General features: G+C 45.5%; 1 protein-coding gene across 9 annotated transcripts; it reads left to right on the top strand.

The window, feature by feature from the left end:
- The first annotated feature begins 3,717 nt into the window (after nt 1-3,717).
- RAPGEF6 (Rap guanine nucleotide exchange factor 6) lies at nt 3,718-109,207 on the top strand. 9 transcript variants are annotated; one of them, XM_048960254.1, is made up of 31 exons: nt 3,718-3,841; nt 23,224-23,294; nt 23,862-23,918; nt 24,391-24,474; nt 33,377-33,446; nt 38,181-38,324; nt 63,370-63,501; nt 69,182-69,365; nt 70,204-70,340; nt 71,272-71,430; nt 71,979-72,131; nt 72,701-72,865; nt 74,035-74,142; nt 74,488-74,691; nt 75,419-75,527; nt 77,446-77,689; nt 78,372-78,529; nt 79,575-79,589; nt 81,098-81,338; nt 82,423-82,806; nt 84,552-84,763; nt 85,635-85,758; nt 87,684-87,707; nt 90,023-90,243; nt 92,110-92,295; nt 92,769-92,903; nt 94,228-94,341; nt 97,315-97,534; nt 99,645-100,156; nt 103,892-104,203; nt 105,723-109,207. In XM_048960254.1, exons 1-31 carry the CDS (start codon nt 3,773-3,775, stop codon nt 105,746-105,748), a joined length of 4,974 nt encoding a protein of 1,657 aa, XP_048816211.1. In that variant the 5' UTR covers nt 3,718-3,772; the 3' UTR covers nt 105,749-109,207. The 9 variants fall into 9 exon arrangements, with proteins under 9 accessions (XP_048816211.1, XP_048816215.1, XP_048816212.1 ...); XM_048960258.1 differs by lacking the exon at nt 63,370-63,501; XM_048960255.1 differs by lacking the exon at nt 79,575-79,589.
- Nucleotides 109,208-111,386: the final 2,179 nt, after the last annotated feature.

Here is a 111,386-nt window from a genome sequence, read left to right as displayed (position 1 = left end):
CCAACTCCTTGCACACCTGCCCTTTTCTCATGGCTTCCCACAAATGAGGAATACCCTTCAGCTGAGGCTTTAACACGATGGTAACAACAAAGGAAAGGCAAATGCAGAACCCCTCCACATTGCTTCCTGCAGGGACAAGTTCCCCCCTCCCAGCCTTTCATTCTTGCAGCTCAGAGCCCGGACGTCTGCAGACTGTTGCTGGATGCCTCCAGTATCCAGACGGGCCCATATGTGCTTTTAGTGTTTGCCAGCAAAGCGCTGGGGCTGGAATCAAACATTTCCAGGTTTTGTGTGGAAAGAATAAAACGGCAGAAGATAGATTAAAAAAAAGAACCTGTTTCAGACAGAAAAGAGCAGAGCTGCTGCACGATGGCTGTGTGAATACTTCTGGCTCCAAGGACATCCGCTGCCTTCATTTCAGAGGGTATTTATAATGATTTGGGGTGTTTTTGTCGGTTCTTATTCTGTTTTATCAGACCCCTCTGCCTACACAGCGCACTGCAGGGTGGGCTGGAGGATGGGAGCAGGAGGGACGTGCAGTGGGAATGGGAAAGTGAGCAGTAATTGGTAAAGCACTGTGTGCCCTTTTAAAAGTCCTTGGGTTTCCCACTTGTTTCTGGTTGATTAAGGCTGGAAAACCAGAGCTTGTGGTGGTGAACTCTGGGACTGGGTGTGTAAATGGCCCTCTGGTCTCACCCTGCAGGGAAAATGTGTTTGTGAAAAGGAGATGGAGTTTCAGCTTGAAAATTTGTCTTATAATAAAACAAACGAAGAAGTTAAAGATCTCATGTTCCTAATGCTCCATTTGTAAGTTTTGCCATCATCCCAGCACTGAAACTCCAGGCAGGTGCACAGTGGGACAGAAAGGGACTTCCCTATAAAGGTGTGATGCTCTACAAACTACAGCTGTGCATCCTCCACCTGACACGCTGGTGCTGCTCTGTCACTGCACCCAGGAGGTTACCATCACAACAGGCACTTACACAGCAGTCTGAAGAGCTCCTTCCCACCCTGGGGAGCCCAGGGCGTTTGGTTTTGCTCTCCTCAGGCACGCAATCAGTCTGTGTGCCTTCCTTGCTGTTAGCCAAGCTTAACCAGAAGTCATCGCCAATGCTGTGAGTGAATCTCTGAAGGGAAATTCTGGTCAGTGCTAAGAAATGAAAAACAATAGGCCAAGAGTCATAGTGGAGAAAGGAAGGAAATAGCCGGGCCGTAATAAAACTCGCGGGAACAAGAAAATTAGGGAAGACGTAGAAATACCCAGAAATATATGTAGGTGTACAACGTTGTGTATTTTTCCCATTGGGAGAGGTGAGGAAACTGAATTTTGCCCTGACGAATGTGGGGTGTGTGCAGGATGGTGAAAGCCGTGAGATGAAATCCTGGCAGCATCAGGGCAGCAAACAGCAGGGTGGGCTGCACACCCCATAGCTCTGCTGATCTCTTCCAATTCAGGTGTTTGAAGCGGAAACATTTCAGCTCCCCAGGCTGCAGTTTGTCTGTACAAATAGCAGCACACTTCTGATTCGTGAACACAAGGCTGTGGATATTCTTATTTCTCAATAAATATAAGAGAACACGATAAGTGGCAATGCTTCATTAGGGTAGAGTGATACAACCCAGAGCAAAGGGAAGCAGATTTTCCCTTCCACAAAGACAATAGGCATCCTGCTTGACCACATCCTTTAATCCCAGCCCTGGAATTACCCGCTTGTGAAAGCTCCTTAATTGTATTTAAATACACAGGCTTTGCCATGTGGAGACATAAGCCGTAATGCTGGTCAGCAGTTGGGATCATGACACTCATTTCCATTGTTCTCCAGGTATTTGGGAAAATAAACCCAACAACTCAAACAGCCTCTGGAATAATTGCAGCTGTTACAGCCATTACCTGCCTAAATTTGGGTATTTTTGGAGTGGGGAAAGCCTCATTTTGTGGGCCAGTTGAGCCAAGCGATTAAATGGGAATAGAAGCTTTTGTTCCTGTTTGGTCCCTCTCGATGTTTTACTGCTGGCTGAGGTGCAAAAATGAAACAAATGTGTGCAAAGAGAATGGAATTGTTAGGCCATTCATTTGGTTCCCATTGCAGTGCCCATTTGTGCATCGTTCTGACTGCCAGGCAGCACGGAGCGGCACCACGAGGTGCTTCTGGAAGGTGGGATCAAGATCTAAAGCATCACAGATCCACGAGAACCTGCACAGCATGGATTGCAGTTACACCTGAGGCTCTTTCCAGTTACCTGCATGTGGGGAATACTGACGGATCCTTGATTCCCAACTAAGTAAACTGACAAGGGAACATCACTCGGTTTGCTCTTCCATCTCTGGTTTGAAAAAGAGAAAGCAGGAAGTAAAAAACAAGAAAAATAACCTCTTCATAAAGAATGCTTCATGTTCCACTTCTTTTCCGCTTATTTCTCCCCCACGTGGGTTTATGGCAGGGATCTAGGAAGATTCCCACGCTGCTGGAAGCAATATTTATGTCCTGAAATTGACAAAGGATAACGTGCTCTGCCAGATGGCTCGTACAACCTCCTGACCTTCGGGACAAAAATAGTCATGGTGGCTGAAATGGTCAAAATTAAGTAAAAAAACCCATCATTTTGATAGATATTATGGGCAGAGCCCTGTCCAGACCTTTGTGTCATTGCAGAGCATCTTACATCGTCCCTGCTGGGGATATCAGAGATGTTATCAGTGCTGGCTCTGAAGTTCACAGCCGTCCGTTCAGCTGTTGCTGTGCCTGCACTACTCGGCACAGCGCCCAAAAGTTAAGGAAGGAAGGAAATGCCCAACTTCCCCAAGTTTTTATTGGAAGGAAACACCAGAAATATCCTCGATCAGCTTGGAACGGCCACGTGAAGCCCTTCAATACAACGACTGTGCCAAAAAGGGCAAATGAGAGAACGGGAAAAAATAGCAGGGAAAGGGACGAAACGAGACGAAACCCTTCTTTATTGGGAAGGAAATAGCAAAAAGCCCAAGGCAGCACAGCACGAGCGGCAGCACACGGGACGAGAACCGCCCCCCCGCCCCCCGGCCGTCCCGCGCATGCGCCGCGCCCCGCCCAACCCTCGCGAGCCTTCGGCCCGCGCCGCTCCCGAACCGAAGCCCCAGAGGGGGCGTGGCTTCGCTCGGCCCCTCCCCTCCCTCCCGCCCGCCCCTCGGTCTCCGCTGATTTTCTGGTTAAAGAGCCCGCTCTTGCGTTTTTCGCTCAGGGCGGGATGCGCGGTAGGCGAGCGGCGCGGGGGAACGGGACGGCGGCGGTGGTCTGAGGAGAGCCGAGCTCGGTGCTTGGAGTGCCGTGCGGGCTTCGCTCCGCCCTCGGGGCTCGTCGGAAAAGCCGCCGACGCGGTGACGCCGAACTCTCCGCCCGCCCGCGTGGCTTTGCGCGCTGCCAGCCGGCGGGCGGAACCGCTCGGGGCGGAGGGGCGGGCGCAGGGAGTCCCGCTCCGGCCGGTAACTTCCCGCAGCTCGGCACGGCGGGGCCGCGCCGCCGCCTGGGCCCGCGCGATGGGGAGCGGCGGCCGGCGGGAGGCAGCGGCGGCGGAGGGAGCGGGCGGCACCTGCCCGGAGCCGCGCCGCTGAGGAGCCGGGATCCGCCCGGAGCGCAGCGCAGCCCGGCGCCGCGCCCGCCTCGGCCTCGGGCCGCTCCAGGAGGCCTCCGGGGGGCGCCGCCCCGCCGCGCCGTGCCGGGGTTGAGGGGCCGCCGGCGGGGCCGGGCCGCGCGCTCCGTGCCGGGCCCGGGGACGTGCGGGGCACGGCGGGAGGATGAGCGCGGCCGTGGAGCCCAGGGTGAAACAGGCGCTGCGGAAGAAGCCGGCGGAGCGGACGCAGGAGGTGAGCGAGACCGCGCCGTCGGCACCGAGTTTGCTGATATTTTAAAACGTGACAAAATCAGTTCTTTTTTTTTTTTTTTTCCTCTTGAATCTGTGCCCGCTGCGCGGTGCCGCACGGCCCGGTCCCGGCGCGGTGCCATTGCCCGGCGCTGCCCCGCGTGGCTCCGGGCTCGGCGCTGTGGCTGGGCGCTCCTGGCGGTGCGAGCTGCCCATGCCGCTCCGTGCCGGCCGGGGCCGCGGTTCCCTTCCTTCTAAAACAAACTTCTCGCCGCTATTGCGTGCCCGCTCGGCGCTGGGTGGCACGGAGCGGGGCTGCGCTCTCCGCTCGTGTGACGTCGGATATCGGATTTGTGCCCGCTGTGCTCTGCCGTAACGATGAGCTGCCGCTGCTCCCTTTGCTGTTTCCTTCCCCCCCCTCTTCCTCCCCCCTTTACTGCAGAACTTTTCCCGTCTGCAGAGTTCCCTCCGTTCTGCCACCCGCTGAGCCCCATTGAGGCGATGTGTGCCCCAGTCCTGGAGGTACCCGATGGGTCCTGAGAGGCCTGAGCTTTGGGGCAAGCTGCCCGTGGCAGCAATGGCTCTAAGGGGGCTGTGACGTCCCAACCAACCCAACCGTGCTGTGTTTCACGTTATGGTTATATGAAAGCATAAGTTTTGTACAGCTGTGTGACTTTAACCTGACAGCATTGTGATGCCTGGATGCTCGGGCCATGCATGGGGTTCACGTGGATTTGTGTCCCTGGGGAGATTCGAGTTGGATGATGTGAGAAACTTCTCCAAAGGGCAATGAGGCATGGGCACAGCTGCCCAGGGAGATGGGGAGCTCCTGTTCTGGGGGTGTTCCATGGCTGTGGGGATGTGGCACTGGGGGATGTGGTCTTTGTGCATGGTGGGGTGGGCTGCGTTTGGGGATCTTGGAGGGCTTCCCCAACCTGAATGATTCTGTTTCATGGCTTCGTGTAGATTTCTGGAGGTTCCTATGGACTCTGCTATCAGGGCTGCATGCAGGTTTGCTTTTTGCAAAGTTGTCTCAATTCTGGAGGAATTAAAAAGAATTTGCTAGCCTAACTAACAGCACCTCTTAAAAATGATTAAAAAAAGGAAATCTTAATTCCCTTGCTGATGTGGCCCCTTTTTTGGCAGGCACTTAGAGACACCGAGCAGCCCAACTACTTGTGATTAAAGTTAAACACGTCCCTGCAGCTTGGCAGCACTGGGGCCTCTGTTCTCACGGGGCGGGTGCTCGCAGCCAAGGAGCTCTGCTTCTTGGATCCTTTCTGTCTGTATACATTCAGCAACCGGCCTGATCTGAGAGAGGCATTTCCCTGCTTGGAGAGCCCCGTGCACCTGGGAGCTGGGACAGCAGATGGGGATGGGGTGATAAGGGAACAGCAGGAAGTGATTGCAACAGGGATTTGATTTCTATTTGGTCACGGTGCGGAGCATCCTGGCACACCCCGTGCTGGGCAGGAAGCACAGAGCTGTGCCCGGTGTCCCTCCCTGGCTGTGTGCCGGTGACTCGGCCGGGAAGCATCCAGCTGTGCACGGGCAGAGCTGTGGGCTCCCTCCTACTCTCCTAGGAAGGCACGGTCGGCTCCTCCCATGTGCATCCATAGAATCACAGAATCACCCAGGTTGGAAGGGACCTCAAGGATCATGTAGCTCCAACCCCCCTGCCTGGCAGGGCCACCAAACATACACATTTAGATCAGCTTGCCCAGGACCCCGTCCAACCTGGCCTTGAACACGTCCAAGGACGGGGCATCCACAACCTCCCTGGGCATCCATCCAGCTGCACGCAGGAGAAAACCACCTTCTTCCTCAGCTGTGGCTGAGATGTGGTGATGAGCTGAAACTTCTCACCTTGGTGGGTCTTGGTCCCCGTTGGTCCCTTCCTGCTCCTCTCCTCCCTGATCCTGCAGCTCACCTGGCTGTCCCAAATTACAGGCTGGGGCTGTGCTGATTAGTGGCATGGGCAGTGCCTGCATCAGCTCGTGGAAAAGTACAGGTAAATGACACCACGTCAGTTTTCACTTCAGGGTGCTGTGATTCTTTGTATGACTTTTAGGACTTTATCTTAACAAAATGTATTCGTTTGTGAGACCTAGGGTACGAAGCAGGGAGATACTAAAACCTTTATACAACTTATTTTGGAGAATATCTTGATGGTTTGCCCGAGTGAAAACTTTAATTATCGGCGCAACAACTATTTTTGTTTGGAAAAATGTCTGTTAGGGCAAGTTTTCAGCATTGTGGTAGCATTCCAGTGCTTGCTAATTGGGAAAGTGCATAACTTATGCATATTAGGCATGTACACACTTGATTTTTTTTTTTCTTTGGGTGTTGTTGCTCAGATGCTTGGTGCGTTAACATGGCTGATCTCTGGTTGTTCTGCTGAGCTCCTGGTGTTATGGCTAACGCTCACTGATACAATTTGATGGCTGTTTTGTTGCTCTGTGTGGCAATTTCAGTTTCCCCTCAGAACTGCTCAGATTTTGGGAAATCCTGGCATTTCTGTGCTTCCACGCATGGCTGTGTGTTGTCTCGCACATCCCTGCTCTGTGCCTCGTGTCACAGGTGGGGATATTGAACGAGCAATTTGGGAGCATTTCCATAGGAGGAAATGGCTTGTTCAAAGCGCTGGGAGGGAAGGGCGAACGTTGATGGCACTGTGTGCTCTCTCATTAAAGGCCTCACTTTTTTGAGGCCTGGAATTCCTTATCTGATCCGTATGAAGGCTGTGATGTTGGTCTGTTGGGAGTGGTTTAATGCCTCCAGCAGGTAGGGTCTGAGTGGCTGATAGAGTAAAACAGCGCGTGGTTATGCCTCTCTTTCTTCCTTCTTTTTCCCCTTGAGCTCCTATGAGCGTGCTGTCCTCCATCTCCAATAGATCCCTTTCCCAATGCAGGCATCTCTCAGTTCTTCATGACTTTGCTCTGGTCGACATTGCCTTTGCATGGCCAGAAAGCTTTTTGCTTTTATTGGGCTTCAAAGAGTCAGAGTTTATTTTTATACTGTAAGCTCTTGTATTTTCCTAACTTTATGCTATGTCTTGTCTGGGTATTCGTGATTAATGTTAATTCAACTTGATTTGGCAATACCGACTCCTCCTCCTCTTCCTGTTCCCTTTTTATTAATACAGTGGAAAGGGGAAAAAAAAACCCTAATTTACACAATTGTGTCATAACAGAGTCTGCTATTTGGAGCGTGCATGTGATGCTTCTCGACAGCTCATACACAGAGATTTAGATCTGCGTGGATCTAAATCATGCACAAATAGTGCATTGATGGGCATTATAAAATGGCTGTAATAAATAAAATACATTATTGCTGACAGCATAACAAAGGCACTCTTGTACTGTAGCACAGCTGAGCCAAACAGAGGAGAACATCTGCTTCTTGTTTCCAGAAATAACTCGTATTTTGATGGGTGTTTTTCATCCTTTTTAATAATTTTCTGTAAACTCTGTAGGTGAAGCGGTGGGTTTGGCTTTGCTCACATTGGTGCTTTGTGCAGCTCTCACTGTAGCAGTGTTTGATGATGACAGTGTCGTTCTTGAGCAGTTTTTGTAATGTAATCAGAACTGCACACTCACTACAAACCTGAGCTTCTTGCAATGATCCTAACCCCAAAAAGGGATGTACACTGAATGAAGCTGCATGTGCTGCTTTGTGTTTAATAAAAGTCCCTTGTTGTGTGTTGGCTCTTCCGAAACTGGCAAAGGGTGACAATGGAAACCTGACCCTTGCCATGGTTTCCTACTGCTTAACCTCTGTCTTAGGTTTTACCTCTTGGTTTTTTTTAGTGATAAGCTCTTTTACAGCCAAGCTTTCTAAACCATTGTCAAGAGGCAGCAGTTCTGGAGCCCCAACTGAACGGCAGTGGTTGTGCTGTGTGAAATAGCAGATTTTTCTGTGGCTCTGTGCTTTGATGCCTTTGTAAGGAGCTCCCAGGCAGCGCACTGAAGGGCTGCCCAGCGCTGTGCATCCTCAGCTCCTCACCTTGCAGGGCCCCTGGGCTGGTCTGTGTGCAGCTGCAACGGGATGGAGAGAGGCATCTCAAATTCATAGAATCACAGAATGGCCTGGGTTGAAAAGGAGCACAGTGCTCATCCACTTCCAACCCCTGCTGTGTGCAGGTCACCAACCAGCAGCCCAGGCTGCCCAGAGCCACATCCAGCCTGGTCTTGAATGCCTGCAGGGATGGGGCATCCACAGCCTCCTTGGGCAGCCTGTGCCAGTGCCTCACCACCCTGTGGATGAAAAACTTTCTCCTCATATCCAACCTAAACCTCCCCTGTCTCAGCTTAAGACCGTTCCCCTTGTCCTATCACTGTCCACCCTTGTAAACAGCCGTTCCCCCGTTGCATTGGTTATCTCTGGGTTGAGAAGGAGATTGCAAATGTATCTGTACGTGTTTGCAATTTACTGCTAATAAATTCCTGGTTGGATAGTTCCACGCTGTATGCAGATTGCCGTTCTGTACTCATGACAACAGTTACTGTTTGCAGTTACAAGAATATAAGCATTGTAATATAATTACGAATACTTTACATGCAGCCTTGTGAAAAAATGAGCCGTGTTAGTGGCTGACAGCTCTCGGTGAATTTGGATGGGGAAGAGTGGTGCTCTCTGATGGATCCTACTGCATCCTTCATTCCAACAATCCCAGTAGAGCCCAGTCAATGCACGTATTGCTGGCTGGTGCAGGCGGTGCGTAGTGCCCCCTTCCTGGGGCTGGCAGCAACAGTTCTCTTCTGGGTAATGAAATTATCTGGCATTGCTAATCTGTCGTGGCTGAGCGCAGGATTCATGCCTTTCTGCAGTGCAAAGTCTCGCTTAAAATTAGTGGCATTTTTCTGTGGTTTTGCTCAGTTGTTTTCCTCACTTGAGGAGTACGGTTGGTTTGCCTGCTTTTTGGCCCAGCCAGAAGTGCTCATTGATGTGGTGTGGTCTCAGTACGCTTCTGGAGACCAAGCAGTGGCTGTCAGCACAGCGAGGCAGTGGATGGTGCATAGGAGCAGTGGTGACAGCAGCAGTGGGGGGTTTGCTGGGGCAGGTTTGTATGAGCACAGCATGCAGCTCTTATTCACTGCTGGCAGAAATGCACAGCCACTGGTGTTGAAAAGAGTGTTGTGTAGCGGAGAACTTGCTGTATGGAGTTGTGCTCTTTGTATCCGTCGTACTTTCCATGGAAATAATTATGAGGCATTACTTTGGAGCAACCTACTTACAGCACTGCAGCATCTACCAATTTATTATTTTTTTTTTAACCAAATGTTAATGTGTAAATATTGCTCTGTAAGAGGCTGAATGCCTCTTAGGGATTTTTGTTTGTTTCTGACCAAGTTTTGAGCTTGTTTTTGTTGTTCTTCCAGTGTTGCTCATATTCGCCTTGTGATTATTTATGTCTCAGATGCAAATACCGTTACTCTGAGTCTTGGACGGAGTGCCATGTTTGCAGAACAGGGCGTCTGGTGTGGATGCTCTGCAGCTGTTGTCTGTCTGCAGTACCTGCAAGGGAGCTTTGCCGGTGGTTTGAGCAAATAAGTATTTTTTTTCCAGCTTTCTTAACAGTTAAGGCCTGTTGAGTGCAGTCAAATTTAGATTCCAGGCAAATAAATCAGATTTCAGGACTCTGTACGTACCCTGGCTCTGCTGAAGTGTCATTATGGTATTAATGAATAGCTGCTCCTTGAGTTTCAACTCTGTCTTAACAAAATGCCCTTGTACGAAGTATTTAGTATGAAACAAGTGGAGCAAATAACGACTGTTTGTTGGGTGGTGGTTTTCTTTTTTTTTTTCTTTGTTTTTAGCATCAGTTTCCATATCAACCCATCTTGTGGGTGAGGTGGTAGGAAGCAGCCCTGGGCAGGACTGCTGGGGCAGGAGTGAAACAGACTCAGGTGGAAATGTGAGTGGAGGTGCCTGAGCTCTTGAGGTTAGTTGTTTTTATAACAATTGTGCTGTTTTATGGTTACAGTGTGGCATTTCTGCTGCATTCCTGGTGTGCAGAGCCTGAGTCTCAGCAGGCTGTAACCTCTGCTCCTGTTGGCACTGCAGTATGGAGTGTCTTCACCTCTGGCCTTGTGCAAGTGGAAGGGTACAGGTGGTGCTTCTACAGGTGATGCTTTTGGGTTGCATGCACGGCACTTGAAGGGTCGTTCAGTGTAAGCTGGCTCCTTGGCCCTTTTCTCCTGCCTGTTCCAGCCTGCTCGGTGGTCAGCCTGAACCAGCTGAGTTTGCTGCTCAGTGCAGAGTTCCCAACTGCTCCGTGCCGTGACTCACACGAATTCCTGCATGTAATGGGAAGTCTGCTATATGGAGCATGTATGTATTAAAGAGGAGATCAAATTACAGCATGCTAATAACTCCATGGACAATGGCTCGTGTGTTGGCATTGTTTGCAGAAAGTTCAGGGTTTGGGCTTGGTGTCTCACAGCATGCAAGGCCAGAAGCTTCTTTGCCATCCTTGAAGACCTCCATGGATGTTGACTCCAGTAGAGGAGTGTGAATGTGGCACTGAGGGACATGGCATGGTGGGCTGGGTTGGGGCTGATCATAGAGGTTTTTTTCTAACCTTAATGATTCTACATAGCTGCCTGTTTGATTGGTGGAAACGAGGTGGGGAGGAAGAACACGGCTCTGCTTTGGGGCAGCAGTGAGTGGGTCTCTTCAGGCGTCTCCTTTGCCTTCAGGAAGCAGTGCTGCTCCTCGGCTGATGGGCTGAGATGGAGCTGAGCCTGAACAGCGAGGCCAGCAGCACCGTTGGGCTTGTGGCTTCCTGCATGCCTTGAGATGAGGCTGTGGGATCTGAAAGTCTTAAGCAAGTGCTAGGAGAGCACAGTATTTCTCTTGTGTGTCATTAAGCAAAGAGACAAGCTGCTTTTCCCTCCCATCCCACTGCTGCTGCTCGTTGTGGTGCATCTGAAGGAAGCAGGGCCACACAGCTGGAGGTTTGGTGTGGCCGCACTGTGCCTCTGTGTGTGTGGACAGGGATCTGTTACCTGCCAAATGTGTGGTGTTTAGCTGCCTTTTCAGGTATATGAATATACAACAAGCATTTTAAAGCTATTTTCTGAGCCTCTTACAGGTGTGATGTGTGGGGCCAGCCTGATGGGCCCCAGCCTGGGGCAGCCTCCTGTGCCTGGTGTTCTGTGTGCCCTGGGTGCATGCAGGGACAGCTCGGCCAGAAGCAGGCTCTGATTTGTTTTTCCTTGCTTTGTTTTTTCAAGCTTTGCGTTCTGTTACCATCCCAGCACAGGGAAATATTCTGGTTCCATTTCATTAGCGTTGTGCCTGTTGATTCAGTGCTGGTGGGTTAAAGGAATTTGAGAAACTGGTGTGGGTGTTGGTAAGAATCCCTAATTAAATCTCTCCAGAATACATCCAGCTCTCACTCTTCCTGTGAGATGACTCTGGGAGCACACAGCCTTCCCTGAGTCTCTCCCCTTTCACCTGCTGGTCTTCTGATGCCCGTCCATCTGATTCTGTGCATTTATTTTTTTGTTCCCTGTGTATTTGTGTTCTGTTCTGGCTTTAGAAGCCCTGCTCAGTGGTTCTGGGGTTTTCTGGTCTCGCAGTACAGTTGTCAGCAAGGCTTTTGTAGCTGGGCTGTTACCATCAAACAGAACCTCGCTGTTTTCACTGTGGGGCTGTTAGTGAATGCTGGAAGCTCACGCAGAGAGTATTTGTGGATCTTTCTCAAGCTGTTGGCCAAAGTGGCGATTTGCATCCCAAAACTCCCAGCTGTGAGGAGCAGAGATGACAGCAGCTTGCATCTTGATCATCTTCACAGCAAATGGAGGACTGGGAGCTCAGCAGAGAGGATTTTGCAGATTAGGTCAGGGAGTTAATCGATGAAATATTGCAAGGCCCGTTTTTCTAAGCTGTGATGATAAGATGGCTGTAAATCTGGCTTGTAGGAGGTTGAAACAGCTCCTATTTTCTGAATATTGCTGACAGTGGAGACTTGTAGTGCTGCAGTGACAGCATGCTCTCTTGCTGATGGGTGGGCAGGTCATGGCTTTGGGTGCCCGGCTGGTGAGCAGATAACTGCTCCCTGCAGCTTTCCCCTAGGAAGCTGTTTAGTTCTATTTTCACCAGATAATACAGCTTCTGCATCATCCAAGTCTTAAACATCCCTAAAGCAGCAAACAAAGCCGTAGTGCATCGAGGTGGCACAGCTTCTCAGTGATTTCCAGGGAGGGTTGGAAGTGGTGTTGCTCTAAGATGACTTTTCCTATCCTTGCTTCCAGTTACTGTTCCTGAAAAACTGGTTTCTCATTTTAATGGCAGCTGTGACAGCTGTAGGAGTGAAACCAGAAATTATCAGGCAGTCCTGGAATTCTTTCTTGAACTTAATTCCTTTAATGCCTGTCTTTCCTCATGCTGTGGAGTCATGCACTTAGTTACATCTGCGGAGTAATTATTTAAGAAAAAGCTGTTGTTGATGAATTAACATTGGAATATGTAATGTAACCTTGGAAGAAAAAAAAGCCCCACAAAATAACCCACCCTTCCATGGTGTTATCTGAATTTAAACAATGAGTTTAAGGGCCTTTATGTAGTAAGAGTGTTTTACAAAGCCTAATCTGAGCTAAAAGACCAGCCCAGTGCCTTGTTACTAACCCTGCAATAGAAACTCCATGGAGATGCTGGAACAGAAAGGAAGGGTGAGAAGAGGGTGTGGAGGGAGGTGGGAGAGAACTGCAAGTACTGCTGGCATTTGGAAAAGTTGCCAAATGGAAGAAAAATACATTTTTGTTCTGCTTTTGTTCTCCAAAACTGCAAAAAGGTGGAGGGCAGGCAGTCAAAACGTGTAGGTGGTTCAATTCCTCAGAGACAGTATTAAACCCTGAAATACCACGCTAACTAAAAGTCCTCATAAAAAATGTAATTCTTTTTAAAAGAACATCCTTGGAGTAGTATGGCAAAACTCGCTTCTTGTAAGCGCTACAAGGAGTCCTTCTGTAATACTGAACTTTGACACAACTGATTCTTGTATCGCTTTATGTAAGGCCAGCTGGGTGGCAGCACAAATAAAAAATAACGCTCGGTCTTGAAGAAATAGTAAGTGTGGTGCAGAAGGAAACTGGAAGGGAAAGTGCTCACTTGTGCCCAGGCCCTGTTTCGCACGAGGGAAGCCAGCAATACCTTGGAGCAGTCAGTGAGCATCCATGGCATACTGCTGCCTTGGGCATCCATGGCAGGCTTTGTGCTGGCTGATAATCCTGTGCACACAGTGTGCCTGTAATCCCATCCTGAGAGTGTGAAGAGCTGGTAATACGTAGGTGGAAATGAGTCTCTTAGCATTAAAAAGTGTCTTGTGCTGGTCTTGTTAGTGGCAGAGAAGCTGAATGCTCTTGAGGTCTGAACTTTCTGGGTCAGCTTCCAGCTTGCAGGGTTTCTCCTCTCACACTCCACACGTGCAAACTTGTTTTCATTGGGAAGTACATTACAGAATAGATCTATAAAGAATAGCAGGAACTCTGATGGCTCTTCTCATAAGAGGTTTGCTGTTGCCATAATGCTGCTTTGCTAATGCCTGCATTCTCACTCAAGTTATTCCTGGGTCTGGGTGGTTGTCTTGTTCCAGTGGCCTCAGGCTTAAAGTACGGAGGGCTTTCCTCTATCTGCTGAAACCATGATTCACCTTGCTTCTCCTCTTGGTGATTTCAATACAGTATTTTGAAAGTACCCTTAATCCAGGGAAGCATGCACAAGCTATGTGGCATCCTGCGTCTGACTTCTCTAGGTTCCTTAGCTCTGCTAGTTGTTGGTTGTCTTTTAGCGTGTTAAGAGAGCATCAAGTTGTAGCAGAACAAGTTAAAAAAATAATAAATAACTGCCTTACAAAATTATCTCTTAATTGGAAAAACAAGGCTGTAAAGTGTTGACACTTAGGCAGTCCCGTCCTCCATGGTTAATAAATGTTGGTCCTCTCGGTCTGCAGGGAAAGGATATTTGCATTGTGCTGTGGCACATACAGTTTGACTTTTTGTCCACATAGGAATTCCTTCAGACAGAGTTCCAGGGCTGTGATAATACTTTTCACCTGGACAATTTGCATTTACAAGAGCTGGAGAGCGAGTTCTGCCTTTACTGTGTGTTGTGTATTCAGAGTTGTGAGGTCTTGAATCACTTCTGCTGCTGGACGTTGACTGGGAGGGTTTTTATGCTCTTGTCACAGCCTGGTGATAGGCTGCCTTGGTTTGGCCAAGTAGAAGTGATCTTCCCAACTTGTTGCGGAGGGAGTTTCTGTTCCTGTTTCCCACTTGAAGTAGGAAGGAAGCTGGCAGTCCTGTGTTAGGCTACTGACCTCCTGTCGATAAACTTTCTGCTTCCATTTGTGCTGATAATGCTTCCTTCAGCAAAGTCTCGTGTAGCTGATGTTACATGTGACCCACAGGGCGGCTGCAGGAGGGTTTATGGGGTTGCTGAGCTGGTGGGACTGTCTGGTACTTGTGCAGGAGGTGGTCCTCCCCCCTCGTGCTCTGTAGCTGCTTTGTCAGCCCAGCTTTGCTGGGAGCAGAGCTTAAAGCTCCTCCTGTCCTGATGGGTGCCCATTTCCTGAACTAAACCATCATTGACAGTGCTGCTGTAAAGGAAGAAATGAGAAAATGTGACAGTGAGCTGAGGGTGGGATGCAGCATGCCTGTCACTTGTGACCTGTGCTCAGTTGTTCAGCTGTACCCTGGAACCTGGGCCATGTTTCTTTGTCAGTTTCCAGGATCTATCTTGTGGGCAGCATCTCTGTAGGTGAGACTTGGGTGTGAGCTCAGTGTGTGAGCTGTGAGCTGCTGTAAGGTGCAGGGGGCTTGTTAGCATAGAGTAAGAGCTGTATGGAAGCATTTTCCAGGGTAGGAATATTTGGATAGCTAAATCATCACACTTTGGTATTTTCTTCTTACTATAAGTCTGTGATATCAAATTATTGGCTAATAATTACTTTGTCTGTGAGTCACAGGTCAGTAGTTATTATTTGTAAACCTTCATCTCATCCAACCATATCAGCATTTTGGAAGAACGCTGTCTTGTCACTGCCTGCTACCAGAACCTTCTTCCATTTGAGATTTTCCTGTGCTGTGACGTCCTGTGAATTTATGGCATCCTGCCCTGTCCTCCCTAAAGAAACATTTTGGCAGCATTTTTAATTGTATTTTTTCTGGCCTTAATAACAAAAGTTATCGAAAATAGCCCCATAGATGCAAGAAAGCCCATGTGAGCATGCAAGTTAAAGCTTTAAGCTTAGGAAAAGCTGTGTTTTCATGTCGCTGCTCTGTCTATAAAATTACGACTTCCAAGACAGAAGCAACAGTGTATGTAACCCCATCTGCCCTGCAAACCTCACTGGTGGAACCTGGCTGTCCCTCTGCTGCTTTTTTTCCTTCAGACAAGAGATGCCATTATGCTGTAAGTATTGCCCAAGAAAGAGGAGACTGTGCTCACATTTCTGACTTGCTGCACTCTGAATTTTTAGAAGCTACATTTAGTCTTTGATTCAGGGTTCTGTGAAAGACACAGTGGTCCTTCTCACAGCTGGGCAGCCCTCATACGGAAGCAAAGGACCCACTTGTGGGTGGTGTTCACAAGTGCTGCTGGTTTTCTCTGTGCACATTGCCTGAAAGGGGCTGATGGAGCTCAGCAGACCTGCAGCAAGCAGTCTGGGCAGCGCTGCATGATTGGTGGCAGCATGACTACCATCTTAAAAAAGCTGGAAACTTCCCTTACTTTACATCTCTCAAATCCTGCCAGCGTGGCTGCAGAGAATTTGGAGGTGACAGCATTTAGCACTCAGTATGGTGCACATTAATGATGCTTTTCTTTTTTTTTCTCCCCTTCAAGCATTTGTCATGGGTGCTTGTGCCCTGAAGAAGGGCTGTGGGTGCCCCAGGAGGTGCTGAGGTGCTGAGGGCTGGCTGTCCCACTGAGCACTGCTGTGCTGTGAGTGAGTGCTGCTCAAGAATATGGGTGCCCAAATTTCAGTTGTATTGAGTAAAATGCCTGAGCTGCAATACAGGATCCTTCTGTTCCTCTTGGAGGGGTGTATGGGGCTGTGTGTGTTCTCCATGTCTCCTGTCACGTGCACAACTGTCCAGAGATCTGTGTTGTAATGGTGCATTGCAGCATTCTGTTGGTGGCCCCAGCATTGCATTTCCTCACCCTGTGCCTGCCTTCAACATGAGCTGATGAAACAAAAGTCTGAGTCTTAATGCATGGCGCTGCTTCTGGAAACCTGTTTGGGGCTCAGAATAAGTTAGCACTGGATGTTTTTTCATGTGCAGTGAATAATGGCAGTTTAGCAAGCAGAAGTCATCTACTCAACACTGAGATACTGATGTTTAAAAGTGGGTTTATTATATCCATAGAGTACTGTTAACTCTTATGGAGAGTGAGGTGATGGAGGAATCCCTGGGGGTGTTGCATTGCAAATGGGTGGTGACTGTGGTTTCACTGGAATGGTGCAGCTGTGATTTGGCTGGTTTGAGGTCCGTGTAGGTAAGAATAAATAGCCTCTGATTTTTGGTTGCTCTGAGCTGGCTGAAGGAGAACTTCCATGTATCTCAAGCCCAACATGGCCTCTTCATTTTATGTTCTGATGGTTAAATGATCACTTGTAATTAGCAGGGAAGATACCTGTACCTCTCATACTACCACTGATTGGGCTTCAAACCTTTCTTCATATATTTACATCATTAAATTTCCTCCTCAGCTCCGTTGTGGTTTCTGACTATTGCTGAGAACCACAGCAGCAGATCTTAAAGCAGCAGCCAATTGCCAACATTCTGAGTTCTGCTGCAGCAGTTTGTGTTCAGGTGTGGCAGCGGGGTAAACCTGCCTTGCTTTGTGGCCCTGCAGGCAAGGGCACTAAGAGCTACTGATTTCCCTTTTTTCTGCTGAGGATGTGTGTGTATACACATACAGAACTGCTAACATACCTGTGTGTTGTTGTAGCTGTATTGGAGTTTAGCTATCAGGATCAGCATTCAGATAATCACAGCTTCTCTCTGGGACAGAATGGTGGTTGCTCCCCATGTGCTTTCTTTCTCATCTCTAATGGGGTTGTGGGTATGAAGGAGCTGGAGATGGACTTTTTCTTTTACTCCTTCATGGGTTTAATTGAAAGAGGTTGTGGGAGAGCTTTACTTTTCATGCCATGCTTTGTTTGCAATTGCCATCTTCTCTTTTTTTTCCCCCCCAGCCTGCTGATGCCTTGTCATTAATGATGAATGAAAACACAGTATTTTAACTGGAAGCAGTGTGATGACTTTAATACTCTGCTGCTGTACCAAGCTGTTTTGAGAGTTTGCAGAGCTGGGTTCCTTTCTACTACCTGCATCTGAGCAGGTGACTCAAGTTACAATATTGGTGAGAGATCTTATGTTGACTTCAGTATTATTTATTAAGCAAAACTTAATTTCCTGACAAACTTTATCTTTGTTTCCTTGATTTCGCAAAGAAATACTTCATGATATATGAAAAAAATCATAAATGCACTGTTACAAAACTACATGTTATGATGACCCATTTATGTAAAACTCCTGGCATTAATTTATTGGGAACTAATTGCAATGAAGTGTTTCTGTTCAACCTGTTAGTCTTTCTCTGAGCTTGTGACGTCAAACAGAGCTTAGTGACGGATGTTTGGTGCAAGATGGAGCAGTGGTAGAATGTCATTGCTGCTGAGTTCAGCTCCAGCAGGGCTGAGGGGGAAGCAGCACCAGCAAATCCTGTGCTGGATGAGCATGGCCACACCATGTACTCAGGTGCTTTGTGGAGCAAGCTGTGTGCAGGCACTCAGAGCTGTCAGTAATGGACCTTCAGATTTCATCATCGGCTTCCTTTCTCCTTCTCCCTGGGTTCCTGTGCCAAACTTCCTATAAAATAAGAACCTCTTCCTTAGGGTTTCAGAATTCAGGCCCTCCCTGCCCGATTCTCTTTTTTTTTTTTTCCTTGTGCTTTCAAACCTGTTCCTCTTAGTTTCTCTGTGAAGCAGGCAAGCAGGTGTCTTTGGGGCTGGGACGAAGCCTGTTTAACCCAAGTACAGCTATTTGGGGGCAGCGGGTAGTGATCAGCAGTGAGCTGCTCGGCTAGGAAGCAGGGGTTGATCTGGAAGCCTGAAGGCTCCCTTTTCACCTGTTGGCACTTGTTGCTCCTGTGTTCTTTAGTCTCTTACTGAACAACACTTGATAGGAACCCCTGCTCCTTGGTAGGTGTGAGTGCTGTGACTAATTCTGGGCATTCTGAGTTTCCCGTGCAGTTGAGCTGTGAGCTCAGCTTGCTTTTGGTTTTCTGAGCTCAACATAAAAATCCGAAAGATGTACTAAAACTGAAGTAATGAGTGTATGGTAGCTTTATAGCAGCGTTTTCCTTAAAGGTAACTTTCCATTGCTGTACGTGTGTTCTGAGCCTTGATAAGAGCCATGCATCAGATACCCACTGATGCCTGGGAGCTGTGCTGTTTGATGCTCCTGGCCCTGCAATTGGAGCCTCAGGATCTGCTCTGCAAAACCCAAAGGAAGTTTTTACTCTTTCTTCCCTCTTGTGCAAAGCGGGGGCTCCAGAAGTGCTGACTCAGTGTGATGAAACAGCAGTAAAAACAATAATAAAAAAAATAAATTCCCTCCCTCATTCTTCAAGTGTTTTTCTTTCTACCACAGTCTTCTATCGTCGCGGTCCAGGGTTCATGGGTGGAGGCTGTTTATCTGCTCTGGGTGGGGGAGTTGCTGGGGAGCAGAGACGCTTTTTGTTTTATTTTCATATAGAAGAACTTTGCTTTATTTTTTTCTTTTTCACCTGGAAATGAGTAGTCGCATGGCGATGCTTTCTGCCTATAAATAAGCTGTAGTGGTGGCTCTGGAGCCTCTGTTCTTAAAGCAGATCTGCCTTTTTCAACTTGTGTTAAGGATGCTTCTATTCCTAGGGGTGAAATGTAATTCTGAAGTCTGTGCCTGTGGCCACGCATGCATGTTGTAGGGAAGTGCATTTAAGATGTAGGAAACGGCATGAGCCCCTTTGAGAGACGTGCTGCGTTTGCAGGAAGAAAAACCAATCCAGGCCTGCAAACTTTACTTCTGACAGTCCAGAAAAACTGAATCCAGATTTTTAGTTTCCTCTTGGTGGCTGTGCTGTTAACTCATGCTGTCAGTTGTACTTCCTGCATTCACAGCAGAAATGCTGTTCCTTGCATCTGTTCCTGCTGGATGAGGGCAGCACAGTGGGCAGGAGCAGCGTGTGCCAGCTGGGCCACGTGGGGTGGAACAGCCCGGGATGTTGCCCAGTATCATGTCCTAACACGGCCAATACCTGGAGCTGTCTGATAATGGGTACATGAGGAGGCTGTCCCTTGGCCATCTGAAGCTGTTCTGTTGTCTGCCTGCAGTGGTCCTGTGCTATAAAATCATTGTAAACAATTCAGGGTTTTTTAGCAAGATCCTAATAAAGCTCAGCTTTTCTTAAATAAACGCCCGGAGTGAGCAGACTGCTAATTGAGACCAGGGAGGTTTCACTTGTTGCTCTTCTTCAGAGAGAAGATTTCTTCATGAAATACATTCTGATGTCTTCCTGAGTAATGCTGTGTAGCCCTGAAGCAGCTGAACCAGTTCACTTCACACAGACGTCACTGGGAGCAGCCTGAGCAATTCAAGGCTGCTGCTGTGTTGGACAAGAGGCACTTCAGGCTGGCTTTTGGATTTTCTGGTATTTCTTGCATCAAGAGGTGTGACATGCTTTGCTCCTCAGTAGTGCTCCTTCAGCTCTGCTGTCCTGTGCAAGTGCTGTGTGATGGAGCGATCCATCTTTTCTCCCTAATAACGCCTAAGCTTTGTGTATCCATTTCTTTTAAAGGCCACTAGCTAGGCAGGAGGGTGCTTTAAAGGGAATTGCTGCTCTTGGTGTGCTGCCCGGCTCTGAGTGGAGAGCCCAAAGGCAGCGTTATTTTGCATGTAAACGTTAATAAAGTCAAATAGCCTCGCCACCAAGCAGGGCACGTACTGGTGGGGGCCTGGAGCAGCTGTGTCCTGTCCTGCTGTGGTCACCCAGCCAAGGGATGGATTTGTTCCCACGTGAGGGACAGAGCTGGGTGCGTCCTGGGGTCAGTGCTTCTGCCACAGTGATCTCTGGATATACGGAACGTGGGTCAGGCAGCTCGAGAATGTTTCTGTGTTTTTATTTCTTGTGTTACACCATCAGGAAAGAATTTGGGAGGACTATTTTTACAATTGGCCTTAAACAGGGAGTAAAGGAAACGGTGCGGATTCCAGCCTTTGGTGAAGTAACAGGAAGGGAAGCAATGAAAACCATAAACCATGCTGAGCAACATTTCCTCTCTTCTGCTGCACCCCCTACAGGTGACAAAGTCTGTATTGAGGCTGGCGGGATTCCTAATGAAAGATGCATTCAATCTATATAAGGAGCCTGCTGAATCACTGCGGGGTGAGGCAAGGCAGGCTGGAGGAGAGCTGCTGGCAGCTTGCTGTCTGTTTCCTAAGAACTGCTTTTGTTTGCTTTACTGAAACCTAGACATTTTAAATAACTACTTTAATTCAGATATTCAGCTGTTGTCCCAGAGTATGTCAAAACCCTTATCTTCAGGCCAGTTTGTTCATTGAAGGCATCTGAAACCCAGAGCTCTGGGTTGGTGCTGCATGGTGTACCAGGTGTAGCTGGGGGCTCCTTCCTCAGCCCTTGCATGTAATGTGCTGGGCAGTGCTAGAAGGGTTGTGGAGGGATTTATGGCTTCCTCAGTTTCCTTGGTACCTCTTTGACTGCTGAGGGTGGCTCTTGGGGTGATTTATCAGAATGCACAACAATGAGGTCATGTTGGAACTGTTTACTCTGCTTTCCTTCGAAACAGAACAGATTTCCTGCTCGGTATTTTAAAATAACCACGTGTTACTGGGACACCTGGCTGGGGTCACATCATACAGAACATCAGCTTTTTGTTTGATGTTTACTTCTGATGCAGTAATTTCATCCTTGTTCCAAAGTGCCCTTAGCATCCCAGGAGGGTTTAGAAACCTTTTTACCACCCTATGGCATGTGAGTGTGCTTCTAACAGAGCGCAGTTGTGCTGGCTGACCTGTGGTTGGTTTGTTTAGAAAAAGCTGTGAGCAGAACTCTCAAAACAAATCCTCTTCCTCTGTCCCTGGATCCTCCATCCCAACCCCTACAGCTTCTCCATGGATTAAAGGGCGAAGGCAAGGAGGTGATACAGCCTCAGGGGGTGGCAGGGGCACTCCTTACTGAGAGTGGATGTTAAGCTGTTAAAAGTTAACTCAAATAAAACTCAAAGAAGGCTGTGAAATCCCTTTGTCCTTAGGACAGGGGTGAGCTGTGCTTCAGCAGCTTTCCTGGGTGAGTAACAGTGTGCGGGCGGCGCTGCACGCTGCTGCTGTGCCCATAGCACAGGGATTGCTGCAGCATCTGCATCCCAGGCCTCATGGCTCTCAAGCCCATCCTGGCAGCATTCACAACCACTGCTTGCTGCTCTGTGCCCTTTGTAATGTCACTTGGCTGGACAGAAAACATGGGCAGACCCCTCCGTAAGGAAACCGGGGCGGGCAGTTGTCTATTGCAGACTGAAGAGCGTGTTGGGATGTACTATTTAAAGGGTGTTTTAGTTTCAGGGTGGTTAAAAGCTCTAAAAGTGCAGATTACGAAATAAAAAAAGTAACCCAACAACTTGGACCTTGGTCCGTGTGCACATGGTGGAATGGCTTTATTGTTAACAATCATTTCATACGTTGGCAGAGATTGCCTGTAAGCTTTCAGGGATTGAGTGCTCCGAGTTCTGCTCGTGTGCCATTTATTGTTGCACTTTGGCATCGTTGTTTTTATGGCACTTTCTGCCGCGGCGATCTGCAGGAGTGATCTCTGCCCTTTGTGCTGTGGTTGTGTGTTGGGCTGGTGCTGCAGCACACATCAGGTTTTTAAAGTAACCGCTCCTGTTCTCATGCTCTGTTCTATGAAGAGGAGCTGCCCTGCTCCGGGGGCAGCGCTGCCCTGAGGATGCAGTCACCTTTTGGAGCTGCAGCCAGAGCAATGAAGGAGCACCAGCTCTGTCTGCACACAGCTTGAACAGCTCATAGCAGTGGTGGTGGGCAGCTGGTGTTGCAGTGAGGCTGGGCGGTGGGAAATCCTAGCTTTGTAGATATGAATGCTAAGCATTCAGGCCTTCTGTTTAACTTTCATGGGCTTGGTAATGACATTTAAAAAAAAAAAAAAGTGGGAGTTTTATTGGTTTTACATGGCCTGCAATTACATTTGACCTTTCATTTGGTACAACAGTCCGTATCCGCTATATTTCTAAACACTGGGTATTAAGCCAAAGAACTTTCCTAAAGTAAACCCACTGTAAATTTTCATGCTAGCATTCATATTGATTTCTCTTTTGCAAATGCTGTATAAATGCAGTGCTGAGAACTCAGAGCATATTTTCTGAGGCTGAGCTGGAGACTCATTGGTGTATAACACACACAGCACGTTGTTAAAGCCAGCAGCCTACCTGCTCAGGACAGAAGCCAGGGTGAGGAATGGCCCTGGTGAGCTTCCCTTGACGTGTGGTCTGTACCACCAGCACAGATATTTTGGTGAATAGAAAGCATTCTGTGCAGAGAGGAGCTCGAACTGCTGCTTCTCCTAATTACCTGTTCTGCATGAAGTCCTGTCTTTCACGTGGGATCATCTGCATGTTGGAATATTGTTGCTTCATGAATGTTGGTTCTGTCCGTAGCTGCTGACGGGTGGCTGTGTGATGCTGTGCCCTCACAGCAAGAGGAGGGAGATGAATCCAAACCTGTGTGCTCTGTGCCTTTGTCAGAGTGTGCTGGAGGAGCTGCTGGTGCTGGGCTGAGCCAGAGGCCCATTGTGCTGCAGCTGGGTCTGAGATGGGTGCAAAGTCACTTGTACCATGTTATGGAAAGGTGCTGTAGCCCTCGGCACTGTGCTGTATGGTTTAGCTTTTCTCACGTTCTTTGCTCTTAGCAAAGCATTTTTACAGAGTTGCCTGATCTCTTGCCTCTTTAAACAGGTGTTAAAATGTTTTAGTGGTGCTATTCATCCAATATGAGAAGTCATACTGCTTGTTATACCGCATTTGCTGCAGTACCCATTCATGTACATCATATTTTCAGAGGTATTTTAATAGCAGGCTGCTTCAGAGCCTTGCTCAGGTAACTGTGCAGCCATTGCTGCAGCAGCTGAAGTGTGAGCATTCTGTGCATCCCAGCCTGGCTGCTGAGCTGGGCTGTGAGCATCAATGCAATTTCCTATGAGGCTGTGGAACTTACTAAAGTATTGGAGAAAGTAATGAAAAAGTGATTAGATGCTGTGAATGAAATTGCTCACATCTTTTTATTATTATTATTTTTGTCTTTTTAGGACTTAAATACAATCTACTCCTTCCTTCATGGGCTGGACATACTCTCACACTTCAGGGAGCATCAGCTGAGGTAAAGTACTGTGGAAATGGTGCTGCCGGGCTGTGTGCTGTGGAGGTGAGCAGGGGTTTCTCTGCCTGCACTTAGAGGTGGCAGAATGTGAGCTGTGTCACTGCAGTGCTGTGGCACAGAGTGCAAGCTAATGAGCTCTGCTGACAATGAGGGCAGGGCTTACTGCCATTTGTCTGCAAGGGGTTGTGTAGGAAGTACCCCATGTTAGCTCCGGGTTGCAGATGCCTTTGACTGTTTCAGACATCCAGATGATCTCAGAACACACAAAATGGAAGGCCAACAAAGCACAAAAAGTGCGTTGGAAGTATTTTAGTGCCTTCAGTTCTGTTGCTATGGCTAATTCCAACGTGTGGGAGTGATTTAAGAACAAGCTGAATGTTATCTATTTGGTTAACGAAGAACACCGTAATAATTTGAATTTTCTGGTAAAGCACATCCTTTATTTAGAACAAATACAGTTGAGTTTGAGGTCTTAAAGCCTTAAAGCGCTTCTGCTGAAATGTGGTGATTAATGGCTTATGATCTTTGGGGATTACCATTGAAATTAAATGTCTTCTTCTCCTTCAGAATAATGTCATCCAGCGCTCGCTATGAGAGATACAAGGGCAACCAAGTTCTCTTTTGGTAAGTACCCATATTGCTGGTGGGAGTTCTCCAGCAGAAGTGTAAACAAAACCACTGCAATGCATGCTGTAATACAACATTTCCTCTTTTAGCAGTTGTAGATACAAGACTTACAACACATAAGCTCAGTCAGGCTGGCTAGGAGCTTTGACAGGGGCTGGGGGTAGTAGTGCTGGTGCCTGGGTGGTGCCCACCAGCTGGAGCTCCGTTGGCAGCAGCAGCGTGGCTGTGTGCACCAAGAAACCAGTGCAAAAAAGCAGGCTGGGCTCCTCAGGAGGGGCTGGCAGCAGTGGTGGCACCTCGGGAGGAGCGGGGACTGGTGGCAGTGGTGGGGATGCTCAGCAGGTGGCACTCTTCCCCTGGCGCTGGCTGCTGAGCACGAAGCCCTGGCTTTGCTGGGATAACACTTTGTGTGAGGTGTTTTTGAGCTGCTGAGGTCGATAGCAATGATTTCTGGTGCCTTTTCTTACAGTTCAGAAACTATTGCAAGATGCTGGTACATACTGCTTTCTGGATCTGTGCTCATGAAGGACTCCATGTTTTTACCACCTTGCAGGTAGGTGAAATTGTAGTTGGTTGTTTTTTCCAGGTTAAGTCAAGATCTGTTTTCAAACCAATGTTGATGCTACTGTAACTTTTTTTTTTATACAATTTTTAAGGTCACTTTTTCTTTCTTTTTTTTTCCCCTGAAGTTGGGCAGTGGACAGAAATGTCCTGCTAACTTCATTTAAATCCCTTCCACCCTTCGTTCATTAACACCAACCATTAAGTCTTGCCTGGCTGAATTTTTTTAGTTTGAGAGAATTTGTATTTGGCTTATTAACTCAGGGGCCTTTTGAATCACTCCTTCTCCATGACTGTTTTCTGTAGAAGTCCTTGTCTCAAAAGCATTGCTGTAGATCATGCAGTTTCTGTCCTTGGTTTGAGGCTGTATTTTAATGGCTTCTGTGATTTCTGTGTTGAAGGAAGTGAATAGAGGCCAGCCGTGTTGGTTCCCAAGAGCTGCAGCAGTGGGATGTGCTTGAACAGAGGCTCGATATCTCACTTGAGCTGGACCTTGCTGTGCTGTGATGCTGTGCTTGACCTTGTGCATCACGCAGTGTTTGTGTCATTGTGTCTTGAAAGTGTGCTTCTAGGATAGGCAGGAGTGCTTAAAAAACAACAATAAAAGTTGTGTGATGGGCTCCATCTCCTGCCAGCAACTGAAGTCCAGCAGTGCCACAAGTGAGGATGTAACAAGCTGAGATTTACTTAAAGCCTATATGAAGGTAGTTGTTTTTCTGAATTTGTGGAATGTGTCACGTAACTGCATCATTAAGTTTCTTTTCTTTTTTAAAGAAGAAAAACAATTCTGTTGTTGCTAGTTTACAGTATATAATGGGTAATGAGGAAAAATAGCTGCTAGATAGAAAAGGGGTCACAAATTTCTGTTATGTGAACTGCTGGCAAGTTATGGTTTAAATGGTGTAGCTCTTGGGATGTGTTGTCCCCTCTTGCATTGAGAGCACATGAAGGGGATCGCACTCCTCTTCCAAATAACCAACCTGTTCCTGCCTGTGTTCTTGTTTTACGGGAGGAGGAATAATGAAGAATTGAAATTCGAGCTGACCTTTGATATGCTGAAGGTCTGGAGTGAAAGTGCAGACATGGACAGCTAGATAAACTAAAAGGATAGCTAATCAGTGAGGAGTTCAGGTGGGCGAAAAGGTGTTGAAACTGTCTGAATCTTTTTGTTTCCCCCAAAGCTTTTGACTTTGGCACCAACAATCCAGTCCCACTTGGTCCTCCTGGGGCTCCGGGGCCAGGATCTCAGATGGAGAAGTGAAGTATGATAGTGTTTGGTTGCTTTCCTTGGTCTGAATACCTCACGTAACACTTTTGTAGTTGAGGGATTTGCAGTCACCAATGGTTTGCAGGCTATTCTCAGTGAAACAGTGCTTGGATTATGTAGTACTATTCTTCCCATAACTATAATTAGCACTGTTTAATTACATTTAAAGTAGCATTTGATGTTATGGATTATTCCTTGTCCATAGCCAAGTCATTCTGAAAGGAGGCTCAAATTTGTGTCTCTAAGAAAGCATAGCATTGCCTTCATTCTCATCCCTTTGGGTGTCACAGAGATGCTCCTTTTAATAGGACACAAAGTGTCGTTTTCTTCCTTGCTTACTTCTGTCTTGTTCTTTTTGCTTAAGCAGTAACAGTGGAAATGGCCCACAGTGCACAGTGAGGTGTGAAGCATCTTCTCAAGAGTCGAAAAGCTATTTCAAGCTTTGAATAGGAAGTTGGTAACACAGTAATGACAATTACCTGAGTTCCTGAATTGATTATGATGCTGGTGTCTATGTGCTTGGCTTTTGTTTTTCCTCCAGAATCTTTCAGTGCATTTTAGTATTGCTTTGATTTTTACTTTATTTTTTTAGAAGAAATATGCCTTACCAACCTTAATAATATTGTTTGCCCTAAAGAAAGGGAGAGAGTTTGGTTTTAAAAGACAGGACATCTGTCCTTTCAGGTAATTCCTTTTTGGATAAGGAGCTCGATGCTGTGCACTTTCTGTCTAACGAGCATCTGATGCTCTACCTGCATGTCAGTGACATAAACTGTGTGGAAGAAAACATTACTCAGTATATTGATGCATCTGTGCTGCTTTAAAATAAAAAAAATCATCCTTGAAGAGTTCTGTGATGCTGAAGGGAGTGGAGATGTCCTTCCAACCAGCAGCCTTTTTGGAAGGCATCCTGCTTAGCTTTCAGGTATCAGATACGAAGCCCAGCTATTTGATTTGTTGAGTCTGGAATAAACGTGTCAACACGTGAGCAGAGGTGGGAGAGGTTGCAGACAGGTGTCATCTGCACAAAAGTGATGCAGGATGGTGGTAGCTTTGAGGCATCCCTGGGGAAAATGTGTGAGATCCAAAATAGAATCCTTAATGTGTGGCAGGCTATAAATGCCAGGGATGAGAAATTAGGCTTTATGGAGGCCTCCTAGTGCTCTGAAAAGGTTATGAGGCAGGCTGGAATAGTTCTCATTTTGAAAGAACTGGGTGGACAGAGGCATTTACTGTAACAGATAGTAGTTAGCAAATGGATTTCAGTTGGAAACTCGATCCTCGCGTGTGGCTGGTGGTCACTCCCTTCCAATTATCCCTTTGTAACACTGATGTGGTAATTCCAATTGTGTGTTTATCTCTGGAGCATTTGACAAACTTCCTATGGGGGAGGGGGGTGTATATGTCCATTTTTCTAGTGGTTATTATCTGTTTTGTTTTCAACTAGCTGCCTTGTACCTGTACTTAATAATCATGTGTGTAACTGCTGTTACAGTTATTGATGAGATACTTTCAATTTCTGTAAGTGTGACTGGAAGGGGAAGACCTGCTGCCAATTTCCTGCTCCCTTCCCACACCGCTTGTCCTTTCCCTGTCATCTGCCCAGCCCTTACCTTGACAGATGGAGGAGGCTCCAGTAGACCATTGCTTAGCCTGGCTGAGATGCTGGCCAGGCTCCCCTTTTCTTCATGTCTTGTTTCATCCATTATCTACCATTCTGATATTCAGCTCAGGAAAACCTTCCTGTCCTTCTGCAGATCATTAAAGAGTAAAATATCTGGATTGAGGCCTGAAAGAGGCATAGCCCAGCTGAAGCAGGCAGCTGCCTGTGCATCTCTGTAGGCTCTCGAGTGAGTTGGGGCAGATGCTTGGGAAAGGCATTCTGTGCAAGCTGTAATTCAGTAATTGGATTGAAGATGGGAGGATTAAGACTTGTGTGCAGGTAGGATAAAATTCGTTCATTCCTCTGATGATGAAGATAAGAAGAGCCCTGTAAGACTTTGTTTTTCTTTCTTAAATAGTATAAGCAAATCAGTCATTAGTAGTGGGTACAAAGATGGCCTGATTTTGATTACCCTATTGCCCAGAGAATGGATTTATCAGTACACTTGGCATAGTAGGAAAAGAATATTCTTCCTAACATGAAAGTGATGGCCAGAACAAAAGAACAGGATGGGGGGATTTTGTGGCAGGAAAATCATGTCAGCAAGTTAAAGAGTTTTTCTGTTAACCTTGCTTGTTAATCAAGATAATTCATTTGAACAGGGTATTTGAAGGAGATTACTCACAGCAAGATTAGCCATAGGAAATGTATCAAGGGCCTAGAGGAACTTCTGAAGCCAATTATGTGGATGACAACCTCCTACAGCTGTGAGAATTGAACCTTGAAGGGAAAAATACAAAGTATTGAAACATCCAAGATGTGTCTTGAAAGCAAACAGTTCTTTTCCTGCCCCTTCCAAGAAATTCAGAAATGGCTGCTCTGAAATCTCAAGTGGAGGAAATTGGTGCCATTATCCCAAATTCAGGTAGTGCATTTGTTGCCTACAAACAAGTCTTTTTTTTTTTAACCCCAAATCCAACCCAAGTGCTTGGATTAAAGAAAATGGCCATAATAAAAGAGCAACTCCAGTTTGGCTGTACAAATAGTGGCTTAGGTTGAAATTAGCTTATTTTTTATAAAGTTAATTTTTGGAGATAACAATCTTTTAATATATTTTGCAGCTTGCAGTGGCTGTTAAGCGTTTCAGTCTCTTCTGTGCCACAGTTTTCTCTGCTCCCAGTGCTGTGCTTTCACAGCGTTGGTAGATAAGAACTGAGGATTAAGGACTTGCTATTTGCACAACTGACACTTCTTGTACTTCAGACACCTTTACATTTTGTTTTCAAATACATTTACACCTTGAATGTATCATCCAAAAGCAATCAGTTTTACTCCTAAACCTTGTATGACTGCTGTCTGCAAACAGTGGATCTGTGCCTTTCAGTGAATGAGCAGCTCAGAGCTCCTGCTTTCCCAGATTGTGATGAAGGCACAGTGGCATCTTTCTGCTGCTGACCATCCTTCCAGGCATCCTGCCTTGGCTGCTCCTGCTGTGTCTGAGCTGTGCCCGGGCTCTGATGACCGCTGAGGCTTTCTGTGCTGGTCCCACAGCTGAGTGCTGCTTTCTGCAGGCACTGCCTCGAGAGAAGGCTGTGATGTGTTGCAGAGCAAGATGAGCGCTTGGCACATTTCTTCTGGCACAGAATAATCTTCTACAAGAGCCAAAAGAATACACAGGGCTCTGTGCAGATCTCTTCCTTACAACCAAATGATGGCATGATCTTGTCCACAGCTCCCACCAACCCCAGTAATTTCCCTCACTGACAGTAGTAGGAAAGGTGCTGGCTGCCTCAGAACCTCATCTGATTCTGAGCACAATAATTAGGGCAGCGTCTAGAGGGTGCATTTCACAGCCTTCAGAATCGTTCCCAGTTAAAGCTTGCAGCCAGCTTGAGAGATAAGCCTGCAAAACATTGCTGTTATTGACATCGAATGCAGAAAGGGTGTATGGTGATGGAGCATTAATGGGAAGTGGTGTTCTGCATTCAGCTGTACTCCTTGTGGTCTCAAGTTTCCTTTAAACCATTTTCTGATGGAATTAAACATTGTAATATTTTTATAATTAAGTTACTTTGAAATGCTCAGGACCTGCACAGCATATGGTGTCTTGGAAACTCTGCACCTACATTTGCCAATTTAAAAAGAAATAACACAAATGGGGAAAACCCACTTTGGTAGTAACCCTTTATTGACTTTAGCTCATCTATTGAATTATCCATTAAAAGTGAAATATTTAAATCCTTATGTGTTGCTTCCCCTTTCTTTTTTTTTTTTTTTTTCCCCCTCTTTTGGGAAGATTATAGAGAAGTTTGATTCTCTAATACAACTTCTGATCTACATTCATGTTATGTAATTCCCTACCTACTTTATTTTGCAAATCAAAGGCATAGGGGCTGTTGGAAATGCAGTCAGCAGCAGTGCAGCTCTGCAGCTGCCCAGGAAGGCAGTAATTCCTGCAAGGATTTCTGTGTCAATGGTCACCATACTGTGACCATGGAAGGATTCTGCCTCCTCTCCATGCAAACACTGCAGTTGTGTTACTGTGTATCATGAGACTATGCAGGCTTTCTCTTATTTATTGGCCAATTACAAGGAAATTAAGCTCAGAGTATTTCTACTGGGAGTTCAGTAATACAGATGGATGTTCAAGCTGTTTGCAATAGTGTGTAGTGTGTCTGGTAGTAGCTGAGAAAGGTGATGGGGACGTCTGGGCCTGGGCAGCAGTTACCTTGCAGCAGGTATGCTGGCTGTTTGCTGGGCAGCTGCTTGGCATGAGAGGCACTCTGAGGAAAGTGATTTTCAAAGGAAGATGAGCTCTGATTTGGGAAAAAAATGCTTCTATTCATAAACAAATTAAAAAACAACAACAAACTAAACCCAAACCTAACAAACAGACCTTACTTCCTTTATTATGCAACTTAGCAGTGCGTTCCTGGTGAGAGATGACTTTGCCTTGCAGAAACCCAGGCAGCTTACTGAGTCGGGCAGGGTGTGAGGTCACTGGGTTCTGCTTGCAGTGGTAAAAAGTACAGTTTGTCCTCATCTGTGTGTTCCTGCAAGCTGTTTGACAGGCAGGCAGTTTGGGATGAGAATATTCCTTTAAAGCAAAATACTTGCAGCAGATTATATGCCGTTTGCTTGGTATACCTTTGCACTGCTGTATCATTAATGTGGTGCAGGGCATTGCTGCAGGTAACTATTGAAGGTCATCAGTAACTGTGCAATCATGGTGTCAACTTACACAGCCAGTCGTTGATTTTCTAGTTCCTGGAAAATACAGCATTATAAGATGCTCGATATCCCTATATTGAAGGCTTTGAGATGTGAAAATCAGATGTGAGATCATAAAATTCTGTTTTGGGACCAGACCAGGCTGCCCAGAGCCACATCCAGCCTGGCCTCGAATGCCTGCAGGGATGGGGCATCCACAGCCTCCTTGGGCAACCTGTTCCAGTGCCTCACCACCCTCTGGGTGAAAAACTTCCTCTTGATATCTACCCTAAACCTCCCCTATCCTTGTTTGAAACCATTCCTTCTTGTCCTGTCGCTATCCACCCTTGTGGACAGCCATTCCCCCTCCTGTTTATACTCTCCTTTCAAATATTGGGAGGCCACAATGAGGTCTCCACAGCGCCTTCTCTCCAAGCTAAACAAGCCCAGTTCCCTCAGCCTTTCTTTGTGGGAGGCTCCTGGGAGAGGAACCAGCTTTGGTCCCTTTGGCTCAGTGAAGTCAAGCAGATGCTCTAGTGCAGCAGATCTGAGCTTTTGGAGCTGGGTGTTACTTGTGTGGGGCTTTGTCTGCACGAGGGAGTCATGCTGCAGAATGGGGATGGCTGGAATGAGGGGAGCAGCAGCTGCTGAGGACCACATTATCTGTGCTTCACGTGTCGGCAGCTCTGTCTGATCCTGTGGCCTGAATCCCCATTAGCTGTCAATGCACGACGTCACGCCGGTTCAACTTGCATTCCTTTCTCATGTGATACCATTGCTTAAGCATTTTTAATTATGAATAGCAGTGAATGAGGAGGAAAGCAAGGTTGTGGCGGCCAGGGCAGGGCGTGTGGGGGTAAACAAAGCCGCCTTTGTTTACATGGGAGATGTTACTCATGTGGCCGTGTCACAAGCCAGTGAGTGTCTGAAAGCTGCTGGTGCAGATGTAATAGGTGAGCAGCGAGCGACAGGAGCACGCAGTGTGGTTGTAAGAGCCGTGATGTGGCTCGTACAGCTGAGTCTTATGGCAGCAGGCAGCTGTGGAATAAAGGCGTGTAGATTTAAGACTCTGGTTACGTTCATTGATGAGAATGTAATGGCTGGGGAAACTGTGCCCACGTCTCAGCTTGGTGAGAGAACATCGCGTGGTGCGTGCCAGGAAGTAATTAACCATGACCTATTGACTGGTAAACGTGAGGCGTTTATTCCTTAGGATCTGCAGGGTGGGTTTTGTTGTTGGAATGTAACCTTTCTGCAAGTGTTTGGTTGTTGTAAAGTGCTTGATGGACCAGAAGGGGCAGCGCCCAGAGCCTGACCTTTGATTGAAGCGATGTCTTCTTCCTCTCGTGTTCTGTGCATGATCATTGCTTAATTGACAAATGTTGCAACAGAAGCATAGGGAAGCACAACTGTACCAGAACTATTATTATTATTAACGGATAATTTCTGTTCTAAAAGGATGCAGACATTTTCTAGTTGCACATAGCACCTCTAGATTTCCATCTGAAGATCTGTTCTTTTCAATTTCTTTGTTGCATGAAGTAAAACTAGAACTGCAGCTTTTTTTTTTCCTCAATGCAAATGCGCCGTGCTGCGGAAGGTTGGTTTGTTTCGCTTTGTTTTTCTCTTTTGGTTAGTGGAGGAATAGATCTGATACACTGCAGATGCTCAGAAGCTCACACTGCATGGCAAAAGCATGAGTGAATGCTTTTCAAGTGACTGAAGCCGTGAGAACTTCAGCTACCAGTCACTTGCTTTACATGTGTGGAAAATACCAATTTTCAGTGTGAAACCTGTGCTCTTCTGGCCTTCTCTAGCATGCATGAGAAAATTCCAGTATGACTTCATAGCAGTTATCTCACTTACTGGTTATTTTTTTTCAGTAAATCACTAATAAAATCAAGACTTGACATTTTAATCTGCGGTGCTTCTGCTAATTGCAGTGCTTTATCCTGACAGCCAGCCTGTAGGATTGCACCAATAATATATTGGCTGGAAAAAGCTGAAGCTTCACTTCCTTTCCTGAGAACACAAATGTCCTGGATGAGATTTTGTATGTAGAAGTGCAGCTTATAAGCACAGGTCTTTTCAGAGGTCTGCACAGTGGTGGTGTTCTATAGAGATGGCTGCAACTCGAATGCTTTGTGGCTGAAATTCCAGATGTGCTTTCCAAACGTAACCATAGCAGAAACCAGCAAAGCACATCTACTTCTTAGGGTTCATCTCTGCATTTGCCTTAGCCCTGTTGTAATGCAAACATCAGTCTTTCCTTCAAGTTAGCTGATTCTTCACTTGTTTTGCCTGCTGATGTGTTAGAGGTTGATTGCCGTTGGCAGCCTGACTTTGTAACACAGCAGCTCCAGCTCCAGCATCGCTAATCCAGTTGGGATGCTGTTAATGAAGTAGACTTTTTTAATTTGCTGTCTGTCTGGGAAGGCTTTCACCTGAGCCCAGCTGTGTGGCACAGGCTGAGCTGGGACAGAAGGTCTGCAGCCAGTGCTGGAGGCGTTGAGTGGGTTTGGGCATCTGCAAAGAGCAGTGATCTTAGGAATGAGAGCTCTTTGTATCTGAGCTTTGCATAACAACCTGTGATGGGAGGGACTGAGTAAATAATAATTAAAAAAATATGTTAATGATGCTGTTATGTTGGAATTTTTTGTACAATAATTTCACCCAATTGGTTTTTTGTTTGTTTGTTTGTTTGTTTGTTTTGCAGAGTAGGTAATCTGCACCAGAGCTGATTGCTTTTAGTACCAAAAAGATGAGCTGAGCTGTTTGTCTCATTCTTTTTCATTTCTTTCTGTCCTTATGTAGTTTTGGCAAGCAGTCTGGAGGAAAACGAGGATGCGAATGTATCATACTGGAGCCTTCAGAAATGATTGTGGTAAGGCAGATTTTTCAGATGTATTTAATCTATTGCTGATTTCTGCAAATTCTTTTTGTCTTATAGCAAAAAGCTTATTGTGAAATATTTTATAAAATTGCAGCAAAACTGCCTTGATTTCAGTTACACCTAGGGCTGCTATCATACTGGCAGTAGTCACGTGCATTTAATCTAGATGGGTGAATGATGGTGATGATTAGAATGATTGTGTCATTCCTTTCAAAACTGTATTTATTTGAGTTCCAAAGCTTACCATTTAGGGCTGGCTTGAGCATTCCTGAGTTGTGGAACAATAGACTGCTATCTTGAATATTTTATTTCCATCCTCACCCCCTGATTCATTGCTTTTTACTGGCCAGGCTAGCACTGCTGGGTCTGCTGGAAAGTGGTACTCTTATTCTCAGCTTTGCAATTCCACGTAGTGTGAAGGCTTTTAAGTAAGAGCTGAAGGAGCACAGGATGCTTAGCCAAGCTTGAAGGATAAGGCTTTCAGCTTCGCTGCCATCGACCTTTTCCATGTCCATTGCACTTCCTGAGAATACTTACAAACTGCCAAGTTCATGTGTTCATTAAAAGATGCTGTGTGCACAGATGTCTGCTCTGTCAGGTGAGCTGCACCAAACTGTGGCACAGGGATCTGCCTGGCCCCATGGGTGCCTTCCTGTCTGCTGGAGGCCCTTCAGGCTGATGGAGCTGAAAACAATTCTCTCTGTTTCTAAACAGACCAACAGTTTAGACTGTTTTCACTCACAAGCTAATTGCACAGCCCTGTGCTTACAGACCTGCTGCTCCAGGTGCTCATAGAGCCACTGTGCTGTGTCCTGCAGAAATGCCATGGACTGGTGCAACTGCTGTTTGAGGTGGAAAGTGTGTCACTCCTCCTGGCAGTGACTCACCTGCTGCAAGTGGGTTTGCTGGTTTACATGAAATATTTTCCATGGGCAAAGTTTATGTTATTGTCATCATTGTATTAAAAAAAAAAACAAACCACAAAGCAACACCCAAACAAAAACCTGGGCAACCAAATGGGGGGAAAAAAAAACAAACAGTGAAGATACACACAAAGAAGTATCATCTCCATAGAGCACGTTGCTGTCCTTCCAATATTTGAAGGGAGCATGTAAACAGAAGAGGTGCAACTGTTTGTGAGGGTGGATAGTGATAGGACAAGGGGAATGGTTTTAAACTGAGACAGGGGAGGTTTAGTTTGGATATGAGGAGGAGGTTTTTAACACAGAGGGTGGTGAGGCACTGGCACAGGTTGCCCAAGGAGGCTGTGGATGCCCCATCCCTGCAGGCATTCAAGGCCAGGCTGGATGTGGCTCTGGGCAGCCTGGGCTGCTGGTTGGTGACCTGCACACAGCAGGGGGTTGGAGCCAGACGATCATCGTGGTCCTTCTCAACCCTGGCCATTCTATGGTTCTGTGAAACTGAAGAGTTTTTTGTGTGTGTGACTGCTGTGAGGTTTCCCAGGGGAATGTCACAGTCCTGCAGAAGCCACTTGTATACATCAGCATTGCCAAATGCTGACACTTGTTCCTGGAGAGAACTGCACAGCCTGGACGACTGTCCTCTCTGCTTTAAAATTCTTTCTTGGATTTCCTGTAATTGTAGTTAGGTTCCACTGAGAGAATAAAGACACCTGAAAGTACCTTATGTCCATTTATGGAACTTCAGTGTCCTCTTCTGTAGGAAAATCAGTGAACTACAAGTCTACAGTTCACAACTTAGAGGAAAATATAGCTCAAGTACTGTCAGTTTCCTACGTGGGACTTGCAGTGGGGTGAGAAGAGAGCCTCAGTGTGGTGGCATTGCCTCACTAGTGAGCTGCTGTGACAGAAGGCATGCTCAGCTTCATTTCCCTGATTAATTCTTATTACTTTCTCTTAATTTCTTTCACTCTTTTTTTCCAAGAGAGTTTTTCTTTAATATGCAACATCCAATTAGATGTGCAATGCCTAATGAATATTTATCTTCAAGTGAAAGCTTTCACTACTTTAACCCAGTTAAAGACTGCTGCCATTCTCTGCTTTTGCTGCTGCTTTCCTATTTTTTTTTCCTCTTTCTTTTTAGAATGTAAATCAGTTTTTTGAAATGGGAATCCTCTGGGAACTGACCCATTTTAAAGGCCATAAAATGTGGTCATCTTAAGTTAATGAGGATAACAGATAGCGTGTGAGTAGGCAGAGTAGCTCATATTTTGGAGGCTGAACAACCTATTGAATTAATAATGGGGCCATTTGTCACTTAAGAAAATGGCCCAGAACTGCAGTGTTTCCATGTACGTGGAAATTGTACATTGGCATCTTCATTTTTGTCTTTAGATTCATTGTAAGACAGCAGAGGAGCAGCATGGTGTTTGGAGGTGCTGGCACCAAGTGCAGAGTGACACTGAGGACAATTTCATGATCCCTTTGGTTTTTGTTATTTTTTTGTGGCAGCACACGCAGCGGGGGAAGCAGTTTGCATGGAGCAGCCTGCAGCTGCCAGAACCCAATTAAACAAAGCAGCACCCTTCTTCAGAACGTGCCCAGTTAGTAAGCTGATCCAGTTGTTTTCAGATAATAGGTGTACAAGATGCTAGGAAGGAGCACGCTGGGCAGCAGTGCCATCAAGCTGGTGCCTGCTCCTGCGCTGTGCCGCTGCAGTGTTGCAGCACTCAGCAGAAGCCTTTGTCCCGTGGTGCTGTGCTGGCTGTGCTCTGTGCCAGCAGGCTGGGTGACAACCTGGTGCAGGGAGGGCTGGGTGCTGCTTGTGCTGGGGAAGCTGGGTGCTCAGAACCAGCAGTAGGCGCAGTGATGGCCGTGAGCACCACCAGCCGGACTGGCAGCCATCTGCTGGTGGCACTGAACTGGAAGCTGTGCAGGGCTCTTTCCTGGTGTTTTGATTTGTATTTTTGTTTTGTTTGGTCGGTTGCAGTGCTAACTGAAGGAAGCAGGTGGTCTCAGTTCTGCGTTTCCACTGGCAGTTGGTTGTTTTGCCCTTGTGTTACCAAATCATGTGTTTGTGCTCACCTCTTTGTTTTCAGTTAGAATTGTGGAGGAAAAACAGCATCATCTTGCAGTAGGTGCTTATTTTAGCCTTCAAACTATCTGTTCAGTTGGGGGTTTGATAGTGAAGGTCCTCAATGCTGGGCTGGTGGTTGCCTACTGCTGCAGGGAGCCCCATCACTGGGTGCCAGATGCACACAGCCCTGCTTTACTGTCTGTGCTCCCGTAAGGCTGAACCCAAAGGAAAGAAGAAACAGTGCATTTATTGAAGCAGCTCGTGTTGCACATGCACAAAATTCACAGTGGAAGCAAGGCAGTTTTAAAGGTTACTTATTAGAGTAAATGTAAGAAACCAAACCTCATCTGCTTCAGGAAACCTGTGTGCAGTTTGAGAAATGAAAAGCGTGGTTCTCGCTTACTGAGGGAGCTCTGCTTTTCTGCTTTCTTTTTGGTAACACTGCAATGGGAAAGCAGCCTTCTATTTAAAATCTAGCATATCTTTAAATTGCATTGCCAGTGTATATTTCTCTCTGTGGAATTAAAAATAACCCGCAAAATAAGCCCGTCACCTGCACCTTCCTCTGACCCCTGAGAAAAGCAATGTGGAAAGTGGAGGTGATGTTGCTTCTGTGAATGGTTCAGCTGTTTTCAGAGACTTGTTACTGCCCGTTAAATCTTCCTAATTTTCATACCTTTACACCTTTTGCATTTGAATTTGGAGATAATTTACCCAAGTGTGTGAAGGGAGGGCTGCATAATGCAACGTGGAGCTTCTCCTGTTCTACTGCTGTAGTCTTACGTTTGGGAAAGCCTGTTTAAAAAAATCATTTAGGGCAATAGAAACTTATAGTGTAACTGTATGGTAGAGGAGCTTCTTGCTGGCTGCAGCCCATTTGCAGCACGTCTGCTCTGTTTCCTGCTAGGATACACTTTTCCAAAACATCAGAAGGAAGTGGGGAGGGATGGGACTGCTTTTTATAGAAGAAAAAGGAATTGGAGCTAGTGAGATAAAAAGGATTCCTGTTGGCTTTTCCTAACAAGATAAATTTACCTTATTTTTAATGTTTAGTTGAAGATGTGATTTATCATCAAGGTGTGAATCAAGTTCCAGTGAATTCTTCATAATTTGTTGGAAGTGGTTAGAAACAGGTATGGCATAGGGAAAGTAGGGCTAAGAGCTTTTTCCAAAGCAAAGACCCACGCCAATTAAACAACCAACAGAACAGGGATGTTGTAAGTTGTTTCTCTGTGACTACTGCATGAAATTGTTAAGTTTTGAAAAAACACCCCGTTAAAAATGGAATATAATTCAGTGGCTTTAAGCAGATTGTGTCACAGAATCATAGAATGGCCAGGGTTGAAAAGCATAAATATCTAAACGGTAACTTCTGTGGAGGGCATCCTTAGAATCTGACACACATATAACTCTCACTGTGTAATGTGTGTGGTGCAAAAGCCTTTCTGCCCACGAGTGACATTATTTGGAGGATACGGGTGCAGCTTTAAAAAAGAAAAAAACCCCTATTTCCTGGAAGGAAGCTGCGGCCTCCGGCTCATTGTAATAACGTCGCTCTGAGCCATGCCCCAGCAGTTCTCCAAAGCATCTGCTGTCGTTTTCTTGAGAAAAATCTAACTGGTCTCAACTTATGTTTGTTCCTTCCTCATGAGCTTGCTACGGCTCCATCGGCTCTCGGTGCTATGGAAGAACTGGATGTTTAACCAGGAACCCGAACATGTGTTTCAGGTGGAGAACTCCAAAGACAATGAGGAAAGCATCCTGCAAAGAGAAGTCCCCCTCCGGCAGTCGCGGCGCAGGTTTAGGAAGATCAACCAGAGGGGTGAGCGCCAGACCATCACCGACAACGTGGATGCCAGCAGCTACCTGTCGGTGAGTCTGCTCTCTGTTTGCTGGTACCTGGGCATGGGGGCATTGAGAAAAGCCTCAGAGGAGAGGTGAGATGAGATGAGATGAGATGAGATGGGCTGTGCTTGCCGTGGCTGTGGATGCTTTTTTTTGAGTGCTTTGGAGTGGAGCACTTCATGTTGTGGCGAAGATTCAGGCTGCGGTTTGAAAAGGGGTTATTTGCTTTATGAGTGCTGATTTAGCACTGCAAATAAATCTTAATGTGTCTGCTGGAAGAGAGGTGGTCATTCTGGGCGTTGGTTGGTTTTAGCTGGAGTTTTTTTGGTAAGATGCAGGAATTAGTTGCTGGGTTTTTCTTTGTGTGTATTTTTTTCCCCTTAGATTTAGGCCGTGCTTTGGAATGGAGTCAATCACAAAGGCAGTTCAATGCAATAACAGCACTATCTGTCACATTTACCTGCTTAAAAATAGCATAACGGTATTGTGAGCATCAAGAAGTAATGGCAGCTCAGTTGCCACTTTTAAAATCCTTCACAGACTGCTGTCTGCTCTGTGTGAAGGCACGTACTGCTGTGGTTTTGAGGCCACAATGCTTTTCTGAAGGCTTCTCTTTACCCTTTTTTTTCACGTACAAACTTGGTGCTACTAGCAGGATATGTATATGTGTGTGATCTAGACAGAAGAGTTCATTGAAAATAATTGTTCCAAAGGTTTTGAAAATCAAGCATTGACAAATAATACTAACACTGAAATGCTGAAACTTTGGCTAGTCTTCATGCACAGAAAAAAACATTCAGTTTCTCCCCCTTTTTCCTGTTTATACACTTCAAAATATCTGAAGTGTGCAGTTAGCTGAAAACTTAAAAGATTTCCTCTCTGTTTCAGAATAAAATGCTGTTTCTCTTTTCTTTCTCTTTCCCCACGCTGTTAACCATGGCACTGCAGGTGGGTGACTTGTAGGCTCTGCAGCATTAGCATTTTGGTGAGCAGAGGTGACTTTGGTGTTTGTCTGCTGAGCAGAATAGCTCTCGCTGCTATGACAAGAAGCAGATGTGCTACTTGAAACTAAACGTTCTCTTCCATCTCATTTCAAGACCTGTCACATGTTGCCTTTTATCATTACTGAATAATCTGTGTTAGTCATTGACGAACGGAGCTGTTGGCTCCTCGGGCTCTGGGCAGCCTAATCAGGCTTTATTAGGAATTAAGTTCCAATCTGTGTATGACAAAATCTCGTTCCGTCGCTTGGTGTTTCAATAACACTGAGAAGCACGCAGGAAAAAATTCTTAGGCGTCAATGCCACAAGAGGAGAAGCTCAGGAGCGGTGCTGGCGCTTGCTGTGCCTCTGGCTCACATGGGGGCCATGGACAGACTGCTGCCTTTGCTCAGAGAGGTGCCATGTTAGCACTGCTATAAATGGTTTCAGTGATTGCCAGTTCCTCCCGCTTGGAGTTGGTGTGTTGGACTTGCAGGACTGTGATCAGTCAGCAATGTCTTTGTCACAGAATCACAGAATGGCCTGGGTTGAAAAGGACCACAATGCTCATCCAGTTCCAACCCCCTGCTGTGTGCAGGGTCACCAACCAGCAGCCCAGGCTGCCCAGAGCCACATCCAGCCTGGCCTTGAATGCCTGCAGGGATGGGGCATTAGGAAACTCCTAATTGGAAAGTGTCGTGTCGCAGTACTTGGTGAAGTGAAAAGTAATTTGTATCTCAACAGATGACAAAGAAATGGGCCCAGCTGCTTGTTTGACAAGTAAACAACACAAAGGATGCCTGTATTTTTCTATATTCTGTTTAAATAATGAATTTTCCTGAGTTATTTTGTTCATTCTGTGCCTCGGTTTCATCGGCTCAAGTCTTGCCTTGAGAAACCTGGTTCTACTTGGCCATTGGTCACCAGTGCTTTTGAAAAACAAACATGGTCATGTAACCCTGCACTTCAGCCCAGTGGAGAGTGGGCAGGATGAGGAGGGGTTTGGAATGAATTTGCCAAGAACTTGAAACAATGTTTCTGCTAGAGTGAGGAAACTGTTTACAAACTTGCCAGCACATTTCCTCTCTGGCCCGATGCTGATGAATAAATGCAGCATTGTACTTCGCTCTCCAGCCTGTTGCTGAATGCTCTGTGACAGATGCTGCCTGTGGCTTGACGGACCTTTTGTGAGCTCGGCTTGGTGCTTCATGCACTGCATGCCAGGACTCCCCGCTTTGCAGTGGTGTGATGAGCTGAGTGCTCAGTGTGCTGTGGTTAGGTCTGGAAGCACCTCTTGGGCACAGGCAGCTTTCTGCCTTCTAAAGAAAACAAGATCCTGTAGGTATTGGCACTTAGTGTTGCTTTATCTCAGCTCAGGACTTTTCCTTTGACAATTAAAAGCAAACACAAGAAATCCTCTGTTTAAGGGGAATTAATCTGTGCAATTTCTGTTTACTCCTTGAAATGTAAATCTCGTGAGTATTAAATATAGTACCATTAATATTTATGATGAAGGTGAATCCTTGTTTTTATAAAGCATTACCCATTAGGTGGTGATGTGAGCTTGCATCTGCTCCTTGTGTGGAGCTCCCTGCCTGGAGTTCCTGCTGGAACGAGTTCCATGGAAGTCCCTGGGGTTGGCCATGAGATAAATAGTTGTGTGCAGGTTCTTTCAGTAATGCTTTCAGTTATGATTACCATATTTGAAGCTCTTTCTCTTATACCTCTTACTTAAGTGAAAGACCTCCAGTTCTGAATTTAACCGTCAATCTTCAGGATCACTCACATTCAAAATCATTATTGCTTTCTTCATTTTTCCTTCTTCTGCTTCAAGAACAACTCGGTGCTAAAATTGGTGTCTGTTTCTGTCTTCGAAGTGCGATGGCATGAATGGGTTCTCACACTGTGTGTGCAGGTGATAGCAGAGCTGCTCACTAGCAGGTGGAACAGCAAGGGCTGCCTTGTGCTCACGGTTTCCAGGAGCTGTGCCAGGGCTCTGCTGGTGTTGTGGCTTTCCTCTTGCAGCACAGCCAGCCAGCAGCATCCTGGGGACAGACGGGTGCTTGGAGAGACCTACCCAGTGCTTCTCCAGGACATGAAATAGCAGTGCTGCTCACGGTGGGGAGAGCAGGAGTGGCTGTGGCAAAGCTTAATGCCACAGCGATGTGAGATCTGCTCACCCTTGCCCTGTCTGCTTTTGTCTCTGGAGGAGCATCAGCATTGTGCCCGTCACCCTGGGTGGTGGCAGGGAAGTGAGGCTGGAGAAGGCTCTCGTCAGGCTTAATGAATGAGAGCAAAATGTGCTGCTGGTGTTAATTATGCCTGTTCTTGTTACTGCTTCAGATGTGATTCGTTAGTATGGGTGCCTATCTTCGTGGATATAGGCTCTGTTTGTGCATAAGTCTGTCTGCAGCGCAGATAAGAACGCAGACAGGAACCAGGGTCAGTCAGCAGGGCACTGGCACAGCCACAATGAATATTCAGTCATTCCTGGTTCTTAGTCTAGCTTTCAAGCCAATCAATAATGCAACTGCATTTTTTATTACAAAAGGAGAAAGGTAATTCTGGTCATCTTTGTTCAGCTCTGTTCTGAACTGTTGTGAATGTACAGGTATGGATGGAACTGCAGCCGGGTTCTTTCTTCAGTTTATGGTTTGGGGAAGAAGTGTTTGATGTCAGTTCTGGGGCTGTATAGAAGTTACACTGCTGATTTCATAAAGATTCAGAAAGCAAAAGGTTCAAATATTTATCTTCGATTACAAACTCGAGATACAGTAAATTTTGCATTTATATTTCCTGCAGTGAACGAATCCAAATGGAGTTTAACACTTAAACACAAATTTCAATATGACCACCAAGCCTGCATGTTTTTGATTTTAGTGAGACTTAAAAAAAACTTACTATTATACACATTTTGACAGTTTTTGATGGTTGAAATAATGAATATTCTCGAAATAGCATATGTAAGATGTAACTTTCCAGAGAGTTGTGGCAATGTTTTTAATTTTTTAATGTTTCTTCACCATAGAACAGAATAAGGAAATATTACTGCACTTTTCTTAGTAATCCCCTTTCTCAGATGTGCAAATTTACTTTTTTTTATTAAATATAAAAACCCTCTTCTAAGAGGATGATGAGGTTTAAGAGATTTATTCTAATGCTAACTTTTGAGGACAGCGTCTCGATACTCGCCTCCTGTGCAGATTTTCCAGGAGCCCTGTTAGGAGCATCTGTCTGCAGAGCAGTCTGTCACTGGAGGACTGCTTGAGTGGCAAGTTCCTTGTTCTGTGATCATTGCTTAATGTAATCCCATGGGGGCTGCAGTCAGTGGGGGGTATCTCACTACTGCAGGGGCTCAAGTCACATCTTAACGCACCGCATCAAACCCATTGGGTTCTTTTTTAAACGCTGTAAAATGCTGCGGGTGTTTTGTGATCTGTTTCTAACTGCCAGGTAAACGTGCTGCAGTGGTACCTGGTGTGGACGTGACTGTGATGCAACCTGCCTCCAGATGCCTCTTGCTGAAGCTGGTGCAGCAGCAGCCTGCAGCTGTTGGTTGGGAGCATCAGCAATTCCAGCAGGGCTGTGGCTGTGCTGCGGGTGGCTGAAATCACTTCTGGAACCATTTTGGAGCTGGGTGATTGTTCTCTATGCAGATCGTAGCTTGTTCATGTGTTCTGATCCCCACGCTTTCATATGTTTGACAATTGTAGCTTTCTTATCTGAGGTTTGGAAGGAAATCTGGATCCCCCTGAAATCTCTCAGTCTCACTGTGTCCTGAGCAGCAGGAGCAGAAAAACACGCCGTGGGTCACGAGGTGCACAGGGATCATGCAAGTTCCCTCTTGCACTGTTATTACAACATGAGCATTTCCTCTCTTTCAGCTTGTCTTTGAGTTTGGGTGGAGCAGCCCATGGCCCAGCTCACAGGCCACGGCGTGTCAGCGTGCCTTAAGGCTCTGCCACCCTGGAGCTGCTGGCACTGCTGTTTTCAGTTCCTCCGTCTCCTGTCATCCAGGAGGCCCAGTGCTGCTCTGGCTTGGTGATGGCACATCCCTAAGTGAAGCTGGGAGACTGGGCATGTGGCAGGGAGGGGGGTGAAGAACAGCTTTCTGCAACTGGGAATTGAGGGCCACTGTTCTGGCCCTCTGGGCTCTGGTGCAGGCGGAGCTCACCCCACCACCATGACTGCTGGGTGCCCTTTTGTCCCCTTCTGTAAGCAGGGGATCCCCCAGAAGCACATCAGCTTGGGTTTTGTTTCACAGCTTGATTCCACCACGCTTCGTTTTGTCAATTGCTCTTGGTGACAGGCAAAGCAAAACTCCCATCCTCACATGCTGTGCATTCGGATGCTTCCTGGTAACTTCCCCAGCCACTGGTGCTTTCCAGTCTGATGAGGTTTTTGAAGTGATGACTGTGATGCACTGCACACAAAATAAGCTGATCTGTATGAAAAGCACTGCCCTTCTGTTGATACCCGTGCCCTTAATTTTTTTCCTTTTTTGAAACATATATAACATGCATACCCCAATTTATCAATAATGACAGGGATTATAATTATTCCAAACTTATATTTGGGAATTTCCCTGAAGAGTTCATTACAGAAATCAGCGCAGTTCTGGGATGACACGAGTAGTTGTGAACAGCATTGAGGAGTGCTGCAGAAATGAAACTAGCTCAGACACAAACGCTGGAGGGTTTATTTTAGGTGAGCACCTGCATTTCCTTGGGTCTGGTCAGGCTGCTGGCAGTGATGCGTGGAGCTGAGCAGTGCAGTTTGCTGCATGCTGGGTGGAATAGTGGCTCTCCTGTGTGGCTGCCAGGCTGACCGCCTCGCTTCTTGATCAAGGTATTGAAAACTGATAGGGAAAATAAGCACAGCCCTTCCTTGGGGGAACCTCACCATGCCTCTGTGTGGGGGAAGCAGGGAGCTGCTGGGACTGTGCCCTGTGTGGCACTGAGGTTTGCTGCTGTGCTCATGTTTGTTCCATGGTGGGTGAGGCTGAAAGTACGTATTGTGGATGGCACTGGGAGAACTGTATGGTTCCCTAGCTGACTCTCAGCTTGTGAAGCCCAGACAAGTTTATGGCATTTTGTTAAACTTTGCTCTATTTTTATCATTTACGAATGATAAAAATAAGTTACCAGTATGGAATGCATGAAGAACTTGGCTCAACAGCTTCACAGCTACTTCCAAGTCATTGACTAATTCCTGTTTGTTTCTAGGTCTGGTTATCCCAGTTACCTTTCCTTAATGTTTTCCTAAGGAAGGAGATCTCAGGAAGGCAGTAGTTTCCTCAGCTGCTCATGTAAAGGTGTTTGAAACAGAATGTTCTGCGAGGCCCCTTCCACCCCAAGCCTCTCTGTGAGTCTGTGATGCCAATCTTCTTAAAAAACAAACAAAAAAATCCCTCCTAGATATCTTGCAAATTAGTATTTACACCTTCGTAGAAATTAACGTAGTTCCTTGGAAAATATTTTATGTAGCATGTTCAGAGTTAAACTGTGCTCTGATGGACCCTGAGGGGTTGGGTGGCAGTTCCAAGGATATTAATTCTTTATAAGCAGCCTCTTAAGCAAAATAGATTGAGCATGTTCAAGTGCTGTGCCCACTGCTGGAAGCTGTGTGCTTCTGGTGGCTGACGGTAGAAAGCAGCGCTGTGTTAAAGCACTGTCAGTCTTTTGTGGCTCTTGGAAGCCTTTGGTGTATGAGTTGCTTTTAGTCAGATCCTTTTTCTATTAATATTGCTTGATTACTGCTGTGTTTTGAGATGGCATGCACATGGATTCTCATGGAAGTGGAGGCAGGCAGCAGGCTGGCAGCCTGCATGGAGGTGCATGGGAGTGTGCCCGGCTTTGGGCTTTGTTTCCTGCCCTCCACCTGGGCTCTTCTGTTCAGTGCTGTAACGAAGTAAGCAGCCTGATGATATCCTTGTTGATTGCCAGCTCAGCCTTCTGCTCATTTGTGGGCTTATGATACCTTAGAGAGAAGCAGCCTTATGAAAAGTCATCTTGTATTTCATCCTGAAGCGCTGCACATTGAAGGTTTTGGGCTGTGATATCTTCAAATCTGGATTTAAGTTGAAATGTTTATGTGTTTTAGAATATGGGAATTTGCATCAAGTCACTCATGTTCTTCTGAGCCATGCTGAGAATATCTGGAACAATTTCCAGTTAAAATCACCATTGGGAGATGTCAGTCCATAGAGCAAGCCCTTAGATGCCCTGTGTTCCTCGAAAAACTTGGCATGAAAACCACCATGAGAGAACAGCTAGAAGAATCTCTCTGGTTTTGGCATGGAACTGGTTGCTATTTCTAATGACTATTACAACAGCATTTGTAATTTTTGCATTTGAACTGCAGAAACTTTGCTAATGGGAAAATATTCGACAGATGAAATACTTGAAGTAGTTGATGAAATGGAGTCTGACTAAACAGAGCAATCTGCAGCTGAGTTCCTTGTTGGTACCTCGTCCTTGCAAATCAGACCTGCCTGCTGTTGCTAACTGTTCAGTTCTGTTCTCACACCTGAGTTTTCCTTGGCGGTGGGGCAGCCACAACAGACGCGTATTATTTTTATGATTTTGAGCTCTGGAGCGTGTCTGACAGCTGTGATGAAACGTGCCTTTGTTTGTCAGCTTGGCGTGTAGGTGTGTCTGTGTGCCGAGCCCTCGTGTGGTTGTGTGATGGGTTTCACAGACCCGGTGACAATAACTGGGATTTTACTGCTGCTTCAAACCCTTCTTCCCAGCACAGCAGGTTTTGGGTGCTGAGTGCAGCTGCATGTGGGTGCCCTGCAGCCCCCAGCAACACTGCATGCATGCTGCTTGGGGAGAGGCAGTGCGGCCTCCTGGCACGGCTGCTCAGCACCTGAGATGGGTGCTCACATTGCATGGCTGCAGGCTGCTGCCCTGTCTGCTGAGAAGTGAAAGCTGACTGTCTAAACTCAGCCCGCACATAGGCAGACATCTCCACGTTTCTCTGGCTGTGGTAGAAGCATGCAGGTCCTTCCCGCCCTCTCCTGCTTTCAGGCCTTCGGCTTGGTGTTCAACCTCCAGAAAAAAATGACAGAATAAAAATATTGGAAGTGCCATTTTAATAATTATAACCTCATCTGTGGAGTTAATGCATTGTTCTGAAGGTCATTTAATCAGAAGGGCTTTTCCTGCAGGGTTGCGCTGGCACCTCATGTTGCAGACAGGCTTCACCTGCTTGCGCTGCCTTCGGTTGTGGGAAGAAAAACTGATATTTTGTGTTTGATTTCATATCAGCTTCGATGCAGAGAACGTTCAGGATGAAAATGAACATATATATATGTCAGTGGGGTTTTCAGCTTCCAGTCCTAACACTGTGGCTGCCCGGTTGGTGACAGCTGGGAAATCACACTGAGGTCAGCGCTGGGGCTCTGACACCAGGTCAAGGGGATGTTTAATGAGCAAAAACTGTGAAAGGGCTTGGGAAATTCTCATGCTTTTGGTATCTCTGGGTGGGTTTGGTCCCACAAAGAACCGTGTTGGCATGGTGTCCGCTCAGCATCACCAGCAGGGATTTCTCTGTATGTGCCTGCACCTCCCTGCCTGCTGCTGAAATGAGGTGTCAGGAAGGAAAGGGGTGCAGTATGGTTTGCCTCCGGTCAGGCTGCAGCAGTGAACTTTCATATTTGACTTGTGGGGAGAGGGTTTCCCCTTCCCTGTGTGCCAGCATGGTGCTGTGCTGCTCAGGGCTGTAGGAAGGGGGGTCTGCAGAGGAGAGCTGTCATTTGTAAGTGCATGTAAGAAAGTGTTATAATACTCATACGTATAAATCTGAATAGCTGCAAATGGCAGATGACCTTTCCTTGCTTACCACCACAGCTGGAAAAGGATGGCTGGGGGAGCACGGCAGCAGTGGGGAAATTGAATCCATGGTGCCTTTTTATTGTTCCTTCTGTGTTACAGGCTCTATATTTAGAAGCTTACATCACTTTGGTTATGATGACAGCCTCCCCCCAGCTCCCTCCCTCTCCTCTCCCTCCCTGCTCTCCCTCCCCTAGGATGGATCACATTTTCATACCACTTACGAATCCTACAGATCTTGCAGCAGGATTTTTCTACAGCGTGCTCCTAAGTGCTGCTGCGGAGGGCGATCTACGGAGGGAAGCAGCTGCAGCACGTAATGTCACCCTGAAGGAGGAACAGAGCTCAGAGCACTGCTCTCACTGCCTCCATTTGTGTGAATTGGTCAGGAGCAGCATGGAGAGTTGCTTTCTTTCCTTTTTTATTTCTTCCATTTGAACAGGAGTTCCCGAGAAGCCCTACTGGGGGGCTAGCACTTGCACACAGCGTGGTGATTTATTTAAGATGCCCGAGTGAAGTGGTGGCAAGGAGGAATCAGAGATGTGTGCCAGTGACACTGAGCTGTGGGGCTGCAGCTGGCACCATGCTGCTCAGCATCACCTGCTCTGCACAGGGATTTCAAGTGCTCCCATGTATTGGACAAACCTCCTGATGCAGGTGCTGCTAACACCTAAAATATATCTGCGTTAAGTTACTCTGTCTGGCAATTCCCACTTAGAAAAACCTCATCAAAATGTATTTTAGCCCCAAATGTCTTAAGAGTGTGAAGTGAGGGATTGCTTCCCTCTGGGTACCTCTGGGTGCATGCAGGTCACTGCTGTCCTCACACTGAAAAGAGGGGGAACATGAGAGTACCTGCAACAGGGATGAATGGGGACAGCACGCAGCAGCCTTGCTGGGAAGGCCAAGGGTCGGTGGCTAGCATGCACAGCCTGGCCTTGCCACGCTCAATGCTCACCTTGGTGCTCAGCTGGCTGCAGCTATGGTACAGGGCTCTGTGATGGAGAAATGCTGCTTGGGGCCCGCTGCCAGCCCCCCGGAACCTCTGGTTTGGTGGAACTTGGGGTTTTGATGCCTTTCAGTAACGGGGGACGTTAGTCCTGTTTGAGTGAACATGTGTTTAAATTCAGAAGGGTCTCCCTATCCTTCTGGAAGCATCCTGATTTTCAGTGACTTGCTCCTGTTAGACAATTGGGACATGCAGATTTATTTAACGGTCGGGAGGATTCAGCATTAGGGGAGGATAAAGGGAATGTGGTGCATAGAAACATATGGAGCGAGGCTTCAAGCGTGAAAACAAATCAGCGTTGAGAAACAAAGAGCGTTTTAAATTCAGAGATTGTATACCGAAGGTTTATTTTTCCTGAAGGTTCTCTGAGAACTTGGAATGCAGTTACAAGTGAGAGGGGCAGCTTGCTCTGTGTGCTCTGCCTGTTCTTCAGCAGCAATTTGGCTGCAGTCACTGCAGAGCGGGCTGCGTTCCCTCCCCTATGGGTTGGCAAGGTGTCACTCAGCAGCACAGGTCCATGGGCTGCTGGAGCTGCAGTTATTCGGGGGGGAGGAGGGGGGAAGCCCCCAGCCCCCGCCTGGATCTGGGTCAGGCTCTCCCCGCGCAGCGCTGGCGCAGCCCCGGGACGCAGCCGCAGCTCGCCGGGATGATGTCATCCTCGCTGAAAGGCAAAACTAGAAGGAAATGGAATTTCGTTCCCATTATTGAGCCGGTGTTTACAGTAGTTGTAAAATATGGCATCCTCGCCAAAATCTGTAGCGGATTGGATTTCATGCACAATGCAGCGGGTTGGAAGCATGGCTGGGAGATGACTGTCCGCCCGCTCGGCTGGGGGGGCTGCGCGCTATCGCTGTGCATGCAGGCAGGGAGAGGTTTCCTCTGGCTGCTGCTCGCTTGGTTCTTTTTTGTTTTTGCTTTTTCCTTGATAGAAATTGTGATGGTGATAACTGTAATGATGCAGGTAACACGGCGTGATGGCATTCAGACGTTGATTTCTACTGAAAATGTATCAGTTGGGCTTTATAGCGGGGGGGGGGGGGGAATAGCAGGCTTTTTAAATGTTGTGAATTGTTAGGAGAGATGCGGTGCCGTTGCATGTGAGATGAAGCTGGCATCAGGGCTATTGTTTGGTATTGAAGGAGCAGCACAGGAACCAGCTATTATGTAGCTGATGGAATGCCTTTCAGAAGTCTAAAGGAGTTATCTAAAAATCTTTGGGCTTTTAAAAGCGGATGTCGGCTTTGTGAATTTTGCAAGAGCGGGACTGAAGTTCAGCTTTTACTCTGTGTTTAAACACAAATTAAACCCGGTCATTAGCCTAGATGCATCCATTTCTGTTTCCATTGTTGAGCAGCGCTGGAATAAATCCAGGTTTTGGTGCCCGTTGTGTCCTGTAGGGCACTGGGAGGTGCTTGGGGTCTCTGGTGGGCACAGCCCAGCTCTGCTCCCTGCCTGGGGAATTGAGCTGGGGGGGGGTGACCAGTGGGTGCCCCTTGGCCACTGCAGTGTGAGGATCCTGTGTGCACCTCCCAGTGCACAACCCACCGTGCATTGCTCCAAACTGCCCGATTTGGTGTTCCTGAACAAGCAAACAGAACTAGAAGAGGGCATTTGGGCCCTGGCTGCCCCCAGGTCGCTCCCTGAAGCTGCTGTTCTGTGGGGAAGGTGCAGCCGTGTGGTCTGCCTGCAGGTCTGGAGAATTAACCTCAAGTCTGATGCAAATAGAGAATATGAGATACAGCGATGAAGATTCTTTCCGAAGAGAAGAAAATGGAGACAGTGAGTGCCCCTTGTTGCAGATGAAGTAAATGATCCTGAAGAGTCAGGAGTGGCTGTGCTGGAAGCTGCACCCCCTGTCCCATCCCCCAAGCCTTCCTCCCCCCCTTCATTGCTCTGTGGAGGTGGGGGATCCCTCAGGCTGCTGCCCAGGGCCCAGCCAGCATGGCAGGTTTTGGTGGCGAAAAGGAATTGTAAAATCAAATTGACTACTGCAGAATTCAGGCAGTTCTTGTTATGAAGATAATTGGGCTGATTGGAGGGGAAAGGCACAGCAACTTTAAATGTGCGTTGAAAACCTTTCACCACTGAAAATTTGAGCATTATAAATACCACTGTTCAGCAAGGAATTCTCATTCTAAGTAAAAAATCTCCTGAGGAATAATAGAGGATGAGATAAAAATGCTGGAGTTCTTGTATGGCATCCGTACGTCAAAGCAGAAATCATTGCATTGTCTATTTGATGACGGGTAAATCTGTGCATGCATGCCGGTGTCTGCAGATATATATATATATTTTTTACCTTTCCTTCTTTCTAAATGTGGATGTGGAGATGCGAAAGGATTCACCTTAATGCCACTGAAAAGCGTTAATGGAGAAACGAGGTTGGGATTCTTTTAAAATTGTTTAGAAAGAAAAATGCTCAGGGCTGCAGCACATGCAGCAGTGTGTGACCCGAATGCAGTGCTGGGCGCTGTGCTGAGCGGGTGCTGTGCCGATTTGTGTTTGTATTAGGTCAATAAAGATGCTCTGCCGGCTGCATCTGCAGATACAGTAGCCAATTGATCTAATGCAGTTTCTAAAGGCTTTCTATACAGGTGATGTCATCCTTTTAGCTCGGTTCCCCTCCCACTCTCTTTCCTCCTTATTAGATATTTCATCTTGCTGCGGAGCATCCAATCGATGGGAGCTTCTCCTGAGGGAGCTGCTGAGAAGCAAGCAAAGATAGTAGGAATTCGGGCTCCAGCAGGCAGCTCGCTGTAGCCATGGACGTACGGTTTGGTGGTGCATTACAGAAATGTTTTAATTGGAAAAGCTAGGCGTGGATGGACTGTGTCTGACCGATGCATTAGAATACTAAGCAACACTGCAGAGTTGTAAACTGCATTAAAAAAAAAAGAAAAAGGAGGGGTGGGGGGGCAAAAGAGAAAAGGGTTTGTATTGCAGAAGCTTCTAATGCATTCCACAGTGCAGACCTGTTAGAGCACATATCCTGGAGCTACAGTCCGGAGACTAATTCAATTTTTGCAGTTATGATGGACAAGAGTATAAAGAAGAAACTTTAATATCCAGGGTGTGGGATTCCTGAATTGCCTGGGATGCTGAAGAACCTGTGCAAAATTTCATCTCCGATAGGAATGTGAAGTTTCCGAAAAGTGGACCTGAAGATAAGCCACTCGTAAATGCATTTTAGGGAAGAGAAAAAAGGAATTGGAAGAATTCTTATCTCACCTTTTAATGTATTGTTGCTGTAACGTGCAATTTGAATCCATTTCAGAATTAATTCCATCTTAGCAGCACTTTTCAGGTACATGCCTCTTGCCTGGGGGAACCCTTGGATATTTGTACTGGAAGAGCTAGGAAACATTTTGACTTGAATTGATGTGCTTGTTAAAACCGGAACATTTTGAATAGGAATTGCTGCTGCTAACTCACTGCAACACTGCAAACTACTCCGGTACGGGAGAACTGTAATCGAGTTCGGTGTGAAATTCAAGCCTGAGAAGTTGCATACATCTATATTTGCTGCTTTGGTTTATGACTTTTCACAAGAATCCAGGGAGGATTTTACTTGCTTTTTTTTTTTTTTTTTTTTTTTTTTTTCCCCCTGTGGCTTTTATTTGAGAAAGGAAACTTTTTTTCTCAGCCTAAGAAATGGCTTTTCTTGTTCGCTGCTACGCCAACTGCCTGCAGCCGTGGGCCTCCAAAGTAAGTAGGATTTTGTGTGTGATGCTTTCTGTGGGCTGCAGTGCATGGGGCTGATGGGGTGCAGCATCTCGGAGCTGCGAGCTCTGTGCTGGGCTCCTCTGCTGGAGTCCTTTCTGAGTGGGAAGGGAGGACCTTGGAATATTGAGATGGTGTTATGTGTACTAATAGCCTGCAAATGGACAGGAGGCATAAAAATGTCATTTTCCTAGGAAATGTTTAAAGCTTGCTTTTTATCCTGTCAATATATGGAGCAAGTGTAATGGAAGCGTAATGTTTTTCTGACTGCCTGTATGTATTGCTAACTTGAACATATTGATGTCTGAGCCCACTGATGCTCTGACACTGGAGCAGTATGAGGCTGCACTGCTTGCTTCCTTTGTGCAGCGTTGTGGAACTGGTTAATTATTTAGCTGAACTATGAAATTACAATTAGCTTCAAGAGGCACTATTTAGTCTGTTTGAAGATGCCGTATTCGTGTGAGGCTGGGGAAGGAAGGGTGTTTCTTCTAAAGAAGGTAATGAGATCTCGAACGTTCGAGCAGCCCAACCGACGGAGATTAAAGCCTGTAAAGAAATATAAAAGATGCACCGTTTGTCAGGCTGCAGGTTGGTTTGCTCGGAACGTTGCAAGAGTTCCCCATGTTGTGCTGAGGCTGAGAGCAGTGCCAGCACCCTACGCACAAGAATTGCCCTACAAACCTGAGGCCAGGCACACACGGCTTGGAATCTCTTAACAGTTCTCTGTTTGCCTCTGTGAGCTTCTGCCACACAGGGGTGAGGACTGTGCACGTTCCCCATGTGTCACAGCCAGCGGGCAGTGGGTGAAATCCCTCTGCTGTAGGGATCAGGAGATGAGGCACTGGCTTCAAAGCAAGAAATACACTCTCTAGTTGGTTCCAGGAAGTTTCAGGGACCAAGTGGCACAGCAGTGTGCAGAAACACTGCAGGGAAACCCAGCTGGGTGGGCTTGATGGGTTTCCTTTTTAAGAAATAGGAGCTGACTGTGTGCAGGGGGTAGTGCTGGGATTTAGGGTTTCCACGCAGGGTTGCCAGAATAAAGGTAGGAATTGGGTGTGTGTTCATGGCCCAGCTCAGCAGCGCTGTGTGCTGAGCCGTTGGCGAAAGCCAAGGGAGCAGCGGGCGCTCAGAACTCATGTGCTGGAACATGTGGCTCTGGCTGTGGGCTCCTTGGGTCCCATTGGACACCTCTCAGTGTCTCCAGTGTATGTACAGATTCCTTTACTTTGTCTCTTCCTCATCTGCAGACACGCAGTGTGCAGATTTGATTTGATTTCCTGGGGCTCGGCTCGCCCGCACCGCCCTTGTAAAGAAGGTCTGAATGCTGCTTAAAAAATGGCAGTGCTTAGTCACGTTTGGGCTTCTGCTGGGATGGCTTTCAGGAGAGTTTGGGCCTAAGTGAGGAACCAAAAAATGAGAAAGCGCCGTGCTCAGATAAGGCTTTGCAGGGGGAAAAATGATTGTAAGGACTTGTGGCCCCCTGTGTCAGCACTGGGGATGGCACCCAGCACATTGCTGCCGTTTGTTCACTCATTTGCAATTCATAAATGAAATGCTGTAAAATGTTGGGCAGCATGGTGGGGTTTTTTTCCTTTCTTTTGTTGTTGTTGCTGTTGTTTTCTTTCTTTTAAACAATCGCTGCAAGCTAGTAGCTGCTTTTGTATATCAGTCCTCAGATAATTTGTTGTCTTTGAAACCAACCCAGGAAAAGCAGCTGTTCCCCCTCCTGCAGAACCCCCCAGAGCTCCTTTAAGTCCCCGCAACCCCCAAAGCTTTGGAAACGCATCCATTCCTAAAGCTCTGCAGCTCTGGAAAGTAGGACTGACCACAGCGGTTGTCTGAGTGCCATCTGATCTCATTCCCTTTTCTGAACTTCATACCGTGTTTTCTCTGTGGGTATTTTATCATAATTTGTATTACAATAAAATAACTGACCTGAGAATTCTGAGTATGCAAGTTCATAACTTTGACTTGGAAATGTCAGGTGTTTTATAACCATGCTCTGTAGCTGGAACTGCTTCTGGCTGCAGCACAGCAAACATCTCATCTTAGCTTTCTCAGTGACTAAACCCAAAGTTCCTTAGACTTCTGTGGATATCTGTCCCAGATTTTTAAATTAGATGCTATTAAAGTGTGATGTAGGACAATAGTCTGAAAATGGATGTCATAATTAGAGCTGTTCAGAATGTGGCAGAGTAACATTACATCTATTAAATCAGAGCAGAATGAAGTCACGTTTCTTGTGACTAAGCAGGAAGGTGAGCTGGTGTGAGGGCACGCAAAGGAGGGTATGGCAGTGGGTCTTCATGGCTGTCTGGTGACATGGGAGCTGCCTGGGGGAGTGCTGGGAGCTGTTGCCTCTAGGAGAGGAGCTGTGCATGCAGAGATCCGTGCCCCTCATCTCCCTGAGAGCAGGTCTGTTCCTTTTGGCTTCCCAAAGTAAAAGGGATGGAGCAGACAGCTGTCTGTTTTCCTGCATTAAAGGCTGCAAGAAGGAGGATAAATTAAGAGAAGAATGTCAAGGGTGAGTTTCTGCAGTGCACCTGCAGCCTGGTGTGTGAGCCCTGCCTGCAGGGTCGTGCCAGCAGTGATCGGGGCACTGCTGTGGCAGAGGTGTGGGCTGGCCAGGCTGTGTTCACAAGGACATCAAGCACCCAGCTCACATCAAGTGCCTTTCCTATGATGCACAGTATTTGAATGCAAACAAAGTCATGATTTCAAATACATCTCAGCAAGACTTGGATTGTCTTTATAATTCTGACTGTATCTTCCAGTGTCTGCGCTGCACTTTCTGGTATGAGACTTGTAAACACAGACACATTATGAAGTCAGAACTCTTTTTAATGCTAATCCTAGCAATTGAGATGTGTCAGGTCCTCCACTGATAGAAGTGTTATGTACTGCCTAAAATTTCCCAAGCCTGGATTGCATACACAGCTGCCCTCTTAGAGTGGCAGTAGGGCCTGATGGGGAAACACAGTGATTAGACAACATATCCATAAAGGGTAATTAAAAAGGGATGCTTTTGGAGATAATGTGCTTGTTACAGAAAATAAGGATCTTTGACCTAACATCTCAGCTTCTAAATTGTTTGATCCTGGCAGGAAACACCTTCATTTAAGATCCCAGGTGCATATTAAAGTTGTCTTCTGTTGTCAGACAGACACTTACTTTCTCCTTTTTCCAGGCTTCTGTCCTCTTCTCCCTTTCTGCTGCTCAGATAAAATCTATTAATTCTAAGCTTAATAACAAGAGGTACGTTTCTTCCATAGAAGTTTGTGACGGGGGTAGAGGAGAAGATTTGGAGCCATTTTCCATTCCCATTTCTGCTGCTGTCTGGCAGGGATGTGACGCAAGCTTTAGTTATCCATAAATAAAAGCAGGCTAACATCATCTTCTGATTTCAAAGGGCATCAGTTTGAGATCCTGAGCTGAAACCTTCATGCAATTAAAGATTATTTTCGGCTCATCAGAAAGAAAACAGAGCTTTGATAGCGTGTCCTTGATTTGATTAGTTGTCATCCTTGTCTTTGCTCATGCGCTCGTGTAGGAAGTAGCCCAGGTAGCATGAATTTAAAATATTGCCAGTGCAAACAGAACAACTAACCCTTCACTTTCTTTTTGCAGTAGATTTTAGCAGCATCTTTGTCCTCCTGGCCTTGCCTCTCCATCTGAGCTCCTTGTGCCCAAAGCTGTGTCCAGTGCTGAGCTCTGGCACAGGTGGGAGCCATGGGTGCTCATCAGCCAGGCTCTTGTGTGTGGACAGATGCGGCCTGGGGTTGCCCTGTGGGTTCGTCTGACTTCCCAGTCCCTTGCTTTGTGTGGTTTAGCTCTCTGGTTTCAGTTTTTGAAGTTTTGGCCAGCTCCTCAAAATATTGCTTTTCCACGTTTCCTGATGTCTCCCATCTCCATCCCCTCCAACAGGAGGATTGCTTTCTTGCATGATATTTCAAGCGAAACTCCTTTTTCGTGCACATTTTGCTTGTTAATTTATGAAGGCGAAAAATTTTTAATACGAGCACTTTGGCATTTACTCTAGAAAGCCTGAATTTTCTTATACTCCAGCGTACAATAAGTTGGCGTTAATGCAAGCTCACATCTTACTACTTTCAACAGAAAGCCTTTTCCTGAAGGATTGTTTTTATCGGAAATTGGCTCTTAATATGCAAATAAACATCTAGCTTTTCATTTATTTCCTCTTGGGCTTTGTTTGGTTTGCCTTGTTACAGTTCTGCTCACAGCAGCAAGCTGGCTCGGGACCACCCTGTTCTGCTCCTCACAGCCACGTTCCTGGATGGATGCAGACAAGATGCAGGTGGAGGAATGGTGCTGCTTTGTTCTCCATAGGGCTGAGGGCCTCGTGTACAAGGCAGCAAGCCCAGAGCTGATCCATCACAGTGCCAGAGTGGCACAGCTGTGGGGTGCTGGTGGCCTTGGCGCTGCCTCCTGGGGCCGCCCAGCACTCGCTGTCCCTGAGGGGCTGGAACTGCCATCACCACGATGCTTTACCAATCAGTGGATATAAGAACTTATAAATTATGCAGCCGAGATGAAGCTCAGTGTAAATCTGGCATTTTGCATGTCCGTGGATGAGAGCTCCCGCTGCCTCCTGCTCCGCTGCCAGGGCTGCCATGGCTCTGCAATGTGGGTTCCATGTGGGATTTGGAGCATTCAGAGCTGTCATCGCTCCTTGTGTGCTGCCATAGCTGGTTAGCCCAGGCTCCTTCTAGTCTCGCAGTATATTGGTTTTTCAGTGATGAGGACAAATGGCAAAATTCAAACTTGGGCACTAAAAATAAGACTTCTTGAGCATTGCTATTGTAACATTTTCATAATAAGAGAACACAGTTCTTGGTGTTTTAAAATGCTATATAGTCCATAGAACAAAACAGAGTTGATCTGTATTAATTGGCGGTAAGAGAAAAACAACATCACAAAGCAAACAAACAAAAACTCAACAAAACAAATGCAATTTCTGGTTACATGTTGGCTGTTCCCAGGATTACGGAGCTTCAGCCGCACTCTTGGTTTTCATACCAAAGGTTTTCTCAGCCAAAGTCCACCCTTATCTCCAACACTGAGACATTTGTGTGTCAGATGCTGAGCATTACCGTGAGTTAAAGCATAGCGGTAATCTATTATTTAAACATATGAAAGCCAAATTAAAATTGCATTACGTATGTGGTTTAAGGCAACACCAGAATTCCATTTGAAATTCTGTCCTCATGTCACCCTGTTGTAACTAAGGAGATGTCATACTTCTGAGGATGTTTCCCTGCATGGGATGAGCCGTGCAGACCAAGAACCTCTCAGCTGCTGTGGGCACAGAGCAGCCTCAAGGGATTTTGCATATTTTTTTTGGTTCTTTCTGCTTTGTTTTCCTATTTTCTTTTGAAAGCCTGGGGTTATTGTGGGAAGGCTAGAAAGGCAGGTTTAAGGCACTGTAAGGCTGTCATGCGTGCGGTGGGCTTGGTGCCTGTTTCTTTGAGACTTAGAGTAAGTGCATGCTGCAGTAATGAGCTGAAGTAAGATATGAAATAAAATTGCCAGCAAGTGCCTCCTTTGTACATTTCAGAAAGGAGAGCTGCCTGAGAGGTTTGGTACCTTTTTTCTTTGCATGATGTTATTGGAAGCTACAGGATTTGAGCTGAAACCCATTGGGCAAATATTTGATCCATCAGAAGGTGAACATCAGCCCTGAGCTGAGCTCTGAGGCTGCACGCTTTGGGAATTCAGTTCCAGGGCTGGGCATCGCCTTCATGGAGTCAAAACAATAATAATAATAAATCATTGCTGCTCTTTAAAAATCTGAAGAAATCTTTTGCTCCCTGTGTGGAATATCTGTGGTAAGGAGGAAATGGTTTTGTTTGCATTAAGTCGGTGGATGACTGATGTCAGCATACATAATTGAGCTGGGCTCGTTTTGCCCTCTGAGGAGCAGCTTTCTGCTCTCCCATTAGCACAGCTCTGTATGTATTTTATACTTACCTCTCTAATTTGGAGCAGAACTGTGGCTTGCGTGCAAAAAGTAGATGTAAAGCAGAGTTTATTTGTAATAATTACTTAGAGAAAAGGGCTAATGAAACACTGAAAAATAACTTTAGAGAACACCAGTGGCAAATAAAATGTAGAAGACAGGGTTTGATCAAGCTGAGGGTGTGTGTGAAGCAGCACTGATGGTGGAGCTGGTGAGATGAAGGAATGGAGAAGGTACAGCAGAACCTGTGCCAAGGAAACTCAGAGCAGTGCTCCTGTGCTAAGCAGAGCTGCTGCCTGAGGGTTGGGACAGAAGTGAGGATGTACCTTTAGCTTTCTAGCAGTTGCAGTCATGGTTTGGTTTGTAGGAAGGGTGTCAGAAGTGTACATGGCATTGGCCAGGGGAGAGGAAGGCTGCCTGGAGGCTAGAAGTGCAAATAGGAATGGAAATGCAGAAACGTGGGCAGAGCTAGTTCATTCTAATGGCAGCTCTGTGAAAGGGCTGGAATCAAGGGCATCAATGAACAACAAGTGTTTGAAGGGAAGGAGGGAGCCTTCTTTAACTCACAGGTTGTAATGGGCTGAACTTTCTGCATCAGCCAAGAAAGAAAAACTGCTGCACTGGGCTGTGATGGAGCTCGAGTGTGAGCATTTCCCAAATCTCAGGGGTTACCAAGTGCTGTCACAGTTAATGCCCTCAGGGTTTGTTAATGGGTTCCAGCTTAAAACAGTGGCAACTCCTTAATGGAAAATCCCACGTGATGAGGCACACATCCTCTATTTTGCTTTAAATGGGGACTGTGAGGTGGCATGCAGCCGGTGGGCGCGAGGGCTGCGCGGTCTCCTCTGCTCTGTTCCAGGGATATCAGCCCCGTGTTGTTTCTGGACATTGCTCGTGCTGGCAACGTTTCAGGGAACTTCAGAAGAAGCAAATAAGGTGTGAAGTTACCGCCAGTCTGTAAAAGCAAGGACAAAACTTGCTTACGCAGCCTGCAGAAGGACAGAGCGTTCCTGCGTCTGAGGCTGGCGGTGCTTCTCCTGTGTCCTGCAGGCATCGATCTGCAGTGCACATCCCTGCAGGGAGCTCAGGAATCTGCTGGCACGCTCTGCTCCCAAGGAGTAAAGGGCAAGGGGGAGCTTTTATTTCCTTACAGTTCATTTTTCTTCCTCTAATTTCTTCTTTTTGGTGGATGCTGTCTGCCAGGAGATTGGCACAGACTGTGCTTCTTCAGTAGTTCTGATTCTGGTGGTGAGTCCTTTGGTTGTTATCCTCATTGCAGAGTGACTCTGTGTGTATTCCATAAACCAAGCCAGACTTCTTTTACTGAAATATACTGAAAGTCAGTGTGTGGGTCTCTTGTCCTCCTTTGTGTTAGTTTACGTTGCTAATTTGTGTTGCAAATGCCCTTCCAACCTCTGTTCTAAGGTTATCCAAACTGTTTAAGGAAACGCTGATACCTATTTTCAAAACTTGCAAAGTCACTGATGTGGCTTCTCAGTAGGACAGGTACAGCAAATTTGGTCCCATAGGAAAAGCAGCACGAAGAGCATGGACCCCTGTGCCCAAAGACGTGTCTCAGTCCTTTCCCTGCAAAGAACAGGGAATGCAGAGACTAGATTCTCACTTTATCCCTCTTGCATGTTAGCTTCTGCCCACTAGTAACTCATGACTTCGGTGGCTGCTTTCTCTTTGTGTAAATTCTGCAATAACTTTTCCACAGCCTTCATTTTTAGGCATTCCCAAGAAGCACATCAGGAGAAATTTATCCTTGGGGTAAAGCTCATTGTGAGCGTGCTTCTCAAGAGGAGATTGGTGATCAGCATGTAAGAAGATCCCATAATGCTGCACAGGACGTGTGCGGTCTTAAAAATCTGCCCTACCAAAATGAGCTTTTAATTTAATTTCCAAGTGTTCTGTGATTTCTCTTTTGAGAGTCAGCAGTGCTTACATCAGAAGGGAATGTCACTGCAGACGTGCTCTACTTGGGGCTGTGGGAATGGTCTGCTCCCTAGTGAAACACAGTGTATGTCATGGGGAAGGTTGGCACGCCACTTGCGTATCCTGCGTCATCAGAGGTATGGATCTATTGATGCAAAACTAAATGAATTATATGGACTGATTTAGAAAATGAATGTTAATTGAGAATTCCTGTTCAGACACGCACGTCCCGCTAACGTGGTGGGTTTTGCTGTCTTTGCATTGTTGGCTATCAGACACCTCAGTCTGGATGTCTGGAAAATGTGATGCAGGGAGGTGCAGCTCAGTAATGCACCAAGTAGCAGGAAAATGAGGTGGAAATTTGTGTGTGTAAAAACTCAGAGGTGTCGAAATCACTGCAAAGCAGCAATGGATGTGGGGGAAAAGGACTGAGCTTTGGAAGTTTGGGTAGGTTATGATGATGAGAGTGCGCAGCTGGTTGGTTCACTGCTCATCCTAATGGACATGGGAAGCTCAACATTTCTGCTAGGGGATAGAGAGCAGCAGGAAAACTGATATGTTTTTAGGAGGATATTGTGGCATTCAGTCTCTCTGTCAGAAGTTTGGACTAGAAAGTGGTAGAGAAGGATGCATGCCTTGGGTGCTGTACAGAGCATATCTGCCTCGTGAAGGACAGCTGTAGACAGAAACAATCTTTACAAAGTAATTCAGGGATTTTTACAGCGTGTTTCTACATGCTGAGTGGCTCTTCTCCATCCCATGCTGACAAATGCTTGCTGTGTTAGCCATTTAGCAGAGTGGTACATATGGCTAAATGAATAATTTAGATGGAAGTGCCATTTCATACACCTAGCAATGGCACGAAGTCTAAACCTCCAGATGAGAGAGAAATTGGTTGTTTTAATGCTAAGACCACAAATACTCATTCTCTGTGATGCACAGAACGCTTTGTGTTATTGGTTGTGTAGGAAACTGTCATGGAACCAAAGACAGCCATGGTTATTGAACATGGTGCTCCTCCTGGTGGGTTATCTGTCCTCTTGCCTTCAGCCAACAGCTGCCAGGTCTGGGGGCGAAGTCAGTATTTTTGAGTGGGGAAAGGAAGCACCAACACTTTTTCCTAAGAGTTTCAGTAGCAGTGAATGTAATACTGTGAACATCTCCTCCTGAAAACACAACCAATGAGTCTTTGCTGGGTGCTGCCTGCTGAACAGGAAGGAATATGCAATTTTCTCTAATTTTTTAGTGTCTGGTTGTGGTGTGTAGGCGTGATTTCGTGCTGTGTGAGGTAAGTACTGCATTTCTAGCCACAGCATGCATCTCTAGACTGGCTGGGCAAGTGTGTTGGCTCTTGGATGGGAACCTCAGCAGTGTCTGGGAGGAATCGCATCGCTGCTCTGCTCCTGTCATGCAGTCAGCCTGAGGAAGTTCATAATTCTAATAAGATCAAGATGTCTCGATTTACCTTTGTAAAATATAAATATATTTCTTTTGGAGGTATATCTGGGTAAGGGAAGAGCAGAGCTGCTCCATGGAGCACCAGCACACCAACCACCAAACTGCTGCACTCAGTCAGTGTGCTGCATGCTGTTCCTTAATTCTGTTTACAATAAATAAAATAATTGATTGAAATGCAGTGCACATTCTGAGTGGTTAATTAGGAGATGAACAATTTTGGAACAGATTATTGGGTATATAAGGTTTTTCTTTTTTTTTTTTTCTTCTTTTTTTTGCACTGTTTCTGAAAGATTCTAGTGAGGACATAGGTGAATGTTGCTGTGATGGACTTGTTTCCTTAACACCCAATCTTCCAAGATACTGACGCATTTGGAACAAGCATCTTAAGTTTCTACCATATAAAAACCACAGCTGAACAGGGGAATGCTTTGCAGCAGTAGCTCAGGCAATTCCAAAATGCTTTCAGCAACATCATTACCACATCCAGTGAGTCCACCCCGCGTCCGCTGCTGCAAAAACATCCGCTCCTCGTAGTGCTGCTTAGTGAGTTCTGAAGGGAAGAAAATTGCTTTGGGTAATAAAAATGACACACAAAAGACAGAAGCTGTGATTTATTTTGGGAGATTGAGTAGAGTGGCAAGCAGCACTTTAAAGGTCACTTGTCTCAAATAAACCTTATATCTCTCTCAGATTTAAAGAGATGCTGCAGTGTTTCCTTACACCTAGCTTGCATTAAATGTCTTTCCCAATAACATATGGTGAAGTCCAGCTGGAGCAGCGTGGGTGCCCATGTGCTTTATAGGTGATGGAAATTAATGTGAGTGCTGGCTGGGGGAGCGGAGATCAGTTCTAAGTGATTAATGACTTGATTAGAAGTACTCCTCTGGGGAGGAGTGGTGGTGGTTTGAGTTAGTCTTCAGTGTGCATTCGTGAGAAGTACATACAAATGGCACACCTGACTTTCCTTTGTTTTGAGAGCTGCGTTTTGTTCCTGCAATACTTCTCAGCCTCAGCACATAAAACTGCCTTTGTCACACACATCTCCCGTGTTGCACTGCCAGTTACAGCAGGTGGGCTGGTGGCACTTTGGCAGCAAAGCTGTTTGGGGGAGAGCTGCAGGGAAACGCATCGAGTTGGTTCTGCTCCTGATCCCACTCCTTCCTCTCCTGAAGGTCTCCGAGCCATTCCCAAAGGCTGCAGGGCTTTGTGAGCCTGACAAGCAGAGCTGGAATTCAGCTTCCACACTTCACCCTGCACTGAGCAGCCTCTATCCACACCACGGGAACCAGCAGAGCCTCAGGGGCTTAACCAGTGCCTTAACTCAGAAGGCTTTAATGGAAATAGAGGAGTATATTCTGCCTTGCATCCATTAGTGGTGTCTGCTGTTTTTCTGTGTATGGCACAAAAATGTGTGCTGTAAGAAGCACTCATTTGGATTTAAAGTAAAGCCAACCAGTGCCCCATCCATGCTGAAGTTGAATCCCACCTCCCTGGTGTCAGCTCTCTCCATATACAGATAGGTTCCTTTGCCCCTGGGTTGGGTTCTGCCAGCTGAGGGCTTCCACCTTTTTACTGCTCCCCTAAGCAGAGTTTTTTTTCAGCCTGGACAACTTTTTGGCTGCAAAAAATAGTCTTCAAAGTGTTAGGGGTCCCATGTGTTTGGATCGAGTTTGCTGCTTGGTATCTACGGCTGGGAGGATGAGTTTGGTTTGCTTTGGTTTTAGTGGCAATTTGTGAAACTTAACAATCTTTTGCATTTCAGACCTTTGTAAGAAATTTCCCTATTTTTAAGTTACGTTCTTCATCCTGGGTTGCAGGATGAGGTGATGTTTAGGACTGTGGCTGGCATTATTCCTTTGCCATCTCGTTGGCTCTTCGTTCTGCTGCTGTGTGTCAGGGAGCTGCAAAGGGCCAGACCTTTGTTCTGCAGGTGATGCATCATTAAACATCAGTCCCACAAGACCACAAGTGTGACTGGGCAGGCTTCACCTGAATTCACATTTTCTCAAAATACGTGTCAGGTTTCGGGTGAATATTCAGATATTTAACAAAAATTTCATTAAAAACTTTGCATGCAAACCAGATTTATATGACTTTTTTTTTTGTTTCTTTTCTTTTTCCTGCCTTTTCCCCAAATCCCTTTTGTTTACAGCTTCCAGCTGATCTTACCAAGATGCATCTTACAGACAATCCTCACCCTCAGGTGACTCACGTCCCTTCAAGCCAGTCTGGGTGCAGCATTGCCAGCGATTCTGGGAGCAGCAGCCTGTCTGATATCTATCAGGTAGAATTGCATTTGTTTCTTAGTTCTGTTTCCCCACCCCCCAGCTGGAAATTGCATTTTGCCTTTCCTAATTGCTCTGGCAGCGTTTTGTGCTGCTGTAACGCCGGCTGGTTATCAGAAAGCATGAGGTCAGACGTTCACCACACACGGTTGTTTGTTGTATTTGCTGTTGGCTGCCAGAATTTGGGCGGAAGTCCATCAGGAGCTGTTGCACAGACCTGGTGGGAACATTTCTGCAGTGACATCTGCATGCTCTTCTGATGGCACTTCCTTTCTGGTTTTTCCTTGGCACACAATCTGTTAGCAGTGAGGTAGGTGACAGTGACCAGATGAGGGGGGTGGTGGCAGTATGTGTGCAGGTGAGCACTTATGTTAGTGCTTGGCTTCCCTGCAGTTTGATTCAGTACTTGCTAAACATGGCTTATATTGGTAAAGAATAAAATATAATAAAAATGAGTGGAGTTGCAGTACAGAGTGCAACAAAATAAATGCAGTGAGTTCTTATCCCATGTGGTATCCTACAAAAGGAGCTCGGTTCTGGTTTATTTCTTGCTTTATCATGTGAAGGGAAGACTCAGAGTTTGGTTTTGATGTGTTTCTTTTCCCCCAGTCTTGTTAACATTAAGAACACCTTGTTCCTGTTCCATTTTCTCTGGAAAAAGAGGAATTGCTTATAGATTGCGTGACACCAAAGCAGTGGCAGTTTATCACTGCCTCCCCTTCCTAATGCTTCTGCAAACCCAGCGCTGCTTTCCACCTCAACAGCTCCCTCCTTGCTTTTCACCTCTCTGTGTACCGGCATGTGTGCTGTTGCTTTTAAAAGACATATGTGGTGATTTATGTGCTGAATTATGGAGCAGATTTCATGAAACCCTTCTGCCTGTCGGGTTCCTTCCTTGGTTATTTGCATTTGTTGCTCACTGCAGATGTCCTGTTCTGCAAACAGAAGCATGTAATAAACACGCTCTCTGCACCCACTGACTGTGCAAATTCCAGTGTTTCTTGTTGGGAATAGAAGTTGAGGAACATCGAGAGATAACTTATTAAGTGCGTTATCTGCAAACGAAGCAGAGCTGCTGCCTCGTGCCAAATTGCAGAGCTGGGTTCATGGGTGCACTTCTGATGGAGGAGTGCAGAAATGGCACGGCTTTTTCACTTCCGAGTTCAGCTACATTACCAACTAAACAGGAACTGCTGAGTGTTCTGTAGGTGTAGCTGGAATGTAGATACCTGTTCCCCTCTCTTGGGGACTGTCTGGGTACAGTATAATAAAGAGAGACTGATAGTATGTCTTATTTACAGCAAAGTATTGCAAGTTAACTTTAAAGATAAGGCATTCCAAGTATGTGTTCGTCCCATTCAATCTATTATTTTACTTCTTTCCATTTGCTCTCTACCAACCAGCTCAGAATTACTTTGATTGTCAATAACTCTTTCCAAATGCACCCTGTATTCCTAGCAGCAGCGTGGAAAGATTTTGTTCTTCACATTATTTTTTGGGTTTCTTTTTTTTTCGTTCCCTTTTCTCCCTTTGGAATTAATTCTCCCAGCTCAAAAAATAATTAGCTGCAGTCACCAGAACGAGTGTGGCTGTGGTACCTGGGCAGCTCACACACAGAGGCTGATGGCACTTTTGCTGGCCTGTCTACCTGAGCCTTTTGGAAGTCTTATGCTAAGGGAAAAGCACTTCAGATGTATTATTGATGAAGCAGATATCGTTCCAGTAAGGAGGGTGCACTCTTATCACCTGTGGTTAAATGCATTTGAAATGTTGCATTCCTGCTCTTAAGAAAATGCCAGAAGAGCGTGATGGTTAAACAAAGAAAAATTACCTAAATAAAATAAATGAAGGAGTAGCATTTTAATCTGCACTGCAAAGGTGGTGAAATACATTTATGCCCCTGAAGGAGTTACAAATTTACTCATATTAAAATAGGCTTTTCATGAAGCATTTGGAAAACATTGTCTTTGCTTTTGCTGTCAGTTTCATCTCTGCTGTGTGCCAAACTCTCCAGGACTATCATTAATGTCAAAGGAAGAGTATTTCTAAATAATTTTTATTAATGTAGCCTTGAAATGACCTTTTGAATGAATGATATCATAAGGTTAATTTGTAGTGCGTAGCGCAACTCTAATTCCAGAGCAGGAAACGGATTAGAATGATAGAAACAAAGGGTGAGACATTTTTTTATTAAGATTTGGAAAGGGTTTGGGTTCATCTGTGTGCGCTTTATTCATCGACAGCGTTGAAATGAGTTTTCACTTCTTCCAGCTGCTTCTCAGTGCAGGATGTTAGGCAGGAAATGAGCACAGGAACTGAAGGTGAGCTCAGCAGAAACGAGCCCTGCCTGCAGCACGGCTGCAAACACATTGCATTGAAGCCAAAGCTGCTGAGGAGAATAAATTTATGATGATGTTTTCTCCCTTCACACCTTCATTTATATGTATGTGAAAGCTTTTCCTACTTTTTTTTTTGTTTAATATATTTAATTTATGTGTTTGTTTTTCTTCAGCCTCTTTCTGACAGTATGCTTCCCTTCAGAGCTCGGGTGTTCAGGCTCTTAGGAGAAGCTGTGTGGTTATGCATATAAGTCAAAATGAGGGATTATAACTTCTGCAAACAGCCCCTTGGCCTTGTAATAGGCATCCTCAGGGAAAAGCTATTCTGCAGGTATTACAGTGAGCAAACATTTCCGTTTGCTTTACCATGGGGTAGGCTCTAAGAAGGCCAGCAAGGGTCGCATAGGCAATCTAGGCTGTAAGTCCAGGCCTGGGTGGGCACGGTCTCATAGTCTCACTTCGAGTGCAATGGAGTTGCTGCCTTTATCAATGACTCCAATGCTCTTCTTTTACCGAGTGACAAATTCTCATCTATTTTTCCTTATCTGTTTAAGATCTGCCAGTGGTTGCTCAGTGCTTTTTTTTTCTCTTTTTTTTTTTTCCATCTCTCATTTGTCACTTCAGCAGTATGTGTTATCTGTGGGCAGCAATGTTACTGCCCAGCAAAAGTTCCATCTGTGGTTAAGGATTTTGAGTGAAGATGGATTATCTATAAAATATGCATCAGGGTTTAGGGCTTTACTAACGAGTTTTCTGTCAATTCTGAAGACTTGGACAGCTTTCCCCCGAAAGAATTGACATGAAGGGAAGTAAAAACCCCGTGTTCTTAATAGCAGGTTGCACCGGGAGCCATGAGCACTAAAATTACCTGCCATGCAGAGTTACTACAGAACAGAGAGTCCTTCACATGAATACGTGTCAGTATCACCAAAGTTATGAGGGCTCCTTGGCTTCCAAAGCCAATGCAGGCATCTCTAGGAACAAGCTTCACCAAACACAGTCCTGTTGTCTCCTTAAAGAAGTTAACAGGAGATATCAGGTAGAAATGGTGTGATTTTCAAATAGCAAACGAGGGTTTTGACAGTGAGCTGATGCTCAGCGTCCTGTGCTGTGCGTGCTGCTGGGTTGGCAGCTGGTATTTTTGCCCAATAGACCCAACCATGAAGAACCATATTTGTGCCAACTTTGAGGATTGGAGCTTCTGGTTTATTTGTCGTAAATTAGTGAATCGTTATTTTTCTCTTAAGAATGTAGCTTGATCGGATTGCAACTTATTTATCAGGAAAAGGGAAGATTGGTTAATTGTTCCATACAGGCTGTACAGAGCACGTGTTAAATATCACCTTCCTATAGAACCTGCATCCTCCATTTTGTTGCCTTAGCTTAATGTTATTGAAGTGGGAATTCACACTGTACTCAGTTTTACTCTGCCTGGGAAATTGAATATGAATTGTGGCTGTTCAGATGAAGAGATGCTGGAAAGGTCTTAGAATGAAACGCGGCACTGAGCATGTGCTGCCAAGGCTCTCCAAGCACAATTTGCACTTCGGCTTAATTCCAAAACTGTTAATGCGTGAGCTCCATAAGCCAGCAAAGTGATGTAATAAAAACAGATTTAACCCTATGTTTTGCCACCCTGCTCTGTAGAAAATGTGTGTTAAGTCACGTAAACTTCCTTTATTAGGTTTGGTGGGTAATTGTAACAAGGAGGACAAGTCCAAAGACCTCAGGAATCTACCTGACCCAGTGTTTGTCTGCCTGGTGCAGGGGGCAGTGCTGCTCCAGCTGCCCGAGGTCAGGTTTGCATTGGCAGCCCTGTGAGGAGCGGGGGCAGCGCTTTGCTGATCAAATCAACGCTGGCTTTGGTGATGCAACTCAGACTTGAAAACAGCAGTGCTTCAGCATTGTGCTGCTTATGTCACGTCTGGAGCTTCGAGCAGGAGACAGGAGACAGGATTAGTAACCGTCCCTGGGTTATTGATAAATAGTTCTCACTTCAGAAGAGCAAAGAGCGTTCCGTCTCCTTTTTAATATCCTGCCATCAAACATTGGGTTGCGCCCAATGGAGCAGAGGCATCTAACAGCTCTGCTCTGTGCTGTAGTCGTCAGCTCATCGCTGGATCTCCAGCCGTTCTCATGTCTGGAAGTGTCTGGAAGTGAAATGTTGTGGGCGCGTCAGGGAATTGGTGTTAATGAACAATATTCTAATTGACTGTGGGGGAAGGTTCCACTGGGGCTCTTCTGATGGTTGTAAAAATGAATGACAATAAAGGAGATGGGCATAGATACTCATAATTCTGCCACCTTCTCAAATGTGTGCCTTTGAAAACGTACCAAAATGGAATATGTGTGTTCAGAATACACTGTGTACCAATGGCACTTTGCAAAACAAAATCATAGAAATTAACGTTCAGACAATTTGTGTCTCACAACTGCCAGTGGGAGTTTGTTTACAGAGGATTTTACAATAGGTGTGCATTGATCAGTTGCATGCTGCATTAAATTAAGACAAAACGATTGAGGAGGTATTTTGTGGAAACTGGAAGTTTGAAACTGCTTGGTTTTGTTTCTTTTTTCTTGCCTTCCATCTGCTTGGAAAGTTATTTTCATTCCATTACATCATTTAAACTTTACATGAGAAAATATTGCAAACAGTTCTTGTGTGATGCTGCTTTTTGGTGCCAGCATTTCTTTATCTTCAACTGTGGCCTCGTGAGTCTGCTCAGTTTGATGTCTATGTTGCCATCTATTGATGACAGCAGAAATGTGTCTATAGACATTGGGTGACCACTGTTATTACTGGATTATATTACTACTTGGTTAATATTAAGTCTTACATTGTGAGAAGCCATTTGTTCACGTGAGTTCACAAGGCACTAAGTGCCATAAAGAAGGGAGAATTGGCCAGCAGAGGTAGGAGTAGTCATCCTGATCTCTTTTTTTCAGAGGCAATTCTCCACCTGACATATTGACCATACACCAAAATTACAAACCATTGCACAATACTGGAATTAAAAGTAAGATCACATCCCACTCAGCCTGGATTATTGTCCCTCAGTGTCACACAGTTGGTGTCAGTGGGCTTGTGTTGCCTGCAGATCATTGGGAGTGTCAGTAGTAAAGAAGGAGAGCACGTGCCCAGTACACAATTCAGAACTGGTGATGGTAATTCAGTAGCATGCTGTTGCTTTATGCCACAGGTATATATTTGTACTGTCTACTTTCTAGTTTAAATTGTTGGTCATAGAATTTTTTGGTATCATTAACTCTACTAAGATAAGACCGAAATTAATTGAATGGAATCATTGAAGTCTTTATCTGATGGATGTCTTCTCTGTAGGCTACAGAAAGTGAGATGGGAGATGTTGATTTAACAGGTCTTCCTGAAGCACCTGTAGACTCTGAAGATGAAGAAGAAGAGGAAGATGAAGATATTGACAGAACTTCAGATCCACTTCTAGGGCGAGATGTTGTACGAGAGTGCCTTGAGAAAGAGCCTGCAGATAAAACTGATGATGACATTGGTGAGGAGAAAACAAGTAGATCTTTGTGTAAACCTGTGTCGTGTAACTTCAGCCAGAGAGCGTACATGTAAACTGTTGACTTAATGTTAAATGTGTATCATCATCGTTATGAATGATGCCTTCCAGAGATCACTTTGCACTAGGGATACTGCTAATTAAATGTTTTTTCTTCTATCTGAAGAGTATTTGTTCTGAGAACTCAAGTATTTTGAAAAAACAGTCTTTGAAACTGACTATGTGTTCAGTGTTACAATCATTGTATCTGTTGATAGGAGGGTAACGTGGTAATTTTGAGTGCCTGTGACTGTTGAATTAATTAAGTATGGAATGTTGAAGAGAACATGCTGGTGCTGCAGTGTAGATAAGCTTAATTGTGAACTGCAAAATATTTGAAAGGAAAATAATTCATTGCAGTGCCTAACTGGAAATTGGCATTAGTTTAATGGCAAAATTTAGGTTCTGCTATGCTTTTGATTACTTCTGTGAACTCTGAAATGCGTTTTGTGCTCTTGATAAGCTTATAATTACTGTACAGTAAGAGTATTTTTACTTCTTCGAAATGTTTGAAGCTGAAGTGCTTTTACACTTAGCTCGATTGCTGCCTTAAGAGTCAATCAGGGCATGATCAGGACTGTGGAGCCAAGGTTTTTTCCCCAAGTTTTGATGACAAAACACGTACTGGGCTCATTTAGCTGCAGGCACTAACAAGGATTGTAACACCACTGAGCAGTTCCTTCCGTGGATTAATCTGAGGTTTAATGTACCTGTGGGAGGGCATGATATCTAAGGAACCCCTGGGCTTTGCAGTCTTCGTACCAACGTTTCCTTTGTCTAACAGAGCAATTATTGGAGTTTATGCATCAACTCCCTGCCTTCGCAAACATGACAATGTCTGTAAGAAGAGAACTTTGCTCAGTGATGATATTTGAAGTAGTGGAGCAAGCGGGAGCCATCATACTTGAAGATGGCCAGGAGGTAAGTAACCATCTGCAACACAGTTGAAGCACCATGGGCAGAAGGCTGCAGGTGGTGAGGGGCTGGGGAATGTTCTCTGCTGCTCTCCCACTCCTGAAAGCTAGAGAATTCCTCATCTCTTATCGTGACCCACCTCCAAAATCCCTAAACCTTAGTCCATCTATGTGTTAGATCCTGCCTGCGTGCTCTTGACTTCCTTGTTCAGGACTTCACTGTGGTTGAGTATAGAAAAAAAACGAAAACAAAACCAGCATTCAGTAATTCATGCTGTGGATTACTGTAAGTGCTAAAATTTAAGACTTCATTTTGGAGATCACTTGTACAGGAGAATGCATAATTTCCATTGGTCAAATAACTCCCTTCTTACAATGTAAGAATCTCCATAATCGTGGAGATGGATCCTTGAATAGGATGTAGGTGCCATAACCTAAATATCTGCATTGGAAGCAGTTGCCAGGTAGGCAGTGGTTGGACTCCCAACGCTGGTGCTCTGAATTCTTACCTGCAGCCTCTCCCTGTCCATCGATCCAGAGATGTGGGGTAGCTGGAGCCCATCAATGCTCTGTGGGTGCTGAATGTGCTCTTGTTTCCAGTAGTGACCAAGTGGGGGGAAGAGCCCTCATGCTCGTTAAATAGTATAAATATACTGTAGCAATTAGCACACTGATTAAAAAGCAATCTATTCATCAGCATTGCTCCCTACTGAATTAGTACTGAAATGAAAGAAGAATGCTGAAAAGCATTCTTGTTTCAGTCAGCTTTATTGCTTGCTTTACAGTACACATTTCTGGTGAATTACATGTTGCAAAACTGTGGTGGCAACAAACTGGAGACTGCAAGAATAAAGCTTTCTGAGATCAGAGTGCTGGCACAGCTTATACAATTTGTAGAAGGAGCTTCACTTTTTAAATTTGTTTTTCACTCCCTCTAGCTCGATTCTTGGTATGTTATTTTAAATGGCACAGTGGAAATCAGCTATCCTGATGGGAAGAGCGAGAGCCTCTGTATGGGAAATAGTTTTGGGATTACTCCCTCTCTGGACAAACAGTACATGAATGGAGTGGTCAGAACCAAAGTAGACGACTGTCAGGTAAGATGTGTACATCTAGCTCGTATTTCTAAACATCCAATAAGAGACAGCAAACTTCTTTCATCTTAAGGCACGATCGTTATTCCACGAGCAGAAGAAAGGAGGTTGGTGTTGGATGGGCCAAGGGCTCTGCCTGTGTTAGGATAGTTGTACACTGAGCAGCAGAGATTTGTTCTACATTGCTGTTGTGTGAGAAACAGGACCTTTTGCTTTCTGTTGAAATGTAACTTCGGGTGTAACCTTAGTTCACCCTAGCTGTGCTGTGTGTGTGATTGACGTGCAGTAAGAACAGATAAACAGACAATAGCCATATCCAGCTTTTGCAGTGTTTGTTCCCTGTATGATTATCATTATGTTTTGGAGACAAAACGTGCTGATTAGTGTTATTTTCCTCTATTTATAACTTTCTGGTGTAGCTGGGCAGAACAGACTGGGGCTGATAACAAGTACAGTGCTGTGGTGGTTGTGTCAGAGCAGCCCAGAGATGGGGCACGAGGATGCATTCATGTTTTGAGTATTTATTAATGATCACATGTTGTCTGGGACAGTTTGTGTGTATAGCCCAGCAAGACTACTGGAGAATTCTGAACCACGTGGAAAAAAACACTCATAAAGTTGAGGAAGAAGGAGAGATTGTTATGGTAAAGGAGCACAGGGAGCTGGATCGCAGTGGAACCAGAAAAGGACACATTGTTATCAAGGTGAATTTCTTCCCATTCTTTCCATTAATCTATTAAACCTTTAATAATTAAACCTTTGTTCATTTTGGTTTAAACCTGGAACTCATGTTCACTGTTGTCTGTCTCACCTTGAAAATTTAATTCTAAGGAATTTGTATCACTCTGCAAAAATCTACTTCCATATGTCTTTCAATCAGTGTAGACCTTTGGGGTTTGTACTGACAGCACTTCTTGTGTAGTGGTTTGGCTTCTGTAGTCTGAAAGAAGAGCTTAAACTGTTCGTAATAAACAAAGTTATCACAGAATCACAGAATTGTAGGGGTTGGAAGGGACCTCCAGAGGTCATCGAGTCCAACCCCCCTGCCAAAGCAGGTTCCCTACACCAGGTAAATGGCTTTTAGGAGATGTTACCGATTGTTCTGGCCAGTTACAAGCTGCAAAATGGTCTGGGAGGAACATGAGGACTTGATTTAAATATATTAGTGCATTTTTTTTCCATGGGTTTTCCAAAACTGAAGTTTGGAACGTGGGGACTGTCTGAGAAAGGTACCAGCAGGAGATGTCAGCTGTATTTGCATTCCATTTTTAAGGCGACACCTGAGCGGCTCATCATGCACTTGATAGAAGAGCATTCTATTGTGGATCCAACTTACATCGAAGATTTCCTTTTAACGTACCGAACGTTTCTAACGAGCCCCTTGGAAGTTGGCAATAAACTCCTGGAGTGGTTCACAGTGGACAGCCTCAGGGATAAGGTGGGTTCCAGCCTCCGGGCTGTCATATACAGGCATGGTGTTCTCTGCAAAGTGTCACTGCTTCTCTTCTGCAGGATGATTGCCTTTTTAATTTTAAGATTTGAACGCCTGTCTCTTTGAAATTCTTCTTGTTTTTTTACCAGCCCCTTGGGGGATCTTTTTCTTCATGATTTCTTGGATATATCACCCCTGTTCTCACATCAGCCTTGTGTTCACCTTCTGTAGTTGTTCTTTGTAGAGTTTTTCGGTGTTTTGAACATCTTAGAGCAGCTTACTGAGAAGTCTGTACTCAAAGCAAACTGTGCTGCTGATAACTCTTCCATGAACAGAACCACGTTCAACTCTGTGTAACTGTATGCAGATGCATATGGAAAATTTACATGGTTTGGAACTTGTACTCATATCCAGTTTGTTGAAAATGGTGGCAGTAAAATTCTTGGCCATCAGTTTTATATGTTTGAGATGGAGCCGAAGGAAACTCAGCTATGGAGGCAAGGCAGGTTTTTGTGGAAGAAGTTGGCTGTGCTCCTTCACTATGGTTACTGCTGCTCCCTTTTTCCTTGTTCTCCTTCTGGCAACAACTGTTGTGTTTTTTTTTTGGGAAAATGAATGTAAAGGAGGAAAGTAAAAGAAAGCAATCTCAGCAAATAGAAGAGGAAGTTGTTATTTTTAGAAGAGAAGCTGCCCTGGATTAGCATTTCTTGATAGTGCGGATGGATAAAGCAGTTGTCGGATTGAATTCCTCATGAGTAACACACAACTGTCGCACACATAAATGCAACCCAAACAATTAGCTTCAAAACTTAGAAGCAAGTTTTTTATTGTTACATTGTGCAGCTTCCTAGGAGAGGATGTAATTAGGAGGCTTTAAAAGGATGTGTTTTAGGAAAGGCAAAAGGAAGAGAGAACTGAAGGTAGATGACTGTGCCGCTGAGTACTGGGTGATGTAATCAGCCAGATACAGAGATGTCTGATGCTTGGTTTTTTCATTCATCTCCACAAGGAGAGGAAATCAGGAGTTGATTTCAAGTGCAAATGGCTTCTGCTTCTGCTGAGGAATGCATTAATCTGTGCTGTGTTATTCTGTCGTGTCCTTGTATTCTTTCTTCGCTTGTAGATTACAGCCTGTAGGAGAAGAAACATTTTGATGTGTGCTTTTATTTTTTTAGGTTACCAGAGTGGTTTTACTGTGGGTGAACAATCATTTCAATGACTTTGAAGGTGATCCTGCTATGACTCGATTTCTGGAAGAGTTTGAAAAGAACTTAGAAAATACGGTAGGAGTGAAAGAGGACAACTGTCACACCTCTAACATTCTGCATTTCCATTTTCCAGCGTGTCTGCAAGGGTTAACACATCATAGTCCATAAGAAAGCACTGCAGAGGTGGCTTTTAACATGGGTGTATTTGCTATAAAATATATATTTAGGTACAAAGCTCTCATGAAATAGTGCACACAGCACTCATTTCTGTGTCTTCGCGTCACTGCAGAAGGTTTATTAAGAACTGGATGCATAGAATCATAATTTCTCTTTCTGACACTTTTTTTTTCCTACACAACTTTTTTTTCCATTTCTACTAACAGAAACATCACACTCGGTTTCATGTCTCTTGTGTTACAGAAAATGAAGGGACATCTCAGATTGCTGAATATTGCTTGTGCTGCCAAGGCAAAATGGAGACAAATTACCTTGCAAAAGCCTTCTAGAGACTCCCCTCTCTTTTTTAGCCTTCTTGGAGGAAGTGACAAAGGTTTCGGTATCTTTGTTGAGACTGTGGAAATTGGCAGTAAAGCTGCAGAAGCTGGACTCAAGCGTGGTGATCAGGTAGGAAATGTAAAGCTAAGTTAATTTGAAACATCCATCTCTTAATTAAAGAAATCTGGTTTAGCCAACTGTATTGTTTCCAAGAAAAAGATCATCCTGTTGACTGTTAGATAAGAGTGGGAAAAGAAAAGCAAAAATACCAATACTTTAGGTTTCTATGTTTAATATGCGTTCCTATTGAATAGTATTCGAAATATCTAAAGTGTTTAGGTATTTCAAAAACAAAATGGAGAAAAGTAGACAAATTGTGGAGAATTTTGGTTGCTTTAGGACACTTTCTTAGAGGAATATGGTTGGGTTGAAGCCGTCACATCGTTTTCTTGGGTTGATTCTCATTGGGTGTTCAGCATCCCAGCCTGGGGCCGGGGAGCCTCGGGGCCCTGCAGTTGATCTGTGCTTTGGTTGTAACACCAGATGTGCAGCTGGTGATCCACCAGGTGCAGATGCTAAATGTAAGAACGTTGTCCCAGAAGTTGAGTTTGGTTAAAGCAGTTGATGGATAGGAATGGAGTTCCTGGCTCATTTACGGGATGGAACTTGAGTGGGGAAATGAAAACAGTTACTTTACAAAGAATGCTTTCATGGTACAGCTACTGTAAAGATAGTATGATAACTTCTGGCAAGAACTTAACATGCTTGTATTGTTGCCTTTACATTTGTAACTGTTGTAAAGTAACTCCATTATGAACAGCTGTTCTAATAGTTCAATTTGCATTTCTCCTTGAAGATAATGGAAGTAAATGGACAGAACTTTGAGAACATTACCTTTGCAAAAGCTCTCGAAATCTTAAGGAACAATACTCATCTCTCCATCACTGTAAAAACAAACATTTTTGGTGAGTAGACTTCACAGGTGATGTATTTCCGTGTATGTGCACAAAACCTCCAGTCTCTCTGGCTCTACAACTTGCTCTGGGAGTGAAAGATCACATAGGAGTCCCCTGGTTGTGCCTCCATTTGCTCCGAGTGTGCAGCCTCATGGGGAGGCACTGAGCCAGCGCAGCCAGCGCTCTGCTCCCTGAGAAATCCTCCAACGGCTGCTTTAGCAGCTTTAGTGTCCCTGCATGCGATATGGCTGACATGGAGCCAAAGGAGCTGGGCCAAAATATTTTGCCAAGAAACAGCAAAAAATGTCAAACTGGGTTTTCGTAAAACTTTTTACGATGGCAGTAAGAACAATAGGATAAATGGCCTTTCTGTCTCAAATCGATAAGGGAATATAAAAGGCGGTGTAGTATATAAATGTTAGCTTTTAATTGTCAGTGTGAATATAAACACATAAATACCTCCTTAAACACTCATTCAAACCATCTGTTCTCTTTCCATAATCCTGTTCAGGAAACAGAATAACCACAGCTACAGAAAGTACAAGGCTGTACGTACCAGATAGATCCTCCCTCTGTAGTGCTATCTGAGAGCTAATGGTGGTTCCCCTCTAATATTTCCTCCTGCTGGTTACCTGCCTGTGTCCCCTATGAGTTTTCTTTTCAGTTATGATTTTCTATTTATTGCTATGCGTGTGAAAAGTTTTAAGATCCTAGCTGTTATTTATTATCATAACTCTAATGACAGCATAGAATGACTGCAGAAATCAGTCGACTAGACTAATGAAATGGCATAAAATAAAGCATTGCTGTAGCTGAGGCAGTGATGGTTACAAACAAATGGGTTCCAACCTCTTTTCCTGCAAGCTGATAAAATTTCAGGATGATTTCTCTGATATGTTTTAATGAATTCACGTCGTGAAGCTGTTTTGAACTGCAGTAGTTGTGATTCTGTCCTTTTAATTGAGAGCTAAGTGCCTGGAATTGGCAGTGGACAATCCCCATTCTTAGATTTGAGTTTATATGGTGAAGGGTTATAGCCAGAAATTGTGTCACATAATAGAAATATGCCGTTTGACTGTGAATATACGTAAAGTCCCTCATGTCTTGTTTGTCAGGCCAAGAAATCAGCTCTGCACAGCACTGTGTTCTCTTGGTACCATGTTTTCAACAGAAAGTACCACATTTCTGACATGAGTGACCTCAAAGATTTCAAAACAAAGCACCCCACAACTAGCAGGAAAACCCCTATGCATTGATAAACCAGTCTGAACAATTTGATTTTACCTTTTATTTGTGGGGAGAAACAGAAACAATGAAGACTGGCTTCTTTTCCTTGTATCTTTTGGGAGTGTCAGTAGTTGACTGCCTTAGTTTGATAAATGCAGGAGGAGGTTTGATGCACCTTATGTTTTACTGAAGGAAAATGAAGGAAAAAAAGAAAATTCCAAGCTGTCCTAAAGTTCTTCAGGGTGCACCTGAACCATTAGCAAAGGTGCAGATGACAACAGCCATTAAATACGTAGAGAGATTGGCGCGAATGTAGAGGTTCCTTTTATTGATCTGGCTGCCTTTGTGAAGGCTGCAATATCTTCATTCAATGTGCTGAGGTTTGTGCTCATTCTGAAGGTAGCCAGGAGAGTCCAGCTGTGCAGAATGGGGCATCGGTTTTGGTTCAACATTTGGGGTTACGCTTTCTGCCAAGGAATTCTACAACAAACCTTCAATGGGAAAAGACCTGCCCCCTTAGAATCAAGATTAAAATGTAATCTATAGCCTAGTTTGGCAGTGCATTACCTTTTTGTTTTGGATTCTGCTTTAATTTTACTGCAGGTATGTGGGAAACCAAGGGTTTGAGGGGAAAGAAGAATGCAACACGAAGGTTTAGGTGTGCAAAGGTAAATGACAGTGGTTGTGTCTTCCCTTTCAGTGTTCAAGGAGCTGCTCTGCAGGATAGGGCAAGAGAAGAATGGAATTCCACATATCCCGAAAATTGCAGAGAAGAAAAACAACCGTTATTCCATCCCAGATATGCCTGGAGATGTGGAACAGATGTTCCCCCGTGAAAAAGGAAACAAGAAATTGAAAGCAAACACCGTATCTGGTGGGAGAAACAGAATCAGGAAAATTTTAGATAAGACTCGATTCAGCATCTTGCCTCCAAAACTCTTCAGGTGCGTTGGGCTCTCCTGGTTGAACAGCAGTTGTTCCTTATTGTAGCTGCTTTCTATCTTCAGACACGTCCATGCTGCTTTTTTTTTTTTTGTTATTGTTTTTATTTCTTTTAAAATGCAGTAAATCTGAATCATAGAATCATAGAATGGCCTGGGTTGCAAAGGACCGCAATGATCATCATCCAATTTCAACCCCCTGCTGTGTGCAGGTCACCAGCCAGCAGCCCAGGCTGCCCAGAGCCACATCCAGCCTGGCCTTGAATGCCTGCAGGGATGGGGCATCCACAGCCTCCTTGGGCAACCTGTGCCAGTGCCTCACCACCCTCTGGATGAAAAACTTCCTCCTCATATCCAACCTAAACCACCCCTGTGTCAGTTAAAGACCATTCCCCCTTGTCCTATCACTATCCACCCTCATAAACAGTCATTCCCCCTCCTGTTTATATGCTCCCTTCAAATACTGGAAGGCCACAATGAGGCCTGAACTGCAGAACAAAACCAGAATGTTTTTTCTGTCCCAGTGAACGCTTTCAAACACACATTCCCTTACTCTCTGTTCTTAAAGCTTGCCTACTGCATTTAATTAAAACATCTGACCGCTGTTATTTTCCCCAAGATTCGCTCATCCCAAGATGATCATGCAGAACTTAACCCACCTGATTGAAACCAATTTGCTTTGCAGTGATGGCAGCGTGAGCCAATCGCAGGACGACAGCATCGTTGGGACGCGGCAGTGCCGGCACAGCCTGGCCATCATGCCTATTCCTGGGACCCTCTCATCCAGCAGCCCCGACCTGCTGCAGCCTACAACGAGCATTCTGGATTTCTCTAATCCTTCAGGTAAACAAGAGCATGAGCTTGGTAATTACAAGGCTGTTGGTTTTGGGGGGAAAATTACACCTTCTGCCAGACCAAACACGCTGAGTGAGTTTACCTCTTTCTCTTGTGACCCTAACGGGTCCAAACTGGCAATTCACTGAAAATGCAGACAGCCCAAACCTCAGGTCCCTGCTTTTTTGTAGTGTGAGGTTTCTCTTAGATAAATAAATAAATACATCCATTTTCCCACCCACAAATGTCTTTGATTTACCAGAGCTCTGGTGGAAGCAGGTTGTCGTCCTCTGCTTCTGTCTTGTGTTCTCATCTCTTCCCAATACCAATACTTCTGTGGCTTGACTTCTCCATCCACCATCTTTTAGTAAATATTCCTAACAGTACTGTGGATAGAATTAGACAACTTTGGTACCAGCATTGTTACGTTTTTTTTTATATAATGTCTTGCAGACTTTAAGGTTGTTCAGTTATATGTCTGAAAAACTGAAAAGTGTTTTGAGATTTGCAATCTGGGCTTCCAGTGCTGGTACTGAAGGAACACAGTAGAGAGGGTGGCTGCAGGAGGTATTTGCTGTTACATGCAGCTGCCTGTAAACATGTCAAGTCAGAATCACGTTTCCCTATTTCAGATGTAAGTTCTGTGCATAATTATATATTCTGCGAAGTGCCTTCTGGCTACAGCTTATGTTTATGTAAACTTGCAGTTTTCCCCTTTAAAAGGAACAAATGCATCCTATCAAATGCATAAATATCCATAGCAAATAAGTTCCTTTTCTTTCTGGAGACCCAGTTTCTTACTGTCTACATGTGAGAGGAGAGAGCTACTCACGTGTTCTCTAAGAATAATCTACTACTGTACAAGTTACTGCATCACACGAGCAGTAGATTACTGGACCTTCACAAGTTTACCATAACAACTGGGCAATTATTTTTGAATGCTAGAGAAAACCAAAATATTTCTGACCATCTAATACATGCTCTTTAAGTTTTGTAAACATCTACATCTTGATTTGATGCTGACACGGTGTTTCTGTTTCTTCCCTGCCCGCAGCTGTTGGGTTTTACTGTAAGTATCCCGATGTGCAGCATCCTGAAGGCCTTAATGTTGCATGGCTTGCCTGATAACACATTGCACTGGTGTAGTAATACTGTCTGGGCAGTGGGTAATCATGAGTCCTGTGAGCTTCCCTTTAATAAAAGTCCATAGGAGCTCCTTCTGAGTGCTGTAGCTCGTGGCAGAGGGCTGGGCTGAAGCAGAGAATGCCTCATTAATTCCCATTTCTGCCACTGATATGCTGGAAGACATACCAGCCAGGCTGCTTCACTTCTCTGGGACCTTGCTTTAAACAAACGTAATTACTTGCATCCCTCTTATGGAAGCTGGATGATAATGCATTTTGAGATTGGGTTTGTTCTGCTTTTGAACTTTGCCTAACTAAAATTTGTGCATGCAAATTGGAAATGCGTCCTGTTCAGTCAGAACTTGAATTGTGTGTAGGAAAGTACTTTTTACTAATGTTTACCTGCTTAGAAGAAAAGGTGATGAGATGGATGTGTGCTTGTTTCCATCACCTGCTACTTACAAGTCACATCGTGTTCTGGTTGCATGGCATTCCTTTCCTTCCAAACTAGACTTCAGTTTGGGCTTTAAACTTGAGTGTGTTCTGATTTTTAGGTATGCTAATAACACGGTATGGGTGTTTTGGCTCTTGTGTTAATCTGTGATGATTTTAATGAGCGCAGACATTTCCCAAACAATTCCCTTGGGCAGGGGATGCCCTGCCTGGCCAGCCCCTGTCTGTGGATGCGGCTCTTACCACTGAGATTATTAAAGGCTGGGCAAGTAACAGAGAGGAGGAGGCACCTCTGCAATAGCCCTGGGCATCTCTGCTGTGGGGCTTAAGATACATTTGCCTCAGACTTTTTTTTTTTTGCCAGTCAGAGATATTTTGAGAATCTGTAATAACTGTAATGGAGAGAATTATTTCCAAGTGTCAAGTTATAAACTAAACATGCATTTCTTTAAATAGTTGTTTCGTGCGATAGTCTGCCCCAGATAAAACTGTTGTCTGACACGTTTATAATTCCTAAAATATGTTTTAAATAGGTGCACTAGCAAAAGAATTAGCTGCTGGCAGCAGCTGAGTTCCTTCAGGTTGAGAGAGGGAGTGTAGAAGTGTGCAGCTAGTTCACAGATGCAGCCAGGTCTCCCTTCTCACCTGCATTCTCCTGCCCACGTGTGTGCACCTCCCTGCAGGAGCACCTTGGCACTCAACTCTGGGTCACAGGACAAAAGCCAAAAAGGAGCAGTGCTTCCAAGGACTTTGGTGTACGCTGAGAAGGGCCGTGTACAGGACAGTCATTGGACATGTAGATGTCTCGAGCTTCGTGTTCATGGGATAACATAGAAGTTAATTCAGTTGTGGAAGTGCGGAGAGGCGAAAGACTCCTCTTTTTTCCATTCAAAGACTGAATGCCTACATGGACATTTACCCAACAATGCAGAAAGCAACCTCTTGTCTTTTCACACGAAAAGTAACTTCCTACTTTCAAGGTGTTCTTCTGTTATTTCAGATATTCCAGACCAAGTAATAAGAGTTTTCAAAGCAGACCAGCAGAGCTGTTACATCATCATTAGCAAGGACACCACGGCCAAGGAGGTGGTGAGTCACGCCGTCAATGAGTTCAACCTGACCGGAGCCCCGGACACGTATTCCCTGTGCGAGGTGTCCGTCAGCCCCGAGGGGGTCATCAAGCAGCGCCGCCTTCCTGATCAGTTCTCCAAGCTGGCCGACAGGATTCAGCTCAATGGGAGGTAATGCAGCCTTTGTTTGGGGTTGGGTTGGGGTTTGTTTGCATGTTAGGGTTGAAGCATCTGAAAGAACGTGGGGAGCGATGTTTTAATGGAAGCAGACGGGTGTCTGTTGGAAGAGTAAGGAAGTGAATGTCAGCAGTGCTTTCCTTCTCTTTCCTTCTCTCCCTGTTTTACCTTCCTTTTCCTTAAGCAAAAACATCCTGACTTTACAGCAAACTCTCTTTATGAGTGCTAAGTGCAGCAAATCAGGATAACGTATAGTGGCTTTCACTTAAAAAGAAAAACTTGTATTTCGTCTGACACTTTCCATATGTACTTCAGGATTAAAGTATGCAATTAACTTTTGCCAGTGATGTCATGTTGCAATGAACTGATACTAACCTGAGATAAATTCTTCCATTTTTATGTAAACTGTTACAAATGTTTTCTGACATGTAAAGTGCTTCGGCTCTATCTGATGACCTGCTCCATGCCAGAAAGGAGTTTATTAAGTAAAAACTTATTTAGTCTTCTCTGCTGAGCAACAGAGAGAATTTATGAGAAACAAAGTTCTATGTATCTGAAAACGAACTGCTTTTGACCATGGAAATTAATTTTCCAGATACCTTTTCATTTCCTGAATACTATGAACTTCATGTAAATATTAATATGCCACACTGTATTTACATAAGAAACCATGCTTAATTTGTTTAAGAAATAGAGAAATGAGAGATTTCTCAAGACTAATGTGCATTTAAAGTGTTATTTCTCTGCTAAATTTACGAATGGAAAAGCGACCTTTGTTTGAAGTTGAAAGCTGCAGCATGTTACTGAGTACGGTACAGAGAACATTAGCAAAGAGGTAGACTGGAACAGCTTTGAAATGCTGAAGGATGGGGCACATACCGTACAAAGGGTACGCTGTCCCTGCCTCTCTCCTTGCCTCTTATTCTCAATTGCCACCAACAAGGTGGAAATGCTCTCCTCCAAACTCCCCTCTGGTGTCAGTAATGTCTGCATTGCTTGGCTGTGGTTCAGCGCCTTTGTTCTCACGCACCCTCTGAAGAGCATCTCTAACATTCTGTTGCAACTCGACTGTTCTTAGGTATTATTTGAAAAACAACATGGAGACGGAAACCTTATGCTCAGATGAGGATGCTCAAGAGCTGCTGAGAGAGAGCCAGATTTCCCTCCTACAGCTGAGCACCATTGAGGTGGCCACTCAGCTTTCCATGAGAGACTTCGAGTTATTCCGTAACATTGAGCCTACAGAGTACATCGATGACCTTTATAAGCTGGACTCCAAAACAGGAAATGCTCACTTGAAGCAGTTTGAGGACGTCATAAATCAAGAGACCTTCTGGGTTGCCATGGAGATTTTAGCAGAGCCCAACCAACTCAAAAGGATGAAGATTATTAAGCATTTCATTAAAATTGCCCTCCACTGTCGAGAGTGCAAGAACTTCAATTCCATGTTTGCAGTTATAAGGTAAAGCACTTCCCATTTGTCAGACCTGATTCGTGGTGTCATGGGCAGCTCTGTTAATATGAAGGTGTATCTTCACAGATTGCCAGTGGTGTGGGGTGGTGTCAAGGGAAGAGCCAGGCTTTTCCAAATGCCAGAGTGGCCCACTGTCACTGCGTTCTGTGCCTCCCTTGCCCTCAGAAGCTCAGTCTCTGTGTGTGACTGTCTCCTCTTTAACCGTTACCTAGCAGGGAAGGAGAAGATTTGGACAAGAACGCCGTTTGATTGATGAAGTTGAGAAACTTGCCTGAAAGTTGCTGCCATTTTCTGTGATTCTAGCACCCAGTTTCCCTTTTTTCAGTCAGTGTTATTTTTTAATGTGCATTGAGTCATATCTGCAGTGATGAGGTTACTGTCTTCCTTTCATTGTAAGGGCTTCCTCAAATCAGTCTTGTTTTAGTTTAATATTCCTTCTCATTCTTTCTACTCATCGGCTCGTTCCCCTTTTTTCCTCTTCACGATTAGACTTTCTCTTCTGATTTATACTTAGTGCTGCTACTTTGACTTCAGTGGTGACAGTTCAGCATTTCTTTTATTCGCAGTTTTGCAAAGCCCTGATTGTATTAAAAAGAAAAAATCACTGTGATTCATCAGACAGAGCTCTGGATTCGTACTGCATCCCAGCACCTGTCGTAGAAAATACCATTTTATAATTTTAATTTCAGAAGGTCTGCTTCCATGCACTGCCATTGTATCAAATGATACAGGCTTCTGTTTAGCCGTGTGTTAAAGAGTTAATGAATTCCCTTAGAAGATGCTGCTCAGCCGTCAGGGCTGTGAGTTCTTGGTACATGGTGAATACAAATGTGGATGCTGAGCCTAATTTCTATTTCCTGCTTCCTAATCTCCCATGCTTTGTTGTAGGTGGAAAATTAACTTGTCTTATTTCTGAGTTCTGCCTCACAAGGCCACAACTGAAGTGGTCTTTGATCAAAAAGTAGCAAATAAATTAGCTTTTATTTTGCCCTGGTTTCCAGAGGAGTATGTTTCTGTTGGCATATGGCACAAGGATTCTCTTTCCTGCCTTGCATTTCATGTCAATACGATGCCATGTGTTACATGAAACAGGAAGATACCATCTTAATATAGCACAGAAAAGAGAAGCTGTGTGGGGACATATGTTAGGTTTCTCATGAGAGAAAGGCTTTGTTTGTGACTTTACAATAGCATGGGGAGAACTCTGTGGTCAAAAAAATGGCAAAATAAGTTTTGGAGACTTTCAAACTGAGGAAAAATCTTCTTAAAGGAGCAAATTGCATCAATCCAGGTTTGACAGTGAGTCCCTCAGTGCTCCCTTATAGTTCTCCCCAGCATTGCCATTTTGCCTGCTGCCCTTCTCCATTGCCTCTACAGCCGTGTGTTTGCCACACGAATTTCTCACCTTTTTTGTCCTTATTTGCAGTAGAAGTTTTCACAGGAGAAAAGTGGTTTGCAAATTAAATGATGCTCAGTGCAGTTTCGGCAGGCGAACTCCAAGTTCGTTCCTTGTGAATAAGGAGCAGTCATTCTGTCTACAGTTCTGCCTTTCTCTTGCTTACAAGAGCGAGCAGCAGTGGGTTTTCTGATGGACTTGCAGCCTGGCATTCCCCCAGCTTTCAGTTAACTTTGTGAAAACTGTTCGTAACCCCTCCAAAAAGCCCCACAGCCCTTTGATTCCTTTCGAAAGGGAACCATTGCATTAACGGCTAATAATGGTGTCTGCCTTACAGTGGGTTAAATCTGGCTCCTGTGGCACGTCTCAGAGGCACTTGGGAAAAGTTACCAAGCAAGTATGAGAAGCACCTCAGAGACCTTCAAGATCTTTTTGATCCATCTCGAAACATGGCGAAGTACCGCAACATCCTTAGCAGTCAGAGCATGCAGCCTCCAATTATTCCGCTCTTCCCTGTTGTCAAGAAGGATATCACATTTCTACATGAAGGTAATGTCAAACACAGCAAAATAACAAACCAGGCACTGAATACGTTACAGCCCTGTCTTTGGTGCTCTGTGATTCAACTGATGTCTAAAAGGAAGCTGTTGCCAGTAGGGTGCTTTTGATGCATCCTTTGTAGGAGCACAATGAAATAGAACTGTGAATGCATAATAGAAGAGACCAATCCCAGCCAAAAAAAATAAACATTAAGTGAGTATTTCGAATATTTTAAAAGCAGTGCTTAGTCTTCATTAGCTGTCCTAAAGTTTAGGATGACTGTGCTGCCTAGTAATGACACTGCTAGGAGAAATATATTCCTCTTACAAGAACTTGTTGCTGCAGTGTTTCTAGGTTTCTTGTTCTATGTTGTGGTTTTCAGACAGCTATGATGATACAACACCTCCTACTCTTGCTTTCAGCATTTTTAAGGGTTTTTGTTTAAACCATCCCCTTTTTTTCTCCTTACAAAAAGTTCTGCTCCCAATTGGTTGAGGTTGAGTATTCACAACTATGCCGGATTCCTGGTTTGGATCCCTCAGAACTATTTGTGCTGTTTTCAGAATGTGAATGCTGCAGATGTCAGTTCTTTATTTAGCACTCATGCCAATGAATTTGGGCATCATTTGCTCCTCTTTCCTCTTCCTAACACACTGCTTTAGAAATTGATTAATGAGAGCAGTGCTAGATAGTTGGAGTGGGTCTGACTTCTTGCTCAAGCTCTTCGTTTTCCTGCTACACTGACTAAAGCTACATTGACTAAAGCAGAGTTGTGGATGGAGGGCAGGAAGGGAGGAAGGCTAATGTGGGGGGGCTAGAAACACGTTCTATATACAGAAATAATTCTTATTCTTTTTGTGTGTGCATTTCAATGGTGCAGGAAATGACTCCAAAGTGGACGGCCTGGTAAATTTCGAGAAGCTCAGGATGATTGCCAAAGAAATCCGCCAAGTGGTGAGGATGACCTCAGCCAACATGGATCCAGCCGTAATGTTCAGACAAAGGTGTGCAAATTAGAAAGGCAGTAGGACTGCAGGTGGCTCAGTGGGTAGGGATCTGGGTTTGTGTGTGCATCAATACGTCTGTATCTCATTGTGTGACTTACCATTGACATTTACCATCAGAACCCAAATCTTTACCGTTTTGGCAATGCGATGCTCCTAAAAGTTACTTTTAATGACTGCTGAATCAGTTTGTCTAATATAGCAAAGAAGAAAATGCTCAATAAAATAATCAGTCGAATTTTAGGAGCGATGTAGTATTAGGCAAAAACCATATATGTAAAATAGCACACAGAAATCTATGAATCTGAAATGTTGCTTTTAACAGTCTAAACACACAAAAAACCTGATAAAATATTTAAAAATAAAACAACAAAGCAATATTTTTAATTTGTTCTAAGCACAGCTTGCTACACCTACGTAATGTTTGGTGTCTTCAGGCTGTATGCAGGTGGAGAGTGTCTTCCTGCCTTGTTTTTCTTCCTTTTTCTCCTCAATGCAGTACATCAGCAGGCTTCATGTTAACAAACTGCAAAACAAAAGCGCCATGGCTTCTAATGTGGTGCTGGTGAGCTCTAGATTACTCTTAGTGGAACTGAGTAATACCCTGCATCTATTTGCTTGTCCCTGGCTTAGAGAGCATCCCCAGCTCTGGCCATCCCACCCCGTTGTTGAGCTCAGTGCCCAGCCCACTGGGGAGCTGGGTCCATGAGTAACTGCACAGCATCTGCTTAGAAAAGCAGCAGAATAAGCCAGTGGTTGGGATTCATCGACACCAATGGGTCCTGTTTGGTACTGGCCTTCAGGGCTGGCTGTCAGCAGCCGTGAATATTTGGTTTAAAATCAGACTGGTTGAAGGCTGAGGAAAAAATAATGGATCCCTCACAGAAGTTGTTTAAGGATTGATTCATTTGAAAGCAGAGGGTCGCCTTCATGTTGTCATATTTCAGCCACTGAAACTTCCTTTTTAATCACAAAGCTACTTCTCAGATAGCTGCTTTTCAAAAAACACGGCATTCACAGATTAAATGATGTGCACATCAGTTCCCCTGATGCTCCTTCCTATTCTGAGTCCTAATGAAGCCTAATCATTAGATGAATTAGTAGGAAATAAACAGTTACCTTTCGTATCCTTGCCAGAATTAACACAACACGTCTTAATGACCACAGTTTCAAAAGTGCCTACCGAGTTACAATGCACAGCATCTAATATTAGTGATACTGCCAAAGATTAAAAGAAAACGACTCCTTGTTTTCAGCATTTAGATTCATTTGCATTGCCTCTGGTGTTTGATCTATCAGTTTGTGTTATGAAGCACCAACAAACGTTTTTGAAGAAGATTAAAAACGAACAAGAAAAGATGTTTGTTAGTGGTAACGAGAGACCTGCTAACGAGTTCATTGCCAATTAATACAGAGCATTGAGCTTTTCAGGGTGTGTTTGGCAAACGGCTTGTTTTCCAGCAAGCAATCAAGGGAAAACAGCACCATAAACTTGAATGCTGATGATTTCTCATACGTTTACTGCCATCCTAATGCAAAGAATAAATTAACTTAATCACGTTTTCTACAGTATGAATAAGGTAAAAAGCTTTCGCTTGCTCCACCAAAATTGAGTGTGACTTATGGGAATCACTTAACAAGAAAATATAGCGTGAGTTTGGATTTTCAATTCAAAGGTTAATCTTAAAAATACGCAAAAAAAACTGATAGATGTTCTTCCATGTTGGAGTGTTTGAGCAAGTCCTGTCCTTGCATTCCATGAAAACATTGTGTTATTGTTTGAGACAAATTTTGCTGTATAGAGATTTTTTTCTTTTCTGTTCTTTCCTGTCTACATCTTTCTTCCTGACTCTCAACTGTTTTATTTTTTTCCTGTGCTTTTCTGTTCAAATACATGCTTCAATGTATATGGCTCTTGCTTACAGGAAGAAGAGGTGGAGAAGTTTGGGGTAAGTGTAGAGCTGAATGCAACTAAGATAAATAAAGATTATGCAACTCTTAACATACTGCATCCTCCTCCTTAGTGCATGCTCCTGAAGTACAGCATGCATTTTATTAACCCTGCAATTCGTATTTTTTTGAAAACAGGAATAAGAGATTTGACAGTCGACTTTGTGCAGCACCTGTAGAGATGCTGAGTCGCTTCTGTTGCTAGACAAGTTGTTGGAGTTTTGGCTTACTGCATAGAGACAAACGGCTGTGCAGTTGTAGCAGGAGGCAAACTCTATTTGGAAAGTAATGACTTTGTCTTTACGTGTCACAGATTTAAGCCATTATGCGTTTTAAACTGTGAAGAGGCATTGAGTTGATACTGGTTGAGCAGTTCCCCCCTCTGAGTTTAAGCTTCAAAGTCTTTGTTTTTAGTGTGTATTTGAGATACACTTCATGTTCCAGAGTCCTCGCTGAAGTTTTAGTTGTTCAAGGCTGGATGTTGAAATGACTGTGATGGAGGGTACTGGGGTTACCTGGTGAGCAAGCTGGCAGTGCCATGGGGCAGTGAGCTGGAGGTGACCCTGCAGCTGTATTTTGTGCATTCTCCCCTGTGTCTTTGCCCCTCAGCTGCTACCTGCATACCTCAGCCTATGTGCCTTTGCCCCTTGAAGCTCTCCTGTTCATCCTATGGGCTCAAAGCCAGCTGTGCATCCAGACACAGGTGTACACTGGGGAGGGACCAGCAGCAGGGCAGGCTGGGCACGGCTTTGGGTGCTGTTCCCTGCAGTGAGCTGGGCTGACAGCAGGACGGGGCATGGCTCAGCGTGCAGCTCATGGAGGGGAGAGGGCCCAGGTCCCTCTGGAATCCTTCCAGGCAGAGCAGGAGGTGTGCTGGGCTGTAGTGATTGCCAGCCTTTGGCATTGCTGGGAATTTGAGGTCGTAAGGGAAACTGATTTTTAAGGGAAATGAAGCTGACTCAAAAAGTGAACTCCATAGTTAGAAGAAACAGTGTGTATACATAAAGTAAAATATGTATTATACATATGAGGAAAGATGGTGTATTTTCCTGTTTTGTTACAAAATAGGCATTAACTTTGCTCTTGCCTGTACAGAGATCAGTTCCAATGAGTGTCAGCAGTCCATTGTGCCATCTGCTGCTCTTTGCCTGTAACAGCATTAGCTTTTTGTTTAATTAAGCTATACATACAGTTTTTAAGCTTATATCTTCTCTTAGCTTCATTTATGAATCATCTTCAAAAATATTGCAGGCAGGTGGTTTCCACCATTTCTTTGCTTTTAAACTCAACTTGTTCAATCCTTCAGGCTTCCTCCAGCAGTGTTTCATTCTGGGTCTGTTAGTTATGGCAGCTCTTCTGTGCTGAGCTTTGTTTATCCTCCCACAAATGATTCTGGAAACGCACCCAGGATTTTGAGAAGCAACTTGACAAAGAATTCAGCCTTTTAAAATCCTCTGACTTTTTTATTTTTCATTTTTTTAAATATAAAACCAAAAATCACACCCTCTTCGAGCAGCTTTGCTGCAACTTCCCACGGGAGTTTTCTTGTAACATATGTGATGGTCTCTATTTACTAAAACACACAAATGGATTAGAGCTGAAGTGGCCATGGGACTCCTGGCAGTTGAACAGATGTGATGTGCATTACTGACTGTATCTGATCATTGTTTGGGCACTGATGTCGTCACCTTTCATAGATGAGAGTCCATACAAGCATATGTACGTTACGGCTGCCATCCTGACCTTTGTTGGAATACATTTTCAAGGAGCTGCTGTTTTTACTTAATTGGAGAAAGAAATCAGGCATGCAACAAGTGGTGCTTTGCATATTTAACACAGTTTTTTTTCCCTCATTTACGCGCAGTCAGAAGCTCAGGTTTCTAAGTGGTCGTTGCTGTGGCAATGGTGGCAAGTTACTGCAGTAAGCCTGCAGCACACAGTGGGCACCAAATTCCTTAGACAAACCAAGTTAGCAAGTTTGTCCTGCAGAAATAGCGTGGGCTGTGCAGAACAGGAGCACAATCCATCAGCAGAGCAGATTGGGTGCCTGGCACAGCCTGTGCCGCATTCTTGCAAGTCCCACCATTCCACGTGCAGTCCTTTTCCTAGGCTCCAATCGCTGCTCTTCTTTTGACCAGAGTATTTTAAGACAACCGACGTTTTAATGCCGTTCATCTTTTTTTAACTCATTTGCATCAGCATGCACTAGCCCTAACTGAAGAATACTGGTAATAACCTGCTTTGACGCTCACTGTTCAGCTCCCCGTTGCTGCTGAGACCCCAGGCCTGACCTCTGCGCTCTTCTCCTTTGCAGGTCTCTCAGCCAGGGCAGCACCAACTCCAACATGCTGGACGTGCAGGGAGGAGCTCACAAGAAGCGGGCACGGCGCAGCTCACTGCTCAACGCCAAGAAGCTGTACGAGGACGCACAGATGGCGAGGAAGGTCAAGCAGTACCTCTCCAACCTCAACGTGGAGACGGACGAGGAGAAGATCCAGATCCTGTCCCTGCAGTGTGAGCCTGCCTACAGCACCCGTAAGTGCAGCGATCGGTGAGGGTGGCAGTTCTGAATGTTTGAAAACATGGTTCCTTCCCTGGAAGCGGCACCTAGGATCTTTCTCCTCTCCCTCTAAGAAAACTCGCTCTGGGAAGCAGCTCGTTTGTCAGTTCATGTCGTCACAAACTGATGGAGTTTCAGCAAGCCAGCATTAACATTCTGATCTTGGCTGAGTTCAGAAAACTTCAGTGACATTTTTTATTTTAACCTTTAGTTCTTAAAGTGTGTGTCTTTTTATCAGCCTGGAAGGAAATTCAATAGCACATTAGCTCTGTTCTTGCCCTCTTGTCCTTGTACAGAATTAGGAAGGATAAAAGTAACGTTTACCATATGAACAGCAAGAAAATGAAACGAGACAAAATCAATACAGAAGCTGCAGTGACTTACAGCTCAGAATAAACCAAGATTGCTGAGAAGCAGAAGTCAAGTCAATATTGACTGATGGGATTGACATGGCTTGACAGTCCAAAATAGAGGATGATAGCGGGACAGTTTTCGTAATTTGAAGTCCTGTGCAGCTCTCTAACTGAACAAATCTGCTCTTACACAGTGCACAGTAATTCTTATTTCAAATTGAGAAATGGTAATTGCATTTTATTTTGATCCTTAGAAATGTTCAGATTCCTGATCAGTAGGGTTGTCTCAAAATAGCAAGGTGGTAACCTCGCTAATCAAGTAATGTCTCATGCTTGTTTGATGTGCAAATGCAGCATCTTACACCTTTTTTTGTCCTCAAAGACCATTTTATCTGTGATGAGGTAACCTAAAAGCACGAATAGGAAATGACACCTTGAAGATAAAGCTTGAAGTCCTTTCCATTATTCAGTATTAAGAGCACAAATTCCTGTTGTCTCCCAGAGAGCCTTTCTGTGTTGCTTTTTTTTCTCAGATAGAAACTATGTAGGGAAACACCTGACTCCGTTTTGAAATGTCAAATTCAGGGCATTCACATTGGTCTTACACCTGAGGTTGCTGGAAATAACGGAGGAGCTCTGAATAGGAAGATTGAAGGCATGAGTTGCTAAGGTTGTGCCTCTTCTGTCTGGGGTGCTGGTGCATGGCTTTGCAGATGGCTTTTGTGCAGACAGTTTGTTTTTCTCACATTCAGAGAAGTCAGAGGTAGAGCTGCCCACCCTCACGCCTTCTTTCTTTCTTCCAGTTCTGCTTGCAGGAGCAGTGAGCAGCAGTTATGCTGCAGTCCAGACAATTCCAAGGTTACTTAAGGGGAACTCGGATGGCCTTAACTCCAGAGTTTATTAATTGTTGTGTAATTAAAGTAGAAATTGAATCAGTGCCCTGTGCTGTAAATCAATTGTGCCACCTAGTGAGAGATCTGATGCTGGATGCAGAACAACCATTTCCTCTCCTTTCTGTGGCATTACGTCATTTTGAAGGAGATGCTGTTCTGCTTTTGTGCACGAGCATTTTAGATACAGAACTCACAGAATCACAGAATTGTAGGGGTTGGAAGGGACCTCCAGAGATCATCGAGTCCAACCCCCCTGCCAAAGCAGGTTCCCTACACCAGGTAGCACAGGTAGGCATCCAGGCAGGTCTTGAACATCTCCAGAGAAGGAGACTCCACCACCTCCCAACTCAATTGCAGTTGAAATAAAACACAACCTGTTTTGGTTTTGGATGGAGTACCTCTGTGACACTTAACAGTTTAGTTTTTTAAATGTCATTTTGCACCTGCCTCTTCAGTGTGATGAGACAGGAGTGTTGGGAATACAGTGTTCCAAATGTTTTGTCTGCTTCATACACAGTTTCCTTTATCTGGTTGTGCCTGTAATAACCCTGCAATTCAAAGGGCCAAATACTGATATCCAGTTTTTCCATAACAGTGACAAAGAATTTAAGTGAGAGAAGAGGGGCAAAATCCTCAGAAATGTCTCCAGTGCCCATGAGATCGATCGGTCAGACCACTAAGGCCCATCAGCAGAACAGAATGAGCCAAGTTCTTCAGGTTCCATCTGTGAACTTATACCCCAGCAGGAAGAAGGGGCTGACAAAGGATCATGTCACCTTCAGTGAGTATCCCTGCTCAGCCAGCTGGAGCTGAGTGGGTTATTTAAGATCCCTTTATGCAGGCATCTAAGTTAAGTCCTTCTCTTGACTGCTTCTAACTCAGGTAGTCTTAATATCTCTCTTGAACAGGTCGGATGTACAGTGCTGAGCCTTTTCCTGTGTATTTTTACATTCTAAAGATGTCTTGCCTCAGTTGAGAAGAATGGCATAGTAGGTTTATTTTCCTGACAGAAAGAATTATAATATATTTTGAAATATATATGTCACATTGTTGAAACAAATCAAATACATTTATTATTCAAGCTCTGGAACGCTGTTGTAAGAACATTCTTTTCCAAAGGAGCAACGTTTGTTTGTTGCCCCTTCTGAGCATCAAATACTTTGTTTCTAAGCTTGCCAATTGCAAAGCACTATTATCTATTAAAATACTTGTAACGTGTTTGCATAGCTTGAAATGGCTCCTTTGTTGTCATAGGTACAGGCTCACCACAGAAGTCATTAAGCTTGTCTGAGGAAGTAAGTAGCAAGAAGCAGACAGATGACACAATGTCCATGGCATCTTCTTTGCACTCCAGCCCCCCAGCTTCTCCTCAGGGCTCTCCACGCAAAGGTACGTGTGCTCCAGGGGTGTGCAGCAGGTGCCAGCATCTGTCACAGGATCATTTGTTGGTAACTTCATGTGAGAGGGGTGGTAACGTGCATAATTCATGTCAACAATAGAGTTGTGTGTTTCTGTCCGTTCATAATAGACGCTGTTTTCCAATATACTGTACATGTTTTGGCCTCCAAAGTGACCTAATCTGTAAGGACTGGAAGGATTCATTTCTTTAGAATAGCTTAAGTGCTTCTGACAGAGTTCCCAATAGGTTTAAGTGCTGTGGCACCCACCAGTCCATCAGTGCTGATTTAGGTGACCCCTCAGGTGAACAGGATTTGCAACCTGGGGATTTCCTGAAGGCAGAGATGTTGCACACAGACTGCAGCTATTCACGTCTTATGTTTTTGCCTAAGGTAGCTGGAGTATCAGGGGATTAGAGGGAGCTGGAGATAAAATCTCCAGAACAGCTGGTTTTGATAGCTACAAAAGTAGTGCATTCATCCAAATCCTGGAGTTGCTGTTGATATTTTTTGTTCTTGTGCACAGGGCTTTGTATTTATCCCTGTCTGTACTGATGCCCTGAGAATCCCTTTATTTTTGATACCTTCGTAAAAGACCTGCATCACTTCATCATTAGTCAAGCTTGGATGGGAATTCCTTTGAAATCTCTTACCACCACTTTATAGTGAGCCAGTGTGGTCAGTGTCCAACAGTGTAAGGCATTTCTCCATCCCTTCTGTGCTGCTTTTGACTCACTGGCAGCCCAGAGCCCCACAGCATTGGCATGGCATGGCATGGTGACTTGCTGCATCTTCTCACCAGTTTCAGTGGGAGATCTGCTGGCCCATCCGCTTCTGCCTTCACAAGATACTGTTTTCTTGAGGAGAATGTCACTTACTTAGACACAGCATATGTGTAAGAACCTCGACTACTTGGGCTGCCAAACCCAGTTCCACTGGGATTTCACTTCTCTTCTATTTCTCCTGTAAACATGTTAATTTAGTTGACTTTCTTTGAAAATACTTCGTTTCTTGGGGGATTATTTCATTAATTCAACTTGCTTTTAGCATACTGTTAGCACTGGACTAATTTGATTAAGGTAATTCATACCCTGTTGTGTGTGCACAGCTCATTGAACTTAAATTAGGTGCTTCACAGACAGCTGAAAGACATAATTTTAGGCATGAACACGTTTCACTAAATCTTAGATTTCATTTTCTTTTGAGCTATGCCCAAGTGGTGTGCAAGTAGGACTGAAGTTTGTTTTCTTTTTTTAAATCAACCCATTGCTTTCGCTGTTACTTATCAAGATTTGCCTGTGTGTACTTCATTGTAGTTGGTAACATCCCAAGGTCGGATAACTGCAGTCAGATGAATCTCTCTGGGTCTTCCTCGTCCCTCGCCAGTGAAACCAGCAACAAGAACAGCGGGCAGCGCAGCTACGGAATAGGTGGGGCTTACTTACAAAAGAAAATACAGATGATTGTCAAAGCAAGAGACAGATCTGACATAAGCGAAAAGGGAGAAAGAAAGGATGAGAGTGAAAAGGCAGAAGCTGAGCATGAGCGCAGGAGAGAGAAGGGACCCCTGTTCAGAAGACTTAGGGAAAGAAGCTTCTCCAGGGAAAGAACAGCTTTTACTGCAAAAAGGGAAGCAGAGCACGTTCAAGCCTCAGAAAGCAGCAAAACCCAAAAGGACAGAGACAGCGATGCTCTGAGTACAGCAAGTATCTATAGCAACAGCAATTCACTGACATGTGACTGTCTGCAGATGGGGCCTAGGAGGAGAAGGAAGACTCTCTGATGTATTTTTAGAAGACAGACTGATGTCCATTCAGTGTCAGTTACACTGATGTAATCTATGTTAGCATTATGCAGTTACAACAGGCGCACTGAAATGTGTTTAAGCTGTCCAATGTACTTCATTCACCTGTCCAAAACAAGAAGGTGTTTGTGGCAGTGTTACCAACTCACCGCACTTACAGCGTCATAGATAACGAGAGATGTGGAAAATCAAGGAGCAGGTACAGTGGCAGTTCTCTTAGTGTTGGCAGATGCCAACAAAACAGTAAGTTCTGTAACATTCTCTTCATTTGACTCTAAGTAGTCCCTCCTGTGATGGAAATCAGATGCTCACTTCCAGCATTGCTGGGTCTGTGTGTGGATTTGCGCTGGCCTCATTCTGCTAAGCTTTTCAGTCCAGCAAAGACTTGCATTTCTCCTGTTCCTGTGTATAAGTGCCATTATTTAATGTCCCAGCTTTCAGACAAGAGCTCGTTCACTAAGAGAGAGGAGTCCTTTTGTTCTCCAGATCTCAGGTTCTTGAAGAGGAGTGTCTTAAAAGGGGCACATTAAGCACATTTCTTACAGTGGTGTTAATTTTGAAGAGACTATTGGACTAAATAAAGAACATGAGATATTAATTATTGCCAAAGGAAAGGAAACTGAAATTCAGTATTAAAAATGCTGGTCCTTAATGTGAAGTTTTTCAATCGTAAGTGTACCGGTTCTGTAGTTTGATGGTATTGATGATATTTTCTGCCTGTATTGCTCTTAAAGTCTTATAGCAATAATCAAGCTTCAACTGTGAAATCCCACAAAGTGCAACTGTGCACTCGGTGGCTGTATGCTAGTGGCTCCAAATGTCATCTTACATGATCTTTGTTTGGAGTGTATTTTGTGGACCAAATCACATCAGCTTTCAAGTTGTGTGTATTGCTGGTGTGGTTTTTAATTTCCTGGTCACTTCATATTTTCACCAAACTGATGTGAATGTGTGACAGCCCAGCTGAAAGGCATTAGTAGATAGAAATGATGTGAAAAACTGATTAATTGGCAGGAAATTGGAGAAAAAAATACTAATCCAAGGACTGTGTCAACTGTGTATTGATATGGTCTCCTGTGAAGCAAGAAGGCAATGTTTCCATTAATTTACAGACACTCATTTGCCTATATGTGAAGCAGCTGTTGACCCAGTATTTTCAAATAAAGATTCTAATTTTATAATGCTTTGCACACAGTGTAAGGCACATCGTAGGCTGTATGCTCCCAGGGAAGGCAGCATAAGGCAGGGATGTACTTCTTGACATGCGGTGAGTTTGCAGTTGGGAAACTCAATGGGAACTAAGAAAAATAAATAAATTTAAGCAAACAAACAAAAACAGCACCAAAACAGTCATTAACCCAGGACCTATTGCCCTCAGACAAATGGGAGCAAGCAACAGCTGTGGGACAGTTACTTGAGACAAAGTATTTCAAACAAACAACAAACTAGACAGATGTAACAGACACCAGATACCTCCTGAGTTTGTTTCCTGACAGCAGAAACAAAGTGAGCTTCTGCCGGCCCGCAAGATGGTGCATGGACTTATCCAGAGAGGTGTATGCTGCAGAGAGCTTGAAATCTGAGGATCTTGAACTCAGGTAGTAGGAGGCTGATGAAACAGCACAGTGTAGGACCCTCCTGCAGCTTTCCTCAGCTGGAGAGGGCCAGTCCATCACCCCGAAGGACCCCAGAGCATGTTTGCCCTCAGATCAGCACAGGTGAAGTTTGCCTTATTGCAGTTCTTTCCCTGCTCCTGTAAGATGCTCGCAATAAATGGCTTAAAGAGTTGTTCATACTGAGGGAGTTTGTGACACTGTGCAGGGACAGACGTCCTGTTCTGAGTCACCTCAGCTGTGCCAGCAGAGCAGTATGCAAGGTGCACGCAGCCAGAGCGCATGGAGAGCCCTAAGATGGTCCCTTTGATGTCTACCCAGGTGCTATAGGAGGTTTGGATATACGTGGCTACGTACATCATTTGTATTTGAAACTTGTTGTTTGAGGGTTAGGGTGAACCAAGCAGGAGTGCGTTGCTCTGCTCTGAACCCACTGAGGCTTTCAGCCGTTCCTTCCTGCAGGCCTGGCCCTGCTGCTGTTTCCCACTTTCGCTTCCTGATCTGTTAATCCTGGAACAGCTAATAAAGCTGAAATGGGCCATATGGTGTATCCCCGAGTGCTGATGGCTTGCTTTTACCTCAGTCAGCGTCTCCTCAGCCACTGCCAAAATCTTTTTGTGAGTCTCACAGCAGTCGGCCAGAGGAAGCGGTGGGAGCGTGCTGTAATTTTACTGGGACTGAACGGTGCAAAATGGGAGAGATCTGACCCATCCGCCCACTGCGCACACTGCAGACACTGCTCCTGTCTGTACTGGTGAAACCATATGGTGTGGATCGCTGTGGAGCTGCTGCTTAGGTTATTGGGGGCACCTGGCTTGCGTTAAAAAATTGCAGGATAGATGCTGACATGCTAAAGGCTTTAGTACCATAAAAACCTCAGTGGACTGTTTGTAATCAAGTTGGGCTTGATTTTTTCCTTCTTTTTTGCATTTAGAGAGCTATGATGTTTGTCATTGAATGAGACGTTTTCTCCTTCTCTCCCTCAGGCTATGCCCTCATTCCTTCCACCAAATCTGACAACTTCTCAGACTCCAGTCACAGTGAGATTTCCTCCCGCTCCAGCATCGTCAGCAACTGCTCTGTGGACTCGATGTCGGCCGCGCTGCAGGACGAGCGCAGCTTGTCACAGTCACTGCTGGTGGTGGACTCAGCAGGGATGGAACGGAAGGAGCATTCCCAGGCAGAGTACGGGCAGCCCTGCCCCGGGTGAGACAGCTGTGCTGGGCTGGCTGGGCTCTTCTGGTGGAAGAGAGGGGAACGAAGCTGTAGGGAGGGTGGTTGCAAACTGTGCTTGACCGTGACCAGCGGTGTGCCCTCGTGGTCAAGAAGGCCAGTGATGTCATGGTTGACCAGTAGTTGACTGATGGATTGGCCATGAGCCCGCAGCGTGCCTTGGTGGCCAAAAAGGCCAATGGTGCCCTGGGGTGCATGGCACAGAGTGTGGCCAGCAGGCAGTGGAGGGTCTCCTCTCCTCTGCTCTGCCCTGGGGAGGGCACATCTGGAGCACTGCACACACTGTGAGGGTCTCAGCTGCGGGCAGATGGGGAGCTGCTGGAGAGAGCCCAGAGGAGGGTGCAGAGATGGGGGCCTGGAGCACCTCCTGATGAGGACAGACTGAGAGCCCTGGGCTTGTTTGCCTTGGGAAGAGAGAACCAAGAGGTGATCTGCTGATCAGTATCTGAAGGGCATTAGGAGGACGGGGCAGGGTTGTGTTTGGTGGTAACCAGTGACAGGATAAGGGGCACCAGGCACAAACTGCAACATAGGAAGTTCCATAAAAACATGAGAAAGAACTTCTGTGCTGTGGGGATGACAGAGCCTTGGCACGAGCTGCCAGAGAAGTGGTGGAATCTCCTCCTCTGGAGATATTCAAAACCCACCTGGATGCTGTTCTGTGCAGCTGCTGTAGGGAACCTGCTTTAGCAATGGAGTTGGATTGGAAGATATCCAGAATTCCCTTTCAACCCCTATGGTTCCGTGACACTGTGATGGTGTTAAGCACTTGCCAGAAGCTGAGGTATTGGCTGCTCTGTGTGGGAAATTTATGTTTTCCCATGAAACTTTATCACATGTATAGACAACAGCTTAATCGCATCAGTGGGTTCAGCTGGATGTCTTCTGCAGGAGGCTGCAAATGCATTAAAAGCTGTTGTGATATTTAACAAAGCACTCACCATACAGTGCTGGGAGAGCAGAACAGGATCCCAGCAGTTACCTCAGTCAGCAGAAGCAGTCACTTAACATACTCTAATAAGATTTTAAAGGATTTTTTTGTTACTGTTCTTCTTGTTGCTTAGGCAGAGCGGAAGCTTTCTGCCACTTGCACAAGAGGTGGTGTTACCTGAGTGCAATGAGGTCATATCCTGAGATGCCCCTTTCAACTGTGACGTTTTGGGTTTTACTACATTTTAACCCACAGGGTTGATTATGTGGGAATCTCCTCGGGATGGCTTCTTCTGTCCTCAGATGTTGTGGAGTCAAGTCAATGGGAGATTCTTCTTACAATTCTAATCATTGTAGGTTGACTCAAAAGCAATCTAATCTTTTTATGATTCGACACTACACAGAGCTTTGTGTTCCTATATAGTTGATTTTAACGTGCCAGTATTCTGTGGTGTTCTCTCCTGCGTGAAAAAGATCATTAGCATATGCTTTGCAGCTTTTAAGAAGTCAGTTTGATTTATCCCGTTGTGCTGAAATGGGCATTAAAAGGTGAGCTTTGTAAACTGAAGTAATTCCCTTTTCTAAAAGGCACAGCACATGCTGAGAGTGCAGTCAGAGCAGTCTGTGTGCCAAGCAGAATGTCCCTTTGCAGGGGTCCCTGGCATCTCTGGTTCTGGGTATTCGAAGCCACCTTCAGTGCCGAAGCACAGTGAGTTGCTGCCTGCTAAACTCACTGCTCTGATTGCACGTGGGAGGCAGATTATCCAAGGGCTGTAGCTGCTTTTCCATGCCTTAGTTTTAGTGGGTTTTGGAGGTAAGAAAACAGTTCTTATGCTAGAATTTGTCATATAGAAAAGCAAGGAGAAAAGAAGTTATTTGCACGTATCTAAGAAGTTCCTTGATCTCCAGTATGTCAATAAACTGCAGGAGGATAGTGTTGGGTTTTCGTGTTGTGCTTCCTGTGTTGTTCACATAAGCAGAGTCTACTAGTCATAACTTCTTTATTCTAAACTCCTGCAAACCTGACTGCTTGATTTTTTTCTTAGTTATGCAGTGATATTGACCAGAGCTTTTAGCAACCATTTGTTTAAGCAAGAAATGTTGTTGTTTTAAAAGCTGACGGGTGTCTGATTCCCGTTGTTTCCAACTGCAGCTGGTCGGTCACCAGGCCCGCTCTGATCAGAGGGATGGCCTTCACCTCCTCCATGAGCAATGAGGAGATTTCCCACGAGCACATCACGGTGGAGGCAGCAGACAGCGGCCGGGGCAGCTGGACCTCGTGCTCAAGCAGCTCTCATGACAACTTCCAGAATATCCCAAACCAGAAGAGCTGGGATCTCCTCAATTCCTACCGCCACACCCAGCTGGACGGACCCATCGCCGAGGTTGATCCCACAAACTGTTACTCAGAGGAGGCCTATTTATATTCCGAAGCCTTTTCCAAAAACAACAGGCAGTCGAAAGCCAGCACGGAGCTCGATCAGTCTCGGCAGAGCTGGGCCTCCTCGAGCTCCCTGTCAGACACGTACGAGACAAACTATGGGACCATTAAACGCAGGGGGCTGGAGAACTCGACGTCAGAGCAGACGGAGGTTTTGGACTCTAAGCCTGGCACTGACACAGCGTACAAAACTGTTACTTCGAGTACAGAGAAAGGCCTGATAGGTAAGGCAAGCCAACGGCGCATGGGAGCTTCTACATCTGGTCTGCATTTTGATATTGAGTTGTTAAGAAATGACATCAGCAGATGCGGGGGCTGGATTGCATGTTAAATTCAGCTTTACATGTGGTTTTAATTAGAGCGCTGCTCAGACAGTGTGTTTTCAAACCACCTTCCCTGGCAATACGAATCTTGAAATAACAAAGCAGCACACTTCCCAAACACTTCATGGGTCTGCGGAAGAGCTGCCTTCATGAAAATGTCAGGCAGTTCCTCTCTGTACGGTGACCTTTTATCTTTTTGGAATTTGAAATCCTCATCACTGCAAACTCTCATTCTGGCAAGGAGCAGCAAGCATTGGCTCCTCGAAGCATCCTCACAGAGCAGACTTTCCATGATCCAGAGAGAGAGGAGTGTGACTCCTGGGTGATGCAAAGCAGCCCCACCTCTGGAGCTGGGCACCTTCTGGCCGCAGTCCTTTTGTCCCTGGGGGCTTGAGGGCAAAGTTTTGATTTACGCTGTCATTTATTTGGTTACACAGCTGCAGTTTCACTACAGATGAAAGGAGAAAGCCTTATGTCTTCTCAAAGACGCATAGCTTTTAGCAAGTGAGATGTTCTTCCACTGTCCTAGTGAGTTCAGTGGCAAAACTGCCCCCAAAAAAGGATCTGGGTTATGAACAAGATAAAACGTGGAGTACAAAGCTTCTAAACTCTAAGCCGTGAGTGCAGCTGAAATGCACATTAATTACTGCCTAGATTGCTAGAGGGCTTATGTTATCAAAGGTAATTGCCTGAATAAAGATTGCACACAGGGTGGAGGTCTTGGAGTGCAAGTTGCAGAGGCAGCGTGGGGTCCCTTGCAGCAGATCTGCTCACAGCTCACTCCTATGCATGCACTCTGCCAGTGTAAAACTCTCAGGACTGCTGGTGAGCTGCTGTAGGGTATGGCATGTTAGCTGCTGTTCAGGACGTGCTGTGTTTGCTCACAGCTTCTCCCCTTGTTTTTAATTCCCTTTGCACACTGCACCGTGTAGCTTGCCTCCTGTATGCAGTCACAGCACACTGGTAAGCAGCGCCCTGCCGTGTGCTTCAGCAGAGCATGCTCTCACCTGCTTAAAGAGCTGATGGAGGTGGATAGGATTCATGGTTTGCAAATGCTAATCTGTGAGCTATGCATCATCATACAATATACCAAAGATATTTTTTGCTTTATTTCACACCATTTGCTTATTCCCTTCAAACAGCTTGTTACCAGAGTCCGTAATGACTGCCTGAATTCAGGATACTGTAAACAAAACAAGAACCTTCAGTTCATTTGCTTAATGAGAACTGGTGTTGAATAGTCCGCAAAAGAATTGGCACGAGCTTTCTTGCCTGAAACCTTTAAAACAGGGCTGGAAAGCGACTCCCCACACACTGATGGCAGACTGTGCTCTTGGCAGAGGCAGTGGGTGCGATGACTTCACAGCTCCGTGCCCAGCTCTGCATTCTGCAGCACTGAACATTTCTTGCTGGAACCTTTGCTTTACAGGCAAGAAAGTGTGGGATGATGATGGACCATCACTGTATGTCCAAATGGAAAAGCTTTCTCCTACTTTTTCCCCACAGTACACAATTTATTTCTGCCTCTTAGTGAGGTTTCCCTTAACCACTGTGTGGATCACCCTGTTTTCTTTATAAAGTCAATGTCTGTGTAGGCAATCAGCTCTTTGCAGGGGATCCGTGATGCACTTTGTTTTGTACTTCAGTAGATTTTACCTAAAAGACGAGATTTTACCTAAAACACACCCTGACATTATGGTTCTAATTAAGTTCAGATCTTAATTATTAAATGGCTTTCCTTAGCTATTCCTAACACTGTAATGGATTTCCCAAGCTGTGTTCCAAGCTTCAGTTGATCACTGCCATGTTTCATCTGCTTGAGAGCACACATGGAGAAGGAAGGGGGTTTATATTCCTGGGAGTATATAGGCAGTAAGAGAGTGGTAGAGTATCTGTTATTTGAGAGAGAAAGGCCAGGAGATGTGATTTTTAGTTGGAGGGAATATCTTGGTGGGAACAGGAGAGGGTAAAGGAGTTGCAAGAAAAAGCCCAGCCCTGCAGGACAGCTGGTGGGAGAGTCTGTAATCCCCAGGGACTGTGAGTGAGTGAGTGACAAAAAATGATGGATATGAAGTGCTATTTATTTTTATAGCATTTGTAAAGTAGTATGAAAGAGAGCTGAGCCAAAGTACCCATTATTCCAACCTTCATTATTAGGGCGGACTCGTTACAGCTCCAGGTAAGCTGCAGCTTTCTCCTTCACAGGAGAACATAACCCACCCTTGTCAGCCTCAGACCCAACAAAGTGTAATGCCAAAGTGTAATCCCAGTTACATGAAAAGGGTTTCTCTCAATCAGAGTCACTGCCTCTACCCACCTCTACCCATTTGTTAAAGCTCCTACCACGTGAATCCAGTGTCATTTTGCTAGCAGCCAGGCATGTACTGAGGCCATCCCTTAGGAACCAACTCCCATCCCTGTTACTACTGCCCAGAATCACACAAGTCCCCGACACGAAAAGAAACACAGCTTTATTTTTGTTCTTCCACCTTATTGTAAGATAAGAAGATACTACAACTGTTGAAGTAATTGAAACTGTAATGAGCGTGCACTGTTTTAAATGTATCCACAAGAAGAATGCAAATCTACTCTGCTAACAGATTTTTGAATTATCCTAGCTTTGAAACGATCCTGTTGCAACTTGTGTATGGAAAAAGCCCAATTTAACATGCATATGAGCCCTTGAGCTGGGAGTGGGTGGGAGGGGAGGTTGTGTGCTGGAAGCTAAGTTTGGGATGAGGGGCTGTGAGATGTGAAGGAGCGATGGATGGGGAAGGAAGGCAGGGGGTGAGTTCTGCAAACGGCCACTGTGATTAAATGCTACTATCAGCAATTTGTGGTGAGTGCAGAAGGTAATGGAGCCTTTCCAAAGGTGATTTCTGGTTATTCATCACCTGTAAACAGAGAATTTAAGATACAGGATAAAAAATAATTAAAAGCGTGTATATTCTAAGCCATTGTTAACTACTGCAAAGTGCAAAATACTGGGTACAGGCTCTATGTATACTTTGCCTCATAGGAGCAGCTTCATGTGATACAGTTTTTAAAACTCCTGTAGCACAGCTGATGGAACAGTTAAATATCTTACCACACATCAGTTAATGAGGTGGTATTTAATTACAGTGAATTTCTATGAAGCCCCCGAGCGCCTTTCAGCTGATGGAGGCGATGCCATTGGAGTCAAGGAGCAGTCCTTGCTCACGGGTGCCAGTGCTGTGCCACAGAAGGCAGGGCTGCTGCCTGAAGTGCTGCTCTTTCAGCTTCCTGGGCTGTATGAAGGCTCACAGACCTGGCTGCAGCAGTGCCCTGCTGCCCTCCTCTGGCACCAGCAGCTTCCCTCGTCCTGCAGCGGCACACCAAGCTCTGCCATTGCAGGCTGGCTGTAGGGGATGCTGTGCTTCCAGCTGGGCACCCTGCCCAGTGAGTTCCTGCTTCTGTTGCCGCTCTGACTTCTTGAAATAAGTACAAGGCATAATCGAAAGCATAAATACCTGCTGCTGTCGTTATAACCAGTGTTTCTGCATTTGCATTTTGTTATCAGTTTCTGTTTTGCCATTGTAACATTTCATGATTTTTTAACGTTTTGTTTCCTTTGTTTTCTTCCTTAACATTTCCATTGCTTATTTCTCGTGCCAGTGTACTGTGTCACCTCACCTAAGAAGGACGATAGGTATAGGGAGCCTCCGCCCACCCCTCCGGGATATATGGGGATATCTTTAGCGGACATAAAGGAAGGATCGCCCCACCACCCACACCTAAAACCTCCCGACTATAGTGTGGCAGTGCAGAGGTCAAAGATGCTGCACAGTGACCTCTCTAGACTCTCGTCAGCCCCTCTCGGGAGCGACCCGGTGGCCTGTATTGCATCGAAGATGCCTCAGTGGCATAGTCGGCAGCCGTCCGGCCCCCAGCTAGCAGATATGCCTGGCGCAGATAGTGAAGAGGATGGTATGTGGAACACCTGGCTCGGGAGACGTTAATTAACACCGTGTTAATGGGTCTGTGCAGTGCTTCCTTTGCAGTGACGGTCCGGGCTTTCTCTTCGTCCCGCTTTGAGGCTGAAACTTCGCTCACCTCTAGATGCACAAATGTGTTGGTGTGTGCATATCTACACCCACGTTTGTAGATATGCACATCTGGAAAAAATAATGCTTTCTTTTCAGAAAAAGAAAACAGAATTTAATTGCTGTGGGTGGGCCCTCCCACATCCAAACGAGATGCTCACAAGCGTGGAGATGCTGGTTTTTCTCTAAAATGTGCCCCCACTCAGTGGTGATGATTTAAGGGACACTGTCAGGCCTTAAATTACATGCAGATGAGCTCCAACCTGCCTGGGTTAATTAATTGGCATCCCACTGTTTTGGGGATGATGACCTAAATTGGTTCTTTCGAATTCCGCTGTGGTCAGGCTTTGTGTAACTCTTACCTCGTGTCCCATTTGTACCCCCTAATGTGCCTCCCCTATAGGGATTTCTGGAGTATGAGCTTAAAAACATTGAAGAAAACAGCAGTAATGTTTTGTTCTTCTGAAAAGTGCATTTAATAGAACCTGAGCTGAGCCCACCAGCCCTGGCAGCGTCCCTTGCAGTGAAATTCCCCTCAGTTTTGTTTGAAGCAACAGCCAACGCTGCGGAGCACAGCATATATCCTGTGATCAGAGTACAAGAATGCTCTTACATGGTGTCAACACCCAGCTAGGGCAATTTCTGCTCCATTGTTTATCTGCTGATTTGCTTTTAATTGTTATGCGCTGATGTGATCTCTCTGTACCCTCTCTGGTGAACTGACTATTTATCGGGGCGTTGTGGTCGCTTCTTTCAATCTGCCTGGCTTAAAACAAACATTAATTGGGATGAAAATGATTTCTGATGCAAAGTAGTCCTGTCTTGGCCTGTTCCGATGTGTAAATGGCACTTAATGTGTGTATTAGTACTGCAATCCAAATTTGGGTTAAAAGTCTTACAATTGCCCAGCATCCGTTCAGTAGTGCTATCAAATCTTTCTGCTGTAAGAATAAGGAAGTAATTGCTTCAAACATCGTAATTAAAACATTTCTGAACTAAATTTAACCATGCACTTGTAGATACACCTCTCGCTGTGTTGCAAATGCCTGGTTAATTTTGTTTGGAACGTCTTCACAACCATCACTGCATGCTGGGATGTGATTTACTGCTTCGCCCTGAGTCTGTAGGTTGGGGGATATGGGGAGCTGCATGCCAACCCTCGGAGGCAATGGGATTCCCCATTTCGCAGTGCATACACTGTGTGCCTCTCACACATGTGAGGGTTCATCACGTGTGGATCCACGATGTGCTGCAGGCTCTTGTTGAGACAGCGGAAGCACCGCAGTGCAGCGCTGAAGTCTTAACAGAACCGCAGTGATCAGGCGATTGGGTTCTGTTCTGTGCTGTCTGCATCCGAGGCAGCAGGCCCGTGCAATAAGGTGCTGTTTTCTCTTGTTTTGCAGAAGATGAACAAGTATCAGCAGTCTAACCATCGAGCTTTCCACATAAACCACTTGAAAGCACGAGGGATGCTGGAAGGAGGACCACAGGATCCCGTTAGCGACTGCTAACGACTTGCTGCTACTCACCTCACTCATCGAGTTCGCCTCTGTCACGGATGGGATGAACTGTTGGGGTCATTGCTGTCCCCTCCCTCTGCTCTGCCACATCCCCGGGGCTGTGTGCCCAGCAGGCAGGGCGCCGGGAGGGCCGTGGGGCAGGAAGAGTTCTGTAGGATCCCATCCATCCCTCAGTAGTTCCCTCCTCGTTATTTTCTACATCTAAGAGTGTTGTTTTATGAACTCGGAAGAAGAAGAAAAAGAAAAAGAAAAAAAAAAGTCAGCAAGAACCGAAGGACGTTGCTGCAATATCTGAAAATAATTTATTAATTTAAATTTCTTTCTTGTTTTGGTTTGGTGTTTTTTTTTTTGTTGTTGTTTTGGTTTGGTTTTTGGGATGGGAATTTCCTTCGTGTCGGGAGCGCTCAGGTTGGCTAACGTCGAACGTGAAACCACGCGTGATGGCGCACGAGCGCCGCGTAAAACCCTCGCGCCCTCCAAAAGCTCCAGGCGCGCTCCAGCAGGACGCCAAGGGCAGCGCTGCGCCGCGTGCCGGCCTGGGGAGCGCTGCCATCTGCTGGCCCTGCCTCCCAGCACAGCACGCTGCACGCTGCTGGATGTTCTTCAGCCGCCGGCCGATGAGTGGCGTCGCCGGTGTTCTCCTCCCCTGCTAAGCAGCCCTTTGAGAAGCGGCAGCTGCCGCTCGCAGCTGCTGGGTGAGTTTGATGCTTTCCCGGAGGAGCTTTGGCCGGGTTCCACGTGCAGAGGTGCTGCTGGCAGCCCAAACCCAGCCTCGTGCTGTGGGTTTGCAGCTCAGCCCACGTGTCCCGGCCCTCAGCCAGAGCTGCTGCAGGATTCAGGGGCAAAGGTTAGAAAAGAAATAGGTAGAGAAACAAAACTGCCTTCCTTTCACGTTAAAGTGACTGAAACCGAATGTTAGGCGACTGCATGGGAACTGTTAGGTCACAGCCCGAGCCAGTGATTGAGCACCTGGTGGAGGGGTGTAGGCAGCCCTGCGAGCACAGGTGGCTGCAATCCCAGGGCCCCCCCAGGGTGCAGCCCTCACCAACCTCATATGAGCACTGGCAGGGGCAGGGGAAGGATCTCTGCTAGGAAATGGCCTCCTTTGGAGTGTTGGGTGAGCCCTGGTTCTCAGAATGGGGTAAGAGAATGGGGTAAGAATGGGGGCTTTTTCTTTGTTGCCAGATTGTGAGTGCTGCCTTTCTTGGGCGATCTGAAGCTGGTTTAAAGCAGCTGCATCTGCTGCCTCCTGTCCTTACAGATGGCGTAACGTTTAGGTGTGGGTACAGTGTGTTTTATGGGGGATTGGAGAACCTGACCTGTTGTGTTCTGCTGTGCTCATTTGGAAGATAGAGATGATCTCCAATGCGCTGTTCTAAACCTTAAGTAGGAGCCCTGAAGCTGCTGGTGCCCCTGAAGGCCCTGACTTACACACAGCCCCTGTAGCTTCTGTCTGGTGATGGTTGAGTAGATGACAATTTGCTTTGGTTTTGTGTAGCTAACCGGAGCGCACAGGGTTAAAACTGGAAATACCTGCCTTTTCCTTTCCTTCTAGCACACGATGCCCCATTCTAGTGTTAATTGGACATGAATGTGTGAATAATACGTATTTAAACATTTAATTGTAAATCTTTGTTGTGATGTTTACAGCCTAAGCTAGAAAGAAGATGTTTGTCATTTTTACAGTGCCTCAGAAATGATTTCTATATCCATAGTTGTGAAGAGCTTTAAGATTATTATTTTGTTTTTCCCCTGTATGTGTGCGGGGGGGGGTGCGAGGTGAGTGCTGTGTCACAACCAGAAACACCCCAAAGCCTCTGATGTGCTGTCCCCATAGTGATGCTGGTGCTGTGAGCAGGGATGGGGCTGCTCACTGTCACCTCATGGCACGAGCATCCAAGGAGCGGGTAGCTGGGAAATGGTCTTAAATCACATGAGGTATAGCTTAACACAAAAGCATTTTGCTTTTTCGAGGCCTTAATGAGCACCACGAACCTGCACGGGCCTTAATGAACGAAGGTTAATGTGAGCCTCAGATCGCTGCAGGGCAGGGTAGTTCCTTCCAGCACAGCCGTGTTGGGGTAACGGAGCTGTTAGACTGATGTGTGGGGATGGGATCTGAACCCCGGCCGTCCCACTGCGCTGCTGTTTGCCTTCCGTGTGCAGTCCCAGCAGTGCTGGGTGAGCCACCCATGCTGGCCATTGCTGCAGCCATTGAACAAAGGTTGGGGGATAAGGGCTGCTGAGACTCCCGTGTCCCTGCGCTGCTCCAGGTGGCCGCAGGTGACAAACCTGTCGGTCTGGGCACTGACAAACTCCTCGAGCCAGTGAAAGGCTGCTCCCCTTGTTCCCTGGCATCCAATACAGCCAGTGTAAATAAATCACGCGCCGACTATCGACACGTGAGCTGCCCCTCCTGCTTCTCCTGAGCGCACGGTGGTTTGCCCTCCGCTCGTCCTTGCCGTGGTTCCTTCTGTTTGTCCGTTTTAAAACGAACCGATCACATTGATCGGGGCCGATAGCCAGGTGTGCTGTGTCCACTGTGGGTTTGAAGAGACATTATCCCTTTTTTTCCACAAAGTGAGGTGCAAATAGGACCGCAGCCAGGTCCTACTGCTGCCCTCCAGCAGCGTCCTTTACCCCCAGCCCTTCCTAAAGAGCAATGCAGCGCTGAGAACTTCAGCAGGCTTCTGCAGCAGCAGAAAGGGGGCAGTAAGTGAGCCCTGAGCTGTGGTCCCTCCTCTCCTGGTGCAAAGCATGGCACGGAGCTGTGTGCAGGCTGTCCCTGTGGCTCAGCCTGTCCTATGTGGGGAAGGGATGCTGGCGTGGCAGTTCTCATAAAGCATTTGGGTTAGAATTAATTTAAGGATAAGCTTCCCACTGCCTGTGCAAGAGCAGAGGAAAAAAGGGATACTCTCTCTTTAGAAAAGCTTGACACGTTGTATTTTAGAACGCTTGTATAGAGGGTAATCTACCTTGAATTCCCAATCCAGCTTTTGCTTACGTTGTGCTTTTTATTGTTTTATCTTTATTTTTGATATACCTGGAATGCAGTTTAGCTTGGTATTAATTAAATTCTAACTATGTGAGCATATTGGCAAAACTGCACAGATGTAATGATATTCCAATAGCAATTGTACTGCACAAGTCAGTGATTGTAAAGTATTCTGTAACAAGCAATGTTTGTCTCCTATTTTTTGATACCTCTTACACTTATGTCTTTTAGAAAGACAGTGCCTCTGTATGCTTTTTTGTATTTTTACTGAGTGATTGTAAATATTTGTTATATTTTTGGTTAAGAGAATGTTTAAAAGTACTGTTTATTATCCAATCTATTAATATGTTGGAATCAATAAACAATCTACATCCAGAAGCTTCTTTGGCTGTGCCCGTGGGGGTGCTCTGCTCTCATCCTCGCTTCTCCCTTTGCCCTGACTGGGCACTCACCATCCCACGAAGGCCATCTCTGAGCACAGAGTGTTTATTTAATTCCTGTGTTCTGGGGCTGGGGAAATACAGCTCATCCACCTTTGCTTTGGGAGAAGCGCTTAGAATGCTTATAGACCCCGTGATGTTTCTGACAGCTCTTACAGTTTGCCACGTGATTTGGGTGCTTTGAACTTTCCTAAAGGTCCTGGAGGTGCGCGGTGATGGAGCTGCTCCCACTTCTCCCGTTCCTGACTCAGGGAAGCACGGGGTCTGTGGGAGCAATGCCCTGTGGGGTGGGGGGGGAGTGGTGGTTACTGAGCTCCAGCTGCAGCTCTGCCTGCATTTAGTGCTTAGGAGCAGCTGTAAAAATGAAGGTTGTAATTGCACCTACAATCTTGAGCCTCAGGGTGTAACTTCATACCCTCAAAACATCTGTGTTAGGATCATAGCTGGAGGGGCAGGTAACTGGCTTGTTTTTTAGACTCGGTACTCGCACCAGTATTATAAATTCATGCTCATTTCTGAGCAAGCACGAGCACAACTCGTGTTGCACAAAGCCATGGGGCAGTGGTCATGGTGGGAGCAGCATGCATTTTTGTTCTGGGACGGCGCTGATACGCAGCAGAAGCCATCGTGCTCTAAGGAAGGCCCTGAGCAAGGTGATGGTGTCGTCCCATCTCTGTAGGGAAAGCAATGAGATGGGAACTGTGTTCTGGGAGGCTGCTGGCTGTGAGCACAGTGCCTGGGGTCTGCTGCTCTGGGGAAGGCACAGCGCTGGTGCCAGAGTGCGCAGGATGTAACCCTTCTATGGGTTCTAATAGGGGTTGGAGGGCTGAGACATGGCTGGCACTACATGAGCTGTGTGGTGCTGTCTGCCAGTGTGACCACAGGGTGAATTTGGCTGAGTGTCCCTTTTTGTGTGATACACCCACCAGCCTCTGCAGCACCTATAGGGGGAGGGCTGGAAAGCCTGTGCCCTCCTCATGGCTTCCTCTCCTTTGAATTCCTGTACTGATACACAGCCAGTGGAGAGGAGGATCTCAAACAGATTTCAGAGCAGTGCCATGTCCCACTGTGGGGCGCTGAGCCCCCCAGGTCCCTTCCCCTGCACCATGCAGTGTGTCTGCCATCCACCTCTACCATCTGCAGAGTTCATCACATCGGCAAGACATCACCCTTAGTTTTACAGCAGTGGCAGTTGAATGCAGTTGGAGATGTGGCTTCTAATGAGGAGTGGTGTCATTAGGGCCTTCATAGGACAAACAGCTCAGAAGGGGCTCTGTGTCCTCATATATCTGTGCAAACATTCCTGCTCACTTTCAAGGCTTGAGTAACACCATAGCTGGTTGCTAAGCTGTCCGGAACGTCCCCAGGGTCAGAGGAGAATCCCCATGAGCTTCTTTGTGTAAAAGAGAAAAAGGAAACACTTTATGAAGCCTCTAAACTAACCCCTGTGCCCAAAGTGCATCATAAAAACCAGTGTAAGAAGGGGAGATTTGGACAGTGCCAAGTGAAGGGCCATGGGGGTATTTTCCTATGGAGTACGAACTGCTCATTGCAGCCCTACAGAGCTCAGCAATCACAGAGCTGCCAGGAGATGTTCTGAGTTCAGTCCTTTGGGGGCTCTGTCTGTCCTTAGGCTGTCCCTGTACGTGTGCCTGTGTTACAAGACTTATTTGTTGGGGCTCTGGTGGCTTTTCAGTCGATGCCTTTGGATGGAGATCACCCTTGGTGCTGGATGGCTGGAGCTCAGCGTGGCTTTGTCCCATCCATTCAGCCCTGTGGGGTTTTGCCATTTGTGGGGATGCTTTGCCATTGTGTTGTGCACCTGTGCAATGTCAAATCCATATTGCCTACAGCAGCATTTAATAGACTTCTGATGTCAATTTGAAGTCAATAACTCAAGATGTTAATTGCAGGATGTGTCTGGACTCTGGCTCACCTGCCATTATTTCTGTGTCAAGTAACTCCCAATCTTTGGCACAACATATTCTTTTTTCTGTGGCCCCAGGAAGCAAAAACAGCATTGTGAAACATGCTGTTGTGGAACAGTGTTCGTTGGTCTGGAGAAGGAGCTCCAAAGTGCATCCTTCTCTCAGTGGGATGAACACCAGAGTT

The sequence above is a fragment of the Lagopus muta genome, chromosome 14 (assembly GCF_023343835.1).
Source record: "Lagopus muta isolate bLagMut1 chromosome 14, bLagMut1 primary, whole genome shotgun sequence".
In the NCBI taxonomy this organism is placed as follows: Eukaryota; Metazoa; Chordata; class Aves; order Galliformes; family Phasianidae; genus Lagopus; species Lagopus muta.
Note: the sequence above shows the minus strand (reverse complement) of the source record. Positions and strands in the feature narration are given on the sequence as shown.

Bases quoted from the DNA above. Each gene is read 5' to 3' on its own strand.
- RAPGEF6 (XM_048960254.1), top strand. From the start codon at position 3,773: ATGAGCGCGGCCGTGGAGCCCAGGGTGAAACAGGCGCTGCGGAAGAAG. The intron at 23,295-23,861 runs GTAAAGTACTGT...CTTCTCCTTCAG, and splicing joins TTCAGGGAGCATCAGCTGAG to AATAATGTCATCCAGCGCTC. The intron at 33,447-38,180 runs GTAAGGCAGATT...CATGTGTTTCAG, and splicing joins AGCCTTCAGAAATGATTGTG to GTGGAGAACTCCAAAGACAA.